The sequence below is a fragment of the Pantherophis guttatus genome, chromosome 4 (genome assembly GCF_059756535.1).
Source record: "Pantherophis guttatus breed Tessera chromosome 4, ASM5975653v1, whole genome shotgun sequence".
Taxonomy (NCBI): domain Eukaryota; kingdom Metazoa; phylum Chordata; class Lepidosauria; order Squamata; family Colubridae; genus Pantherophis; species Pantherophis guttatus.
This window is the reverse complement of record NC_142066.1, coordinates 22,793,844-22,938,022: the sequence shown is the minus strand read 5'-3', so window position 1 is coordinate 22,938,022 and position 144,179 is coordinate 22,793,844. Positions and strand designations below refer to the sequence as shown.

Below are 144,179 nucleotides of genomic sequence, written 5' to 3'. Positions count from 1 at the left end.
TTCCACCTGGAGACTGCTTCTGAATTTTGTGCTTGAGATGGAAAAGAATGAAACTTTGATTTTGGGTTTTACCCATTAGATTGATAGCTCCTTATAGAAATGGCTAGCTTATATTACTATGAAAAAACAAAAAGTTGTGGTTTGATGTTAATGCTTTATTCTACTGTAAGAGAGAGAGTCGAAAATCAATGTTTCTTCTTTTCTTTCCCCTAACCCTTCCTCACTTTTCTTCCTCCTCTTTCTCCTCACTGCTTTCCTATTTACTGTTGTATTTTGTGTCTTATCTTATAACTTCACCAAATGTTAAAACAGTTTAAAAAATAGACAGTACAAATATCTGGAATAATACTCATTAGAATATAGATAAGATTATAAATTACAATCCATTGTATGCACACTGCTAATGTGTCTTCTGATTTAAAGCATTATACAATGTGGAAATAATAAAGATTTACGCAAAGATAAACCTATATTTTGCATAAGATAGAAATCTACATAAGGAACTGTATTTGAGAAATGATTTCCAAATCGAGTGATAGTAGAATTGTTTTAAGTAAGAAAGCAAGATTCTCACAAGTTAGACATTTATCTACATAATGAGATCAATTTTCCAGCGTAAAGCATTGCCTATCGTCACAGCAGTTAAGATATCCAAAGGAGATTCAGTATAGCTTATGTGGATACGTGTGTCAGATGTAAATGCCTTATTCTCTAATGTGTAAATAGTATATGAACGGGGTATCAGGGGTTAACTTATTCTTCACTTCTTAATGTATTCATAATTCACCACTCCCACTTATAGCTCCACCCATTGTATATATAAGGAGCCACCTACACCCTTTTCCTCGCTTCTATCTGTGAATATTCAGTGAATATAGAATGCCTATTGTAAATAAAAGGAAATATATTTAAACCTTTAACTCTTACTAATATTATTGAGTCTGATCCTGAAAATATTGCAACAAGCTGGTAGCAGAGGATGGTTAATTGACTCAATAAAAAACTTAAAAATGTCTAAGAAAGATAGGCCCAACACCAGGGCCTACAGCAAAGAAATGGAAACAGAACAAGAAATAATCAACGAATCCACAAACGCAATTTCGAGAGAATCCGAAGAATACACCACTGAAGACGAAGAAATAATAGATGAAATTGATGACCAGAAGGAAATCGAAATAGAGAATAACGAACTCAGGTCAGAGATATTAAAACTATTAAAGAGCCAGAAGAATGATGAAAGCCTCATCACGAAACTCCAAGATATGCTGAAGAACAGCGGAGCAGCGAGAGAGAAAAACATCACTAATGAAAAGTCTAAAGACCCAAAAATAGTGAGTGATATGACTGCAGAGAAAGTCATTACGAAGAAGAAAAACGGTGATCCCGCGTGAAATTTTGAATGGCAGCCATCTTGGTTTCAACAGGCCTCCAGGGTGAGCGAAGCAGAGCCAATCAAAATGCTCAATTCAAAATTCCTGGCGCGAAAAACGTTATCAAACAACGAAAATGAAAAAGAAGATTCAAACTCCTCAGAAGAATCAGAATCAGAAAGTGAAGATGATTCAACAAACTCCCAAATAAAATCAGCAATGAAAACGCTTTTTGCTGCATTTGGGCCAAAACTAAAAATTAACAAACAGCTACCGAAGAAGCGAGCGAGCAAGCCGATGCTTCAAGACCTGCCCGCTCCCATCCTGACTACGAGAACGCCGACGCCCGAACCCAGAGAGCCCTGCCGGTACCGCCCTACGCCACAGACCGAAGCAAGCACCAAAGCCCTCAGGGGAAGAGGAAGAGCAGCCGCCGTCGTCAAGACTCCCAAAATCGAACCAGAGACCGATTCATCTGAAGAGGAGCAGAACGAGCGAGCCACAATGGAGAGAACCTTCCATGACGACTCCAAAGAAGAAATGGACAACGCGCATGCGCAAAACTACGCAGACGGTCCGGGAAGACATGAACTGGCGAGGAGACCATGCAGACTCGTTGTGAGCATCCCCATGCCGTTTTGCAATTTTCTACACTTGCGAGACCACGGACTACCTCAGGTTGTAAGTAATGGACACAATAATGTCGGAAATTTACCCAGTGACTTCCCAAAGCTAAGGGTTGATGGCGTTAATTTGCAAGAATGGTATCAACAGCTCCAGGTTGTCTTTATGAAGGAAAACTTATTATTTTTTATCACTAGTCCCCCAAAAAGACCTTGGACTCTAAAAATAGATTGTTTACACCATAGAGCATTTTTCTTAATAATATCTAGTGTGTCTCCTGCAATGTATCATAGCATTAAGCCAAATCTGACTGTTTCAGAAATCATTCAATGCATGTTTAATTTGTTTCACAGTGACAGTGTAGCTACCACCACAAGGATGTCTAAAGATTTCTTTTCATCTAGGGTAAAACCAGGGGTTTCCATAAGTGAGCATTTAATATATTTAAACAAAATAAGAGCTGAGCTGCATTTGAGGGGGGAGGTGATTTCAGATCAAACAATGAAAAGTGTTATTATCAACTCACTTGATTCATCATGGGACAATTTTATGTCACATTTAGACACTATCAATCTAGGATATTTATCCATAGAAAGTCTATCCAATAAATTGATAGCAGAAGACAATTCAAGAAGGAATCGTTCTAGCAATCACACAGAACACAAACCATATAGGAAAGTAGCTTTCCAAGAAAAATATAATGAAACATTTAAATGCCACAATTGTGGATCCAGGGAACACAATAGAAGAGACTGTCCCAAAATTTCAAGAGAAAGGCATAGGTCAGAATATAGAAACAAATACAATTATAGACAGTCTTCCATAGATAGACATAGATATAGGAGCCCACCAAATTACAAAGAAAATAGAGGGGGCAGAGATAATTCAAAGGATAGAAAATCTGGCTCACTGAATGGGCTAAATAAACAAGACAACACTAACATACAGCAAAATGAGAACAATAATTGGCTTATTGATTCTGGAGCAACTAATCACACCACTAATAACAAAAATATATTGTCTTCATTTGCAGAAGATAAATTTGTAATAAAGGTAGCTAACCAAGAAAAGGTGCAAGTATTAGGTAGAGGGAATGTAACCTTGCCTGGTCTAGGAAAAATAGAGGGGGTATTGCTAATACCTGAGATACCTCATAACATACTAAGTGCTATAAAACTAAGTAGAGATTCTGACATTAACATTGTTTTTTCAAAAGGAAAAGCGATTTTGGAGAAGAATAAAATAAATATAGGCACAGTGATGATTAAAGGAGGCCTACCTTATCTGATAACTAAGGAAAAATGGTTGCATAACATTGACTCAAATATGGAAGATTGTATTGAAGTAGATGATGAAAATATTAGCAATAGTGACAATGATGAGTGTAAAACATCTCATGATCACAAAGATGCACACAATGAAAAAAAACCAAAAATAGGTAAGCCAATTCATGATGAGTGTGCTCACATCTTACATAGGAAGTTAGGACATGCCAGTTTTCCTGTAGTACAAAAAATGACTGAACACGCAGAAGGTGTTAAAATAAAAAAATTGTGAAAACTATTTGGAATGCTCAGTATGTAAATCTACAAAACTAAAAACTAGCCCCAGGCCAAGAAAATCTACTAGATCAACTAACAAAATTTTTGATTTAGTACACATGGACTTGGTCCATTAACTCCATCAATCACTTATAGAAAACGTTACTTCCTGACAATAGTGGACGATTATAGCCGCTATGGGTTTGTTTATACATTAAAACACAAAGATGAAACATTTCAAAAATTTAAAGAATTTTACAAACGCATAGAAACACAACACAACATCAAAATAAAACAAATTATGACAGATAGGGGATGCGAATTCATGTCTAAAGAATTCTCCCAATGGTTAAAAGACAAAGGAATGTTACATTACACATCTAGTCCATTTTCCGCGTTCCAGAACGGGATTGCAGAGAGGAAAAATTCCACATTACAAACCATGATTAGATGCACATTGGAAGATGCTGGCTTAAGCAAACAATTCTGGTCAGAAGCCTTACATTATTCAAATTACACACAAAATAGAACATGGTCCAGCATTGTAAATAAGACACCATATGAAGTAATGTATAATAGAAAACCAAAATTAGCACACATGCATATATTTGGAGTCACTGCAGACGTACACATACCTAAACAATTAAGAAGGAAGGGAGAAAACGTATCCAGAAGACTCAAATTTATGGGATATGAAACCGGTACTAAAGGGTACAGATTCATTGATAACAATAACAAATTTATAGTCTCCAGAACAGCTGTGTTCCATGAACAGGCTAACTGGTCTAAATTACATCTTAATGAAATATTTCCAAATAAATATAAAGGTACAAAATCTCATGAAGAAGGGATCATAGAAAAGCAAAATATCAACAAAAATAAGAACAAAACCAAAATTTGGACAAATAGCCAACACAAAATTAAGACAGACACATTAACAAAAAAGGAAGCAAGATATTTGCATGATAACGATAGTAAACCTGAAAAAACCATTAGAAACACCAGAAATCAAATGCCAAATAAATACAAGGATTACATAATGCATATGGATGGTGAGCCAACAACACCCAATACATATGAGGAAGTGTTAAAACTCCCTCGTGAAGAAAAGGAAAAATGGGAATTAGCGATGAAAAAAGAGATGGAAAGTTTACAAGGATTAAATGTATTTACACCTGCAATTGCACCTAAGGATAAAACAATTATTGGTACCAGGTGGATATATAAAATTAAGAACTTAGAGGGAGGCAATACTCTATACAAAGCTAGACTAGTTGCACAAGGTTATGCACAGAAATATCCGGAGGACTATACTGACACGTATTCCCCCACAGTAAGAACAGAGAGTGTCAAAACAGCTCTAGTGGTAGCATCAGCACTCAACCTTGATGTATTTCAATACGACATACAGACTGCGTATCTACATGCTAAACTAGATAAGGAAATATACGTAAGAGCACCTCACAGTCAATACACAAACAAAAATGAAATTTGGTTGTTAAACAAGAGTTTATACGGGTTAAAACAATCTGGTAAACGATGGTATGATTGTTTAGTGAAAGTACTTAGAACCATGGACTTCAACGCTACTACTGCTGATAACTGCTTTTTTGTCAAAAAGGATGATGATTACATTGAATTTGTATTGATTTATGTGGATGACATTTTATACATAGGAAAACATAAAGAGAGAAGAGAAACCTTTGTAACCAAACTAAATGAACATTTCTCGTTAAAATCTCTAGGTAAAGTAAACAAATATCTTGGTGTCCAAATTAATAAGACTAGAAGGGGATTCAAACTTACTCAGAGAGATAAGATTGTAGAACTTTTAAATAAATGCAATTTAAACAATGCCAAACCTTGTGATACTCCTATGCAAACTGATTTTCTAAGAAATACTGATGAATCTTCCCCCGAATTCAAGGATAACACATTTTATAGATCAATCATAGGTTCACTTCTTTATATATCTAATTGGACTAGACCAGATATCGCCTTACCACTCAATCTATTATCCAGACATGTCAGCAAACCAACAATGTATCACTGGGAAGCTGTTAAAAGAATTTTAAGATATCTGAAAAGTACACTAGACTTTTGCTTAATATTAGAACCTAAAGACAATAAAGAACCAAAGCTTACATGTTATGCAGATGCAGACTGGGCTGGAGACACCTCATGTAGAAAAAGTACATCTGGTTATATATTTCTCTTAAATGACTGTCCAGTTTACTGGTACACTGGTAAACAAGAACTAGTGGCCACTTCAACGACAGAAGCGGAATATGTTTGTTTATCCAAAGCTGCAAATAACCTTGTATGGTTTAATGATTTAATTTCAGATGTTTGGAAAAAACCTGTTTTGCCTTTTGTTATGCATGAAGATAATAAAGCAGCCATTGAAATATCTAGATCTGATGCCATTGGACAAAGGTCCAGACATATAGATATAAAATTTAAACATGTGAGACAATTATCTCAGGATGGATTTATTAAAGCAGTGCATTGTGATACCTCAGAACAATTAGCTGACATATTGACAAAGCCTTTACCTTCTAAGCAACACAAATATTTAACTTCTAAGTTATATGTATTGTATTGTCCTGAATCTGAATGTAATTGGTGTTGTATAACGAATCGGCATTTAGAGGGGGATTTGTCAGATGTAAATGCCTTATTCTCTAATGTGTAAATAGTATATGAACGGGGTATCAGGGGTTAACTTATTCTTCACTTCTTAATGTATTCATAATTCACCACTCCCACTTATAGCTCCACCCATTGTATATATAAGGAGCCACCTACACCCTTTTCCTCGCTTCTATCTGTGAATATTCAGTGAATATAGAATGCCTATTGTAAATAAAAGGAAATATATTTAAACCTTTAACTCTTACTAATATTATTGAGTCTGATCCTGAAAATATTGCAACAACGTGGTTTAGTAAAAATTAAGAATATTGCAGAAAAATGTTCCTTGGAAAAGGAATTCAACTTTTAGAATTTATCCCATTCTCCTGAAAAATATTTTCTGGAATTATTGGGCCTTACCACATTCTCACCAAATACAAAAACAATTTCTGATCAGATCATTATATTTACCATCATTTTTTGAAAATTATCTACCCATTTGAGTAAGCAGAACTGGAGTAAAATATATTAGGGATACAGAAAGCTTTATTTCTTATGCATTAAAAAAACCCACAACACTGGTTATATACTTAGTCCTCATCTTACAACTGGTTGTTTAGCTACCATTCAAGGTTATGACAGATCTCCCCAAAAGTACAAGTAGTCCTCGACTTATAGCAGTTCGTTTAGTGACCATTCAATGTTATAATGGCGCTGAAAAAAGTGACTTATGATGATTTTTCATAGTTACGACCTTTGCAACATCCCCGGGATCACGTGATCAAAATTCCCTTTCTGTACTGAAATCTCCTTTTTCCCCCCATTTCAGCACTGATTCTGATAGCATTCACTAAACAAACTTGGGATAAGAAAGAAAAGCACATTTCTCATCTTCTGAATTTCCGAATCTCTTTGTTTGACGCTGATTCAAACAATATGGTGGAGTTCTCACCTCACAATCAGGAGGCTGTGAGTTCGATCCTAAGTAGTGACAGGTACTGTATTTCTTTCTCTGGGCGCAAAGAGGAAATATCTGCTATGAACTCCGTGTAGGCATCAGGAAGGTCATCTGGCCAGTAAACGCTCAGCTCATTCAGTTGCTTCGACTCAACCCTACTAAAGAGCAGGCTACTTCTGCTGACTGCTGGCTGCCTGCAATTTGGCAGTTCGAATCTCACCAGGCTCAAGGTTAACACAGCCTTCCATTCTTCCAAGGTTGGTAAAATGAGGACCCCGATTGTTGGGGGCAATATGCTGACTCTGTAAACCAATTAGAGAGGGCTGTAAAGCACTGTAAAGCAGTATATAAGTCTAAATGCTACTGTTATTGCTACTATCACAGGGTCATTAAAAGAAAACAGAAGCAATATAGCTTGGGATACTATTCCTGAATCACCTTTGGATATCTTAACTGCTGTGAAGATATCCAATGCTTTACATTGGAAAATTGACTTCATTCTGTAGATAAATGACTAACTTGTGAGAATCTGCTTTGTTACTGAAAACAACCTTCTGTCTAAAAGTAAATCTGATGCAGAATATCATTCAGTTTGGAAGTCATTCCTAGAATATAGTTCCTTATGTAGATTTCTATCATATACAAAATATGGGGTTCTCTTTGCATATCGTCTTATTATTTCCATATTGTATAATGCTTTAAATCAGAAGACACTTCAGCAGTGTGCATACAATGGATTGTAATTTATAATCTTTTTCTTATCTATATTCTAATGAGTATTATTCCAGATATTTGTGCTCTCTTTAATTTTACATCATTTCTACAAGCAATATAATTCACTCAACCATTTATAAACAAACATTTATAAACAAATGAAATGCCAAAAACAAAAAAATGTACATGTCTTCTATACTTCACCTTCCAATTTTTAATATATTTAATCCACCCCCCCGGCTCTGCTTTTCCATTCATAACTCCAACTCCAAGTGCCATCACTTGAATATCATTAAGTAGGAAATACCTCAAGAGAGAAGTTTCAATGTCTAATACAACTGAATAGTCAGCATGGAGTATCTACCACTTCAGAGTCCTCACTGAGATTTTGTTCAAGTGTTAACTTTATTAAATGGCTATATATGAAGACTAAAGTGCACTACTGAAGAGAAGAAAATATGCCCAAATCATTCAGATGGAATACCCAAATCATTCAGATAGAATACATATGGAATACTACATCCAGTTTTGGTCACCATAATACAAAAAAGATGTTGAGATCCTACAAAGAGTGCAGAGAAGAGCAACAAAGATGATTAGGGGACTGGGGGATAAAACCTATGAAGAACAGTTACAAGAATGCGGTATGTCTAGTCTAAAGAGAAGGACTAAGGCTGACATAATAGCAGACTTCCAATATTTGAGGGGATGTTCACAGAGATAAGGGGGTTGATCTTTTCTCCAAAACACTGAGGGCAGGATGAGAAGTAATGGATGGAAGGTCATCAAAGAGAGATCCAAGCTCGATCCAACCATTGTTGGGAGAAATTTCCTGACAGTGAGAAGAATTAATCAATGGAATAGCTTTCTTCCAGAAGAGGTGCATTTTCCATCACCAGAGGTTTTATGAAGATATTGGTCCAGCGGTGAGTTTCAGTTACCTTCCCTACCAGTTTGCAAATGTGAGCGTACATGCATGCTAGCTCCACTCACTCACACCTCGTCTTCGCATGCACATGGCTTTCTGGGTCCTTCTGCGTCAGGTCAGGTGGGCGAAGCCTTCTGCCATCGCCGTTACCAGTTCACGTGATTGGGAGAGAACTGGCTGAATCCCATCACTGGATTAGACAGCCATTTGTCTGGAATGGCATAGGGTCTCCTACTTGAGCAGGGAGTTAGTCTACCATGTTTCCCCAAAAATAAGACCCTGTCTTATATTTCTTTGAACCCCAAAATAAGCACTTGGCTTTATTTTTGGGGAGGTCTTATTATTTTGAGGCATATGGAGCAAGGCAGGACTCCTCTTGCCATCTTATCTGATTTCCACCTCTGTCTCCCTAATCCTAACCAGAGGAAATGGCGGGGACCAGCTGCGCATGCATTTAAATATTTTTGGGGAGAGCTTATTTTTGGGGAGAGCTTATTTTCGGGGGGGTGGTTATTTTAGCATGTGCGCTCAAAAGTCTGATTGGGCTTATTATCCAGGGAGGTCTTATTTTTGGGGAAACAGGGTAGAAGACCTCCAAGATCCCTTCCAGCACTGTTAACTAAAACATTTATAAAGTAATCCTTGATGTATAATCACAAATGAGCCCAAAATTTCTGTTGCTAAGCAAGGCAATTGTTAAGTGAATCATGCCCCATTTTATGACCTTTTTCGCCATGATTGTTAAGCAAATAATTTAACAGTTGTTAAGTGAATCATGCGATCGTTAAATGAATCTGGTTTTCCCCATTGACTTTGCTTCCTAGAACCTTCCTAAGAAGATTGCAAATCACCATTGCTAAACCTGGGACACTACAAGCATCGTAAATACCATCCCAATTGTCAAACATCTGAAGTCTGATCATCTGGCTGTGGGGATGCTGCATCGGTCATAAGTGTGAGAACTGGACATAAGACACTTTTTCCAGTGCCGCTGTAACTTTGAACACTATGAAATGACTGGTTGTAAATCAAGGACTATCTGGTTGTAAGTCAAGGACTACCCATCTTATAACTAACTCTGGGCTGTTCCCACTCAAAAGTTAAAGCAGAATAAAAACCGTATTAAAACTATAAAACCAAACACATTAGAAACATCAGAAAAGAACAAAAACCTGGCGCCAAGTCAAACCACTGACGTGCAGTCACCTATAGTATTTTTCTCTGTGATTTGAGGGTGATGTTCCATTGAAATTTCACTGCCTCGAGCCCAAAAGTATATCATTCAAGATCTTCAGTTGTGTTCACATGTAGTTCATCCATCAGTGGGTCCTTTCATCCAAATAGATTTCATTCCCAGTTTAAGATGCACCCTAATTAGTCCCAGACTGTTTTGATTAGTTTCAGATCTGTTTGGATATAAGGACACTGGGCAGCTTTATATTTTTGAGAGACCATAGATATTGCAGAGAACCATTGGCCAATCCACATTTGTTTTCTCTGGTCAATAGCTGACTAAGGATGAGCGCTAGCCAGCAGTTACCACCCTGTTGGGTCCATGCCTAAACACACATCCCTTCCTCCCATTAGTACCATTTCTTTATGTTCTGTACTTGCCAGGATGACCCAAATCCTTTGCCTTCCAAGCTCCAATTCTGCCAGGTCTTCATATGGGCCTTTGTAGGACACGAGCCAGAGCAAGTACAGAACATCCCTTTAAGATCCAGAAGCAATTTATTGATATTCCAAAAGCGGCATTGCCTGCTTTGAAACAGAATTTTCTCCATCCACATGTAACATGGGGAAAGAGGGAGAAGGGAATAAAAGGAGGAATTTTTGGTGGGAAACAGAGGAGAGCAAGGGAGAGAGAGAAGGCAATAGAGAGAGGGGACTTTTCTTGAAGGCAAGCCTGAGGGAGAAGGGGGAGAAGGGAAGAAGGGTCCACTGAGTGAGGGAAGGTAGAGAAAAAGAGTGTGAGGGAACATACATAGAGAAAAGGAGTGTGAGGGAACATAAAGAAAGGAGTGTGAGGGAAAGTAGAGAAAGGAGTGTGAGGGAAGGTAGAGAAAGGAGTGTGAGGTAAAGTAGAGAAAGGAGTGTGAGGGAAAGTAGAGAAAGGAGTGTGAGGGAAGGTAGAGAAAAGAAGTGTGAGGGAAAGTAGGGAAAACTGTGTGAAGAAAGGTTGAGAAAAGAGAAGGAGGAAGGGAAAAGAGAGAGATTGAGAGAAAGAGAAGCAGGCAAAGGAATTGAAGGAGTAGAGACAATGGAAGGAGAGACCAGCAAGCAGCAGAAGAGAATGGAAAGAGAGGAGAGACTGAAAGAAGGGCCATCTGACCACCCCACCACAGCATGCTGAGAGGAGACTACACAAGGGACCGGTTGGAATTACAAGACAGGAGAGTCCAGCTAATCCAGGCACATGGAGGTGCCTGAGTGAGGACCAGAGTGGACTGGCAACTCTAACAACAGACTGTGGCAGGGGAAGGCACCTGGATGGTTGGAAAAGAGGAACAGGGTAACCCGGACTCCAGCAAACCTTTCAGGGGAAGCGCTACACACAGGTCTGCCTCTCCACGATTGTATGCACTCAGCTCACCGGGATGGGAAGGCAGGGTATGTTGCTGAACCCTTCAAAAAAGGGCCTTCTCAGTAGTGGCCCCTTCCCTGAAGTACAATTGGCTCCTACCTGTTGATTTTCTGAAAGACAAGACCTTGAAAGACATCAAGACATCAAGGTCAGCAATCCATGACTCTTCATTGCTGAAGACCAAGCAGATCAAGTGGTTGATTTAATTATGTGGCTGCTGTTATCGGGCGGGGATTATGGGTTTATATGTTGTGGACTTTTTAATGTTGTAAGCCATCCGGAATCACCTATGTGTGAATTGAGCAGCCATATAATTTTGTTAAATAAGTAAGAAATAAGTAAGTATGTAAGTAATAAGTAAGTAAGTAAGTAAGTAAGTAAGTAAGTAAGTAAGTAAGTAAGTAAATAAATAAATAAATATCCTAGGCATAGAGATATCACCTAAGTGTGAACTGGGCAGCCATATTAAATGAATGAATGAATGAATAAATAAATAAATATTCTAGGCATAGAGATATCATCTATGTGTAAATTGGGCAGCCATATTAAATGAATGAATGAATGAGTGAATGAGTGAATGAATGAATGAATGAATGAATGAATGAATGAATATCCTAGGCATAGAGATATCACCTGTGTGTAAATTGGGCAGCCATATAAAATTAATTAAATAATTAAATAATTAAATAAATATCCTAGGCATAGAGATACGCCAACATTGTTTGCCATTGCAAATCCCACATGATCAATAGAAAAACTTATCTCTCCTTATAAACACTGATTCTCTGCCCGGATTTGGAAGACCTTTGATCCTCCTGTTTTCACTAAAAGCTTGTTTTCTTTTAGTTTTTAGCTGAGTATTTATGTCCTGTTCAAGCTGGCACAGTATCAAAAGCAGGACCTCACTTCACTGAAACACAGGCATGCAACACTCCGTATTCAAAGAATTCAAACAGAAAGGCAAGAAATCTAACTCTGATCGGTGGCTGCAAGTTTTAGAAGAAGGAAAACCAATTTTGTCCATCTTTTGTAATCATTAACATTTATCTTTATTCAAATACAATCTTTAGAATAAGATACGGGTTTGTTTTGGACATTTGGCTAAGTAGAAAAAAACCTGAGAGCATGCAGTGGCATAAATCCCTTCTTAAAGATAACTAACTTTTTATTTTATTCTGTTTTTTTCCTTCAATATACTCTTGATATAGTATATACTGCATGAATGAAAAAGAACCCAGCTACACAGTTAGTCCTCAACTTACAACCACAATTGAACCCAAAACTATGCAAGGCAGTTGTTAAGTGAGTTTTGCCCCATGTTACAATCTTTCTCGCCATAATTGTTAAGTGAATCCCTGCAGCTGTTTAGTTAGTAACACGATTGTTAAGCGAATCTGGCTTCCCCATTGACTTTGCTTGTCAGGAGGTCACAAAAACTGATCACATGACCCCAGGACACTGCAGCCATCATAAATACGTGTGTGTCACCAAGCGGCCAAATTTTGATCACACGATCATGGAGATATTGCAACAGTAGTACTGAACCATAACGTAACACTACCTAACAGTAGTGTGAGAACGGTCATAAGTCATTTTTTCGGTGCTGTTGTAACTTTAATCATTAAAGGAACTGTTGTAAGGTGAGGATTACCTGTAATCCATGAGTATATCCACAGTTGGGTTGATAGATTTAGATATAAAGATGTCCACAATCGGGTTGCTCGATACAGATATAGATGATATAGATAAAGATAGAGATTTATAGAGGTATAAAGATAAATGGTATAGAGATAGAGATAGAGATAGAGATAGGCACACATATTCCCAGCAAACCACAGCATGCATATAATGTATGGAAATTAGAGAGAGAGAGAGAGAGAGAGAGACAGAGAGAGAGACAGAGAGACAGACGTAGACATAGAGAAAAACATAGACATAGACATGGATATGGACATGATAGATATAGACACATACATTCTCAGCAAAATCCAGCATGCATATACAGTATGGAAATTAGATAGATAGATAGATAGATAGATAGATAGATAGATAGATAGATAGATAGACAGACAGACAGACGTAGATGAAGATGTAGACATAGACATAGACATAGACATAGACCAGGGGTGAAATCCAGCAGGTTCTGACAGGTTCTAGAGAACTGGTAGCAGAAATTTTGAGTAGTTTGGAGAACAGGCAAACACTACCTCTGGCTGGCCCAAGGGAGGGGTGGGAATGGAGATTTTGCAGTATCCTTCCCCTGCCTCGCCCACCAAGCCACACCACACCACGCCCACCAAGCCACACCCACAGAACCGGTAGTAAAAAAAAATTGGATTTCACCACTGATATAGACGTAGACATAGACATAGACATAGACATAGACATGATAGAGATAGACACATTCTCAGCAAACCCCAGGATGCATATACTGTATGGAAATTAGATAGATAGATAGATAGATAGATAGATAGATAGATAGATAGATAGATAGATAGATAGACAGACAGACAGACAGACAGACAGATAAACAGGGAGAGATAGAGATAGAGGTAGAGGTAGAGGTAGAGGTAGAGGCAGTGGTGGGATTCAGCCAGTTTGCACCACTTTGGGAGAACCGGTTGTTAACTTTCTGAGCAGTTTGGCAAACTGGTTGTTGGAAGAAACAATTAGGGCAGAGAACCGGTTGTTAAATTACTTGACTCCCACCACTGGATATAGATCTGTGTATGTGTGTGTGTGTTTCCTTTTACAATATAAGGAAAACATGCTTTAAAGAGCAGACAGGCTGAGTCATTCTCGTGTGATTCTGAGTCATCAAAAAAATCTCAGCATCAAAGAGGAGGTATCTGTATTTACAAACAATGTAGAATGGAAAAATAATGTTGTAGGACATTACATTTAAGGATGATTTGCCTCAGCCCCTGGAATATGACTAAAGAAATTCTAGCTTTTGTTATGTATCCCATCTTCCAAGTCACACACCTCCTTGCTTTATTTTGTCTATTTATTGTGGGAAGCAAAAAACTTTTAAAAAGATGGGAACACATGACTCATATGGTACATTGTGGTTCATATCCTTGGCCTAATCAGGAAATTTTGGTATTGCCAAACCGACAGTGTTTTCCTTTCTCTCATTTGTAATAATCTTTTGGGAGGGGAGAGGGAAATGGAAACCAAAAGCAATTTGGGAATAGAAGGGTGATGCATTGTGATGTTACCACTTGTGTCATCATTTTTGAAATCATCTCAGTTAACTCCAGATTTTCTGGGCTTTCATTACATATTATATGAGTATCATATTATATGGGTATCTATTCTAGCTGCAAGGTTCTGATTGACCAATATACAGGTAGCCCTTAACTTACAACCCCAGTTGAACCCAACATTTCTCTTGCTAAGTGAGTCAAATGTTAAGTGAATTTTGCCCCGTTTTACGACCTTTCTTGCCACAGTTGTTAAGTGAGTCACTGCCATTGTTAAGTTAGTAACATGTTTGTTAAGTAAATCTGGCTTCCACGTTGACTTTGTTTGACAGAAAATTGCAAAATGCTAATGGTTCAGGCCGGTTAACCTGAACCGGTAGAAAAAAGTGCTACTGGTTTGCCAAAGCGATAGTAAAAAAAAAGTAAAAATAAAAGTTCCAAAGATCAGCTGAGTGATGTACGATCGTCAGACCTTTTTTTTTTTTTTTTTTTTTTTTTACTTTTTAAAGCATTTTTAACTAATGGTTCCGGAGAACCAGTAGTAAAAAAATGCTTAAAAAGTTAAAAAAAAAAAAGTTCCAACAATTGCGCATCACTCAGCTGATCTTTGGAACTTTTCTTTTTTTATATATTTTAAGCATTTTTACTACTGGTTCTCTGGAACAGGTAGTAAAAAATGCTTTAAAAGGTTAAAAAAAGTTTCCGACGATCACAGCTATGGCACGCGATTGTTGGAACCTTTTAAAAAACTTTTTTAAAGCATTTTTTTTATTACCGGTTCTCCGGAACCGGTAGTTAAAATGCTTTTTAAAAGTTTTTTAAAAAATGGTTCCAACCATCGCACGCCACAGCTGTGATTGTCGGAACCTTTTTTTACCTTTTTAAAGCATTTTTTACTACCTGTTCCAGAGAACCGATAGTAAAAAATGCTTTAAAAAAGTTTTTAAAAGATTCCCAAGCTTGCGCGCCACAGCTGATTCCCCCCCTAGCTGTTCTACTTACCTTTCAAAGCCTCTTTTTGGTGTGTACTGTGCATGTGCTCGCATAGTGCGCGCTTCACGCAGTGTGCATGCGCAGCCAGCGAACCGGTGTAAACTGGTTCAGATTTCACCACTGGGTAGAAATTGGCAAAGCCCAGGCAGCTTTTCAATTGCCTCCTGGTGCAGGGAGGGGCCCAATCTAATACTGCCGTTACTTGCCTAATGTCAGGGCTGCTTCTATCCATTTCCTAGGAAAGGAAAATCCTTGGCTCCATAGATTTAGAGAAAAGTACTTTTACTAGGAATGAACTGAAAGCAAGAAATTCCAGGCAAGTTCCGAGGCAAAGTGCATGAAAACAGCAATGTGAAACAACCTGTACAGCCCAACTCCCTTATAGCTAGCCAGATATAGGCTACTGTATACCAAAGCTAACAGAAATGCCTTGGAGAGATAAGCGAAATCCAGGCCATAGTTGCAAAGCTGGAATGAAACGTTCTCCACTGATCCCTCCCACCTTTTCTATGGCAGCAAGCAGTGACAGGAAGAGTGATCCAACTGGAATGGGCCAGTGGTGAAATCCAATTTTTTTTACTACCAGTTCTGTGGGCATGGCTTGGTGGGCATGGCAGGGGAAGGATATTGCAAAATCTCCATCCCCACCCCACTCTGGGGCCAGCCAGAGGTGGTATTTGCCGGTTCTCTGAACTACTCAAAATTTCCACTACCGGTTCTCCAGAACCTGTCAAAACCTGCTGGATTTCACCCCTGGAATGGACCCATTCCAATGACTTAGGCTTCTGTGAATACAGGGAGTTCTCGACTTACAATCATTCATTTAATGATGGTTCAAAGTTATGACAACCTCAGAAAAAGTTATTGATGACCTGACCTCAAAGTTAGGACCAGGATGGATTTGATTTAAATCAAGTCAATTTAAATCATGATTTAAATCACTAGTAAAAAGGCTTGATTTAAATCAACTCAATTTAAATCATAATTTTTAAAGAACAACTATCATCCCGCAGCGGCTCCTCCTCTGACCCACTGTTGACTTACAGACTCATTCACTTTAATGAGACGGTTTGTGATACTGCAGTGACACCATAAGGTGAAGGATGTGGCTGGCAGCAGGAGAGTGGATGCCGGCTAACATGTGCTGCCATGGTATGGATCTGAAATGACAGGTGCTCCTTAAATGTAACCACTATTCTTGCTGGTGGTTAGAATCTTTAATATTATTATTTGCAAACAAAATGAAGGTTTCCTATTTAGCTTGCAGAGCTTGGATTCATTGAATGAGTTTACCAAAAATGTAAATATTGCAGAATATACAGCTTCGTGCTACATAACTAAGCTCCATTTCATGCTGAATAAACTAAATTATTAATGTAACTTAAGTAGAAAACTATCTTTAGATAGTGTTTTACTCCAAAAGCATTTTATTAAAATAAATTTGATAAAAATAAAAAAAAATCCAATTTAAATTTTAAAAAAATTCAATTTAAATTTTAAAAAAATCCATTTTCTTTATTATTATTATTATTTTAAAAAAAGCATTGATTTTTATCCACCCTGGTTGCACCCATTGCACTGCCCTTGAAGTCACATGATTGCAATTTGGACATTTGGCAACCAGCTCACTTTTATGACCGGTGACAGAATCTTGTAGTCATTGATTAAGATTCACGGATCTTTCCATCCGGTTTTTGACATCAATTGGGAAAGCTGGAGTCATTTAACAACTGCAGTATAAATGGTTGTAAAACATAATCTGGTCATTTGATGAGTCACTTAATGACCGCCTTGCTTAGTGACCAAAATTCTGATCCCAATTGTGGTCATAAATCGAGGACTATCTATAATGATAATAAGTTTGCTCATAGACTCATTTTCTTGACATTTTTTTTTTTTGAGGGGTGGGAGGAAATAATTATTTTTACCCCCCTAGCCACAACATCCTGTCATGCATACATATTCCCTTCGCCAGGAAATGCTAAAAAATAAAAAATAAAAAAACAATTAAATCTGGCTACTTGTTTTGTGAATGTTGCCCTTATCCCATTTGCTTATCACTTTGCAAAACACATTTCAGCTTCAGATTTTTGAAAGTGTACAAGGTTAAGCGGTTTTGAGCAAGGACATATTTTCCCCTTTATTTATTCATTTTTGGCATCTTTGCTTTTCCAGATAAAAAGAAGGCACCTCTTTAAACCAAAGGAGAAATTTCACACCCATCATGAAACCTAAGCCCTTGTAGGAGGAAAAGAAAGTGAAAGAACTTCACAGCTGAAACAAATTTTGAGAAAAGGAGTTGCTTGATTGTTATCAATCAACACTCACTCTCAAGGGAGCGTGTCTTAGACTAAACGCTCTCTCACTCCGGAGCAGACATAGAAACTGGATGGAAACGTGAGTTGAATTCTTTACTTTAAAAAAATGAAAAGAAAAAGAAATTATTACTTAGCAGAAGTAGTTCTGTTTATTCCCGATGTCAGGTGTTTCTGCTTTGAATGTTTGAAAGTCGGACTTTATTGGGAAAACGTTCTACCACCATATAATATCTCGGTCTTAGGAAGTTTAATTTGCCGACTGTGTGAATGTAACAGGAAGTTGTGGTTTGGCTGGTAAAAATAATATTTCTGTTTTGCCCCCCCTTCTTCCCCAAAAAGAATAAAACAGCCCTAACCATAAATTAGTCAAACCTGTTGTTGTGCAAACTCAAAAGTTGGGGGAAATTATGGTTTCAGTCAGCCATGAGACCTGTCTATCAAGTGAGCATTGTTTGAATGAGAAATCCAGAAGGGGATGATATTTTATAATATTAGAGAATGGCCATTGCCACATGAGGCTACTGATACCCCTAATGAGATTTCAAAAAGCTTCATGGTCTTGTAATAGCCACATAAAGACCACGGTTCAACGCAGGTAATAACACCCAGGATAAATCTTCCATGTTCGTGTGACATGCTTAACCATAAATTAACTAGATTAAGTTTGTACAAACGCTGGCTAAAAATGCAGTTGGCTGATTTGTGTATTAGGTTAAGGTTTAAGGTGAAATTGTGGGTCAGGTTAAAGTTTGAAGCGAACCCCTTTTGTTGTCTGATGTTTTTGGAAATGTAACTGCAGAGATCAGATTTTATCCAGCTGTGGGTTACTTCAAAGAGACTTCAAAACGGTTGGGAAATTTAAATCTGAAGGTAAGGAGAATGGAAGGTATACCACATGCTTTTATTAATCTATCGTATCTTTCCATTCTTGGGTTTGAAACACCCCAGATATGGAATAATTAATGCCAGAAAAGGTAAATCTGAGGTCCTTTAGTTACTTACTGAGCAATGGCTGCGTAATGTTGATTACAATGGGAGTTTTAAATCACCACCAGGAGGATCTAGGAAGTAGTAGGTTCCACAGTCTGATGTAATGCTTCTGGTGTACCTACCTACCTACCCACCTACCTACTTACTCACCTACTTACCATGGTGGCGCAGTAGTTAGAATGCAATACTGCAAGCTACTTCTGCTGACTGCCAGCTGTTTGATTCTCATCGGCTCAAGGTTGACTCAGGTTTCCATGCACCCTGTTAGATAAAACAAGGACCCAGATTGTTGGGGGGAATATGCTGACACCGTAAACCACTTAGAGAGTGCTGTAAAGCAGTGTGAAGCAGTATGTACAGTAGTGGTCAAAATTATGGAAACTTTTTGAGAAAAGTGTATTTTCTAAAACTAGCTAACAACACCACTTTTTTTTGAAGTAATACCATAAAATTATATATCAATGGAAAGATAATTTAATCAAGAATGTAATGCAATAACTTTTATGAAGGATTTGCTATTAGAATAGCAGTTAACAGTATAAAGAAAAAAAGTAAAACACGTAGAAAAAATGAGATATACAAAAATTATCGCCATAGAAAATGATCATGTCAGTTAATACTTAGTTGGGTAACATTTAGCATGAATTACGGCCTTACAATGTCTTCCCATGGAGTGAATCAAGTCTTTTTTTTAAAAAAATTTTTTTATTGTACATTTATTTTGCATCACACTTGCAACTTTGCAACAGCGATATACTGGTTGTATCACCAATTTTTTATACTATACATACTATTATACCTCCTAGTTGCAACCATTTAAGTCTTGTTCATACAATATCATGTTTATATCTATTGTTTCCATATTTCTAATATAAATCTCTATATATTTATCATTCTAAATATTTTACTTTACACTTTTGAACTATTTTGCCATAATATTGCTTATAGTAAATATTCTTCTATCTATCTTTATACTTTTACTTATTTCTGGGTCATTAATCGTCTTTCATCATTAATTTTCTAAAGTTTGCATCTATTATCTAATCAATTGTACCATATATCCTAAATTAAATAATATTCTGTTTCTCCTTTGTCTTTAATTTTCATTGTCAACCTATTCATCTCAGTGCAATCTAATATTTTCTTTATTACCATTTCCTCTGTGGGTATATTTCCATTTTTGCAATTTTGTGCATACATAATTCTAGCCACTGTTATTACATGTAGCATTAAATATTGAGTTCTTTTATTATATTTCCCTGTTAATATGCCTAATAAAAATAGCTCTTGCTTTAAGTCTCTTTGTTGTTTTACCATTTCCTCTAGCCACTTTTTTATCTTTGCCCAATACCTTTTCACCGATGGACAGTTTCACCACATATGGTAGTATGTTCCCTATGTTTGTTTACATTTCCAACATTTCCAACCAAGTCTTTTAGTTCTGCAGCTGTTACAATGTGAAACCTATTGAATGATTGCTTCTATTAAATGGGTTTTATTGCTGGGTCATTTCTGACTAACAAGTTCCTTTAGTCAGCTCCATAGATTTTCAATTGGGTTAAGGTCTGGGCTATTTCCAGGCCATTCCAGCAGTGGAATATAATTATTTGACACTCCCAAAAAAAAAAAAAGAACAAAAAAAGGGGGGGGGTATTATTAGCCATCAAATCTCAAAAATACACTTTTCCTAAAAGGTTTCCACAATTTTGGCCACTACTGTAAGTCTAAGTGCTATTACTACTGCTATTGCTATTGCTATTCCTACCTTCCTTTCTTCCTCCCACTCCCTGCTTCCCTTTCTCCTTCCTTCCTTCCTTCCTTCCTTCCTTCCTTCCTTCCTTCCTTCCTTCTTTCCTTCCTTCCTTCCTTCCTTCCTTCCTTCCTTCCTATCTTTTCCTTCCTATCCACATCCCTATTTCCTTCCTTCCTTCCTCTCCCTTTCATTCAGGAATTGAATATGGTATATAGGGTACTTCTTCCTCTGATTTTTCTCTGTATGGTACTGATGACTTCATGGATTGAAGTGGCTTGAACCTTTTGCCATTTATGGGTTAGCTGTCAGTCCAGATGTGGGTTGACTACCATGTTTCCCCAAAAATAAGACCGGGTCTTATATTAATGTTTGCTCCAACACATTAGCGCTTATATTCCGGTTAGTTCTTATTTTGGAGGAAATACGGTACTAAATGCATCCGTCTGACTAACAATCTTAACTGGGGCTTATTTTTGGGGTAGGGCTTATATTACAAGCATCTTGAAGAATCATGCTAGGGTTTATTTTCCAGTTGGGTCTTATTTTTGGGGAAACACAGTATATGGATAGTCCTCATTTAGTTGTAAGTTTGAAGTCACAACAGCACTGAAAAAAAGTAGTCCTCACCCTTATGACTGTCACAATATCCGCAACCTTCCCAGATGACTTCCAACAAACAAAGTCAATGGAAGAAGCTTAGATTTTACTTAGCAACCACATGGTTCACTCAACAACCATGGCGCAAAAAAAAAAAAAAAAGATCATGGCATGACTCATGCTTAAACTACAGCCTGACTTAGTGGTGGAAATTTTGATCCCAATTATGTTTGTAAGTCAAGGACTACCTGTACGATTTTCACAAAGCACGCCTTGAGATGATAGATGAACTGAATTCATAGGATGCCTTGGGTAAGATCTGAGTCTGGAATTGAGATTTCTGATATGTGAATTTCTGTACAACTATAAGATTATCTTGGCTGCTCTGATGCTCTTTTTCCTAACATACTTCACAGGTTTATTTTGAAGATAAAATTGGACAAGATAATAAAATCAAAGTTGAGATAGGACCAGGCAAGTGAACAATAAAACAGATCTATGCAATCTAAAAAGGGATCGGGAAAGATAACAAATTGGAATTTATCTAGGAAAACTTTCTGTCAGATGCTGCTCCAGTTCTTTAAAGCCAAATTATACAACAGGCTATCACTTAGGAACAAGAACAACTGTAGTCCTATATATTTGGTAGCTATCCAGCTGGGAAAACCTGATGAATGGACCAGAGTTGTTTGAATCGGATGAAATCTACAAGTCCAGTTTTATCTAGTTTTCTTGTAGCTCCTAAAATTGGAAACAAAGAAGAAGCTATTAGAAAACAGTAAATGGGCCTCTTTTGTGCATCCGTTGTCCAGAAATGAATACCATCATTTATTTTATTTAAACATGGCCTTCAGATCCGGTAGAACTTGGGGAGGGGGCAGTGGTAGGATTCAAATAATTTAACAACAGGTTCTGTGGGTGTGGCTAGGTGGTCATGTGACTGGGTGGGCGTGGCCAATTTAGCAGTCCATTTTGCCAATTTAGCAATCCATTAAATAAACACATACAAATTAAAATTTAATTTGTTTTGCTCCTGGGGGTGTTTTATTTGCTTTTGTTTGCATGTTGCTCTTTTGGTTGACTTTTCTTTTTACTAGATTGTTTTTTTTTTAAAGTTGTTTAGGAGTCTAGTGGTCCACTTCAGAAAACTCAGATTTGCAGCAATTCTTCTCAGCCCCAAGAAGCTTACAATCAACATCTCTCTCTCTCTCTCTCTCCCTCTCTCTGGAAAGAAAAGTGTGCCTCAAGAGCAAATGAGAATGGGGAAGAGAAACCATACTGAATTCCATTCTCTCTCCCTCTCTCTCATCTCTCTCTCAGGAAAGAAAAGTATACTAGAAGAGCAGATTGGGATGAGGAAGAGAAACCTTGCTGAATCCCATTCCATCCTATTCCCATTCCCATTCCCATTGTCACAGGGGTTTGGACTAGATGACGTACAAGATCCCTTCCAACTATTATTCTGTTATTCTTTTATTTCTAGTGCATTGGGGGATTTTAAGCAGAGGTGGAATTCACTTACCTTCCCTACCAGTTCACAAATGGGAGTGCATGCACCACCTCTGCCCATGCGCACGTGCCACCTCTGTGCATGTGCATGCGCCACCCCTGCTCCTGCACACGGCCTTCTATGCACGCGTAGTAGTTGTGCATTATGTCCGGGCGGGTGGGTGGAGCCTCCCGCAGTCACGGAAACCAGTTCGTGTGATTCCGGACAGAACCGGCTGAATCCCACCACTGATTTTAAGGGACAAAAATGATGCTTTATAGTCAGCTGATGCATAAAGGATGCTTTTTTTTCAAGAGGCAACTGGACTTTCTGGTTTTTTTCTTTGGAAAAAAGCACCTTTGGGACAACCATGACCTGGATGACTGAGAATCTCCAGAGAGATCCATTTTGTCCTTCAAATTCTTTACACCTCCAAAAGATCTTTCTTTGGACCCCACCCTTGTTTAAAGAATTGACATTAATGTTCCTCACAAAACCTGGGGCTACCTTTGAGCTGAAGGACATTTTGCACCCTTCAAATGCTTTACGTCCCAAAGAGATAGTTCTTTGGCCCCACAACCTTGCTTAAAGGGCTGCCATTAATGTTCCTCACAAGATCTGGGGCTGTTCTTGAGACGATAGAAGTTTTGAATCCTTGCTTTAAGCAGCACACACTCTTCCTTCTCTCTACTTGTGAGACCAAAATCAGTAACTCCATTCTGCCACTCAAGGGAAGACCTGTCTGACTTGGCTTACCTATTTTATTTCTCCCCCTAACCCACAGGTGTCAAACGTCACACGATGTATCGTGATGTTTTTTGCCTTTGCGGAGCTGAGGTGGTGTGGCCTGCATGTGACGCATTTGGCCTGTGGGCCCACCAGTTTGACAGGCCTGTGGCCTAATCTCTTTATCCTAACAGATCAAAATCTGGCAACATCTGACTTCCTGCGACTGGAAAATAGGCAGGATTATCCATTATCAAACTATCTGTGTACAGATAGGCCTCAATTTACAATAATTCACTTGAATTTATAACACCACTAAAAAAAAGTGACTCATGACCATTTTTCACACTTACGACCACTGCACCATTCCCATGGTCACACGACCAAAATTCAGATACTTAGCAACTGATTCATTTTTATGACGGTTGCAATGCCAGGGGTTGAAAAATGCATTGTAAGCCACCCTGAGTCTCCGGAGAAGGGTGGCATATAAAAATAAATAAATAAATAATAAATAAATAAAAATGTAATCACCTTTTCAAACTTTTGACAAGCGGTCGATGGGGAAGCCAGATTCACTTAACAACCGTGTTACTATCAGAACTGCAGCGATTCACTTAACAACTGTGGCAAGAAAGGTTGCAAACTTACTTGACAACTGTTCCACTTAGCAACAGATGTTTTGGGCTCAATTGTGGTGGTGAGTCGTGGACTGCCTGTATGTCACAGGCCAGGTAGAAGTTTTGATGTGGATTTTGCTAAATCCTTGTGTCTTTCCCTTAAAGACTATTTCTAACCTGTTATTCTCTTTCAGGAAATCAACTGGACAGATGTGAAATGAATTGAGTCCTGCTTTCTCAGACCAAGTAAACTGTGAATGGTTATTTAAGTAATTTGAGCAAGAGGACCATCTAAACGAAAAGCTGCTCTAGCAGCTGCTAAGGTGCTGTTAGAAGGCCAGGATGAATGAAGAATTCAAGATGGGACCATCAAGTCCGGTTCAAAGAGGTGAACATCAGGAGGTCTGTAATGAAAAAGAATCAAGCAGGCCTAGATACAAAAATCCAACCAGGAAAACATCTGAAACCACAACGCTTCTGTACATCAGTTCTGCAGAGCAAAAGTTGTGGAATCAGCTTCTGGGGCTCCTCTTTCCATCCCTTTGGGAAGTTAAGGTTTCAGGAGCCGCCCAAAGCGATTCGCCAGCCATCTCTTTCACAGGCCCCTCAGAGGTGGTTTTGAGAGCCAAACAAACCATCAGCAAATTGCTCATTTTCGTAGGCTCTCAGATCCAAATCAATCGGTTGGATGTTCCACACCTGAAAACGGTTGGGTTCTTCCAACTCCAGGAGGGATTCCATCTTTTCCTTTGGGAAGGAGAAGCTTCTCACATCAGGGCGGATGCCATGGTGAGGATCGGCACCAGCGGTGGTCTGGACTGTGGAAGTGCCGTGCATGCTCAGAGAATATGGAGCCCAGAAGGGTCACTTTATACGAATTTGGATATTCATTTTTCATGTCCACCAACAGTTGAAATAGCCACTGGGATGATAAAACTGGCTTTGGAGGCCGCCTGGCGAAAAGGCTTCCAGTCTGTAATTGTAACCTACTCAGGCTCTACTATCTCTAAAAGTGAAGCTGAGGTAATAGTTGCAGCAATGGAAGCTTTTAGGAAAAATCACCCTGTAGGTTCCTTGAAAAGCCTTCACATAGTCTTCGGAGACGAACTTGCCACGAAGCTATTCTACACGGAATGTCAGAAGCACTGGTTGTCTGGAAAAGATGACTCAGAGAAGTTAAGAAGCATGCTATTGTCTTTAAACTCCACCAAGATTGAGGTAGTGACCAGTCCTGATATAAAGGAAAAAGTAAGTATCTGTTACTTTAAAAAAAAAAAAAATCAGTTACAGGCAGTCCTCGACTTACATACTTTTGTGCCCTTTTGAAGTGACAACAACACTGAGAAAAGTGACTTAAAGAATTCTATTCTGTTCTGATCTATTCTACTTTTAGATTCATAAACTAAAATAGAGGTATAAATATATATATGGGTATAGGTATTAATATAGATCTATCCTATCCTATCCTATCCTATCCTATCCTATCCTATCCTATCCTATCCTATCCTATCCTATCCTAATTCTTTTCTACTCTACTCTACTCTACTCTACTCTACTCTACTCTACTCTACTCTACTCTACTCTACTCTACTCTACTCTACTCTACTCCACTCCACTCCACTCCACTCCACCCCATTCCACTCCATTCCATATTTTCTATTCTATTCTATTCTATTCTATTCTATTCTATTCTATTCTATTCTATTCTATTCTATTCTATTCTATTCTATTCTATTCCATTCCATTCCATTCCATTCCATTCCATTCCATTCCATATTTCATTCCATATTTCATTCCATTCTATTCTATTGGAAAAACTTGGCTAAGGATTTTGAATGCTTGGCAGCTGGCATGTATTCATCATAGTTACAGTGTCCCAAGGTCCTACTGGCAAGCAAAGTCAATGAGGAAGCCAGATTCACTTAACAACCATGCTACTAATTTAACAGCTACAGTGATTCACTTAACAACTGTGGCAAAAAAGGTCGTAAAATGGGGCAAAACGGTTGCTCAACGGTTTTGCTTAGGAACAGAAATTTTGGTCTCGATTGTGGTCATAAGTTGACCACAAACCACTGCCTGTATTTATTGCGCAGGAACAGGAAGGAAAATGGAAAAAAAAAAATAACATGGACCTGTGAAACAGGCGTGTTTGCTGCAACTGTTAAAAAAAAAAAAAAGTAAAGTTTCGCTAGGTTTTACTTGAACAATCTTGCATTGTTTTTGACAGGTTTTCTGGGCGTTCCTGATGCTAGTTTTGATTGTGACAGCCCAGAAATATGTGTAATAAATGAATAAATACCATATTTTTTGGAGTATAAGACACATCTCCCACCTAAAAGGGGGTGAAAAATTAGGTGCATCTTGTAAACCGAGTATAGCCCCGCCCACCCACTGGCCCCCACCCTTTGGCCTCTGCCTCGCAGCAGTGACTTCCTTGCAAGCAAACAGCAAGAAGAAACAGCTCCTTTCATCTTCAGCATAGCCTAATTAGCAGAAGTTGATTGGATCGGCCTCCCGACTCTCAGCTGATTTGCTCTCAGCTGTTTTGCACAGGGTTCTGCTGCTTGCTGCAAAGAGGTAAATTGCTGGAGCAGATTTTTTTTTCCTTGTGCTAATCAAGCTATGCTGAAAACGAAAATGAAAGTAAAGCAGGCTGTTGGCTGTTTGCTGCAATGAGGCAAAATTGCTCAGAGGCAGATTTCTTTTTCTTCTTTTCATCACCAAAAAAATTAAGTGCGTCTTATACTCCGGTGTGTCTTATACTCCGAAAAATATGGTAAATAGGTAGATGCAGGATTAGACAAGGAGGAGACCAGGATTTTCCTCAGATGATTTGAAATTGATGAGCAATGGTTTACAGACGTATCCTCATTAGAGATATATAGCTTCTTAATAGTCATCCCACAATCATTGTGGCAGGATAAAAGTGAGGTAAATAGCTTTTGTGTTGCCACGGTGGTGATTGGGTAATGGGAGAAACCACTCACAGAAAAAAATGGCTCATGATTCTCATATGTTGTGCAACAACAGTTACTCAAATCGCAACCCAAGGATATGATATGATATGTTTTAACAGTTGAATTGCAGTGCATTCTTCACTTGGCTACTAAATGATCATTTATTTTTCCCCCGATTCAAAAATAAAAACTTGGGGGCCCAATTTGGTACAGCACTGGGGAAGATTAAAATCCATACTCTTGACCAACCTAACACTCGTGTTTATGAAGCAGTTAGTAACTCTCAGGTAGTTACTAACTGCCTCATGAATGAGAGCATTAGGCAGTAGTGGGTTTTAACTTCATTCACTACTGGTTGACTCGCAGAGACATCCAGGCAGGTGAGCCTGGACGTCCCGCCGCCGCTATCCATTCGCCCAATCTGGAGCGAACCGGTAGCAACCCATCACTGGCGTTAGGTTGGTCAAGATTAAGGAACTTAATCTTCCTGGGATGCCCCAAGCTTTTCTTTTTTGAATCGGGAAAAGAAACAGCTGTGGTTCCATGTTACTTTTCAAACTTATGGAACTTCAGTTTCCATAATCCTGTGCACCTACTATATTAACATGATGGAGGAGAACGTGCTTTGGAGGAGGAGTTGCAATGGGCAAGAAAAGACCAAACTTTCCTTTGCATTGGAGTCCTGAACAGAGAAGCAGATGTTGTTATGATTAAATTAACATGTCACCTCATGATTCTGGGGCCTTACACCAAGCGAAAGCATAAAATCGTGATGGTGAACCTATGGCACGAGTGCCGGAAATGGCACGTAGAGTCATCTCTCCAGACACATGAGCCATCACCCATTGTTCTTCTGGATTCTGGCACGCCAGCCAGCTGGTCTTCACACTCGCGGGAGCACCAAAAACCAGAAGAGCAACTGCTCGGTGTGCAGGCACATACCGGGCAGCTGCTCTTCCAGTTTCCGGTACGTGCATGGGCACCAGTTTCTGGCACACATGCACATGTGAGGAGCAGCTGGCCGGTGCTCATGTGCTTGCCGGAAACCGGAAGATCATCTTCCCAGCATGCGCATGCACACTGAGCGGCTGCTCTTCTGGTTTCCAGCATATGCATAAGCGCCAACCAATTGGTCTTTGCTTGCACATGTGCGCCAGAAATCGGAAGACCAGGTGGCTGGTGCACATGCAGCCGGCCTGCACGTGCATGAAAAATGCCACACGGCTGTTTTTCCAATTTCCAGTGCATGTTACGGCACTCAGTGCCGAAAAGATTTGCCAACACTGGCGTAAAACATCCACGATAAGTCAGAAATTGGGTTCCTAGTCATTTGCTTTTAAAGAACGGGATATTCTTGGAGATAAGGTACATCTTTTTCTCTTTGTGCACCTTTTTACCTTGAATATCTGATTGAGTTTACCCCCTTTTTTTCTTTGTGGACAGGTGGATGTGATGGTTCTGCCCCTGGCTGTGGATCCTAATGGGTTGGACTGGGGCTCAGGAATCCGTGCTTTCAGCCGGAAGGCTCTGGAGGCTGTCCCCGAATGCTGTGAGCTGAGTCCAGGGGATATGCTTTTGGTGTCAGGTTCAATCTTTCCAGAGCTTGGCTGCAGGATGATATACCTAACAAGACTTGATGATGATTTGCAGTGGAAGCCTAAACAAGCCCATAAGGTAAACAGGACAGAAGCTATTATGTTGATGCCCAATATCTGTCTTTTTATGTTTTCTTTCTTTTCTTTCTTTCTTTTATTAGATTTATATACAGCCCTACTCCCGAAGGACTCAGGGAGGTGAACAGGCACAAAATAAAATACATAGATACAAAAGTTAAAAGATATAATTAAAACCAGATTAAATAATTTAGCCCAAGAGAATTAAAAAAATCCCAATAATTTAAAACAAATTAAAATTTCGATTTAAAAGAATTTTAAAACAGGGGAGAAAATTAGGCCAGGCCGGCTTGCTGGAATAGAAGAATCTTAAGAGCATGGCGGAAAGTGCGTAGATCTGGGATCCTCCGTATCTCTGGGGGGAGCTCGTTCCAGATAGTGTTTTCCTTCCTTCCTTCCTTCCTTCCTTCCTTCCTTCCTTCCTTCCTTCCTCCCTCCTATCTTTTCCTTCTTATCCTCCTTCCTTCCTTCTTCCTATCTTTTCCTTCCTATCCACATTCCTATTTCCTTTGTTCTTTCCTTCCTCCTATCTTTTCCTTCCTATCCACATGCCTATTTTCCTTCCTTCCTTCCTTCCTATCCACATTCCTTTTTTTTAAAAAAAATAATTTTCATTAAATAGTTTGTCTTTAAAAACAACACAAAAAACAATCACACATATATAAAAACAAAACATGTCAAAACTTAATGTATTGAACATTACATAACATTAATGGTAATTTTACAGCATTTCGTATCAACTTACGTACTTTGCTTTTGTAGTTCTCTATTCTATCATTTCTATTTACTACTCAATAGTAGAATAATCGCATTACTCCAACACATATATATACATATATTATAATATTCATTTGTTCTTATCTACACATTTATATTCATTTATATTTACCTCTCTTTATTTAATGTTGTTCAGTTACTTTAAGTTTCATCAATACTAAGTTAAACATTTTTGTTCTGATTTCTATTTTCAAGCCAACTGTACACCGTATTTCATAATAGTCTGAATGCTCTCTCTCTTTCAACTTCATAGTCATTTTATCTATCTCTGCACATTCTAGAATTTTCCTAATTACAGTTTTGTCTGACAGTATATTTTTCTGTTTCCAATTTTTTGCTAATGTGATTCTTGCTGCAGTAAGTATGTGCAATATAATGTATTGAAGGTTTTTATTCATTTTCAGGTCCAGTATTCCTAATAAAAATAATTCAGGTTTCAAATCTATTTCTTGCTTTATAATTTCTTCCAACCATTTTTGAATTTGACACCAATACTTCCTTGTGATGGGGCACGTCCACTACATATGGTAGAAGGTTCCGGATTTATAGTTACATCTCCAACAATTAGGTGATAAATTGGGATACATCTTGGCCAATCTCGCTGGTGGCAAATGCCACCTATAAAACATTTTATAGAAGTTTTCTTTGTAGGTAATTGCTGTTGTCAGTTTGTAGTTCCTTTTCCATAGTTTGTCTCACTGTTCTAATTCTATGCTGTGGCCAAAATTCCTTCCCCAACTAATCATCGTTTCTTTTACAACTTCCTCATTTTACTGAGGTCTATTGTGTTTGGGTGCGTCATTGCCTCCATTGTCGATAGCCAATTTGGGATTTTCATATAGTGGTGTTTTTTAATCTTTACCCAGACATTATATAGAGAATTCCTTATTATATACCTCTGAAAATATGAATGTGTTTTATTTTTACCTTCCCATAGAAACCCGTACCAACTAGTTGGAGATCGTGCCCTTCTAATGCTAATATTCTTTTGTTTTTAAGTTGAATCCAATCTCTTAACCATGTCAGCACTGCTGCCTGGTAGTAGAGCTCCCAGTCTGGGAGACCGAGAATTTTTTTTGAACAAATAAACAAAATAATATCTAAATTTATATGGGCAGATAAAAAACCTCGCATTAAATTTAAGCTGTTACAAGATAGTAGGAAGCACGGGGGTTTCGGTCTCCCTATCCACATTCCTATTTCCTTCCTTCCTTCCTTCCTTCCTTCCTTCCTCCCTCCCTCCCTCCCTCCCTCCCTCCCTCCTATTTTTTCCTTCCTAACCTCCTTCCTTCCTCTTATCTTTTCCTTCCTGTCCACATTCCTATTTCCTTCCTTCTTTCCTCCTACCTTTTCCTTCCTATCCACATTCTTTCTTCCTTCCTTCCTTCCTTCCTCCCTCCCTCCCTCCCTCCCTCCCTCCTATTTTTTCCTTCCTATCCTCCTTCCTTCCTCCTACCTTTTCCTTCCTATCCACATTCCTATCTTCCTTCCTTCCTTCCTCCCTCCTATCTTTTCCTTCCTTCCTTCCTTCCTTCCTTCCTTCCTTCCTTCCTTCCTTCCTTCCTTCCTTCCTTCCTTCCTTCCTTTCTCAGATATTGTAAACACATTTCTGTTTTCTTTCTGATCTCTGATAGTGAGCTTTCTATTTTTCTTTTTTTTTCTGATATTCTTCTTGAAAATGCCTATTCAAGCTTTCAGATTTGGGCAAATCTTCTATGCCTGTCCTCTACTTTTCATTCTACTGATAGAATATTTGTAGCTCAGGGCTGAACTGTGGGGTCTTTAGGTACCCTCTGAGCTTGGTGGTTTTCTTGCAGACATTTCATTACCCAACTAGGTAATATAGTCAGTGCTAGGTCTGATGGTGTTTGGTGCTAACAATGATGATGTTACCTAGTTGGGTAATGAAATGTTTGCAAGAAGACCACCAAGCTCAGAGAGCACCTAAGGACCTCACTTTTCATTCTTTATTAATTCTTTTAAGAAATTTTCCTCCTATGTTGTCATATGTAGCCATTTTCCTTTACTGTCCTTTACTGTAACTCTACTAGTTAGGTTGAAAGGAAGGAACTAATCCAGTTGAAATCATCTTTTGAGCATCCTAATTTCGGTCTGGGATTAACTGCTTGTTATAGAAATGGCTAAGGTAAAGATAAAGGTTCCCTTCGCACATATGTGCTAGTCGTTCCCAACTCTAGAGGGCGGTGCTCATCTCTGTTTCAAAGCCAAAGAGCCAAAGAGCTTGTCCGAAGACATCTCCGTGGTCATGTGGCCAGCATGACTGAATGCCAGAGGCACACGGAACGCTGTTATCTTCCCACCAAAGGTGGTTCCTATTATTCTACTTGCATTTTTTATGTGCTTTCGAACTGTTAGGTTGGCAGAAGCTGGGACAAGTAACGGGAGCTCACCTCGTTACAGGACACTAGGGATTCGAACTGCTGAACTGCGGACCTTTCGATCGACAAGCTCAGCGTCTTAGCCACTGTGTCACTGTGTCCCATGAAATGGCTATTATACACATCAAGCACAAAGTTTAGAAATGGTTTCCATTATGTTCTTTTCTTTGATTAAGGTAGTTGAGGTTGCAATGTTGTTGTACTGTGCTAAAAAGAGTCGGAATCAGTGCCTTTTTCTTTTTCCCCTCGTACATCATGTTTTCTCCCCCCCCCTTTTTTTCTTCTCTTAATTTTCTATTTTTCTTTCTATTTTATACATTGATAAACAATACAAGTTATAAACATGGCAAAATCATCCTTTGGACATGCTAATTTCTATCTGGGACTAACTGCATGCAGATGTGTGCATTGTGTACTTGGATTTTGAAGTCACGTTTCGGTAGATTAAACTAACAATCTATTGACCCATTAAGTCATATGGATGTCATTAACTATCAGATGAATCAACAAAAACTTCTGTGTGTTGTATGGGTTAGAAAAACATGGGGCTGCCAGCACATTATTTTTTTGCATGTTTAATATTATTTGAAATACAATACAAACACAGGTCCTTCACTTACAACTATTTCTTTAGTGGCCAAAGTTATAACAGCACTGAAAAAAGTGACTTACAAATGGTCCCTACACTTACCAACATCAAATCATCCCCATGATTATTTGATCAAAATTTGAGCACTTGGCAACTGGCGTGTATTTACAAGGGTTGCTTAACATCATTCCCGGGATCATCTGATCGCCATTTGCAACCTTCCCAGCTGCCTTCTGAACGAGCAAAGTCAATGGAGGAAGCTGGATTTGCTTAATGATGGCATTGATTCATTTAGCAACTGTGGGCAAAATCCTTGGCCAAGTTTTTCCAATAGAATAGAATGGAATATGGAATATGGAATATGGAATATGGAATGGAATATGGAATATGGAATGGAATATGGAATATGGAATGGAATGGAATATGGAATGTGGAATGTGGAATGTAGAATATGGAATGGAATATGAAATATGGAATGGAATGGAATATGGAATGGAATATAGAATAGAATAGAATAGAATAGAATAGAATAGAATAGAATAGAATAGAATAGAATAGAATAACAGAGTTGGAAGGGACCTTGGAGGTCTTCTAATCCAACCCCCTGCTTAGGCAGGAAACCCTATACCATTTCAGACAAATGGTTATCCAACATCTTCTTAAAAATTTCCAGTGTTGGAGCATTCACAACTTCTGGAGGCAAGTCATTCCACTGATTAATTGTTCTAACTGTCAGGAAATTTCTGCTTAGTTCTAAGTTGCTTCTCTCCTTGATTAGTTTCCACCCATTGCTTCTTGTCCTGCCCTCAAGTGCTTTGGAGAATAGCTTGACTCCCTCTTCTTTGGGGCAGCCCCTTAGATATTGGAACACTGCTATCATGTCTCCCCTAGTCCTTCTTTTCATTAAACTAAACATATCCAATTCCAGCAATCGTTCTTTATTATGGTTTAGCCTTCAGTCCCCTAATCATCTTTGCTGCTCATCCTAATCATTTTATGTATGTTGCTTCCACAGAAGGCTATTCGGAATATGATCCACAGCTGTCTCTGCACCTGCTATGGGTCCTTCCTGGAATCCATTGTGTTTCCCACCCTCCATCCAGTAGATGCAAGTCAAGCTGTGATGCAGGAATGGCTGATTATCTTGCTGGAAGAAACTAATCGGTTCTTGAAAAAGTTTCCCAATACTTGGATGAAGCTAGTGCAAATCAGGCCCCTTCCAGGAATGATTCTGCCATGTCCGGTAATAACCACCATGGGCATCAAATGGTTCTGGAGTATGTGTGTGTCTATACAGGTACTCCCTTAGCCTATTTAAGGAGGAACGCTGACTGAAGCAATTTGCAGGGAACAAATCCGTTCACATACCTTCATGTCTTGTCTTGCTTATCTTATCAGCTTCCTGCAAATTGCTTCTGGGCATTCTGCCAACCAGAGTAAGCTTTCAGTATTCTTTGAATTCTTGGCGGCTGTTAATGCAGTTAATTAACAGCCATTGTTGTAAAAAACTGGTTTATTTAGTAAACTAAGGTTTGAATGGACTTTGTGTGTTCTTTGGGATCCGTAGCTGGGCCAGAACAGTAGTCCTCTACTTTCAACAGTTCATTTAATGACTGTTCAAAGTTACAATGGCATTGAAAAATCACTTTTTTCAATGCTGTTGTAACTTTGATCAGTCACTAAATAAACTGTTAAGTGTGAAAAACCTATGACCAACTTGTCACCATTGAAACATCACCATGGTCACGCGATCAAAATTCAGATGCTTGACAACTGACTCATATTTATGATGGTTGCAGTGTCCCGGGGTCATGTGTTATCACCTTTTGTAACTTTCCTGGGGTCATGTGTTATCACCTTTTGCAAAGTCAATTGTTAAGATTTACTTAACAAGAGAGTTACTAACTGAACAATTGCAGTGATTCACTTAATAACTGTGGCAAGAAAGGATGTAAAATGGGGCGAAATTCACTTAACAGGAGTCTTGCTTAGCAACAGCAATTTTGGGCTCATTTGTAGTCGTAAGTTGAGGACTACTTTGTATCCATGTGGATTGTCAGATGAAGAAGGAAATGCTATCCAGATCAGATATTCCAAACCTTTGCACACTATATGCATGGACTTCTCATCAAGTCCATAGATCTGGGATTGGGAAGGATTGGAAAGACTGATCTGTGTAAGAATACCATATTGATTTCCTGCACATTTATTGTGCATGTTACTGTGTTTTTCTGGGTATACCACAATAAGCTAATTCTGTAATAGATGCATTTCTTTTGAGCTTTGTGACTGAGCACCAGGGGTGGGCTCTAATTTTTTTTATTACCAGTTCTGTGGGCATGGTTATTTTGTGGGCATGGCTTGTGGGGGTTTTTTATTGTGACTGGGTGGGTGTGGCCAACTTTTTTTTTTTTTTACTTTTAAAAGCATTTTTTCTACAACCTTAAGAGGGTGCAGAAAAAAATGCTTTTAGAAGCTTCTGAAGATCAGGCAAGTCAGCTGGGATCACCAGAGGCTCTTAAAGGCATTTTTTTTTCCTACAACCTCTTCAGCCGAAATTAAAAATGCTTTTAAAAGCCTCTGAAATCCTAGCTGAGCCGCACGATCATCAGAGGCTTTTTTTTTAACTTTTAAAAGCATTTTTTCAGCCGAATAGGTTGTAGAAAAAATGATTTTAAAAGTTAAAAAAAAAAAGCCTCTGATGAGGTGGGCGGGCTAAGCGAGCAGTGACCGGGCCGGGGACTGGTTCGGGGGCATGGCCATCCAATGTTATTACCGGTTCTCCGAATTACAAAATTTTTTTAGTACCGGTTCTTACGAACCGGTATGAGCCAGGAGCAACCCACCACTGCTGAGCACTACAACCTGATCAACACATGTGGGAATTAAAACAGGCAATAGAATGCTTAATTTCTGGATATCAGTCACTCTGAATTGCGGGAAGGGTAGCATATACGTTTTATAAATAATTCCATTTTTAAATAGATAAGAAATGTGCCAGCTCTAGAATATCTTTATTTTTCATTTAATGTGTCCAATTGAAATGTCTTTTTGTCTTAACAGGTAGAAGATTCTCTTTCTTTTGCTGCAGGTAAGACCCTCCAATCCTCACTGCTGTAACAATGAGACACAACACAGATGTCTGGAAATGTGGTTGTTCTTACTCCATACATGTATTAATTTGACTTAAGTGGCTTGTCCAGCTGTCCTGTGCAAGCCTAGTTTCAATTATGCTACATGATAGCTATCATTATATGCTAAGGAAATGACAAGCAATGGACAAAGCTATTCTTTTAGTTCTCCAACTATAAAAAAAAATGTGGGAGTGATTTAAATAGTATGTACAATATGATTAACCTGATTATTATCTCAACTCATTTTCTGGATTTATAATATATACTGAATCATGAATAAACTGAACAGGCTGGGTTGCACAGCATGCTAACCGCCTAAAACAGCCAAGATTAAAATTAATCCAATTAGTACGGTGCCATATTGAGGTATTTATTCTTGTTGTGTTCCTTTGTTTATTTTATTGTTCTATTATGTTACCTCTATTCTGTTTACACTCCTTTTATTTTTATCATAATTTTTATCTTTTCACCTACAATAGTCCCACGGGGAGATAGGTGGCAAATTGATAAATAAATAAAAGATCTAACTATACAGTATTTATGGAGATTCTCAGTCAACCAGGTTGTCCTGAAGGTGATTTTTCAAGAGGCAACTGGGCTTTCTGGTTTTTCTTTGAGCTTCTTGGATGAGAAGCGAAACATCTTCAAAGAAAAACCACTTTTTGGTTTTTTTCCCCCAGTTGCCTCTTGAAAAACCATCTTTGAAACTACCTACAGTAAATTATAAATTATTAGCAAAGATATCCACTAGATGGAAGCATAGGCACACTTGCTTTTAGCTCGGTTGCCTTGATAGGGGGGAAAAAAGTTCTTTTGCAAATTTGGTTTATTTGCCTCGTTTTTGAAGGTTTCAGAATAACAGAATTGGAAGGGACCTTTCTTTATTTCTAATAAGATCAGTGGTGGGATTCAATTTTTTTAACAACCGGTTCTGTGGGCGTGGCTTAGTTGGGGCTGTGGCTTGGTTGTCATGTGACCGGGTGGGCGTGGCCCTACTCAGAGGGCTGAAAAACATCATTTCTGACTGGTCCTCGCACTTTTGATCGGTCCTCGCACTTAAGACCATCCTCACATTTATGCCCATTGCGGCATTCTTAAGAACCGTGTCACTCATTTCACAACTGTTTCTCTTCATCATGGTGACAAGATAGGGCAAAAACGTAAAATGTGAGGACAGTCGTAAGTTCGAGGACTGGTCAAAAGTGCGAGGACCAGTCAAAAATAACTTTTTCAGCCCTCTGAGGAGTCCATATGCACAAAAGGACTACCCAGAGGGCTGAAAAAAGTGATTTCTGACAGGTCCTCGCACTTTTGACCGGTCTTTGCACTTATGACTGGTCATCATTTATGCCCATTGTAGCATTCTTAACAACAGTGTCACTCATTTCACAACCTCTTCTCTTCACCATGGTGACAAGATAGGGCAAAAACTTAAAATGTGAGGACAGTCGTTAAGTTTGAGGACTGGTCAAAAGTGCGAGGACCAGTCAAAAAATAATTTTTTCAGCCCTCTGAGTAGTCCATATGCACAAAAGGACTACCCAGAGGGCTGAAAAAAGTGATTTCTGACAAGTCCTCGCACTTTGGACCGGTCTTCGCACTTATGACTGGTCATCATTTATGCCCATTGTAGCATTTTTAACAACCGTGTCACTCATTTCACAACTGCTTCTCTTCACCATGGTGATAAGATAGGGCAAAAATGTAAAATGTGAGGACAGTTATAAGTTCGAGGACTGGTTAAAAGTGCGAGGACCAGTCAAAAATAACTTTTTCAGCCCTCTGAGTAGTCCATATGCATAAAAGGATACAGCAATAGAGAGGGATGAAGGAAGGGAAGGGAAATTAGAGTAGGAGTGAGGGTAAGAGAGGGAGGAAGAGAGGAGGAGAAAGAGAAAGGAAGAGGAAGTAGAGAGGAGAAGAAGGGGGGGAAGAGAAAGTAAGAAGGAAAGAAAAGAGAAAGGTGGTAGGTTTGAGGAGAAAGATTGCTGTCCCATGAAAAAGATGAAAGGGAAGAAAGCCAACCCCAAACAAATATAAAGATATTAAGATAAAGAATGAATTGTTAAACTGTAAAGAATAAAAGAGAACAAATATGAATAAATAGCAATAATTAGAAACACACATACAAACATACAATGTATTTTCTTTGAACAGAGTATTTGGCCGGTTCACAAATTTAAACAGTGTTTAGTCATTTCAATTAAATTTACAATTTCTATATTTCCTTTTTGCCATATTTATTCCTCATCTATTTTTTTAAAAAAACCAATATTACCCTTCATCCTCATCTCTAATCTTAATCAAATTCATTTTTTCCCTTCTATTCTATATTATACCCCTTCCCATTGTCATCTATTTTTATATCCAGCCTCACATTGGTTAATTATGTAATATTACAGTTGTTTAATACAAATTCAACATTTTAATATAAATCAATTAGTTATATAACTATCTTTTTTGTATATTAATCAATATGAACATGAATATTCCAATTATTTCCATGCAATCCAATTTCTTACAAATCAATTAATTATATTTACCAATAATAATAAACCAAATAATTTCCCCTATATATTTCTCCAAACCACAACTTAACCATTTCTGCTTTCAACACAATATACAATTAATATATAATTAATTGTCCTTACGGAAGGACTTCCGTACCTTCCGTAAGGCCCTGAAGAGTTATTTATTCCAGCAAGCCGGCCTAGCCTAAATGGTTTTTAATGGGATTTTAAATTTTATAGACTTGGGGTTTTAAATTGGGTGGCCGATTGATTTAATCTCTTTTAATTATCTTAACTTTTGTATTGTATGTATTTTAATTTTGGCTGTTCACTGCCCTGAGTCCCTTTGGGAGAAGGGCGGTATACAAATTAAATTAATAAAATAAATAAATAAATAGTATCTCAATTATTACAATTCCCTAGTTAAATAGAACTTTTTTTCTTTTGTGTTTTAAAATCTTGAACTCTCCTCTTTTGCCCTAAATTTCCTATTGTTTGCAGTTTTGCACCTATCTTTTTTGGTGAGGAAAAAGAAAAAGAAATCTCTCTCTGCCTCATTTTGTCACGTTGCAGCAAAGACCCTGCTTTGCTTTCAGTTTCGCTTTTTCAGCATACCTAGGGAAAAAAAATCTGCTCCAGCACTCTTTGCAGATAGCAACAGAGCCCGGGCAAAACAGCTGAGAGCAAATCAGCTGAGAGTCGGGAGGCCGATCTAATCAATTTGTGCTAATTAACGGATGCTGAAGCTGAAGGGGCTGTTTTTTCTTGCTGTTTGCTTGCAAGGCGGTAAGTGCTGCGAGGCACAGGCCAAAGGGTGGGGGCCACCCTCCTTGCCACTTAGCCCCCCCTGCCATCCCCCTTGCCTCTTACCACTCCCTAAGGCATTCCACTGTCCTCCAGGGGGCAGTACCGCCCACTTTGGCAACCACTGGCTTAACTACTTAACTACTTGACAACCGGTTCCACGGAAGTAGAATCCCACCACTGGGTCTACCCATTTATTTTTGCAGGCGTAAATCTAGTCATTTGTTTTCTTTTAACACTGATCAGCTGTAGGGCGGCCCTTTGAAGCCCCGTGGCAGTTGCGTGGCCAATAAAATTATAAAAAAACACCGAACCATTGTTAAATTGCTGGCTCGCCCACCCCTCGCCCAGTGGTGCGGAGGGGCGGGGCAAGGGGCGGGGCGAGCCAGCAATTTAACAAACGGTTCGGCCGAACTGCCTAGAACCGGCAGAATCCCACCACTAAATAAGATACAGTGTAAAACTCTGCTGCATGTCTATTGCTGCAATGGATTCCTGTCCTCAGTTCTCGTTTTTGCCAAGTTTATGCATTTTTCTATTATTTTTTCCCCCTTGTGGGGCTTTTGGTGGGGAGGGGAAGGAGGTGGTTTTAAATCATCCATCCATCCATCCATCCATTCATTTCGATTACATGAACTGTGAACTATATGGATTCATTTATAACAGTCACATTAAATGTGAAATATGTTGTTTGGTACATCAATCAAGCAAAAATAATCCATTTAAATAATTAAACAATTTAGCACTGATGATGTTACCTAGTTTAGGTAATAAAATATCTGCAAGAAAACAACCAAGCTTAGAAAGCACTCCTCATAATTTATTTCCCCTATTATGAGGACCTAGATTGTTGGAGGCAATATGCTGGCTCTGTACACTGCTTAGAGAGAGGGCTGTAAAAGCACTGTGAAGCGGTATATAAATCTAAGTGCTATTGCTATGAGCCATGGTGGCGCAATGGTTAGAGAGCAGTACTGCAGGCTACTTCTGCTGACTGCCAGCTGACTGCAATTTGGCAGTTCAAATCTCTCCAGGCTCAAGGTTGACTCAGCCTTCCATCCTTCTGAGGTGAGTCAAATGAGAACCCAGATTGTTGGGGGCAATATGCTGACTCTGTAAACCGCTTAGAGAGGGCTGTAAAAGCACTGTGAAGCAGTAAGTGCTATTGCTATTATGAAGGATTGAGACAAATGTCGGCTAATCAATGACTTGCTCTTTCTTATGCTAACTTCTCCCCAACTGAGATGGCTAAGAAAGAAACATGCATTGTTTATTTCAAGTTTGCCTACATCATCCATAGAGTATTTTCGGATCCCCCTAGTTAGTGCCACAATAAACAAATCTGAAACAAACCTTAGGAATGCTGCCTGGCACCTAGAAGAATTCTGCAGATGACACAATAGGGTTCCAACCAAACACGGTCCATGGACTAGAAGACATCCAAGGTCCCCTCCAACTCTGTTATTCTGTTCTGTTCTGTTCTGTTCTGTTCTGTTCTGTTCTGTTCTGTTCTGTTCTATTCTATTCTATTCTATTCTATTCTATTCTATTCTATTCTATTTGTTTCTGTCCTGTCCTGTCCTGTCCTATCGTGTCCTGTCCTGTCCTACCCTGTGCTATTCTATTCTGTTCTGTTCTGTTCTGTCCCATTCCATTCCGTTCCATTCTGTCCTCTTCTATTCTGTCCTGTCCTATCCTGTCTTGTCCTTTCCTGTCTTGCCTCTCCTCTCCTTTCCTCTCCTCTCCTCTCCTCCCCTCCCCTCCCCTCCCCTCCCCTCCTATTCCGTTTCCTATATTCTATTCTATTCTATTCTATTCTATTCTATTCTATTCTATTCTATTCTATTCTATTCTATTCTATTCTATTCTATTCGACAATTGCAGTATCCTGGGGCCACCTGATTGTCATTTGTGACCTTCACTGTTGCAATATTTTCAGGATCAGACTCAATAAGATTAGTAAGAGTTAAAGGTTTAAATATATTTCCTTTTATTTACAATAGGCATTCTATATTCACTGAATATTCACAGATAGAAGCAAGGAAAAGGATGCATGTAGCTCCTTATATATACAATGGGTGGAGCTATATGTGGGAGTGGTGAATTATGAATACATTAAGAAGTGAAGAATAAGTTAACCCCTGATACCCCGTTCATATACTATTTACACATTAGAGAATAAGGCATTTACATCTGACAAATCCCCCTCTAAATGCCGATTTGTTATGCAACACCAATTACATTCAGATTCAGGACAATACAAAACATACAACTTAGAAGTTAAATATTTATGTTGCTTAGAAGGTAAAGGCTTTGTCAATATGTCAGCTAATTGTTCTGAAGTATCACAATGCACTGCTTTAATAAATCCATCCTGAGATAATTGTCTCACATGTTTAAATTTTATATCTATGTGCCTGGACCTTTGTCCAATAGCATCAGATCTAGATATTTCAATGGCTGCTTTATTGTCTTCATGCATAACAAAAGGCAAAGCAGGTTTTTTCCAAACATCTGAAATTAAATCATTAAACCATACAAGGTTATTTGCAGCTTTGGATAAACAAACATATTCCGCTTCTGTCGTTGAAGTGGCCACTAGTTCCTGTTTACCAGTGTACCAGTAAACTGGACAGTCATTTAAGAGGAATATATAACCAGATGTACTTTTTCTACATGAGGTGTCTCCAGCCCAGTCCGCATCTGCGTAACATGTAAGCTTTGGTTCTTTATTGTCATTAGGTTCTAACATTAAACAAAAGTCTAGTGTACTTTTCAGATATCTTAAAATTCTTTTAACAGCTTCCCAGTGATACATTGTTGGTTTGCTGACATGTCTGGATAATAAATTGAGTGGTAAGGCGATATCTGGTCTTGTCCAATTAGATATATAAAGAAGTGAACCTATGATTGATCTATAAAATGTGTTATCCTTGAATTCGGGGGAAGATTCATCAGTATTTCTTAGAAAATCAGTTTGCATAGGAGTATCACAAGGTTTGGCATTGTTTAAATTGCATTTATTTAAAAGTTCTATGATCTTATCTCTCTGAGTAAGTTTGAATCCCCTTCTAGTCTTATTAATTTGAACACCAAGATATTTGTTTACTTTGCCTAGGGATTTTAACGAGAAATGTTCATTTAGCTTAGTTACAAAAGTTTCTCTTCTCTCTTTATGTTTTCCTATGTATAAAATGTCATCCACATAAATCAATACAAATTCAATGTAATCATCACCCTTTTTGACAAAGAAACAGTTATCAGCAGTGGTAGCGTTGAAGTCCATGGTTTTAAGTACTTTTACTAAACAATCATACCATCGTTTACCAGATTGTTTTAACCCGTATAAACTCTTGTTTAACAACCAAATCTCATTTTTGTTTGTGTATTGACTGTGAGGTGCTCTTACGTATATTTCCTTATCTAGTTTTGCGTGTAGATACGCAGTCTGTATGTCATATTGAAATACATCAAGATTGAGTGCTGATGCTACCACTAGAGCTGTTTTGACACTCTCTGTTCTTACTGTGGGGGAATACGTGTCAGTATAGTCCTCCGGATATTTCTGTGCATAACCTTGTGCAACTAGTCTGGCTTTGTATAGAGTATTGCCTCCCTCTAAGTTCTTAATTTTATATATCCACCTGGTACCAATAATTGTTTTATCTTTAGGTGCAATTGCAGGTGTAAATACATTTAATCCTTGTAAACTTTCCATCTCCTTTTTCATCGCTAATTCCCATTTTTCTTTTTCTTCACGAGGGAGTTTTAACACTTCCTCATATGTATTAGGTGTTGTTGGCTCACCATCCATGTGCATTATGTAATCCTTGTATTTATTTGGCATTTGATTTCTGGTGTTTCTAATAGTTTTTTCAGGTTTACTATCGTTATCATGCAAATATCTTGCTTCCTTTTTTGTTAGTGTGTCTGTCTTTATTTTGTGTTGGCTATTTGTCCAAGTTTTGTTTTTGTTTTTATATTTGTTGATATTTTGCTTTTCTATGGTCCCTTTCTCATGGGATTTTGTATCTTTGTATTTATTTGGAAATATTTCATTAAGATGTAATTTAGACCAGTTGGCCTGTTCATGGAACACAGCTGTTCTGGAGACTATAAATTTGTTATTATTATCAATGAATCTGTACCCTTTAGTGCCAGTCTCATATCCCATAAATCTGAGTCTTCTGGATACGTTTTCTCCCTTTCTTCTTAATTGCTTAGGTATGTGTACGTCTGCAGTGACTCCGAATATGTGCATGTGTGCTAATTTTGGTTTCCTATTATACATCACTTCATATGGTGTCTTATTTACAATGCTGGACCAGGTTCTATTTTGTGTGTAATTTGAATAATGTAAGGCTTCTGACCAGAATTGTTTGCTTAAGCCAGCATCTTCCAATGTGCATCTAATCATGGTTTGTAATGTTGAATTCTTCCTCTCTACAATCCCGTTCTGGAACGCAGAAAATGGACTAGATGTGTAATGTAACATTCCTTTGTCTTTTAACCATTGGGAGAATTCTTTAGACATGAATTCACATCCCCTATCTGTCATGATTTGTTTTATTTTGATATTGTGTTGTGTTTCTATGCGTTTGTAAAATTCTTTAAATTTTTGAAAGGTTTCATCTTTGTGTTTTAATGTATAAACAAATCCATAGCGGCTATAATCGTCTACTATTGTCAAGAAGTAACGTTTTCTATAAGTGATTGATGGAGTTAATGGACCAACTAAGTCCATGTGTACTAAATCAAAAATTTTGTTAGTTGATCTAGTAGATTTTCTTGGCCTGGGACTAGTTTTTAGTTTTGTAGATTTGCATACTGAGCATTCCAAATAGTTTTCACAATTTTTTATTTTAACACCTTCTGCGTGTTCAGTCATTTTTTGTACTACAGGAAAACTGGCATGTCCTAACTTCCTATGTAAGATGTGAGCACACTCATCATGAATTGGCTTACCTATTTTTGGTTTTTTTTCATTGTGTGCATCTATGTGATCATGAGATATTTTACATTCATCATTATCACTGTTGCTAATATTTTCATCATCTACTTCAATACAATCTCCCATATTTGAATCAATGTTATGCAGCCATTTTTCCTTTGTTATCAGATAAGGTAGGCCTCCTTTAATCATCACAGTGCCTATATTTATTTTATTCTTCTCTAAAGTCGCTTTTCCTTTTGAAAAAACAATGTTAATGTCAGAATCTCTACTTAGTTTTATGGCACTTAGTATGTTATGAGGTATTTCAGGTATTAGCAATACCCCCTCTATTTTTCCTAGACCAGGCAGGGTTACATTCCCTCTACCTAATACTTGAACCTTTTCTTGGTTAGCTACCTTTATTACAAATTTATCTTCTGTAAATGAAGACAATATATTTTTGTTATTAGTGGTGTGATTAGTTGCTCCAGAATCAATAAGCCAATTATTGTTCTCATTTTGCTGTATGTTAGTGTTGTCTTGTTTATTTAACCCATTCAGTGAGCCAGGTTTTCTATCCTTTGAATTATCTCTGCCCCCTCTATTCTCTTTGTAATTTGGTGGGCTTCTATATCTATGTCTATCTATGGAAGACTGTCTATAATTGTATTTGTTCCTATATTCTGACCTATGTCTTTCCTTTGAAATCTTGTGGCAATCTCTTCTATTGTGTTCCCTGGATCCACAATTGTGACATTTAAATGTTTCATTATATTTTTCTTGGAAAGCTACTTTCCTATATGGTTTGTGTTCTGTGTGATTGTTAGAACGATTTCTTCTTGAATTGTCTTCTGCTATCAATTTATTGGATAGACTTTCTATGGATAAGTATCCTAGATTGATTGTGTCTAAATGTGACATAAAATTGTCCCATGATGGATCAAGTGAGTTGATAATAACACTTTTCATTGTTTGGTCTGAAATCACCTCCCCCCTCAAATGCAGCTCAGCTCTTATTTTGTTTAAAGATATTAAATGCTCACTTATGGAAACCCCTGGTTTTATCCTAGATGAAAAGAAATCTTTAGACATCCTTGTGGTGGTAGCTACACTATCACTGTGAAACAAATTAAACATGCATTGAATAATTTCTGAAACAGTCAGATTTGGCTTAATGCTGTGATACATTGCAGGAGACACACTAGATATTATTAAGAAAAATGCTCTATGGTGTAAACAATCTATTTTTATAGTCCAAGGTCTTCTTGGGGGACTAGTGATAAAAAATAGTAAGCTTTCCTTCATAAAGACAACCTGGAGCTGTTGATACCATTCTTGCAAGTTAATGCCATCAACCCTTAGCTTCGGGAAGTCACTGGGTAAATTTCCGACATTATTGGGTCCATTACTTACAACCTGAGGTAGTCCGTGGTCTCGTAAATGCAGAAAATTGCAAAACGGCGTGGGGATGCTCGCAACGAGTCTGCGCAGTCTTCTCGTCGGTTCATGTCTTCCCGGGCCGTCTGCGTAGTCTTGCGCATGCGCGTTGTCCATTTCTTCTTTGGAGTCGTCGTGGAAGGTTCTCCCCATTGCGGCTCGCTCGTTCTGCTCCTCCTCGGACGAATCGGTCTCTGGTTCGATTTTGGGAGTCCTGACGACGGCGGCTGTTCTTCCTCTTCTTTTGAGGGCGTTGGTGCTTGCTTCGGTCTGTGGCGTAGGGCGGTATCGGCAGGGCTCTCTGGGTTCGGGCGTCAGCGCTCTCGTAGTCAGGATGGGAGCGGGCAGGTCTTGAGGCATTGGTTTGCTCGCTTGCTTCTTCATTAGCTTTTTAGTAATTTTTAGTTTTGGCCCAAATGCGGCAAAAAGCGTTTTCATTGCTGATTTTATTTGGTAGTTTGTTGAATCACCTTCACTTTCTGATTCTGATTCTTCTGAGGTGTTTGAATCTTCTTTTTCATTTTCGTTGTCTGGTAATGTTTTTCGCGCCAGAAATTTTGAATTGAGCTTTTTGATTGGCTCTGCTTCGTTCATCTTGGAGGCCTGTTGAAACCAAGATGGCTGCCATTCAAAATTTCGCGCGGGATCACCGTTTTTCTTCTTCGTAGTGATTTTCTCTGCAGTCATATCACTCACTATTTTTGGGTCTTTAGACTTTTCATTAGTGATGTTTTTCTCTCTCGCTGCTCTGCTGTTCTTCAGCATATCTTGGAGGTTCGCGATGAGGCTTTCATCATTCTTCTGTCTCTTTAATAATTTTAATATCTCTGACCTGAGTTCGTTATTCTCTATCTCGATTTCCTCCTGGTCATCATTTTCATCTGTTATTTCTTCATCTTCAGTGGTGTATTCTTCGGATTCTCTCGAAATTGCGTTTGTGGATTCGTTGATTATTTCTTGTTCTGTTTCCATTTCTTTGCTGTAGGCTCTGGTGTTGGGCCTATCTTTCTTAGACATTTTTAAGTTTTTATTGAGTCAATTAACCATCCTCTGCTACCAGCTTGTTGCAATATTTTCAGGATCAGACTCAATAAGATTAGTAAGAGTTAAAGGTTTAAATATATTTCCTTTTATTTACAATAGGCATTCTATATTCACTGAATATTCACAGATAGAAGCAAGGAAAAGGATGCATGTAGCTCCTTATATATACAATGGGTGGAGCTATATGTGGGAGTGGTGAATTATGAATACATTAAGAAGTGAAGAATAAGTTAACCCCTGATACCCCGTTCATATACTATTTACACATTAGAGAATAAGGCATTTACATCTGACATTCACACCCAGTTTCAGACAAAATCAATGGGGAAAGTCAGATTTACTTAATGACTGTGTAATTCGCTTAACTTCACTGATACACTTAACCCAGGCATAAAGAAAAAAAAAAATCAAAAAATTGTGCAAGATTCACTTTTAACAACTACTTTGCTTAACCACAGAAATTCTGGTCCCAGTTGTAGTGTTAAGTTGTGGACTACCTGAATCTAGCCATACTGAAGTGAACTTGATGGCATGATTAAACAGTCACAATATAGGTTTAGATTTGAGGACGGGATGGAGAAAGCACACTTTTAGCTTATAGTTGGATAACAAGACTTTGATCTTGGCCACAGATAGTGGAATTAATTCAGACTGACTTTATTCTTTACAACTAAACTTCAGTTTTTCTTCCTTCCCCAATTCTCGTAAAAAGTATTTTCCCTTTTAAGTATTTCAATATGGGAGCAGGGAAATTGAGAAGAAAATCAGATCATGGCAGCAACCTGGCCTAATGCTCATGACCTCCATCTTTCTTTCAGAGCTGGTGGGATTATGTCGTATGGAAGAACCACTTTTCCTCCAGTACCTTGAGGAAACTTCAAGTGCCTTCAATGAATTTCAAGTGCAACTGAAAAAGGCTGGTTATGACATCCAGGTGGACATGGATCAGAAACTGTTGACATTCCAGGCCATTGATCAGTCTGTGCAGCTGCTTGACTTAGAAAAAGCCTTTGAGTTTGTGCGAAAGAAATACGTGCTGCATTGTGAGACACGAGAAGAGATTCTAAAAGTCTTGATTGACCACCAAAGTCTTATGGATAGATTTGAATCCCTCAGGATCTATATCCTTGACCAAATGTGGCTTGTAGGCCTGTTGGATGAGATCAAGTGCTTCTTACAATGGCTCACCCACGAGGCATCTCAAAGGGAACCTGTGATCTGGGAGTACACAGCTGAGCCACTGCCCCGGTATACTATTGCCAAAGATGTTGTACTTCAGGAGTTGCTCCCAATCAGTCCTATGATAAACCTTGAAATTACTGCTAAGACTCCAGCAACTATCAAATTCTGGGGACCCTGTCAGAGAGTCAAGGAAGCAAAGGAGTGTTTCGAGGAGGTCTTGAACAGCTTCCAGATTCTACCAGTTCCTTTGTCCAATTTCCAGTTACAGTTTGTCATGGCACATTGGGACAAAGCGTTCTGCAACAGTTTCTTCCTAGACAGGAGTATCCCAGTTGTTTTGGAGCTCTCTGAGGTTGTCCAGATTGTTGGCCTAGACTTGGGCAAAATGAAAGAAGCCAAAGAGATCCTCATGGAGCTAGTGTGTGAAAGAGCTATGGAGATTGCAGAGGATGTGAAATGGGCTACGGAGTCTTCAGAATGGAAGCTGCTGCTGCAGCAGAGTCTGGAAACTCATAAGGGAGTAGCCATTCATCACGTGGCACCTGATTGGGTGATCCTTGTAGGCTTCTGTCCTATGGTCACTGAAGTAGAAAAATCTATTAAGGCATATTTGAGTGAGAATTCCCAAGTGGAAGAAAAAGTGAGTCTTACTAGACTAGAATTAGTTTTAGCTGGGAAGGATCTGCTTCATATAATAGGCTGGGAACATCTCAGCATGAACGTTGCAGTCCAGGTGAACAGTGAGTCTTCAGTGCTGCAGGTGAGAGGTCTTCAAAAATATGTGAAGAAAGCCATTCCAGTCATCAAGAAGAACTTGGATTCTTTGGTGCTTGATGTAATACCTGTAAGGAAGAGAATTGTTAGAGAATACGTCTTTGGAATTGGAGCACATCTACTCAAGAGCATGGCTTGGCATTTGCATTGCATTGCTAGGATGCAGACTGAAGAGTCCGAGGATTGGAAGAAGATCATAGACAAGGACTTCATAAAAAAAGTAAGTATAATCTATTTTTATAGCTTCTATTTGCTTTTTTTAAAAAAAGTTCCATCCATGCTTGTAAATAAGAATGAATGCAAATTACTGTATTTTTTGGAGTATAAGACACACTCCCCTGCCCAAAAGTGGGTGGAAATGTCTGTGCATCTTATACAGCAAATGTTGCTGAAGCCCCACCCACTCACCCACCGCCCCCCATCCTTCAGATCTATCAATCTAATCTGTAAAACCTAAAATCAGAGTTTCATTCTTTTCCACATCAAGCACGAAGTTTAGAAATGGTTTCCATTATGTTCTTTTCTTTGATTAAGGTACTCAGTTTTGCCATTTCAGTCCACTCCATCAAGTTTATTAGAAAGTGATATAGGCCAAGATGGAAAATTATCGGTGACACTGACAGGAAGAATTTGTTTGTCAGTTATAAATTTAGAATGCAGATTTCACAATGATTTTATGACTTACATTATCGATCGTATCAAGAACTATTGTGTCCCTAACATCCAATTTTCTTTCTTTCTTTCTTTCTTTCTTTCTTTTTTAGAGATTTGATACAGGCATTTCAGAGGCAATATATATAATGGGCAAATGGAAGCCCATAATCTCGTTGAAGCAAATTGTGGCCAGTCTCCTTGCACAGTTCTGTACGGAATCCATCTGTCATGAAGCAATTGCCACTTTCAAAAATATGAACATCAATGAGTTCCTTAGTAATGTATCCCACAGGCTTCCTGTAGATATCAGTTGGTTGCAGGATAATGAAATCCAGATTAGTGGTTTCCCAAAAGATGTGGAGCAAGTTCTGGAAGCTGTTCATAGAAAGATTGAGAAATATCACTCTGAAATAATTGAAGTCAAAGCTCAATATGAGTCAATCCCTTATACTATTATAAAAGAAAGCTTGTTCCAGAACAGATTTCCAACAAGCCCTTTTGTAAGCACAGAAGTCTTGGGCAATGATCCAGCAACCATCATATTTAGAGGTCCCCGTCAGAAGTTGGTAGAACTGAGGAGGCAGTTTGAGGAATTCCTTAGTGGTTTTCAATTTTTACCAGTCTCTCTCTCCGAAATCCAGTTTCAGTTTGTCAAGGCACAATGGGGCAAGCTTTTTCACAATGGCTTTTTCTGGGAAAGGAACATCCAAGCCATTTTGGAGATCTCTGAAATTGTTCAAGTTGGTGGCTTAAACTTGAGTGAAATCAAAGAAGCTGAAAAGACCCTAATGGAACAGATGTGTGAGAAGACTGTAGAGATTGCAGATCAGTTGCAATGGGTCACTGAGGAGCCAGAGTGGGAAGACTTGCTAAACAGATTAAAGTCTCTTAAGGAAGTTGCCGTTCATTACACTCCATCCAATCAGGTGACCGTGATTGGCCCTCCTCTTCAGACTGCTATGGCAGAAGAATATATTAAGGACTACCTAAGAGACAATTCCCCATTGAAAGAAAGTATGTTGCTTATTAAACCAGAATTAATGTTAACTGGGGAGAGTGTCCTTCATATTATGAATTGGGAACACCTCAAGGTGAACATCAAATTCAAGCAAAGTCATTATAAATTGTCACTGCAAGTGAAAGGACTCCGGAAATTTGTGAAGGAAGCTATGCCTGTGATCAAGAAAGATTTGGACTCTCTGGTGCTTGGTATGATACCTCTGGAGAAGAAAGAATTATGCATCTACTTCTCTGAAGATGGATCAGATCTTCTGAAGAACATGGCAGAAACTCAGAATTGTATTGTAAGGATGCAAACTCAGGAGAGCCACTGCTCTAGCAATGGTGGAGTCTTGCAAGTAAGTAATAGTGTTTTTAAGGCAACAGCTAGTTGTTCTTCTGTGTCCTTCTATCAAATATATATATAGGTAGTCCTCAACTTACAAATGCAACTGAGCCCAAAATTTGTTTAGCAAGATAGTTGTTAAGTGAGTTTTGCCCCATGCTATGACCTTTTTACCCACCATTGTTAAGTAAATCCCTGCAGTTATTTACTTAGTAACATGGTTGTTCAGCAACCATCATATATATAATGGTTCAGCAACCGTTATAAATACAGGCCAGTCACTAAGCAATGAATTTTCACCACATGGCCATTGTTCCCATGTTGCAGCGATTGTAAGTGTGAAAAAAAGGTCCCAAGTAACATTTTTGTTTAGTGACATTGTAACTTTGGTCACTAAAGAAATGGTTGTAAGTCAAGGACTACCTGCATTCATTCCCCTCTTTTGTATATGTGCCTTCAAGTCAATGCTGACATCTGTACTAGCTCCTGCAGTTTTCTTGGCAAGATATCAGGAGAGGTTTGCCATTGCCTGCTTCCTAGGGCTAAGAGAGAGTGACTGGCTTAAAGTCACCCGGTGTTCTGACCTAGGCTTCCTGAGACAGTAAAAAGAACACAATTAGTCCCAAAAACCCTCTTTTTATTTCAACGGCTGTGAATTATGTCCATTCACAGCCCGTGATGAATCACAAATAGTTTGTAAAGAGTCTGACAGTCCTTTGGGATAAGGCTGATAAGCACCTACCTTTATCTCCCTTGACCTGCTGCCAAAGACCTAATTGGCTATTAGCTTTGCAAAGCCACACGGAGCACAGAGTCAAAACGGAACTTCTGAATTTAAACCAACCAGCACGAACAAAGTTGCTTCCTGCAAAGGCTCACGTGCCTTTTCTCCTCCTTTATGTCTTATGGGAGGGGCCAATCATCTCCAAGCCCTACCCCTGAATTGTCCCTTCTGTCTTAACTGTTCTTGCCTTCTGGCAGCTCTGTGCATGCGCGCACTGGGAACAGGCTCCCCCCGTTCCTCTGCCTTGCTAACGTCAGACTCCAGAGGCTCCAGAGTCAGCACATAACTCCCAGATCTTTGCCTCTGATGCAGAGCCTTCGTCCGAGCCTTCCCCGGACTCCAGGACTGGCCCATGTTCCTCCCCAGCCTCCTCATTGTCCGACTCTGCTGCCAGCTCTACAGGCTACCGGTGGACCACAACACCCGGCAGGTTTTGTACCTAAGACAGGATTAGAACTCACAGTCTTCCAGTTCCTAACCTAGTGCCTTAACACTTTTATTTCACCAAGCTGGCCTCGCCTAAATCTTCTCCCTTTTAAGTGTAAATTTTAAATTTTTTAATGTATTTTAAAATTTGGGTATCTTAAAATGGGTATTAATTCAGCCAAATTTATTTAATTCATTTTATTCGATTTTAAATTTTGTATATCTATGTGTTTTATTTCATGGCTGTGCACCGCCCTGAGTCCTTCGGGAGTAGGGCGGTATAGAAATTCAATAAATAAATAAAATAAACATCTATACCAAACTGGCCCTAGGCTTGTGTCAAATCCCTGAATTGAGGCATGTACCCCAATATAAGTTTCCTGATTAACGATTGATTGGATGTTTCCTCAGTACTAGAACTGTTTTTCTTTAGATTGGTTTTGTAGTCATTGCCTAAATTGAATTGGGAATAATTCTGGTATGTTGAGTTCTAGAAACATACATTAAAACTTGAGGAACATGGCAGCTCATTGATTAGAACACCGGGTTGGAGGTTAGCAAAATCAAGTTTGAGACCTGAGTGCTGCTGTGGGGTCAGCCCCCATCCTTTGTTCCAGCTCTTGCAAAGTATATGAAAGGAGCCCCCTACTAGGTGTTGCCCAGGCAACAGTGATGTCATTGGCTAATCCTGTTAACCGAGAAGTGCCTTGGTGCTTCTGACACCAGTGCAATGCAAATCAAAACTGACACCCACATTTCTTAGACCTAGAGTCGATCTCCAAACTAGAGGATTAGACATAGGCTGGTGGTTTTATGTGAAAATTCAAACTAGATTCGCTAGGAATAAACAGGAACATGGTATTTCCCTTCATTTACAAACTTTTGACAAGCTTCTCCTAGGTGGCCAAAGGAAATTTATTTGCAACGTTTACAATCTTCTTCTGTCCAATTTTATGGCGGAGGAGATTGTAAAGGACACGATGATTGCCTGGGGGAGAAATATTGGAACAACAATTCAGCTTGATGCATGGCAAAATGTATGGAACAAAATTATGAAACTGACCCTTTCTTCCCCGTTCAAAGAAAACTTTTATAAAATGATCTACTGTTAGTATCTCCCCCCCCGCCAGAATCGTTAAGATGTTCCCAGGATCTTCTGGTAGATGTTGGAAATGTGGGTCGGCCAAGGGTACTTTCTTCCATCAGTGGTGGATTTGTCCGTCAACTAGATGCTATTGGGGGAAAATACAGCAGTGGCTGCTGGAAATAACAGGTGTGAGCTTTCCCCTTCACCCAGACCTCTACTTACTCGGAATAAGACTGGACTACATTGACAAGAAGGATTGGTATATATTTGTCCATGTCTCAACAGCGGCAAGAATGGCATTTGCTCAACTGTGGAAAGATGCAGATACGCCCCCTGACCATCTGATAATAAACAAGATTCTCCGATGTGCTGAGATGGACAGGCTAACGTATATCTTAAAAGACAAGAAAGATTCAGTATATAATAGAAGTTGGGACAGATGCTTTGTCTGGCTCAAAAGAAGGTTAAACCTAGGAGAAGGGTGATAAGATCGTCTAATTAGATTAACTAGATATTTACTAGGCTTTATAACTCTTTATAATTTTGATAAAAACAGGCCAATTGTTTTGTAGATAGTTAAAAGAACTTGATTGCATTGAAATGTTTGGTTAGGATTGTCACTGCGTTTTTTTTATTTACCAGCTGAGCTCATTAGTTCTGGACTATCAGACTTTCCGTAGCTTGCCAAGAATCCTTATCAGTAAGCAGTAAGCTAAACTGCGCATGTCCACCCACATTCCTTCACACTCTTTTCTTTGTTCTCTTGCCAGAAAGGTCCAGCTGAGAAATTGCCGGCACAAACTTTTGCAAAAATGTAACAATTAATTTTCTTAGTCAGTTAGGTGTTTTATTTTCTTTATAACAAATAAATGAGTTTTCTTAGAAAATATCTTCGGGTTTTGTTTTCTTAAAGTATACTCGCAAGGAAAGGTCTCGATCCACCCCTCGTAATCAGGTGCGATTATCCCAAAAGAGAATGGGATTAATCAACGCCCTGACAAGGATGATATTAGTTAATATTAATTGGAAAGTGAGCTTAACTCTCGGTTAGTCATGTTTGTTGTTTCGTTTTAGTCTTGTGTTTATGTGTTTCTATATTTCACTTCTTATATTGCTTTCCAATCATTATTGTGTGTTAATTTTACTGTAAATATTTAATAAAGATTGGACACACACACACAAAAAAAACCTGACACCCACATTTCTAAACCATTTGATTTTGTTCTTATAAAAACTGTTCTTTCCTCCCCTCCCTTCCAGGGTTTAGCTGAGGACCACAAGGCTGTGATCCATGTAGTAGGAATAGAATGCAAAGTTACTTTTCTCAAGCAGCATTTGTCAAATTTTATTGCCAAATTCCACAAAGAAACCATCTGTAGTGCCGAGATGTCAACCTTCACTGATGACAGCCTTAAAGCCCTTTGCAAAACTAACATGCCTCAGTATCCAGTTGGCTTCCATCGCCTAAGAGAAAAGGTGGTTTGGATTTATGGTTCTCAAAAAGATGTTGAAAATATTTCTGGGAAGATTTACAGCAAGTTAGAGAAATTTCTCTTTGCAAAGATCCAAAAAGCTCAAGCGGAAGAGGCAGTTTCCAAGCTTCTGTATGAGACTGTCCGTTGGCATCATAGATCTGATGCCGGATGGTCTAGCTTTGACATACTAACCAATCACTATCTGGAGCAGGAATATGGTAAGAAGAAAATGGCAACACTACTGTCATGGAATGGCGAAAAACTGATGATTAATTTTCTGACGAGTGAAGCCTTCATCTTGGGCAAGAGAAAATTCAAGATAAGGAGAGATATCTGCTTATGGGGTGAGAAGATGTATCTTACTTTATTAGAAACTCTCTTTTTAGGATGGGATGGAATGGGATAATAGAATTTATTTATTTCTGTTTCCCCCAAAAATAAGACCTATCCAAAAAATAAGCCCTAGCATGTTTTTTTTAACGCATGCGCTTAATATAAACCCTACTCCCAAATAAGCCCTACTTAAGCACCTGCCCAGCTGCCTGGCCGCCCGTTTCATCTGGTTGTTTGCAGTGCCACAGCGGCAAGGCAGGGTATGGTGGAGCTGCCCCATGTGCCCCATGCTGGCTTACCTCAGGGCCCCCATAGCCAGGCCATCCATACCCTGACACCTGCCTCACGGCTCGTGGCTTCAAAGGAGCAGGAGGTTGAGCGGCATCTTGGTGCTGCAGCTGAGGGCGTGAGGCAGCGATCGGGGTATTGGATGGCCTGGCTGCAGGGCCCTGAGGTAAACTGGTACAGGGTGTTTGGGGCAGCTCCATCAATCCCACACCTTGTAGCGGCAGCACTGGTACATCACACAGCCTCCTGCCCCACGGTGAGCAAGCAGAAGAACTGGGCCTTCTGAATATAGGGAAAAAATAAGACCCCCCCCTGAAAATAAGCCCTATTTCTTATTTTAGGCCCCAAAAGAAAATAAGACCCGGTCTTATTTTCAGGGAAACACAGGTGGAATAGAGAAAATAAAATAGAATGGAATGGAAGAATAGAATAGAATAGAATAGAATAGAATAGAATGGAATGGAATGGAATGGAATGGAATGGAATGGAATGGAATGGAGTGGAGTGGAGTGGAGTGGAGTGGAGTGGAGTGGAGTGGAGTGGAGTGGAGTGGAGTGAAGTAGAATCAAATTGAACAGAACAGAACAGAACAGAACAATTGAATTCTTTATTGGCCAAGTATGATTGGATACACAAGGAATTTCTTTCCGGTACACAAGCTCTCAGTGTACATACAAACAACAAAGTGATAAGTCATAGATCATGAATCATAAAATACGACCATAAATCATAAGATACAAAGTGATAAATCATAAGATACCAACAGGAGAAGTTAATACGAAAGATGAGAAGGAAAATGGCAATACAGCCCTACTAAATGGGTTAATATTGTTAGGCAAAAGGCAGAGCTTTGGGAATTAGGTGTTTAGCAGAGTGATGGCATGGGGTGTGTGGGGTGTGGAATTGTCTTGGTGTTTATTTGTTTTGGCATGCAATGCCCTATAATGGTGTCCTGAGGGATGGAGTTGAAACATTTGTTTCTAGGATGTGAGGGGCCTGTAGATATTTTCTATTCACCCTGTCTATATCACCCTTTTTATTGCATTTTCTATGGAAACAAATCTACTTATTTCTTATATCAACTCCATTTTCTCATCTTTTTCTTACTCCATTCTTTAGTGGGTTGCTTTCTTTTATATACCAAGAATCTATTTTAGTTGTGTTTTAACTTAGAGAATATCGACAGATATTTTTTTACCACAACATTGCTAATAAATAAGCGGTGCTGTCAATTAATTCTGACTCGCCATATTCCACCCAATTGTTTATCCAATCTAAATTTTCTTCTGTGAGGGAAAACATGTGTAAGTTTATATGTGTAACCCTAACCCTAACCCTAACCTAGAATTACTTCCTAACAACTAATTTCTGACGGTGTACAATAATATAAGCAGAAGCCAATAACAAAGCTTAATTCCTAATAAATGATTTCTAGCAATATATCACATCAAAGCAAACAGCAAATATTGGTTTAATCAGCAACAATTATATAGCAACATAAGCAATTCATAAAAGCAAATAGCTAATATTAGTTTGATTCATATACTCCTTCAATTATATATCAAGAGTTTCAGTTATAGTCTGTAAAAACTGCCCAGACAGGTACTCCAAAGAACAACTGTCGTGTCTACTTTCTATCAGTGCACAGAATTGGCCAAAAGCCTTTTAAAAAATTTTTACACACACACACACACACACACACACACACACACACACACACACACACACGTAGTCCTCGACTTACAACGACAATCAAGCCCAAAATGCACATATTTTGGAAGTTCCCTGAGGATGGGCTCCAGCACAGGATTGAAAGCCCTTTGGTCCCGGAGACCGACTCAAATTGGATCCTGGGCCCCAAACTTCCATTCCTAAGCGAGGCAGTTGTTAACTGAGTTTTGCCTCATTTTATGACTTTTTGCCACAGTTGTTAAGTGAATCATTGTGGTTGTTAAGAGAACCATGCAGTCATTAAGCAAATCTGACTTCCCCCATTGACTTTGCCTGTCAGAAGCCGGCTGGGAAGGTTACAAATGGTGATGGCACGACCCCCTCATATAGACGGGTAGTCCCCAACTTACGACCTCTAATTGAGTCCAAAATTTCTGATGCTAAGTGAAACATTTGTTAAAGTGAGTTTTGCCCCATTTTACGACCTTATTTGCCACAGTTGTTAAGTGAATCACTGCAATTGATAGTAACCCAGTTGTTAAGCGAATCTGGCTTCCCTCATTGTCAGAAGGTCGCAAAAAGGAGACATTTACGACACTGCGACTGTCATAAATATGAACCAGTTGCCAAGCATCTGAATTTTGATCACGTGGCCACGGGGATGCTGCAAAGGTTGTAACTGTCAAAATTGGTTGCAAGTCACTTTTTTCAGTGCCGTTGTAACTTTGAACAGTCATTAAATGAACAGTTGTAAGCCGAGGACTTCCTGTACATGCCAGTTGTCAAGTATCCAAATTTTGATCACGTGACCCTGGAGATGCTGTAGCAGTCATAAGTGCGAGGACAGGTCATAAGTCACTTTTTGCAGTGCTGTTGGAACTTCGGATGGTCACCAAATGAATAGTAAGTCAAGGACTACCTGTACAACTGCTTTCTAGCGAAGCTAAATCACGCGGCACAGCTGATTCCCCCTTTCACTGTTTTACTTACCTTCCCAAGCCTCCTTCTGGCACGTCCTGCCCATGCGCAGACACGTGCACAGCACGTATTTGGTGCGCACTGCACATGCGCACATAGCATGCGTTTGGGATGCAGCAAGTTTGAAGCGCAGCGCGCATGTGCGGCCTGCAAACCGGTAGCAAACCAGTTCGGATTTCACCACTGTCAAAAGTGTTCTGCTCACCTATACAGGGGATCATAAGGGGACCTTAGTTCTATTCATTTATTCATTTGTTCAATCCATTTACTTGTTGCAGACAAAAATATTGCTCCCTTCTGGGAAGCCATGGATGAATGTTTAGTTAAGAAAGTGGAACTGCAGTCATATTCAAAGGAATATCAGGATGTGATGAGGAATTTCAACAAGACAGCTGGGAACTACAAAGTTGTCAGAGTAAGTTGTGATTGATTGGAGACTTTGCTATTAAGATTAATAAATATAGTTAAGTCTTTTCCAACCTTAGCAACTTTATGATGTCTGGACTTCAACTCCCAGAATTCCCTAGCTAGTATGTATTTTTTTAAGGCATCCCATTCTCTAAATCAGATTATAAACTTCAGACTATAATAGATAAGAAGCACAGAATAAGCACAAATCAGGGAAAAAGACAGAGAAAAATAACTACAGTAATTTTAGATTATTTAAGCAAGAGAGACCAGTCATATATTACAGTAGCACTAAACTTTCTTTTAAAGTTGAGATTTGATATAGCTTATTTTGTGATAAAGTGGAAGATATTTTATGATAGCAAAAAGTCACAAAATTACAGGTGAGTTCTCTTATATTTTTTTCAGTCTACAATTTTAATATCTTTAAAAAACTAATATATATTCCTTCCTTCCTTCCTTCCATCTTTTCCTTCCTATCCTCCTCTTTCCTTCCTTCTTTCTTTCTTCCCTCTTTCCTTCCTTCTTTCCTGCCTGCCTGCCTTACTCTTAGTTTCTGCCTTTCTGTCTTTCCTTCCTTCCTTCTTTCTTTTTCTTTCCTTCTTTCTTTCCTTCCTTCCTTCGTTCCATCCTTCCTGTCTTTCTTTCCTTCCTTCCTTCTTTCTTTCTTTCTTTCTTTCTTTCTTTCCTTCCTTCCTTCCTTCCTTCCTTCCTTCTTTCTTTCTTTCTTTCTTTCTTTCTTTCTTTCTTTCTTTCTTTCTTTCTTTCTTTCTTTCTTCTTCCTCCCTCCCTCAGACAAACAAGGCTCAATAAAATAAAATGACTTGCCATGATCTTGGCTTTTTCCTTATAGGTAGAGAGGATCCAAAACCGATATTTGTGGGTTTCCTATTGCTGGAAAAAAAGCTGGATGGAGAAGAGAAATCCAGAAGGGACACAGAATGAACTCATTCTCTATCATGGAACAGTGCCAGAGAACTGTTCCTCTGTCTGTGAAATTGGCTTCAAAAATGCTTTTCGAAAACGTAAGAAACTGAAAAGGGGTTCTTATTGCTCTTTCCCAAAAGCTGTCTAGTTCACCACTCTTGAACAAATAAATCGATCAGTAAAGAATCCAAGCTGGCCCAAATATGGTAATTTTGCTGCTGGTTTTTGTTATCCTCACTTCAAGGGTTGCTAGAAAAAAGACAATAAAAGATTGGGGAACCAGAAGAAGGAACATTATCTGCATAGTTTAAGGAAATATAGATAATATAAGAAACCATAATTCATGGGAGAAGAAATTTAAGATTGGGTTGGATTACTGTGGATATAGCCTTCAAATTCTGAATATTCAGCAAATACAAATTGGTTGTTTTTAGTGTCTTCCAGGGGAAAAGTTTTGTTTCAAGTATAAAAAACGAACTATTTCTTGAATAGCATAAACCTTAAATCTATTTACATTTGTAGCACTGTAACTTACATTGGTTTTAGAACAAAAAAATACCAAAAGGATACCCTCCAGCTGATGGAGAAAGCTTGTTTCCTTCCATCAATTTTGGTTTGCTTTTTATTTGCAGCTCAGAGGTTGAGCTGTACTATCATCAATCAATCAATCAATCAATCAATCAACCAATCAATCAATCACTCAAAATAAAGCTGGAAGGGACCTTGGAGCAGAGGTGAAATTCAGCAGGTTCTGACAGGTTCTGGAGAACCAGTAGCGGAAATTTTGAGTAGTTTGGAGAACCGGCAAATACCACCTCTGGCTGGCCCCAGAGTGGGATAGAAATGGAGATTTTGCAATATCCTTCCCCCAGGAGTAGGGAAGGAATGGGGATTTTGCAGTACCCTTCCCCCAGGAGTGGAGTGGGAATGGGGATTTTGCTGGTAGAACTGGTAGTAAAAAAAATTGAATTCCACCACTGCCTTGGAGGTCTTCTAGTCCAGCCCCCTGCTCAAACAGGAGACTCTATACCATTTCAGACAAGTGGCTGTCCAGTCTCTTCTTACAAACCTCCAGTGATGAAGCACCCACAACTTCTCAAGGCAAGCTGTTCCACTGGTTAATAGACCTCACTGTTAGGAAGTTTCTCCTTAATTCCAGATTGTTTAAGAAACACCTTGGAAAGATGAATTCCATAGACAAATATTCATCTTTTACATGTTACTAATTCTAAATGTGCATATCATCTGGGTTTATGAGGACTAAAAATATTTTCTTGACCTCATTAAAACTTACCACATTTCCAAGATCTAATGCAAGATCAAAGGTTCATGAATAATGGAAAATCCACACTGGTCACATATGTATAAATTCATGGTAGTCTGACCATATTTCTTATAAGTACAAATAGAGGTAGTCCTTGACTTAGAACAGTTCACTTAGTGACCATTCAAAGTTACAACAGCCCTGAAAAAAGTGACTTATGACCATTTTTCACACTTATGACCATGGTCACGTGATCAAAACTCATATACTTGGCAACTGACTCATATTTATGACAGTTGCAGTGTCCCAGGGCCACTTGATTCCCCTTTTGAGAAGCAAAGTCAATGGGGAAGCCAGATTCATTTAACAGCTGTGTTACTAATTTAACAACTGCAGTGATTCACTAACAACCATGACAAGAAAGGTTGCAAAATGGGAAAAAAACTCACTTAACAATGTCTTGTTTAGCACCTGTACAAAAAAATAAATAAATAAGTGAAATGACAAAGGTGAGTCTTCTAAATTCTAAGCTGATACGGAAGAAAAGTGTGCAGAACAGCGAGAAATAATGGAGTAACTATATCAGGAATGGGCAAATGTGGCCCTTTTACAACCTGTGGACTTCAACTCCCAGAATTCCTGAGACAGCCAAGCCAAGCTGTCTCAGGAATTCTGGGAGTTGAAGTCCACAGATTGTAAAAGGGCCACATTTGCCCACCCCTGAACTATACAATAAACATGATGCTCTCTTTTGTTTTTTTCTAGAATGTATCTACGGACAAGGCATTTATTTTTCCGCCGTTGCTGGCCGTTCTGTGTTCTACGCCAAACCAGATCACCAGGGGCTCCGATACATTTTTCAAGCTCGAGTTCTCACCGGGGAATATGATTGTGGAAGCGTAAATATGGTATTGCCTCCAATGAAAGAAGAGGGAAACGGCCGCTACGATAGTTTGGTGGACGTTCTTCATAACCCGAATATTTTTGTGATCTTTTTTGATGATCACGCTTACCCTGAATATTTGATCACCTTCCGTGACTAGGCATCTTCATAGCCATTCTGAGAGTTGGGAAACTACCTTACTGGAATACAACTGGAAACATGCAGATCCTCTGACGTGAAGAACGAAGATAACAATTTCAGGGGGTATATAGTGTATTGTTTGAGGGGAGATCGGTGGAGAATAATGAAACATGCAATTCAATTTCAAGTGGAGATCTTATCCTCCGGAAATGGTTTGTGAAACATCCTCATGTCAGGAATGAATTGTACCATCCCTAACTCATCCTCCCAATCCCACTTATTCTTATGTGTGACACAGCTCTACCTACTTTGCAATTCTCTGCCTCCCTGAGATTAAATATTGAATGAAGTAAGTATTAAGGATAATTCTAGCCATCGAAAGGTTACCTGTTCTTGTTTTGTTTTGTTTATCTTTTCAGAATCACCCTCATAATAGAAAGAAATGGAGGGTACATCATTATGGAATGACGGTTTAGTTTCTTTAGTTTCTTTCTTTTGACCGCGTGAAACTAAAAATTTTCTTTTAGTTTCACGTGGTCAAATATCCAATTCTTCTGGCTATTGTTCATTTCTCATTTCAGTATATCATTTCAGTTTTTCATTTCAGTATATCATTTCAGTTTTTCTAAAATCCATGTGTAAACAATAAACACTGTGCAGTATAACTATTGTGTTGTTGTTTTTTGTCCACAACACTAACATAATGATGTAGAGGGTTTTGAAAATCGGGGGTCTACTGTGTTTGCAAAAAGAAACATAGTTTTGGGGCAGTTCTGCTTTAATCTTTCGCATATTTTCTGTCAGAAAATATGCAAATCAAATCCAGAAGCACACATAGATAACTGATTCAGCTGGATTCATTAACTTCTTTACATAATACATAATAACATGAAATATTTACAATACCAATAGTAGATTCTTTTTTAATGTAGTAGCAGTTACAACACAAGGTAGGCGAGAACAGTTAGTTTCATTTCAGCAGAGCAGACAAGCACATACACACTAGTTTCAGTTTCGTTTCTTTGCACAGACTCAGATGCTGCAGACTAAGACATACCCTGGCTCCAGTCTCTCTCAGCTCCCAATTGGCTGACTTAGTTGCTATGCCTATTCATTGCCTAATCTTGTTACCATGTCTCTGACAGTTCATGAATAATCTGACATTTTCAGTCAATTAGGCCAACAGTATAATGTGTGACCAAACATTGCCTTCTGTGAATCTTCAGGACTGCAGAATCCTAGTATATAGTTCTATAGATGGATGGATAGATGCCAGATCCATAAAGGTAAAGGTAAACATTTCCCCTGTCCAGCTATGTCCAACTTTAGGGGTTGGTCCTCAACTCTATTTCTTGACTGAGAGAGCCAGTGTTGTTTGAAAATATTTCTGTGATTATGTGGCATGACTATACACTGAGGCACACAGAACATTGTTACCTTCCCACTAAAGTGGTACCTATTTATCTACTCGCACTTGCATGCTTTTGAACTGCCAGGAGGGCAGTGACAAGGTCCTATGATAGACTAAAATATATTTTGAATGTGCCATTGGATTAGTAAATGGTCACTGGCAATATAATTTGCTCTGTCCAAAGGTCAGAATTGGTAAGTCAATCCACCACTGTACAGCCAGCATAAAGTTAATTTATTCTCTTTCATATTTTATCGCTTCTTCCCCATCTTTTTTTAAATGTTACATTTTCCACCCATAGAAATATATGAATATTAATTTAATTTTTATCTTTTTCCTCTAACACTCTTAGCGTTAAGGAGCAAAAGTCATGAAGCATACCTTAGCATTAGACAAGGATGATACAGGTAGTCTTTAACGTATAACTGAGCTCAAAGGGTTAAGATTTTTTTTCTATACCAGTAGAAACAATCCATTTAGCAGCAATTCTGCAGGAAACCATGTGCTGTTTCTCGGAGAATAAAAATAAAATTCTCTTTTGGCATTACTTCAAAGTATCTCAACTATACAATTAGTGAGTAGAGAATGTAAAATAGTCTGATTTTTTTTTTCTTAGCATTTTAAGTTGACTCTCAGGACTGGATCCAGAATGAACTAAGGTATAAAAACAAGGGCCTCTGCTCATCCTCACATTGAAATATCCACTCCATGTCTTAATTGCTCTCTAAAATTATTCTAGAAAGAGAATATTTGTGGCTTGGCTATTAAAAGGAAATTCAATAATTCAAAAAAATTGCTAAAAATTACCTACATAATGTAAGCAAGCATAATTTTTATAAGGTTTCTTCATTTAATGACACTCGTGTAATATAATTGTACAATAATTCAAGAGTTCAGAACACCAAGATTTTGCAAAGCAAATTAAAAGAATTAGAATAGCCATATTATGCGCAACACTGTAACATAAGCATAGATATAATTTAGGTACCGTTTATTATTTATTCAGTTTTTGGATCCATGGATAAAGAGAATAAAGTGTAGTATGAATTATTTTTTCCCCTTGGATTTAATTTAAACTTCCTACAAAACCCTCAATTTAATCCCTACTCATAATTATTCTCCGATTTAACATTATAGTGGCACTAGCAACAGCAATAGCACTTGGAATTATATACTGCTTCATGGTGCTTTGGTAATTATGATAATTAATTAATAATTAACGATACTGTGAAATCCCACAAAACAAAAACTAGCTTATATGCCAAGTCTTTCTAGTTTTCCTTTGTATTAAAAGGGTTGCAAAAGAATATCTGAAGAAGTAGAATTATTTGAAAGTAATTATTGGTAATTCTTCCCCAACAAATAAGACCTGTTATCTGGACATACATGCAGATACATGCATTCACTCCAGTCGCTAAGATATCTGTCAAAATTGTCCCCTCAATTCATTATCTGAACCATTAAAAAAATCCCAATCACTTTGGTTATTAATTTTTTGTTTGCCTTCTGTACCATTTCTTTAATCTATTTTAGCAGAGGATTATACTTCTGATTCTGAAATCTTCTACAAGCAGCATCTGCTGTCTCTGTACTGGAATGCTCTATTTTGAAATCTGCCCAAATTCCAGAGTGATGAAGTAAAAATTGGGGCATCTTGATATAATGTGGAACCTTTGCATCTAAGCCGTCACATACGTGCACTCTAAGTGCCACTTTGGACACTGGCTCTCATTGGGCCAAAGCATATTTGGTAACAGTAACAGGAAGGGACCTTGGAGGTTATCTAGTCCAACCCCCTGCTCATGCAGGAGACCTATACTAGGGATTCGAACCGCCGAACTGCCGACCTTTCTGATCGACAAGCTCAATGTCTTAGCCATGGAGTCACCTAGCCAGGCTGATAATGCTTTGCACATTTACAGACCTATTGCCTAATATTGTATCAGTAACTTAAATACAAACAGTTATTGGATGTGATATAGCAAAAGCAATATACGAAATTAATTGAAAAGCCTGCAAAGAGTCATACTCAGGGGTGAAATCTAAATTTTTTTGCTACCAGTTCTGTCGGCGTGGCTTAATTAGTGGGCGAGGCATGGTGGTAAGGTGACTGGGTGGGTGTGGCCAAGTCAATGTCACTTCTTTGCCCTTTTTTAACCTACAAAATACAACACAACACAACTGGCTCACCCACAATGTAAAAGCAGCTGTGCTAGACCCAAAATGGCCCCTGCAACAAGCAGGAACCTCACACAGCCACAAAAAGCCCCAAAAAACAACTTTCACACTTTACACACACAAAATTCCACATACAGCTTTGTGAGATTTGTGTGTTTGTGTAGTTAGAGTGAAACACTACAGAAACACACTAAATCTCAGAAAGCTGCATAAATATTATTTTATTTTATTTTATTTTTATTTTTATATAAAAGCAGCTAAATTTAAAATTTCCTAAACTTTAAATGGCTAGGTCTAAAAAAGGAAACAACTAAAAAAAACCCCAATTATTATTTTTAAAGCTCCCAAAGGGGAAAAAAACTTACCCAATAGAACAGGGGTCTCCAACCTTGGCAACTTTAAGACTTGTGGACTTCAACTCCCAGAATTCCTCAGCCAGCTTTGCTGGGAGTTGAAGTCCACAAGTCTTAAAGTTGCCAAGGTTGGAGACCCCTACAATAGAAGGTACAAGGCAGGCAGGAAGGCAGGCAGGCAGATAGAGCTGCTCACCGATGAACTTGATTGCAGGCAGGGAGATTCAGTTGCTTGCTGATGCAATGGATTGCAGGTATTACAGCAAGCAAAGCAAGGTAGGCGTTGCGACCAGCAGCTAAGGTAAGCAAGCTGGAGGCTGGGTGGGGGTGGGGAGGGATTTTTGCTACTGGTTAGCAGGCAATTCATCTTGGATCGTCAGAGCTTGGATCGTCAGAGCCATTTAAAAGAAAAAACTTTTTTTTCTTTTAAATGGGTCTGACGATCCAAGCTGAGTTGCCTGATTAGCGGGCAACTCAGCTGGGATCATCAGAGCTTGGCTCGTCAGAGCCATTTAAAAGAAAAAAAAGGCTCTGATGATCGCGCGGCTCAGCTGGGCATGGGGGCGGGGGCAGGGATTTTTGCTACCGGTTCTTCAAACTGCCCGCCACCATTGCTACCTACTCGCCTGAGCCGGTCCGAACTGGGAGCATTTCACCCCTGGTCATACTCATTATGAAATACTATGTACAAAAGATTTTAATGATATTTAGCAGTTTAGACAGTATTAAAGGTTGCATTTAATCTCATAAAAATTTGTTATTTATTTCTACCCTGGTTTTTCTCCAAGAGGTAACAATACAATACCATTGTTTAAATATTTTTTCTGCATAATAATCCTTTAAGACAGGTTGAGCCAAGAGATAGCTCAAATTAAATAGTTTCCTTTCCTTGCAGTCCCTTCACCAATAACCTGATTATTTCTCTAACAATCAGGTAGTCTTCAATTGACAACCATTCATTTAGTAACTGTTTAAAGTTACGACAGCCCTGAAAAAAATGACTTGTGATCAGTCCTCTCGCTTATGACCATTGCAGCTTCCCTACTGGACATGATCAAAATTCAGGCTCTCAGCAACTAGCATATATTTACATCAGCTGCAGAGTCCTGGGGTCAAATGATCACCATGTGTGACCTTCGCAGCCTGCTTCTAGCAAGCAAAGTCAATGAGGGAATCTGGATTCACTAATAACTGTATGACTCACTTAACAACCATGCCAAAAATGTCATAAAGTTGTGACTCGCAACTGCTTTGCTTCCACTTACAATCATAATTAAGCCCAAAATTTCTGTTTCTAAGCAAGGACAGCTGTTAAGTGAGTTTTGCTCCATTTTACAACCTTTCTTGTTACGGTTGTTAAGTGAATCACTGCAGTTGTAGTGTAGTTAGTAACACGGTTCTAAAGTGAATCTGGCTTCCCCATTATCTTTGCTTGTCAGAAGGTTGCAAAAAGTGATTACATGGCACCGGGGCACTAAAACAGTCAAAATGAGTCAGTTGCCAAGCAGCCAAATTTTGATCACATGACCACTGGCTGCTGCAATGGTTGTAGGTGTGAAAAATGGTCATAAATCACTTTTTTCAGTCCCATTGTACCCTGTTTCCCCAAAAATAAGACCTTCCCGGATAATAAGCCCAATCGGGCTTTTGAGGGCATGCGCTAAAATAAGCCTCCCCCTGAAAATATTCAAATGCATGTGTAGCAGGGGTGGGTTCTAAATTTTTTTACTACCGGTTCTGTGGGCATGGCTTATTTTGTGGGTGTGGCTTGGAGGTCATGTGACTAGGTGGGCGTGGCTAGCTGGTCAGAGTCATTTCTGGAAGGTCTTCGCACTTACGACCAGTCCTTGCACTTACGACCCGACTCATTTGTTTGCTTTTAAAACTGATCAGCTGTAGGACGGCCCTTTGAAGCCCCGTGGCAAGAGTTTAAACAGTTTTTTTTCCCTCTAGTCATCAGCTGGGACTCAGGAGGCAGCAATAGATTGGGGGTGGGACCAAATAAAAGGTAAGAATAACGTGGGTGGGAGGGCGGGGGGGGGGAGAACCGGTTTGGTGATGTCATATCGTCACCACTACCGGCTCGGCCGAACCGGACCGAACCGGGAGGAACCCACCACTGATGTGCAGCATCCCCGCCATTTCCTCTGGTTAGGATTAGGGAGACAGAGCTGGAAGTCAGGTAAGATAGCAAGAGGAGCCCTGTCTTGCTCCACATGCCCCAAAATAATAAGACCTCCTCGAAAATAAGGTGAAGCGTTTATTTCGGGGTTCAAAAAAATATAAGACAGGATCTTATTTTCAGGGAAACATGGTAACTTTGAACAGTCACTAAACCGAAGATTGTAAGTCAAGGACTCCCTGCATCTGTATTGTATCTATTATTTGCACATTTGTATGGACCACAGGGTCCTCTGATGAGTAACCCAGCTAATAAACTATAATTTTGTTAACCTCTCTCTATTTTTTTGTTTTTAATTGTGTTGGGTCAAGCATTATCTGATGTCAGCCAAGAAGAGGAAATAAACAAATAACATCTATGCTTCTTCCTCTGGGCTGTTCATTTCCAATCTATTTACCATAGAGAGAGAGGTAGTTGCATCATTATGCTTTTTCACGATTAATAATCTATAAACCGTGACCATAATCTGTAATATTTATAATTGCAGACCAAATTTCCCTATTCTTTATCGCCCATTAAGCAAAATGCAGGCAGGACCAATGAATGGCTCCCAGAGAGGAGGAAGAGGCGGGACTTGAGCACCTGCCACTTCCTGTTCCCCTTTTCCCACCTTTTCCACCCGCTTCCCTACTTTTTATAGCCCATTAAGCAAAATGCAGGCAGGGCCAATGAATGGCTCTCAGGGAGGAGGAAGAGGCGGGACTTGAGCACCTGCCACTTCCTGCTCTTCTTTTCCCGCCTTTTCCACCCACTTCCCACATATTGCTGCTCTTTTCTTGAGGGAGAGAAAGACTGCCCCTTTAAGACTCCAGTCTCCATGGCAACCTAATCTGGCCTGCAAAAACACATACGCAAACGCCTGCATGGCCTTGAAGGGTTCCACTCCGGCCTACAAAACCAGGCCCCTTTTACAAGATGGCTGAGGGTTAAAAAAACCCTTCCAGTCTGGGCCCTGCTCTGTCTTAAGCACCGCTGGGCCAGGCTGGAGGATCTCAAGGGGTCCTCTTATCTATTTCTGGCAGAGCTGCGTCTCTTTGGTTTCTCTTGCATAAATTCACCATCCTTCTTGCCCTGTCAGGAGGCCTGTGTAGCCCTCGCTTCCTTTCCCCACTTCAGGACCAGTATATAAAAATTACAAGGAGATGGCCTAAATCCCACACTTTCCAGGCATTTTAAGCTGGTAAAATAAAAATAAATGAAACATTTTTTTAAAAAAAACACAGCTCTTGAAAATGAGGGTTGATATGGCGAAAAATAAGAACAGGGTTTTATATATATAGTTTCTGTTGGGTATAAATCTATAAAAATAGCATATGCCTCAAATTGGCACATGAGAATGGTGCACTTTGTAGAGGGAATCCTGGCTTGTTAGTCTTTGGGTTGTTACAGACCTGGATAAAATTGGCAAGCATTTTCAGGTGTTTTTAAAGCTGAATGTATTTTTCCCACTTATTAATGAAAAAGAAGAAATGACTATTAATATTAATAATGTCCATTGACATTAATAGCAGTCATTTCTTCTTTTCATTAATATAAAGTGCACCATTCTCAATCATCCAGGTTATGGTTGTTCCAAATCATCCAGGTTATGGTTGCTTTTTCCCCAAAAGGCAAATGGACTTACTTGGTTCTTTTTTTCCTCTTTGAAAACATTTTGCTTCTCCTCCCCAAAACCAATTCAGTTCTTAGAAACACTCTCAAAAAATCAAGAAAGTCCAGCTGCCTTTTGGAAAAAAGCACCTTTGGGATGACTGTTAATAATATATTTTGACTTTTCTACGCTGACCTAGTTTTCATTCCCATAAATAAGTCATAATTTTCTAGAGTCACTCAGATCTCTCTGTTCTAAGCCTGAGGATTTAGAGAAAATGCTTCATAAAGCTATGGTTTATTATATTGATTACTGCAAGGCTTTATTTATTTATAGTAAGAACCACTGTTTTTGAGGGCTTTTAGGAAGGGTAGGGCAAAATAAAACCAAGAGGCTCAAGTTTTCTAAAGTGGTAAACTATGCCAATCAAATGGATCTTCCATGTTCAGAAGCAGTATGCTGCTAGTGCCTGAAAACAATTGTAGTAAGGGTACTGCTTCTGTATTGCTGCTTGTGCACTTGTTTGAAGGAATTATCCAGGGTGACGAAGTTTAGCCCTTTAATCAATAATGGGTTGGAGATGCTGGAGGGTTATGGAATTAAAGAGATGAAATTGGTGCCTTAAAACTCTACAAAGTTTAAGACATTGTCCTTCATTCTTAAAATCCCATAACAAAGGAGTGGAGATGGAGGGGGGGGGGAGGGGGCACAAGGTTCATATGAGCCGTGGTAGCACAGTGGTTAAAATGCAGTATTGCAGGCTAATTCTGCTGGTTGCCAGCAATTCAATTCTCAATGGCTCAAGGTTGACTCAGCCTTCCAGCCTTTCAAGATTGGTAAAACGAGGACCCAGATTGTTGGGGGAAATAGGCTGACTCTGTAAACTGCTTAGAGAGGGCTATAAAGTACTGTACATTTTATAAGTCTAAGTGCTATTGAACAGGAGGTTGGACTAGATGACCTCCAAGGTCCCTTCCAACTTACAAAGTGCTATTGCTATCTTAGTCATACTTTTGGAGCCTTGCTTTGAAACAATATTCTGGAGTCTAAAGTAGCTCTTTGTTATTTCTGTTTTCACCAAATTCATTCTTTCAGATATATTGGATCAGCTCTTACGGCCAAACTGCTTGGGAATGACAAAAACAGTACTTCAATAGAATTTGAAAGGCAACTGGGTTTGTTTGAGGCAGGTTGTTTTGCTTCATTTATTTTCTTTGATCCACCATATCAATTTATATTTTTTTGATTGTTTAGATGTTGCAAATTTACTAGCTTTATTATGCTGCCATAAAGGATTATGGAAAATGTAGTTCAGAAGGATTACGTGCTCTCCGCTCTTGTACTGTGATAACAAATGTGTTTGCGGGAAAATGGTTTTAAGCCCTTCTGAATGCCAGCTCTAAGTCTGATCAACTCACCATGTTTTTTTTCTAAATTCAGGACTGTGCTGAGGCTACACCATATAAGAAATCCAGGGGTGGGCTTCACTTACCTTTGCTACTGGTTCGCCTGCATGCCACATCTGCGCATGCACAGAGCGTATTTGATGACGTCCAGGCGGAGGGTGGAGCCTCCTGCTGCTACAGGTTCACCCAAACCGGGGTGAACTGGTAGCAACCCACCACTGAAGAAATCTAAAAACATTTACAGTAATATATTTTTCCCTATCAATCGGTGGGTTTCAATTTTTTTTACTACCGATTCTGTGGCTTGGTGGGTGTGGCATGGCTTGGTGGGCATGGCAGGGGAAGGATATTGTAAAATCTCCATTCCCACCCCACTTCAGGGGAAGGATACTGTAAAATCTCCATTTCCTCCCCACTCCAGGGTAAGATTATTGCAAAATCCTCATTTCCTCCCGATCAGCTGGGACTCGGGAAGTAGAGAATAGATGGGGACAGGGCCAGTCAGAAGTGGTATTTACCAGTTCTCCGAACAACTCAAAATTTCCACTACCGGTTCTGCAGAACTGATTGCTATCAATGCGATACTGTATAATGAATGCTATGTAACTGTTCCACAGGAATCCTTTGTGATACATTTGCCTTGGCTGCAGCAATATGTCTATCTGTGAAGATATGCTTCTTTGCAATTATCGCAAGTGTCGAGTCACACTTTCAGGCTATGCGTGGGTCACGGCCTGCTCACATATCTTCTGTGACCAACATGGCAGTGGAGAGTTCAGTCGATCTCCAGCAGTCTGTCCAGCTTGTACCAGTGCCCTGTCTGGCAAATTGGATATTGTTCGGACAGAGCTCAGTCCTTCAGAGGAATATAAAGCCATGGTATTAGCTGGGTTGCGCCCAGAAATTATTCTGGATATCAGTTCCAGGGCTTTGGCTTTCTGGATATATCAGGTAAATTGTATCCAGTAATAGCAGTTTGAGTTAGAAAGAATTCTTTACTTAAAAACTAGCTGGGTATCTTTCTTCTAGGTACATTTAGTCTGAATGCTTTTATCATTTTTATTTTTTAAAAAGGTTTTCAGTATTTTTAATTGTAATACACAATCACAGACAAACACTTTTGTTTTTAATTGTAAACCAAATACTGTGTTTCTCTGAAAATAAGACCCTGTCTTATATATTTTTTTTTGAACTCTGAAATAAGCGCTTGGCCTTACTGCCATGCACTCAAAAGCCCGATTGGGCTTATTATCAGGGGATGTCTTATTTTGGGGGAAACAGGGTAGAGTCATTGATTGAGATAGGTGGCTATAGAAGTACTAGTACTTCTACTTTACTAGTACTAGTACTTACTAGTACCTATCTCTTCCCACTTATGGCTATATCCATGTTGCTTGTATCTGTACAACTTATATTGTTTTTATTGTTTTCTAGTATGATTTGATTGCTTATTAGTATCCTATGACTATCACTAAGTGCTGTATCTCATGATTCTTGACGAATCTATTTTATTTTTTCTTTATGTACACTGAGAGCATACACACCAAAGACAAATTCCTTGTGTGTCCAATCACATTTGGCCAATAAAGAATTCTATTCTATTCTAGAAATGGAATAGATAGATAGATAGTTAGATAGATAGATAGACAGACAGACAGACAGACAGACAGACAGACAGACAGACAGACAGATGATAGATAGATAGATCAATTTAGGATTGAGAATCTCCATAGACACATAGAATGCTGTATTGAGCGACAAAAGTAATTTCATCCAAATCTGCTCAAGACCTACTCCTTTCTGCAGGTAGTCCTCGACTTACAACAGTTTGCTTAGTGACTGTTCAAAGTTACAACTGCACAGAAAACGTGACTTAAGTCCATTTTTCAGTTACCTTTGCAGCATCCCCTTAATCATGTGATCAAAATCCAGATGCTTGGCAACTGGTTCATATTTATGATCATTGCCATGTCCCAAGACCATGTGATTCCCTTTTGCGAACTTCTGACAAGCAAAATCAATGGGGAAGCCAAATTCACCTAAATACCATGTTACTCATTTAACAACTTCAGTGATTCACTTAGCAAGAAAGGTCATAAAATGGGGCAAAACTCACTTAACCAATGTCTCTCTTAGCAGCATAAATTTTGGGCTCAATTGTGGCCAGGTCTACCTGTATGTATTCTTTATATTCATGTAGGTCCATCAAGAGCGTTTGTATCAAGAATATACCTACAGCAAAGCAGAGGGCCATCTGAAGCAGATGGAGAAAGTCTACACCCAGCAACTCCAGAGCAAAGATATGGAGCTGACATCTATTAAGAGTGAGGTCTCTTCCTTAAAGAAAGTATTGGAGGAATACAAAAAGAAATTCACCGAGCTATCAGAGAAACTAATGGAGCGTAATCGTCAGTATCAAAAACTGCAGGGCTTGTATGACAGCCTGAGATTACGGAATATTGCTCTGGCCAATCAGGAGGCAGGCCATGAGCCTCCCATGATGCCTCAGCCTGCTGTCTTTGGTTTCCCTCTGGGTAAGAATAGCGACTTTTAGTATGATCCTTCACAAGCATTTCCTGAGCTGCGGTGGCACAGTGGTTAAAGTGCAGTACTGCAGGCTACTTCTGCTGACTGCTGGTTAGGTAATAGGAAGGATGAGAATAATAATAGTAATACAGTCTTAGTAAACAGTTTGGCAGTATTGTGGGAATTATTTGTTTAGCAGAATGATGGTGTTCGGGAAAAAACTGTCCTTGTGTCTAGTTGTTCTGGTGCGCAGTGCTCTATATCGTCGTTTTGAGGGTAGAACTTGAAACAATTTATGTCTAGGATGTGAGGGGTCTGTAGATATTTTCACAACCCTCTTTTTGACTCGTGCAGTATACAAGTCCTCAATGGAAGGCAGGTTGGTAGCAATTGTTTTGGTTTACTTTAAAAATATTAAGCCATTTTTAATATGGTTTACTTTAAAAATAAAGAGAGATTCTGATTAAGGATCTCCGACCTAAGTGTAATCTGGCCCTTATTATGGGCATGTATGTAGCTAACATTGCCATTTTTTTTTACAGGGGAGGAAATTTAAGCCCTTTTCTAATACCATGTCTTTCACTCACATGTTCTAGGTAATGCTGTCGGGCTCAGTAGGAACACTACACCTATGCAGGGCCAGCGTGGTGAAGGGGACTTCCATTTCAAATCCTTCTTTGCCTCCCCTCCACGCATGGGCGAATCTGCCAACGGCTTCTTTTCCTTTACCTCCCCTGACAATGAACACCACACAGGAAGCAACAGAGCTTATAAAATTAAGAGAATGTAAATGCTAATGTGCAATTCAATTTAATGGCAGAACCTTCTGAAAACCCAATTCTGAGGTTTCAAACTAAACAAAATCTCAACGCTCGAAACCAGATTTTTCATTACATCAGTGAATGTTAAATATTTTCCAAGCCATGTCATATGTTAAAGCAAGAGAGGGACAGCTTGCAAAGTCAATATTTTTTGAACAGTTAGATAGTATATTGGGTTACTGTAGTTTACAGGTGTATGAGTTTGTTACATTCTTGTTATTGTTGTGTCACATAGCAACCTCCTTGTAAACACAATAGTTCAGACACATTCTCAGTGATTTAATTATTGTGCATTATGATTCAGTTTAATTAGTGCTCAAATTGCTTATTCTAACAAATCTGTTATAATATTTTAATCCATTGATGACTGTTTTCAATTCTCACATCTTAAAGTAGCATGTTTTCTTCGATGAGTGTCTAATTATATTTGCAAGGTTTCTTCTACATGTTTCTTTTGTTCATTGCTACTTGTAAATAAAAATATATGGAGGGAAAAATATTACCTGCATGTATACATTTCCTTTTTTTTAACTTTTAATTTCCATTTTTCCCATTTACATAACAATAAGCATTTTTTAACAGTATTGTGTCATGTGTCTCTTACAGTTATGTACATTTATTTCTATACATTTTTGTTTCTCTATTCTAACCACTTATACCACTTATCCCAAATCTTGTAAAAGGCAAGGACATTTTCATTGGTATAAACATCTGTGGATATCCTTTTTGTGTTTCGTGATTAAGCATTAACTGCTTTTCTGGTCATCAAAAAATATTCCTCCTCCTCCTCTTTTACCCCTTGGATGTTAAGGGAGAATCCTTTTATTAACTTCTTTATATTGTTGTTTCAAGCACTTTATCTGTTTGATAAATTAGATCATTGGATTACAATGGTCCATATGATTTCCTCTATGTTGAATTGTAATATGTAGAATATCCTAAATGGGCCTTAAATTAGTAAGGATTATTAAATCCATTTATTTTAATGGGTTTATGGTAAATGCAAATCTTGATCTCACTGTATTTCATTACATCACTTTGTATTTACATTTCTAGAATCGCCCTGATCAAAGGAAAGTTAAGATGGTCAAAATGTACATAAAAAGCATTTACTGCTTAAAATGAAATCTCACAAGAGTGGGCTGTGCATATGGATATGGAGACATGGATTTATATATTTGTATCCTACCTCTATTATTTTACAAACAACTCCAAGTGATGAACATATTTATTTGTATTCCAATTTTATTAATGTATTTATTTACATTCCAACTTTATTAATTCCAACTTTATTAATTGAAGGGATTATTAAATAACTCCCTTGTTCAAGCAGGAGCCCCTATACCATTTCACACAAATGGCTGTCCAATCTCATTTTAAAAACATCCAGGGATGGATTTTTTTTAAAAAAGAGTTTTTGGAGTTGAAGTCCACTCAAACTGCCAAGGTTGAGAAACACTGGTCTAAGCAGAATCCTTGGTTAGAAATACACTTGAGAAGTTTGTGAGTGCTCCAACATTGGAGGTTTTTAAGAAGAGATTGGACAACCATTTGTCAGAAATGATGTTGGGTCTCCTGCCCGAGCAGGGGGTTGGACTAGAAGACCTCCAAGGCCCCTTCCAACTCTGCATTCTATTCTAATTCCAATTCCTATTCCTATTCCCATTCCATTCTTTTCCTTATTCTTATTCTATTTGAAAAAGTAGGCCATGGATTTTGCCATGGTTGCTAATTTAATCAATGCCATCATGAAGCAAATCCAGATTCCTCCATTGACTTTGCTGGTTCAGAAGCCAGCAAATGGCGATCAGATGATCCCGGGATGTTACAACCCTTGTAAATACACACGGTTGCCAACCGCTCAAATTTTGATCAAATAATGGTTTATTTTATTTTATTTATTTGTTCGTTTGTTTGTTTGTCAAACATGTACAAGATAGCAGATATGAATATGAACATGGACATGAACAAGGACCATTTATAAGTCACTTTTTTCCAGGGCTGTTATAACTAGCCTGAGAGGGGTGAGGGGGTCGGACTAGACCACCTCCAAGGTCCCTTCCAACTCTGTTATTCTTCTTATGAAAAAAAAAAAGAAAGAAAGAAACCAAAAGCGAGGGCGAAAGGCTCTTCCCTCCTCTCCGCTCCGATTGGTCTGCTCCGAGTCCTCCGAGCCTTTAGAGGCCTCTACCTTCCTCCGTGCTTGCAAGGCTGAGCAAGCGGGGGGAGCAAAGCAGGAAAAGGGAGGGCGGAGGCTGCAGCGATCATGGCCGAGGACGAAGAAGAAAACTCGCCAGCCCGGCAACGTCTGCAGGTATAACGACGGCTAAAAAGAGACTATTCTGCCCTCTGCGTTTTAAAACCGCGCTTGAAATAATAATAATAAGAATAAAAATGCCCCCGCCTCTGTTCTGGGGAAGGGATGGAGCAAAGCTTCCCCAAATTTACGCAGGCAGGTAAAAGTAACCAAAGGGTCGCTGGGCGCGCAAAGCTAAACTGCGTTTTAAAAAGCCGCGGACGAGCAAAAAAAAGCACCTGGCAAGAGTTTCTGCTTTTGACGGGCGATTGACGCCATTTATCCCTTTATCTGGATTAGTAAATTTAGGCAGTGTGGATGAAGTAGCCAGAGCTGGATGGGTGGGAGTGATTAGAAGTTGATATAGGCGTAGAAAGGGATTGGCAAAGTGTGTGTATCCCCCTCCTGCTTTACTTGCAAGGTAAGGGTGTGATCTTACTAGGTTTTTCTTTGATTCCCAAGATGATAGAATTATCCGAGAAATCTACTCTTAATTGCTGCGTTCAGAGTGAGCCATCGTTTCAAACCTGGCTATCTTTGGGATCAAAAGATTTCTGGTTTATAATTTGTGGATGTCTCATGAAGAGGTTAAATGCTGGTTGGTTTTGTTACCTAAAAATAGTGGTTCTGTGCTGCAGAGTATAGTTTAAATTAACTTTTTTCCTTTCTCATAAAGATTTATGCTTGACTGAGTAAGGAACATTAAATTTAGATTTACCGGATTGTATTTTGAATTTTCATACCGTATGTATTTATTTTATCTGTTACTAAGTCAGCATAGTGATAGGCATGTTATCGGTGGTGCTGCCAGGTTTGTACGGAATGGACGCAATAAATTTCGAATTGGGCAATTACATTTTAGCTTAGATATTGGTAAATGTTTAGTTTAGTTTGTATGCAACCTGGGTTTGCCAGTTTGGTAATTGCATCGCAAATGTCAGTGTACTTTGTATCTGTAAGAGTTCCTTATTGGGAGATCTGATAGTATTTATCCATTTATGAATAGGAATTGGTTGACCACTTGTATCATTTCCGAGATCATTATTTTGAGAATCACAGTGTGGAAGATGCTGGAAAAAAACAACAGGATGTTCAGGAAGAGATGAAGAAGACTCTTCAAAAAATGGAAGCCATAGATGGTAAGTCACAGATGACTTTCCATATCTCCATTTTAAGGCATCTGTTTTGTTTCATTACTAGATCCCCCCCAAATATACTGATGTATCCCAGTTATCCACTTACCATGGATGCATTCATAGAATTGAAAATGTACAGGGGTGTCAAACTCGCATCGTCATGTCATCACATGACATATCACGACTTTTTCCCTGTCTCTAAAATGGGTGGGCGTGGCCAGGGCTTGACGCATCTGGCTCGCGGGCCACGAGTTTGACACCTCTGGTTTAGTACCTTGAGAAAAGGGGAAGTTGTAGGAACAGAGCAGGCAGAGTTGGGGGCGGAGTTAAACGCATCATCAGTTTAGAATCTTTGCGTTGTCTCAAAAGATCCAAATCCAGCTCTCCTTGAATTCCATTGACCCTTATCTAGTGCCAATTTAGTGTTGACTGGTTAGTTGACCAGATTCTGATGTATAGGCTTTGTTAGGAAATTGTTATTACCCAACTGGTTGGTCAGGAAATATATAAACCAACATTGTGTGTTTGTAGCTAAAAGTAGTATGTAGCTTTAAAAACTGTATTGCATCATCCTGCATCCTGATTGGCTGAGCTCTGTAGCCAATGTACTTAAGGTAAGTCAGGATCATGGCTTGTATGGATACTACACCATTTTGCCTGCTTATTTGCTGTAACTCTCTACCTGATCTTTCTGCATGATCACTGTTTGATCATAGCTACATGTTGTTTTCTAATATTTATTGACTGTTTTTATATTGAACTGTGTTCCTGAATGAAACTAAAGAAGATCTGTTTTATTGTATTTTTCTACAACTAGTACGAAGACTTTATATTGGAAAATATCCCTGAACTGATCTTTATCTCATTTTATGTGTATGACTTGGAATGTTTTTGGAATATGATTTTGCTTTTTCCCTAAAAGTAAAATATTACCCTAACCGAGTTTGTTTGTATGTGAACTGTTATTATCCACAATTATTCTCAGTTGCTTTTGATGCGTTTACTCAAAGGGTATTCTTTCAATAACCCACAACATCGGTTATGAGCCAAGAATATCCTTAACATTGGTTATGGGCCCAGAACACTGAGAGTGGGCGTGAATATACAGTACTATATTCAGACAGCTGTGTTTGTTATTTATTATCCAAGTCAAGATGGCACAAGAACAGTCACCAAGCATATCCTTGATCCGGTTGGATGAAACAAATTATGTTTCCTAATGTGGCTAATACTAACTTGGTTTATGATAATAAGAAGCCACTTGATGAATGTATACATTTACTTCATCGACGTTTAGGACATGAATTTTAAGGTATTGAAAAGGACAGTAGAATTATCTGAAGGCTTCAATAAATAAATAAATAAATCATTTATGCAGCAGTCTACACGAATGGTCCTGGTTTTTTACACTTGACACAAGTAGATCTGACAAATAATTGTAGTATAATCCTTCCCCCCAAAACATCCAATCCCAGATACCAAAATTGTACTCATTTCAGCATTTTGATATTGCGATTCTTCATTATTTGGCTACCAGAAGTCTTCTTTGTTGTTTATTTTACTTATTTATTTTAAAAAATGTGTCTTGAAAGAACTCCGGCCACTCACAACAACAGTAAAATGACAAAAAGCATAAAAACCATAGGACAAAAAATTTAAATAAGACTCGTGGTGGCGCAGTGGTTAGATTGCAGGACTAACTCACTACACGCTCCAGGAGTTCGATTCTGAGCGGCTGAAGTTTGACTCAGCCTTCCATCCTTCCGAGGTGGGTAAAATGAGGACCCAGATTGTTGGGGGCAATAGGCTGACTCTGTAAAAGGGCTGTAAAGCACTGTGAAGTGGTATGTAAGTCTAAGTGCTATTGCTATTGCTGTTACTATTGCTAAAACCTGGTGCTTCAATCAATCTTCCAGGGTGCCCCAACAATCCACCCCTCTACCCTAGTCCCTGGGTAAAAAACCAAATTTTAATGGCCTTCTGGAAGGTTAAGAAGGTGGGGTGGGGGGGCTGTCTGATTGTGGGAGGGAGGATATTCCATAGAGACAGCCATAAAAATGGCATGCTTCCCATTTAACGGGAAAAAAAGGCCTGGAATTTGCTTCCCATATCCAGTCTAGTGATAGAAGTAGATACCCTCAGGGAAAGTCAGTTGCACAAACAGCCTGGTCCCATGTCATGTAGCTCTTTAAAAGCAATGCCCAGCACTTGAATTGCACCTGGAAGACACTTGGAAGCCAGTGCAGCTCACACAACAGGGTTGTAATGTGTAACGTTGTGTGCCATTGTGTTCTGGACCAGTTGTAACTTCTGAGTGGTCTTCAAGTAGATTGTCTGTAGCTAGTCTATATCCAATTTCCTATAATGAGCCATCAGATGCTTCTGGGAAACCCTCAACATCCATACATACCATATTTTCCCGAAAATAAGACCTATTCTGAAAACAAACTCTAGCTTGATTTTTACATGCGCGCCCAATAAAAGCCTTACCCTCAAAATAAGCCCTAGTTAAGACCCCACTCAATCTATTGCACCTGGTTGCATGAGGTGAGGCAAGGCGAGGTGCATGGGTAAAAAGCAAGCTAGGGTGGGATGAGGTGTGTGGAGCTGCCCTACGTGCCCCGCACGCGCTTACTTTATGACAGTTGCAGCCAGGCCTCCCACACCCCGACACCTGCCTTGTCTTGCTGGCCCACTTCTTCTGCAGCCGCTTGCCATTGCTTCAGGAAAGGCCTCTGGCAGTGAATGGAGGCCAGGGGTGCTATGCGCATCAATCGGAAGCTCTTTTCTCGGCTGCAGAGGCCTTCCTGAAGGCCTCTGACGGCGAAATGGAGGCTGCGGGGCACCTCACACGAGCGGTGGCAAGTGGCCGCAGAAGAAGGCTGGCAGCACCACACGGGCTCCTGCTGGGCGTGACTGTTGGTGTCGCCGCCGCGAGGTGAGACAGTGGAAGACATCCCCTGAAAATTAGATCTAATGCCTTTTTTGGAGGCAAAAATAAAAATAAAAAAATAAGATGGTGTCTTATTTTCAGGGAAACACAGTACATACATACATACATACATACATACATACATACATACATACATACATACATTGCATTCAGAAAGTATTCAGTATCTCCTCACTTTCATTAAGCTGCAGCCTGATTCTACAGTTGTTGAAATTCATTTTTTTTCTCATTAATCTACACTTGGTACCAGGGTGGATAAAAATCAATGATTTTTTTTAAAAAAAATCAAAAAATCAGATTTTTTTGATTTAAATCAGATTTTTTTGATTTAAATCGGATTTTTTTTATTTAAATCGAATTTATTTTAATAAAAAACTTTTGGGGTAAAAATCTATTGTAAGATAGTTTTCTATTTAAGATACATAAATAATTTAGTTTATTCAGCATGAAATGGAGCTTAGTTATGTAGCGTGAGGCTGTATATTCTGCAACACTGGGACTATCGGTGAGTCAACAGTGGGTCAAAGGAGTAGCAGAGATGACATTTGCTCTTTAAAAATTATGATTTAAATCGAGTTGATTTAAATCAAGCCTTTTTACTAGTGATTTAAATCATGATTTAAATTGTGATTTAAATCAACTCGATTTAAATCAAATCCACCCTGCTTGGTACCTTGAGAGAAAAAGTGAAAGCAGAATTTTAGAAATGTCTGTAAATTTATTTTTTTAAAAAAACCTGAAATATCACATTGGCAGAAGTATTCAGACCTTCACAGACAGCTTCCAACAAGCAACGTCAATGGGGAAGCCGTTAGGAAGTTGCAATTTGTGGTCATGTGATGTCACGTAATGTGATTCATATGATGTAATGATCACAGTGGAACGGATGTAACTCCGGTGCAGTTGAACTTCGCTCAGATGTATCACTCAGATGTATCACTTAATGACGGAGTTGCGGGTCCCAATTGTGCTTGTTATGTGAGGATTCTTTGTGTCAGCCTATTGGTTGATAAAAACCATGAGGGTTTATATCTGGAATTTAAATCAAGATGGTGATCTGAAGATAGTGTATATCAATTGCTAGTTGTATGGTTTTTATATCGAATTATATCAGTGAGATAATATTTATAATAATGGATGATCAAGGCGAGATTCAACCTAGAAATAAGGATAAGTTTTCTGACAGTGAGAACAATCAACCAATGGAACAGAAGTTGCCTTCGGAAGTTGTGGGAACTTCATTGCTGAAAGCTTTCAAGAAGAGACTGGACTGCCCTCTGTCAGAAATGGTGTAGGGTCTCCTGCTTGGGTGGGGGGGTTGTACAAGATGACCTACAAGGTCCCTTCCAACCCTGTTCATTTGTTAATCTGTAGTTGAACAGTAAATGGAAGAGAAAAAAAGAACTAGCAAAAAGAAATGTATGGTTACTTACAGCTCAATATTAGATGGACTTTTTATGTTTTTGTTTCTTTTTTGGACAATAACATATGGATGGAATTTATCTCTTTCTCCTCCACTTCTACTAGGTTTATCAGAAAGGAGAGCTTACATTTTTATGCTTAAAGGGAAAGCTTTGAATGTATCAGCAGACTATAATGCCCAGGCAGAAGAATTGCTTTCCAAAGCAGTCAAGCTGGATCCGGAATTGGTGGAGGCGTGGAATCAATTAGGCGAGGTTTACTGGAAAAAGGGTGATGTTTCTGCAGCCCATACTTGCTTCTCCGGAGCGCTCAGCCATGTAAGGTTCCCCCTAAATTCTCTGCTATCAAATTGTTCTTTTATGTGAAGGATTGTTTGTAAACCTCTGGCTGTTCTAATGGTATAAGAGCTGCTGTCAAGTCCCATATGTTTCTACAGGGATGCTGGCATTTTGGTGAGAGGAGGTGTGGGGGGGGGGGAGGAATGGAGTGGTCTGTATATGAAGTTTCTGTTTCCTGCATTACTGTGCTAACCTCTATATGAAATCTCTGTTTCTGTTTCCCTGCAATGATGTAGTGTGGGAGGGGTTTGGTTAGCATTGCTTTAAATAGCTGGTTTTAAATGAGAAGCTTCAGTTCTTGCCTAGATCTCTTCCGATAAAAGCTCCTTTTGGAACCATTGCAGTTTCAAGAGTCCTGCTTTCTTGGGAAGATTGGACAGGCAAGACCTTACAGCCATGATGGCGCAGTGGTTAAAATGCAGTACTGCAGGCTACTTCTGCTGCTGGCCGGCTGCCTGCAATTTACAGTTCAAATCTCACCAGGCTCAAGGTTGACTCAGCCTTCCATCCTTCCGAGGTGGGTAAAATGAGGACCCAGATTGTTGGGGGCAATAGGCTGACTTTGTAAACCACTTAGAGAGGGCTAGAAAGCACTGTGAAGCGGTGTATAAGTCTAAGTGCTATTGCTATTCTGTAGATCAAATAAAATACCTTTCAGAGAAAAAAATACAGGAAGTCCTCGGCTTATGACTGTGATGAGCCCCAAACCTCTGTTGCTAAGCAAGACAACGATTAAGTGAGTTTTACCCCATTTTAACACCTTGCTTTTCACAGTTGCTAAGTGAATCACTGCAGTTGTTCAGTTAATAACATGGTTGTTGAGTGAATCCGACTTTCCTATTGACTTTGCTTGGTAGAAGGTTGCAAAAGGGAATCATGTAACCCCGGTACATTTTAACCATCATAAATAGGAACCAGTTGCCAAGCATCCGAGTTTTGATCATGTGACGGGGATGTTACGATGGTCATAAGTATAGGTCATTTTTTCCATTGCTGTTGTAACTTCGGAGAGTTGGTTGCAAATCTAGGACTATTTTTGTTGCAAACAATAATTTGGGTAAACATGGATAGTAGTCCCCAATTTAGGACCAGAATCGAGACCAGAATTTCCATTGCTAACCATGGTGATCGTTAAATGAGTCACACCAAATTTTGTAACCTTTCTTGCCATCGTTCCTAAGCAAATCACGGTAGTGTTAAGTAAACCATGTTAAGTGAATCATGTGACAATCCAACTTCCCCACTGACTTGCTTGTTGGAAGCTGGTTGGGAATGTCGCAAATGGCAATCACATGACCCCAGGACACTACAACTACAGGTAGTCCTCGGCTTATAACAGTTCATTTAGTCCTTTAATGACCCCATAATCCCTTGCGGGGTGGAGTTGGGGCAACTGGATGGAGCTGAGTGTTTACTGGCCAGATGCCGTTTCTGTCACCAATGCGGAGTTTGCAGTAGTCTCATTGTGCGCAGAGAGAAAAATCTACCTAGGATCGAACTCACCGCCTCCTGATTGTGAGGCAAGAACTCTGCCTCTAGGCCACCGCACTACTCACAACAGTTCATTTAGTGACCATTCAAAGTTACAAGGCCATTGAAAAAAGTGACTTATGACCATTTTTCCACTTATGACCGTTGTACCCTCCCCTTGGTCACATGATCAAAATTCAAATGCTTGGCGACTAGTTCATATTTATGACAGTTGCAGTGTCCTGGAGGTTGCAAGGTTCTGACAAGCAAAATCAATGGGGAAGTCAGATTCATTTAACAACCGTGTAACTAACTTAACAACTGCAGTGAATTACTTAACCACTGTGGTAAGAAACTGTCGCGAAATGGGACAAAACTCACTTTGCCAATGTTTCCCTTTGCAACAGAGATTTGGGGCTCAATTGCGGTCCTAAAATGAGGGATTACCTGCATTGTAATTACATGCCAGTTGCCAAGTGCTTGAATTTTGATCACGTGACAATGCGGATGTAGCGGTTGTAAATGCGAGGATGGGGTCATAAGCCATTTTTCCCCCAATGCTCTGTAATTTCAAACAATTGCTAAATGAATGGTAAATAGAGCACTGCTTGTATTTGGAGTAGTTATTAAAAGTTCTCGTTTTATACAGAAATCTCATCCTGCAGCCAAACTTATTTTCCCTTTCTACCCTCTCAGCGTAAGAACAAAGTTTCCTTGCAGAACCTCTCCATGGTGTTACGGCAGCTGCGCACCACTTCTCCCGATGAACATGCACAAAACGTGATGGACAGCGTGCGGCAAGCCAAGCTGGCTGTGCAGATGGATGTGCGCGATGGACGCTCTTGGTGTGAGTTTTACTATACAATCTATTAGCCTGTTCTGACCCAGCCTTCACAAGCACCACTCAAATGGTGCTACTCGTGAGGAGAAATCCTTTTTATTTAGAAAGGCAGGAATACACGGCATTCACTGACAAAGCTCCAGGTCACACATCTTTAGCAGTCTCTTGAGTTCCCTGCAGGGAGCCTCAATTAGCATTTCAATCCCCGCAACCTGGGTAGTAGCAAGAAATCCTGGCAAAGGAATCCGCCAGAGGGAACTCTCCTGGAGCATGAACAATTGTTTCCAACAACCGCGCCTCCCACACCCCTCTTCCTTATCCCAGCCAGGGAGGGGCTTGTCAATGTCAATTTCCCGGATAGTTACATTGCTTTCCTGTCCGCACTACTCTGCGCATATGCACATTTGGGATAGGCCCCAGCTGTTCCTCCCCGTCGCTCAGCTCAGGCCTCAAAAGCAGCTGTCTCTTAGCCTGAGTGTGAGTAGAGGGGCCCTGCCTGCCTCTGGCTCTGAGTCGTCCTGCTCCTCAAAACCTTCCGGAGGCCCCGGTGGCAACCCAGGCACTCCCTCCATCTCTTCAGACTTCTCTGACTCTGGTAACCCAGGCACTCCCTCCATCTCCTCAGACTCATCTGACTCTGGTAATCCAGGCACTCCCTCCATCTCCTCAGACTCATCTGACTCTGGTAATGCAGATACTCCCTCCATCTCTTCAGACTTCTCTGACTCTGGTAACCCAGGCACTCCTTCCATCTCCTCAGACTCTTCTGACTCTGGTAATCCAGATACTCCCTCCATCTCCTCAAACTCATCTGATTCTTTGGAGCTGTCAGTCGACAAACTACAACATAGCCTAAGCAGGGGATAGAGGCAGAAAAGGGAATGGGATATGCAACTGGCTAATTTTGTTTTCTGCATTCCACAGATGTGCTGGGCAATGCCTACATCTCCTTGTTCTTCAATACAGGGCAGAACCCCAAGATCTCCCAGCAAGCACTGAATGCCTATGCACAAGCAGTAAGTGCTGGAGGGGAACCTGAGACAAAACTGTGGTATGGGGAGGAAGGGATGGTGATTCAAGTTAAGCCTCTCTAGTATAATTCTAGAGCAGCGATTCCCCAACTTTTCTGGCTTTGCGGACTAGCAGGGAGTGAGGGAGGGGGATTGGCTATGCGCGAGTGGTGGGTGAGCACACATGGGTATGTAACTCCATTTATGTGATCACAAATAAAGTGTGTGCATGTACACTTGCTCATTGCTCACGCAAGTGGAGTTTCACGTGTGCACTTGTTCATCCGCCACTCCTGCAGCCCGGTTCCGAATGGGTCATGGCCCAGGAGTGGGCCACTATGGGGGGGTTGGGGACCCCCTGCTCTAGATGGCCAGGTGAGAAGAGTAAATTCTGTGTGGCAGTTAGTATGGATATTGGAAGATTCGAATTCAAATTCTGACTTTTCTACCAGAATATACATTACAGGTAGTCCTTGACTTACGACCATAATTCAGCCCGGAATTACGGTTGTAAATTCATATCAGTTGTTAAGCAGGGCGCCATGTGACCAAACCTAATTTTGCAAGTTTTTTGTGGTGGTAATTAAATGAATGCAGTGATCTTTAAATGAGAGTCATAATGGTACAGTGGTTAGAATGCAGCAATATTGCAGGTTAACTCTGCCCATAGCCAGAAGTTCGATCCTGACCCGGCTCAAGGTTGATTCAGCTTTCCATCCTTCCAAGATTCTTAATTTGAGGACCCGGACTGTTGTGTGGAGGGGCAGTATGCTGACTCTGTAATCAGAGGGCTGATTACACTGTGTGCAGCAGTATATAAGTCTAAGTGTTGTTATTATTGCTATTGTTAAGCGAAACCATTGTCCGCAATGGGTGTTTCTGTGGAAAACTGGAAGCATCGTAAATCATGGTCACATGATTAGAGGATGCTGCAAACAGCTGTAAATCTGGCTTGTTGCCGAGCCCTGAAAATACAATCGCGTGACCGCAGGGGATTGCTGTTGAAACTTCAGATTCAGACTGTAAGTAGGTTTGGAGAGGTCCATCCTCATTTTGAAGTTGCTAAGTGGCTGGTTATAAGCCAAGACCTACCTTTTCTTCTCCTAATTGTATATTCTTACATCTTGTCTACCAATATATATATGTATGAATGAATGACAGTGTCTAGAAATAATAAAATGCACCATGGAACTGTAGGCTGTGGTTAGGGAGAAAATTATTTATGAACACAGCTTTCTTTGCAAGTAAAGAATTTACATTCTGGATTTATCTGGCTAGAACTTTTATTTAATGGCACCAGTTTTGCACTTGTGAGGAGGATGGAATTGGAACAATATTTTAAAATGCATAAGATTCTGTTAACTCATTGTGTTGTATAGTATGCATTATCTTCTAGTTGTCCAGACTTCCTTTTTGCTGTAAGAGGCCTAAAGAGTTATTGATAAAATAAGATTTGCAATACTGTGTTATTCATATTCCATTAATTCAGTAGCAGTAAAATAGATTTTTCACAAGCATTGCAGAAATATTCGTGATTGTCAAGTCCTTAATCCCTAATAAACCATTTTATTTTGAGATGGGAAGTGATGATATTCTGGAGTTTAGAATAGACTACAGTTCCCTTAGGAATGTATTTCTAATGTGATTCTCGCTTGATAATGACATTCTTATGAATTCATATAATACGAGAGATTTTATAAAATGTCCATTTACTTGATAGGGGAGGGAATAACACAGGATTATAATGCATGGGAAAGGGGTCTGTTGTGCCTTCAAATGGTCACTAAGTAACCAGTCATACATCAAGGACTACCTGTAATTTGGTTTGGGGAAAAAAACCCCATTCTTTTGACTTCATTGGAAAACTTCAAGTTTAATTGTTGCAAAGATGAATCCAATTGATCACATTTTAAATTAAGAATTCATGGGTTCTTTCTTGCTATATTCTTGCACCTCAGGGTGCTGTCGGCCAAATTATGTTGGCTGGCGACACCCAGGGGGAGAGCCTTCTCTGTGGGAGCCCCTGCCCTTTGGAACGAACTGCCCCCGGAAATACGCACATACTCTGACCTCCGAGTTTTTCGCTGTGCCCTCAAGACCCTGCTCTTCCGACAGGCAGGGCTATCTTTGTAAGGGAGTTTTAAATTTGGAGTTTTTAAATTTTTGGGTTTTTAATGAATTTCGGCCGCAAATAATAAGAATTTTAATAATTTTTAAATTTAATTATGATGTTTGTATTGTGTTTTTACTTGGCTGTGCACCGCCCCAAGTCCTTCGGGAGAGGGGCGGTATAGAAATAAAATTATCTTATCTTATCTAATTATCTTATATACAGTAGTGGCCAAAATTGTGGAAACCTTTTGGGAAAAGTGTATTTTTGAGATTTGATGGCTAATAACATCATCATCTTTTTTTTGAGTAGTACCGTAAAATTATATATCCATGGAAAGATAATTTAATCAAGAATGTCAGGCTTTCCAACCTTTGTTTGAGAGATAAAAGTGGTTTTTTTGTGGAATTCTAGATTTTAGACCAAATTCCTGCAGTCTTCGCCAAACAGTCTTTGCACTCAACTTCACACTGTGTTGCACCATTTCATCTAGTATACACCCAGATGATTTTCTTCTGTCACGTAGGCACAGTCTCTTAATTCTTCTATCATCACTTGCTGCTGTGCACCTTTTCCTACATTTACCAGTGTGGTTTTGTAGTGACTAAGTCTCCTTATACCTCTTCAAAGAAATGCCACCTTTGGTTAAGTTTCCACCAACTTTTCTTCTAATTCCTTTATAACTGTAGCCTTGTTCACTTAATACTATTTTACATAGCTTTCTTGGCAACCAGTCAACTCTTTGCACCATTATTTTAATTTTATTACGTTTTACAAGCTCATTAAATGAAAGAACACACAAAAAAAAAACCCAACCAACTTTATAGCGATCACATAACACACTGACAAATGTCCTCCTCTCAGCTTCAATACGTGACATCAATAACTGACGCCTACTGTGATCTGATTGGCTCATTGTCAAAACAAGATGACACCTGATTGGCTCTCTAAACACTCATGCTCATTGGCTACAATCAGATGAAGGAAAGCTACCTGGATATCAACCTAAGCAAGTTGTGCTTCCTTTTTCTGGTTATTTGGCTATAACTTTTCATAGAATACAGATAATTGGACAAGCTTTGTTGCATTACATTCTTGATTAAATTATCTTTCCATTGATATATAATTTTATGGGACTACTAAAAAAAAAAAGTGGTGTTATTAGACATCAAACCTCAAAAATACAATTTCCCCAAACGGTTTCCACAATTTTGGCCACTAATATAAAATGGCTGTTGATACCTACTCATAGTTTTTGGTTGAGGTAGGTGTAAATAAGAATGAATGAATGTTTTGGGATAACAGAATAATAGAGCTGAAAAGGACCTTGAAGGCCTTCTAGTCTAACCGCTTGCTCAAGCAGGAGACCATTTCAGACAAAAGGCTGTCCAATCTCTTCTTAAAAACTTCCAGTAATGGAACACCACAACTTCTGAAGGCAAAGCTGTTTCGTTGGTTAATTGTTCTGACTGTCAGGAAATTCCTCCTTAGTTCTAGGTTGCTTCTCTCCTTGATTAGTCTCCATCCATTGCTTTTTGTTCTGCCTTCAGATACTTTGGAGAATAGGCTGACACAAAAGAAGAGAATAGGTTCGAATGAATTTGTTCTTTAACTACCTGGCAGTGCTGATTGTGCATATTTTATATTTATTTATTTATTTATTTGTAATAGGAAAAGGTGGACTCCACTGCTTCTTGTAATCCAGATTTGCATCTCAATCGAGCCACGGTAAGGAAATGGAATAGAGAAGGCAACATAAAGTTGGCTAATGTATAAGTGATCCATCAAGAAAAGCTTTAGGATCATAGTTGGTGACTCCTAAATGTAATGTAATCCAAGGCTATTGGCTAAACTGTTGATTGTAAAATCTTTATTTATTTATTTATTTATTTTGGAGGGGTGGATCTTTGTTCTAATAGCTCAGTATTTGGACATGACATCACCTGCTGATTTGATTTGGACTTGGAAGCTATTAGGATGCTATTAGGACGAGGATGCTGAGTTTTTGGATCCTAGAGACAGGCATCACTTTGACCCCAAATTGTAATCCATTGTTTTTAACATGATTTTTGCTCAGCTTTCTAAGTATGAAGAAAACTACATGGAAGCCCTGGAGGGTTTCGCACGGGCCGTAGCCCTTGACCCAGCTTGGCTAGAACCTCGACACCGGGAGCAGCAACTCATGGATTTCCTTGAGAGACTAACTGGACTCCTTGAAAACAAGGTATTGTGGTGGCAAGGCTTGGGATTTTTTTTTTTTTTTTTTGTCCTCTGTCCATATTAGGTAATGGCGCATCTGCCAACAAATCTTATTTCTTCTTCTTTCCTTTCCTAGGGCAAAGTGAAAGGCAAGAAGCTGCAAAGCATGTTGGGAAGCCTGCGACCCTCCCACCTGGGCCCTTGTGGTGATGGACATTATCAAGGGCCTTCAGGTCAGAAGGTAGAGCTACAGAGACGATCCCTCAGTGCCTTGCAACCTGGTGTTAACACGGGTGCTGTGATCTTGGGGAAGGTGTTGTTCAGCCTGACTACTGAGGAAAAAGTGCCTTTGTGAGTATTGAATTTTGTTCTGAACATTGTTTGCCTTAATATCACCAACGTCTGGTGTTGGCTTTCACAGCCTATGTCTATTAGGCAGCATTGAATTTGAGGATTTAGTGACCTTGGTCTAGAGCAGTGTTGGTGAATCTTTTTCAGCCAGTGGTGGGTTTCAAATTTTTTACATCCGGTTCTGTGGGGGTAGCTTGGTGGACGTGGCATTGCTTGGTGGACGTGGCTTGGTGGGCGTGGTAGGGGAAGGTTACTGCAACATCTCCATTTCCTCCAGATCAACTGGGACTTGGGAGGCAGAGAATAGATGGGGGTAGGGCCAGTCAGAATTTTTTACTACCGGTTCTCCGAACTACTCAAAATTTCCGCTGCCGGTTCTCCAGAACTGGTCAGAACCTGCTGAAACCTACCTCTGTTTTCAGCACTGAGTGCCGAAACGGGAGCATGCACGCATGTGCTGGGGAGCGCTGGAAACAGGAAGAGCAGTTCCCCGGCGCACATGCCGGTCACCTGGTCTTTTGGTTTCCGGCAATCCCGCATGTGCAAAGGCCAACTGGCCAGTGCGCGTGTACGCCCCGGAACCCGGAAGAGCAACAGGCAACGGCTGGCGTGCCTGGAGAGATGGCTCTGTGTGCCACTTCCAGCACACATGCCATAGGTTCACCGTCACTGGTCTAGAAGAAGGGAGGGCAACTATGGCCACCTTATGACATTTGGACTTCAACCCCCAGAATTCCTAAGCCAGCATTGACCTGTGGACTTCAACTCCCAGAATTCTGGCTGGCATGGCTGGCTCAGGAATTCTGAGTGTTGAGAGGTACATAAGTCATAAAGGTGCCATAGTTGCCCATCCCTGAGCTGGAGAACTGTGACTGGCGTCTAAGGAGCAAAGTAGACCAGAGGCAGCATCATTTTCCTTCTGAAGATGGCAGCCACAGCTTCTAGTGATTCAGAGTATTTTAAAGATTAATATGCAAGTTGAGACCAGAGTTGTTTTTCTTTTCTCTTGTGGGATTGATGGACAAACAGTTGCAAAAAAAAATTGTGGAATTTTGTTTTTCTGTATGACAACTATAGCAAAATTATTGCATAATATATTTTTATATATTGTACAAAGATGGAAAGATTTGGACTACCCTAAATGGAAGAGTGGTTGGTGAAGATGACAGAACTTGCTGAGATGGCTAAATTGACTTCTTTGAAGGGGTCCTTGGTATTCTCTGAACTTGGTTGTTTTCTTGCAGATGTTTCATTACCAAACTAGGTAACCTCATCAGTGCTAGTAAAAATGGGATTTGCTCTCAGTTTATATTCTAGCATCATGCTTTGTCAGTGTTGGTGGGGATGGTCTTAGAGGTTCTTTGGTTGGGCTGTTTACTGTTGGCTTGTTTGGCAGTTCCTTGATTTGGATATTGTTTACTTGATTGTTGGTTTTGCGTTAATATTCGAGTTAATTTAATGCTCCTTCCTGCTGGCAGGAAGGTGCTTTGGTCTTTTTGTTCCTTTTTTGGTTTGTTGATTGTCTCTTGTCTCTTCTGCATAGTATATAGATACTGTTTATGTCTACGTGTCTATTGATAGCTAATTTGTCAGAGTACTAGAAATTCCCAAGCATTTTTGGACTTGGCTTGATCATAATTTCTGACTTCTTTGATCAGTATCTATGTTTATTGCTCACTGGAAACCCCTTATGGACTTTAGGCATAAAATGGATAATACCCATATTTTTTGGAGTATAAGACACTCCGGAGTATAAGATGCACCTTAGTTTTTGGGGAGGAAAATAAAAAAAACAAAATTCTGCCTCTGCCTACCAGCATCCATCGATATTCATCTGGCTAGCATCCTGTCAGTGTGTGAGAGAGTTGAGGGCTGTTTGGAAACTGAAACAGTATTTGCTGTGTGACAACAAGGAAGGAGACAGCAAGGAGCCTGGGCGTGCCTTAGCTCTGCAGCTCTGAGTCTGTGCTGAACTAGTCTAAACTAGTCTGCTGCTCAAAACTGAAACTGAAACTCCTCTCCTCTGCTTGTGTTTTGCTTATATTTACTATCACATTGGAAAACCTGCTTTTGGTATTGTATATTTACTTCATGTGTTATATTATATATAAAGAGAAGTCATTGAATCCTGCAGAATCAGTTACTTGTGTGTGCTTTCTGGATGTGATTGCTGCAGCAAACTCTGAGTCCTTGCAGCAAATAGCAAACAGCAAGGTCAGTTTCAGCACGTTATTGCATCCTGATTCAGCACGAGCAGCTGATTGGTGGGGGGATCGGCATCCCAGAATACCCCCAATCAGCTGTTCCAGGCTGCAGGGATTGCCACAGACCATCGCTGCCTCTGTGCCTCACGTTTGTGGCTACATTTGGTATATAAGACACGCCCAAATTTTCACCCTCTTTTGGGGGAGGGTGCATTTTATACTCTGAAAAATATGGTACATCCTAAGTTTATTTTATGTTTTATGCATAAGGGGTTTCCAGTAAGCAATAAACATAGATATTGCCTTTTTTTTAATTAAAGAAGTCAGAAAATATGACCAGAAACTATGACTTAGTAACCTCTGAAATGCATAGTGTATATTCCATGCTACATCTGTATTGAATACATCTGGCTTAAATTCTGCAACTGGGCAATCATTAATTGATTTCAATTTTTCTGTTCTCCAATAGCACCTTTGGATTGATGGACTCTCTCGAAGGCCCTTGTTTTGCCGTCACTGTTTACAACATGGCCGAAAGCTGGGGGGTCCTAATTGGGGACTCGGTGGCCATCCCTGAACCTCACCTTCGGCACCATCACATCCAACACCAGAACAAAGTGAGTCGATTCCCAATTCTCCCTTTTTTTCTGTCCAATGTCATGCCGGGAATAATGTTCAAACTTTTTTTTTTTTTTTTAAATTTGATTTATATGCCGCCCTTCTCCGAAGACTCAGGGCGGCTTACAATGTGCTCAGCAATAGCCTTCATCCTTTTGTATATTTATACAAAGTCAGCTTATTGCCCCCACAACTGGGTCCTCATTTCACCTACCTTAGAAAGGATGGAAGGCTGAGTCAACCTTGAGCCTTGGCGAGATTCGAACCCTGCAGTAATTGCAGGCAGCTGGTCTTAATAAGCTTAATAACAGGGTGCCTTAAACCCCTGTACTACCAAGGTTCAAAGGCTCAAACTTAATCAGAGCCTTCCACAAATAATCTAAAACTTGTAATGGGCAACGTGGAATTACCAGTCTTCAATTTATGGCCACAATTAGGGCCAGAATTTCCGATGATAAACAAGGCAATTTTTAAATGAGCCATGCCTATTTTACAACTTTCTTTTTTTTTTTACCATAGTCATTAAATGAATCAATGAATCATGCAGCTGCTTAGTGAATCCAGCTTCCTGCATGGACTTTGCTTGTTGGAAGCTGGCTGCGGAGATTACAAATGGTGATCACGTGATCCCAGGATCCTGCAACTGTCCTAAAAATGCACACTGGTTGCCAAAGCACCTGAATTTTGATGACGTGACCATGGGGGAATGTTGCAACAATTTTAAATGCAAGGACTGGTCACTAGTCATTTTTCTTTTCAGTGCCCTTGTAACTTTGAATAGTCACTAAATGAAGGGTTGTAAGTTTGAGGACTACTTGTATTTAAATGGAAGAGTATTGGAAATATTCACTTGAAAACAAGAGACAGAAAGACAAGGATAGGTGAGTTTTCATTTTCTTCATCACTTTGTATCAGTAGGTTTTGTGATGATTCTCCTGCTTGTTATTGGGAGAAAAATGTTCCAAGGGAAAGTATCTTTGTAAGCCAGCTATGATTGTTCCTTTGTCATTATTTATCTTATAGTTCTATTGTTTTACAACTTTTTTGTTGTTGTTAGTTGCGAAGTCGTGTCTGACCCATCGCAACCCCATGGACAATGTTCCTCCAGACCTTCCTGTCCTCTGGAGTCCATTTTAGCTCACACCTACTGCTTCAGTGACTCCATCCAGCCACCTCATTCTCTGCCGTCCCTTTCTTCTTTTGCCCTCAATCGTTCCCAGCATTAGGCTGGGAGTCCTTCCTTCTCATTAGGTGGCTAAATTATTTGAGTTTCATCTTCAGGATCTGGCCTTCTAAAGAGCAGTCAGGGTTGATCTCCTCTAGGACTGACCGGTTTGATCGCCTTGCAGTCCAAGGGACTCACAGGAGTCTTTTCCAGCACCAGAGTTCAAAGGCCTCAATTCTTTGGCGCTCAGCCTTCCTTATGGTCCAACTTTCACAGCCATGCATTGCAACTGGGAAAACCATCGCCTTGACTCTACGCACCTTTGTTGGCAGGGTGATGTCTCTGCATTTTAGTATGCTGTCTACCTTTGCTGTAGCTTTCCTTCCCAGGAGCAAGCGTCTTTTAATTTCTTGGCTGCAGTCCCCATCTGTGGTTTTACAGTTAGTAAAATCGATTTACAACAGTTCATTTAATGACTATTCAAAGTTAGAACGGCACTGAAAAAAAGTGACTTACGACCATTTTTCAAACTTAACAACCATTGCAGGATCCCCGTGATCGATGAGATCAAAATTCAGAGGCTTGGCAATTGATTCATATTTATGAAGGCTGCAATGTCCTCGGGGGGTGTCATGTGATCACCTTCTGCGATCGTCTTACAGAATAACATAACAGAATAACAGAGGGGTCCTTGGTGCTCTCTGAGCTTGCTTGTTTTCTTGCAGATGTTTCATTAACTTAACTAGGTAACATCATCAGTGTTATTGAGCACTGATGATGTCACCCAGTTTGCGTAATGAAACATCTGCAAGGAAACAAGCAAGCTCAGAGAGCACCAAGGACCCTTCATTTCAGTCCTGAGCTACAAATATTCTCCTTTATTGGTACAGAATAACAGAGTTGGAAGGGACCTTGGAAGTCTTCTGGTCCAACTCTCTGCTTGTTGTGGCCCGTCAGCGGCCTATGTGGATTGTAGCTGATTCCGACAGCGAGGAGGCTGGTGTGGTGCTGCGCCAGCAGCCTGTGCAGCTGGCGCTCGAGCGGGACAGTGAGGAGGCTGGAGAAGATGTGGTGCCAAAGGCGGGGATTCAGCCAGGGCCTTCAGAACCTCCAGAAGCTCCCTTAAGTGAAGAGGAGGAAGAGGAGGAGCCTCTTCTCAATGCACGGGTGTGCAGAGCTGCCAAAAGGCAGGAGTGGCTCCTCAGGATGAGGTCTCCTCAAGGGTAAGGCTTGGGGCTAATTGGCCACTCCCTTAGCCTATTTAAGGAAGAACGCTGACTGAAGCAATTTGTCAGGAACAACTTTAGTTCATTCTCCTTCGCGTCTGAATTTTCTGCAAATTGCTTCTGGGCTTTCTGCCAACTTTAGTAAGATTGTGATTATCTTTGGTTTCTTGTAGGCTGTTAAGAAAGTTTCTTAACAGTCTTTGTTTGGAAAAGACTGAGTTATTTTAGTAAATTTAAGTTTGGTACAGACTTTGTGTGTGCTGTGTTCTTTGGGGTCCGTAGCTGGGATAGAACACTGCTCAGGCAAGAAGCCCTTTACTATTTTAGACATATGGTTGCCCAATCTCTTCTTAAAAACTTCCATCGTCGGAGCATTCACAACTTCTGGAGGGAAGTTCTTCTAATGATTAATTGTTCTAACTGTCAGGATATTTCTCCTTAGATTGCTTCTCTCCCCTATTACCGTAGTTTCCATCCCTTGCTTCTTGTCCTACCTTCAGGTGCTTTGAAGATTAGGTTGCCCTTTTCTTTGTAGTAGCCCCTTAGATATTGGAACAGTGCTATATCTAAGCCAGCAAAGTCAATGGGAAAGGCAGAGTCACTTAACAACTGGATTACTAATTTAACAACTGCAATGATTCATTGTGCAAGAAAAGTTGTAAAATGCGAGTAGGCTGGCTCAACAGAGAGACACTGTATGTATGTATATATGTATGTATATAGCATATTTATATGTGTGTGTATGTGTAAACATTTGAGAGCAAGCAGCAGAATTTCATTTGTTAATATGTGCTGATGTGCCCACAGTAAAAAATGACAATAAAGGTTATCTTATCTTTAACTGAGAATGGTGCAGTAGCCTAGTGGTAGAGCTCTCGCCTCACAATCAGGAGGCTGTGAGTTCGATCCTAGGTAGAGGCAGATATTTCTCTGGGAACAATGAGAATTTATATGCTGAATAAAATTCCGGATTGGCAAGGGCATCTGGCCAGTAAACACTCTGCTCTATTCAGTTGCCCAGACTCCACCCACAAGGGATTATGGGGTCATTAAAAAGAGCTGATGATGATCTTTAACCGCTGTCTCGCTTAGCAATGGAAATGTTGGCTTGAATTTTGGTTTGTTAGTTAAGGAGTAGTTCTGTTTACAAACTTTCTCATTTTTCTTCCTTTTATTATTTAAGCTGCCTAGAGTAGACTTGTAGTTAGATAGGCAGCAAATGCATGTAACTCAGGAGCCTGAGTGGCATAGGAGGCTAATGCCTCCTACTAAGGCAGCATTTAACATCCAGCTGCCTGCAATTACTGCGAGTTCAATTCTCACCAGGCTCAAGGTTGACTCAGCCTTCCATCCTTTCTAAGGTGGGTAAAATGAGGACCCGGTTTGTGGGCGCAATAAGCTGACTTTGTATAAAATATACAAAAGTATGAAGGCTATTGCTTAACACATTGTAAGCCGCCCTGAGTCTCTGGAGAAGGGTGGCATATAAAAATAAATAAATTTAAAAAACAACAAATAAATAATGATAATTACACTGATATTTTTTAAAAACATCTCACATTACCTAAAATTCTTTGCTCTCATTCTTTCTTTCTTTTTTTCTCCTGCTTTTCAGAGTTTTACTTTTTCTGGCCTCCGCGTAGAGACTCCCCTGCTTCTCGTGGTGAACGGCAAAGTTCAAGGATCCCAAAATCAGGCCGCTGCAACCATTGCCTACCAGGCACAAAGTGAATGAAAAGAGACAAAGGACAAAATTATCCAGGGATGCTCAGATTTTTAGGCTACATCAGCTCCGTCTCCTCATACCTTTTTCAGTAGTTTAGAGAGATTGGACTGATTCGTAGAAGTACAATCCAGCCGTTAAGTGAAGGAGCGAGAGAAAAAAGAGAATCGTAGAACGTTTGCTCAAACTGGTGCTTAATTCTCATCTCTCTTGGTTTCCCCCCCCCCCCAAAAATTTGTTTTCCAAAGACACCAGTCTCTGTCTTACTTTCAGTTGTACTAAAATGAGTGTCTACAGAAAATCTGGGGGTGCTCATTTTTATTCCCCATCTCTTTAATTTTCTTCCCCCTTTTCCGACCTCTTCTTTCACCTTCGCTCTTGCTTTGCCTTGATCGCATTTAAGGTTGGGCAGTCGGTCAGTTTAAATCCTGTCCTTTGTAGATTCCATTCATCTGAATCAGATTCGGTTCTTTTTTGCAGTGTATTAATGAAGTCAGTGGGACTTAGGTTAGCATGACTGTCCTAAATCCCACCGTCTTATGAAGTCAGTATGACCCCCTCTACATCCAACTTGTTATTTCTGTGTAAATAGAAGAGATGCTTTCTGTATTTATTTGATATTATTTTGAGATGGGGTTTTTTTTTGTATACTTTTTCTTGCCAGACTCCTGATCTTTTCCCCTTCCAATCCAATAAAATGAGTTCTTTGCCATAATATCATGAAAATTTCTCTTTATGGAGAATGGTAAAACAAATGTTTTACTTAGCATTAAGTAGAACTACTGTGTTGATCTCATATGGCTGAGACTAGAGTAGAAGGGAACGGAACGGGACAGGAATAGAATCAGAATTAGAACTGAATTGAATTAAAGTTAGAATTAAAATAGAATTAGAATGGAGTAGAGAAAGTGGAATAGAATAGAAAAGAACAACAGAATAGAACAGAGTCGAATAGGGAGGGGAAAGGAGAGAAGAGAAAAAAAGAGTAGGGTAGAAAATTATTGGCAAATGTGGTTGGACATGCAAGGTATTTGTCTCCGGTGCATAAGCTCACAGTGTACATATAAACAACAAGTAATAGGTCATAAATCATAAAACAACAATAGATACATTATAAGAAACCAATAGGAGAAGATAGTAGGAAAGATGAGAAATGAGACAGTCCAGTGGGAATTACTGTACTTTTTGGAGTATAAGATGCACTTCCCCCCTAAAAGAGGGTGGAAATGTTGATGCGTCTTATACACCGAATACAGCCATCTTTGGCCTCCCGAAATCCCACCCCGCACGTCCCGTTTTTGCCAAAATCAGGTCCATTTTTTACAAAAATGGGATGCATAGAGGGTTTGGGAGGCCTGCAGAGTGCTCCTGGGTGCTGGGGAGGGCAAAAACTAATTTTTTTTCTTGTTTTCCTCTTCGAAATCTTGGTGCGTCTTATATTCCGGTGCGTCTTAAAGTCCGAAAAATACGGTAGGTATTCAGCCGAGAGATGGCACTGGGGAAAAAAACAATCTGCATCTAATAGTGTTGGCATACAATGCACTATAGCAGCCTAATGATTGTAGTTAAAGAAGGCTGCTTGTAAGAAGGTCATTCAGGGAATATGACAGAAGTGTTCATCAACTTCTGGGTTCATTGTGAAAGCAGGACCAATTAATTGCCAAAGAATGGGTAAAAAATATAATCATGGGGAGCGAATCTCTTCTTATGGCAAGTAATTTTATTCAGCATCTGCTGGCCCTATCAAGCTGGCATCAAGAAATGGTTAAACATCGGCCCATGGTTATCCTTATTAATAAAAAATTAAATTGTAAAACATAGGAAACTTGTACGCTTTGAAATTTAAATTTGATTTCTTTAATGGTCTCTCCTGAATCCATCAGTTTTATATGTATAATAAGCATAAGTAAAGAAGAGTTAATGGTGGTGCTATCTTCAAATGGAGATAACTCATGCTGATGTAAATGCAGTTTCCTTGGCAATGATGTGCAAATAATTATCTTGGGTTTTTATTTTTTTTATTTTTTTCTCAGTCTAAAACGGTGTTCCTTAAAATTGGCAATTTAAAGATGTGTGGATGTCTACTACCGCAGGAACTGATGAAGAATTAGATTCATTAGATCCTGTTAATAAAACCCCACTGACTTCATCTGTCTTTTATAAAAGGGAATTGCAATAGCTTATGCACCCAGGAGAATTTCAAATATAGGTAGTCCTCGATTTACAAACCATTCGTTTAGTGATCGTTCAAAGTTACAACGGCACTGAAAAAAAAAAGTGATTTATGAACATTTTTCACACTTGGACTGTTGCAGGATCCTCATGGCCAGGTGATCAAAATTTAGATACTTGGCAGCTGACTCATATTTATGAAGGTTGCACTGTCCTAAAGTCCTATGATCATTTGTAATCTGCCCAGGCAGCTTCCCACAAGCAAAGTCAGTGGGGATTTGTTTAACAATTGAACAATTCACTTAACAACTTCAGTGATTCGCTTAACAACTGTGGCAAGAAACACTGTAAAATGGATGAAACTCACTTAACAACTGTCCTGCTTAGCAATGTAAATTAGGGCTCCATTGTGGTTGTACCTGTAGTGTGTCAAGATTAACTTTGTCTATTTTAATATTAAAAGAAACGGACTACCATACTAACCCATATACATACATATATATAGTAGTGGCCAAAATTGTGGAAACCTTTTGGGAAAAGTGTATTTTTGAGGCTTGATGGCTAATAACACCACTCTTTTGGGGGAGTTTCAAGATAATCGTATTCCACTGCTGGAATGGCCTGGGAATAGCCCAGACCAGTGATGGCTAACTTTTTTGCCGTCGCGTGTCAAAAGAGGGGAGGGTGCAAGGGGGGGGTGGCGGGCACATGGCCACACCCGTAATTTAAGGTGGCCCATCCCCCGCGCATGTGCACGTGACTCCCCCACGCATGCACGCATGACCCCCCCCAAGCTCCCCCCACTTTTGCCACGCAATGGCATGGTGGGCCCAGTAGGCCCATTTTTTGCCCTCCCCAGGCTCCAGAGGCTTTCTTGGAGCATGGGGAGGGCGAAAATGGCCTTCCCCACCCGCTTGGAGGCCCTCCAGAAGCTGGAAATGGCCCGTTTCCCGATTTCTGGTGGGCCTGGAAGGCCCAAAAATCAGCTGGCCGGTGCATGCATGCACACTGGAACTGAGCTAGGGCAATGCTCGTGTACCCACAGATATGCCGAAACATGTTAGTCAGAAGCGACCCAGCAATAAAACCCAGTTAATAGAAGCATTCATTCAATCTTGGTTTCACATTATAAACAGCTGCAGAACTCAAAGACTTGGTTCACTCCTTGGGAAGACGTCGTAAGGCCATAATTCATGCTAAAGGTTACCCAGCTAAGTATTAACTGACATGGTGATAATTTTTGTATATCTTATTTTTTCTATGTGTTTCACTTTTCTTCTTTATACTGTAACTGCTATTCTAATAGCAAATTCTAATAGCAAAGCCTTCATAAAAGTTATTGCATTACATTCTTTATTAAATTATCTTTCCATTGATATATAATTTTATGATACTATTAAAAAAAAAGTATTATTAGCTAGTTTCGTAAAATACACTTTTCCCAAAAGATTTCCACAATTTTGGCCACTACTGTACATACATCTGTATACATACAGTTTACTGTGTGAATTCATGGGTGGCATATACGTTTAATAAATAAATTACAATTAACCAAACCATGGTTTAGCGTAACATCTAAATTCGGAGTCTCCGCTGCTTAATTTGAAGTAAAATCCAGCCTAGTACCAGTTTCTTAACTAGCATGTATGTGAATAGATTCCTCAACCGTGTTTTCTAGTTGAGAAGGGTAACATTTCTACAACGTTTCTTCAACTCCTTAATTGCAAACAGTGTTTGCTGTTTAATTGCTTGGCTTGTTTCTGTAGGAAAAGATAAATTGCTGTACAAAGTTAGCAGTTTTAATTGGCTCCCAAAAGAGAACTCAAAGGCACATGTTCAAATGTACTTCTGCTTAATGATGCCAAAATGTTTTTCTCTTTAATTAATTTAATTCTTGTTTCTCTTTCTATTCCCTTGAGAAAGTGGCAGCGTTTGGACTAATGTAACAAGTAAATGCTTATGCAAATACCAGGGGAAAATAATGGAGACTTTAGAATCTCTTATCTACTTTTTTATCTTAGGAAGAAGACTTGCTGTTTCCTGCCATTAAAAATAGCTAACAATTTGTTTATGAAAACTACATTTGTGGTGTTTTGCTAAGGACAAACTCAGTTCTTGTACTTGGGAAGGAGACAAAGCCTTAGTGCAGTGGTGAAATCCAATTATTTTTTACTAACTGATTCAGTGGGCGTGGCTTGGTGGGCATGGCAGGGGAAGGATACTGCAAAATCCCCATTCCCACCCCACTCATGGGGGAAGGATATTGCAAAATCTCTATTCTCACCCCACTCTGGGGCCAGCCAGAGGTGATATTTGTCGGTTCTACTCAAAATTTCTATTACCGGTTCTTCAGAACCTGCTGAATAGCACCCCTGCCTTAGTGACTTTACATGATCAGACAGGTAGTCCTCGATCTACAACAATTCACTTAGTGACCATTCAAAGTTACAACGGTACTGAAAAAAGTGAGTTATGACCATTTTTTCACACTTATGACTGTTTCAGCATCTCTGATCATCTGATTTATATTCAGATGCTCGGCAACTGGCTCACATTTATGACGGTTGCAGTGTCCCTGGATCACATGATCCTCTTTTGCGACCTTCTGACAAGCAAAGTCGATGGGGAAACCAGATTCATTTAACGACCGTGTTACTATTTAACAACTGCAGTGATTCACTTAACAAATTTGGCAATAAAAGTCGTAAAAATAGGGCAAAACTCGCTTGACAAATTTCTCACTTAGCAACATAAATTTTGGGCTCAATTGTGGTTGTAAATTGAGGACTTAACCTGTATAGCATCTGCTAAAGCAAGACTGCTACTTTTTCTGGCCCGAGCCTAAAACATATATGAATGAAGGCAAATATACGTGTCCCAGGATAATGTTGCAGGATCCAATCTGGGTAGATCACTCAAAAGATTTTATCTGGCTTCTTTCCAGAAGATTCCTTCAGGGGTGAAATGCTCCCGGTTTGGACCGTATTGCTCGATCTGGTAGCGATGGGTGGTTCGGAGAACCGGTAGCAAAAATCCCTGTCCCCCCCCATGCCCAGCAGAGCCGCACAATCATCAGAGGCTTTTTTTTACTTTTAAAAGCATTTTTTCTACAATCTCTTCAGCCGAAAAAATGCTTTTAAAAGTAAAAAAAAAAAAAAGCCTCTGATGATCGCGCGGCTCAGCTGGGATCGTCAAAGGGATCGTCATCTGATGATCCCAGTTGAGTTGCCTTATCGGCAGAGGCTTTTTTTCTTTTAAAAGGTTCTGACGATCTAAGTTGCCTGATCGGCAGAGGCTTTTAAAAGAAAAAAAGCCTCTGCCGATCAGGCAACTCAGCTGGGATCATCAGAGCCTTTTGAAAGCATTTTTTTACAACCTCTTTGTCGAAGAGGTAGAAAAAATGGTTTTAAAAGAAAAAAAATTGGCCACGCCAATTTTACCCACCACCACCAAACCCACCACCACCAAACCACGCTCACATTACCCCCCCACCAAGCCACGCCCACAGAACCAGTAGTAACAAATTTTAGATTTCACCACTGGGTTCCTTGAATATGGGCTCCAATGTGAGTCCGAAAGCTTGTCCCAGAGACCAACCCAGATTGGATCTTGCAAAACACATATGAGCCAAAGAAGAGGGTGTCAATCTATTCTCCAAAGCATCTGAAGGCAGTACAAGAAATAATGGACGGAAACGAATCGAGGAGAGAAGCAACCTAGAATTAAGAAGAAATTTACTGACAGAACAATTAATCAGTGGAACGACTTGCCTCCAGAAACTGTGGGTGCTTCAATCCTGGAGGGTTTTAAGAAGAGATTGGACAACCATTTGTCTGAAATGGTTTAGGGTTTCCTGCCTGAGCAGGGGGTTGGACTAGAAGACCTTGAGGGTCCCTCCAACTTTATTATTGTGTGATTCTGTAAAAGACAATTTACATTTGATCAATTCTGTATTTATAATTTTCTCATTTAGCCACTTAAAAATTACAGTTCGGAAGCAATTCTTCAAGTTGTTTTTGGAATTTTACACAAAATTTTACACAATTTTACACTCCATTGAAAGTCATTGTTTATAACTATGGTTTATTGAAAAACATATTTAGTTCTTTTTACATGTTTACCCAAAAACCATGGTCTACAGATCCCAACACAATATACCAATGCAAAGAAAAACACATGGTTTAACACCATATATATAGAGACAGATGAGAGAGAGAGGGAGGGGGGGAGGGAGGGAGAGAGAGAGAGAGATGATACACAGAGAGACAGGTGGATGGATGGATGGATGATAGGTGTGTGTGTGTAAGAGGGAGGGAGGGAGATATGAAAACTTGTTCAACTCCTTGCACAAGCAGGAGACTTTACTATTTCAGACAAATGGATGTCTAATCTGTTCTTAAAAGCCTCCAGTATTGGAGCATCCACAACTTCTGGAGTCAAGTTGTTCCACTGATTAATTATTCTCGCTGGCAAGAAATTCCTCCTTCGTTCTAGATTGTTTCTCTCCTTGATTAGTTTCCATTCATTGCTAACTGCTTCTGAGCCCCATATATTTATCCAGAGTACAAAAAAATGCAAGGATAAATTGAAGCAGTAGCATATTGTGAAGTGCTGGATTTGGAAACAAGTTTGCCCTCTGTTTAAATAATTTTGGGGATTATCCATGACCATCATGGAAACTATTCTGTGACACTGGACCTGCCACAAAATTCCAATGTGTCCACATTAACAGGATGATTGATGACTTCTGATTTAAACATTTGAGTCTCCTCAACTGAGGATGTGCTCATCCTCAACTCCTTTTTTTTTTTTTTTTTAATTTGATTTATATGCCGCCCTTCTCCGGAGACTCAGGGCGGCTTACAATGCGTTTTCAGCTTTTCCAGCTGCTTCAAAGTATTTTCTTGTTTTACATAAATCTCATTTCCCCACCCCACCCCCCAGGAACCTGCCCAAAGCTTCTTTTACCTGGTCATTCTTCAGGCAGTAAATCAAGGGATTTAGAAGTGGGGTAATGGTGGTGTAGAAGATGGTTGCTAATTTATCTGATTGACTTTCTCCTCCAGGAAGAAAGCACAAAGATGAAGTTGTTGTGGTCTGCCAGCAGCCTGCAGATCTGGCAGCGGAGTCAGACAATGAGGAGGCTGGGGAGGAACATGGGCCAGTCCTGGAGTCTGGGGAAGGCTCAGATGAAGGCTCATCTGAGCCTTCATCTGAGTCGGAGGCAGAGATGGGGCCAGGGCCATCTGGGAGTGATGCGCAGACTCCGGAGCCTCCAGAGAGGTAGAGGAACAGGAGGAGCCTGTTCCTAATGCACGCATGCGCAGAGCTGCCAGAAGGCAAGAACAGTTAAAACTAAAGGGATGACTCAGGAGTAAGACCTGGAGATGATTGGCCCCTCCCATAAGGCTTAAAATAGGAGCAAAGGCACGTGGGCCCTTTGCAGGAAAGCAACATTGTTAATTCTGTTCCCAGTTGGCATCTCTGTTTGATTCTGGACTCCCTGCAGCTTTGCCAAGTAGATCTTTGGCAGAGTGTCAAGGGAGATAAAGGTTGGTGATTATCCCGAAGGACTTATCCTGAAGGACTTTTTGCAACTAATTGGGACTCAGGTGTGAATGAACGTAATAAAAGGTTTTTGGGAGGTTCATGTGTTTTAATGACTCAGGAAGCCTAGGTCACAACAGAAGTTGACTGCAAACATGGTATTCATAAACACTTAACAAATAAAAGGAACCTTTCCTAAGGGTGGACATGCCAAGGATAGAATTGATCCAGGGTCACATAATAAGTGGTCGATGATGTTTGAATCACAGAAGGACAACTTAGACATTAATGTCACAGAAAGCCAAGGATCCAACAGGTAGCCACCAGGGCAGAGCAGATAATTTTGGCCATCAGTTGGAGGTAACGCAACGGATGGCAGATGGCTAAGTAGCGATCCAAAGCCATAGTTGAGAGGAATAAGCATTCTGTGCTGCTGAGGGAGAAGAAGATGTAGAACTGGAGGAAATAGGCATTGAAAGAGATGTTCCCCTTTGAAGTTTCCAGGTCATGAAACATACGACGCCAGTGGTCGGATTCCAAATCTTTTCCCACCGGTTCAATGCAAGAGCGCAGCACTCAAAGACCGCCCTCGGAGTCAGCACTGATGAGCTGAGCTGTTGTTTAGCTCAGCTGAGATGCAGCAATCCGCTCTGCCGCACAAATCAGCTGGGCTAAAAAAACCAAGGGAATATAGGACGGAATGGCAGGGGCAGGAGGGCGGATCCAGCCAGAGGTGGTATTTGCTGGTTCTCTGAACTACTCAAAATTTCAGCTACTGGTTTGTTGAAACTGGTCCGAACCAGCTAAATACCTCCTCTGTATGAGGCATGGTTGTGCTCACATAACACATCTCCAGCCAGGAGAAGTTACTCAGAAAGACATATATGGGAAGCTGAGCCAAGTGTGAATCTAGGAACACCAGCATGACAATGACGATATTCTCTGTCAAAGTCAGAATGTAAAGAACAACAAAAATAATGATGAGCAGGTGACGTATCTGGTGCTGACCTCCAAAGCCCACCAAAACAAACACTTGAACTTTGCTCTTATTGACCAACTCCATTTGGAAGGCAATAAAAAGATCCTCATTACATACCAGAAAAAAGTTCCATCTTCCCGTCTTCCTGTTTCCACTGAAAGGAGAAGCTTGCGCAACCATGCCATGTGACATCTGAATGGGGAGTCCCCTGAACTGTCTTGGAGAACTCCAGTGGTGGGATTCAAATAATTTAACAACCGGTTCGGCAGAACCAATACCTAATTTTTTGTTGAGTTTGGCGAACCGGCTCCGAAATGGCCAGACTAGTGTGCATTCCCTTGCCTCCAATCCCTTGCTTGCTGTAATCTGGTTTTGCAGCAAGCAAGGGAGTTGGAGGCATGTGAACGCACGCTAGTCTGGCATCTCAACAAATCAAGGTGTCAGCACTGCAACCTGCATTTACTCTAGTGCTGACATAAGAAGGAGAAGAGGGGGCAGATGGCAAGAGGACGCTTGACCTCTCACCTACTTGTTTTCCCTGAAGATAATATCCCCTAGGAGATGAGATGGGAGAGGGGACATTCCTGGGAGTTGAAGTAGTAGATATGAGGAGAGTGATTTGGGAAGAGGGCCAATGAGACGCAGAGAATTGGGGAACGGAAAGGGAAGGTTTGGGGTCAGGAAGTCAGTGTTGGCTACGCCACAATCGGGGACAGGTTGTCGTGCTTAATAAAATGAAAGATTTCTTCAAAGACTATTTATTTGGAAATGCAATTTATTTTATTTGAGATGACATCGAAACCTGACACAAGGTTTTTTTCTCCCGCTCCTGGATTAGTGTATACTATTTTGAGTCTAAATGACATTTTTAAAAAATGTATGAATGACAGTTTCTGGTACTTACACTTACTTAGACATGGCAGTTAGGGGTTTGGAATGAAGTTTGAAGACATTAAGCCAAAAAAAGTGTTGCATGCAAAATGTGTGAACTAAACTCTCAATACACCCTGCATCAATACTGCAACTTAGAGGAAGAGGTATCCCTTCTTAGTGAAAGGGATGGGTGCGTAGGAATCAGTAAGAAAGAAAAGAAAACCCCAAGCTTGAAAAATCAAACTTGGAAAAAAAGCTTGCTTTGCCTGATTAAAAAATGCCAGGTTTTAAACATGCAATTCAGTGACGTGACCAAAAAAAAAAAAAAAAAGTTCTAAAGTGGGCTGTACCACTTCCAAATGGAGAGAAATTGTAACATCGTTTACTTCTTCTCCGCGATATTAAAAACTCCATTTGGGAATGTAGGAAGTTAGCACCGACCCCTCTCCCCCAAGAAAATGAGATCTTTTAGGAAATATTAAAAGGGCAGAATATTTCCTCTAAAAGAGAGGCAGAAACCCCCCCCCCGCACCTTTTTCAATGGGCCATTAAGGCCTGGGCCAGTCCATTCTACATAACAATGATCTACCTCCTTCAGGCAGAGCCATAATAGGAATTGCCCAAAGCCCTTTCATTACATCATCACCCAGCAAGAGTCAACCAAGCTTGGGTCTCAAACGACAACCTACAAAGTTACCCCTGCATGGGCCCATGGGAGTCTGACAACCAATCAAAATACAAGCTCAAATTCAAAAGCCCAACAGAGGGCATAAAACCCAGGCATTCTCAGCATCTCTTCCAGAGGTGGGTTTCATCAGCTTCTGACCAGTTCTGGAGAACCGGTAGCAGAAATTTTGAGTAGTTTGGAGAATTGGTAGTAAAAATTCTGGCTGGACCCACCCCCATCTATTCTCTGCCTCCTGACTGGGAGGAAACGGGGATTTTGCAGTAACCTTCCCATGCATTGGGTAGGGAATGGAGATTTTACGGTATCTGTTCCTTGCCACACCCACCAAGCCATGCCCACGCCCACCAATACCATGCCACACCCACCAAGCAACACCCAAAGAACAGGAAGTAAAAAAATTTGGAACCCACCACTGATCTCTTCCCTTTTTTTGCCCAGGATCTCAAGCCAGGTGATCCTGTCCACCATTAAACCATCTTTCCAAGGAATTTCCATGCTTCCAGTGTCTTTCTTCCCACTTGGAACTGAACCCAGATAGATATTTCTTCCAACAGGAAATCAGCACAAAAAGAAGCAAAGGGCTTAGATTCAAACTCTTTTGTCTCCAGCTCCCCCACCTGACTCTGCTCTTTTTCCTTATTTTTAGATTTTAAAAAAGGTTATTTAGAGAAGCAATTTAGAAAGCGGATCCTTATTTACCTTCTGAAATGGAACAGTCCATTTTGCTACCGGAGATCTTCTGATCTATCCTGTGTGCATAAACTTGGTAAACAAGCAGGAGCAGGAGCTGGTAAATGCGACCGCATCTGTATAAAATGCATGTCTCAGTTGCAGTTATAAAAAACAGATTAAAGACCTGAGTTATTTCAGTTTGAATTAAAGAACAGGGTTTTTGAGAAGCCAGACTAGCATGCATTCATGTGCCTCCAACTCCCTTGCTTGCTGCAAAGCCAGATTGCAGAAAATGTTGTGGAAAAATTGAGACTGAACAACATTCCTTGGTCAGCCAGAGTCAGTTTATTTGCGCAAGGTTCAGAGGCAGATTGGTTCTTGCTATCTGAACAAAGGAAAGAGATCTAATACCCCTGTTTTATACTTTTCCAAGACAAAGGATTTTGCTAGCACAGCAGTTTTCCATATATGGTTAACATACATCTGTTACATGATAATTGACATTTCCTAATTACTAAATTCCTGCCCTAATTTATAGTACATGAGATAATTTTAGCTAAACATCCTCCTTAGTTCTGTATCCGCTGATGCGTAGATTTATGGCTTCCTTTGATAATAAGTAACTTCTTGTTCCATATGGATGTCCTTACATTCTTGACAACTAGGTTCTTCAGAAGATATATATATATATATATTACCCAGGATATAATTTAGCTGACTTAGTGTAATCTTCCAAACAAGTATTGTTCTTCTCAACCAGCACATTTCTTTCTTACAATAATATGAATAAGGAGGGCCCTTCAGTGTTCATATAGCTGATCCTGCATCATTCACATTACAAGCAAGCACGTGAATTAGTTTGGCCATTTTGGAGCCGGTTTGCCGAACTAAACAAAAAATTAGGTATCAGTTCTGCCAAACCAGTTGTTAAATTATTTGAATCCCACCACTGGAGAACTCTAAGTCAAGGTAGCCAGGAACCCTATGCATGAATACCTAGGGGACAAATTATTTTGTCCCCTGGAGATTTTCCAAACTATGTTTATAATGGAAAATAGTTTTATGACTATTCTGATGAAAGAGAAGGACATATGGTAAGTACTTTTGTTTCCACATGGGAACCACTTCTGAACTTCGTGCTTGATTTGGAAAAGAATGAAACACTGACTTTGGGTTTTATAGGTTAGATTGATAGGTCTTTATAGAAATGACTTCTTCATATTATTATGGAAAAACAAAAAGCTGGGATTTTATGCTAATGGTTATTCTACTGCTACAGAGAGAGTCGGAAGTCAATGTTTCTTTTTATTTTATTTTCCCTACATTTCCTCACACGTACGCTCACATTCTTGGTGAACGTTGTTAATTCATGTGCTGCCCACCTCTGATCCTATATCATTTCAGACAAGTGACTGCCCAGTCTCTTCTTAAAAACCTCCAGTGATGAAGCATCCTCAACATCTGAAGGCAAGCTGTTCCACTGGTTAATTTCCAGGGAGGAGGTAGCATATTCCAGAGACGGATCCAAGACAACAGACTGCTCAGTCCCATATTGGATGAGGGATGAAGGAAGGAGTAGCCACAATTCTAGAATCTCCCAGGGTTTATCTATTATGTTAAAAAGTTATAGCTTTAGTCTGCCAAGGTTCTGTCTATTACAGGGGTGGGCAACTGTGGCTAATGTTGCCAGGTGTCCACTATTTGAGCGGACAGTCCGCTTTTTTCACATTATGTTCACTATTTTTTTTCACAAAATAGTGGACACTTTTTTTATTCAAAAGCTTTATGATGAAATTAAAATGTAATTTAATATTTTACATATTATTATAATATATTTGATGTTTTGAATTTTAAGTAAAGTTTTGAAGTGATTATTTTAATACGTGTTAAAAAGTTTGTAAGAAAATATATAATTTAATTGTAAATTTTTTTTTATATTTTTACTACTTAACCTCCCCTCCCCCCCCGCTTGTCCGCTATTTTTTGGAAGCAGACCTGGCAACCCTAACTGTGGCCCTTTTACAACCTGCGGACTTCAACTCCCAGAATTCCTGAGACAGCCAAGCTGGCTCAGGAATTCTGGGAGTTGAAGTCCACAGATCATAAAGGGGCCATATTTGCCCACCGCTGGTCTATTAGATAGAAGCAGTGGTGAAATCCAATTTTTTTTTTGCTAACAGTTCTTTGGCCATGGCTTGGTGGGTGTGGTGTGGCTTGGTGGCCATGGCTTGGTGGGCATGACAGGGGAAGGATACTGCAAAATCTCCATTCCCACCCCACTCCTGGAGGAAGGATATTGCAAAATCTTTATTCCCACCCCACTCTGGGGCCAGCCAGAGGTGGTATTTGCTGGTTCTCCAAACTACTCAAAATTTCTGCTACCGGTTCCCTAGAACCTGTCAGAACCTGCTGGATCTCACCCCTGGATAGAAGCAAATAAAAACAGATGCAATTGGATTTCATTGTGCAATTTTGCCCTTATGTCTGATGCTTCCCACTCCCACTGAACGTGAACCAATCTCACAAGAGATAGAAAGAAAAAACTTTATTTAAAAGAAGGACTTAAAATGTGAAAAAATATTTAACTTTAAATGTTGGGATGTAGGCAACCAAGCTTGGAAAAGCTAACTTGGAGTGCTGTTTTGATTAAGACATCCAGCAAATGCAAATGAATGGAGCAAGAGCAAGAATTCAACAGAATACATAAAAGTAAAAAAAGAAGTTTTTTTTAAATTTTTTAAAGTTTTATTTTTATTAAAAGTAAAAAAAAAAGGGTTTGGAAAATTCTGATGTTGCTAATCTGAAACCAATGAAAGAAAGCTGTTTTTGAAAAAGACCAGGAGCACAAATTTCTTGACAGTTTGCTTTAAACTGACTGAAAATACAACATTTTAAAAATTATGCAGTGAAAGTTAATAGCCAGAGAGGGATGACCGAGGGAGAATTAGTCTTTTCCTATGGGCTAAATTGACAAACCTCACTTAAAGAAAAACAAATCGGGATGGGAAATACTGAGTTAGAAGAAAAGGCTATCTCTCACTCCTTTTTCCCTTCCATCTTTTCTCCACAGAAATGCCAAATAAACAAGAGAAAAAAAGGAGACGTCTCAAGTTCACTTTATCACTCTCGGTGGACAGGACCCTCCTGAGACATTGAATAATGAAAATACAGTGCCAGATTGCTTTTATTGGTGAGCTCTTCATTATGGAGAAGTTGGCTGGATTTGCAGATGAATTCTTCCAAATCTGGTAAGGTTTGCTGTGTTAGTGGGTTTTTTCATCACTATAGCAATAGCACTTAGACTTATATACCACTTCACAGTGCTTTACAGCCCTCTCTAAGCGGTTTACAGAGTCAGCATATTGACTCCCAACAACACTATCTAATCTTCTTATCTTCTAATTCAATAGTCCTTTCATCCTTGCATCATGAAAAAAAAAATGAATGTGGATGTACTTCCAAATAAATCCAGCCCTATAACCTATTAATTCTTATTTTGAGCTGAAGAAGGAATCCTCAATTCACTCTTAAGGAGATTTTCACTTTTCCTTAAGTTTAGGAGGAAGAAAAGAGAGGAAAGGTAAATGTCATTATTTTTAAAACAAGATCAATGTTTTACGCTACAGGTTTGATTCTTCTGGAGAAGGTCTAGTTACCCGGGCACTAGAAGTCAACTCTGACTTGATAGTAGGTAATCAATCAGTATGTCTAAATCAAAATCATTTGAACATAGGAACTAAAACCTATATATGATGTTACACAAGAGGTTCTCTATATAAAAAGCAAAATGTCTAGATTCAGTCACAGTTTTGTCAGTTTTTTTGTGTGTGTATGTGTGTGTGTATGTATATATATGCACACATACACGTACATACATATATGTATATGTATGTATGTATGTATTTATGTATGTATGATGTAGGTATATATTTATGTATGTATACAGCATGTGTGTATGTGTATTATGTATGTATGTATTTGGGTAGATATACAATTTCTCTTGAGAGCAGGCAACAGAATTTCATTTTTAATGTGGGTCGGTGTGCTTGAAGTAAAATAATGATAATTCTCTTCTCTTCTCTTCTCTTCTCTTCTCTTCTCTTCTCTTCTCTTCTCTTCTCTTCTCTTCTCTTCTCTTCTCTTCTCTTCTCTTCTCTTCTCCCCTCCTCTCCCCTCCCCTCCCCTCCCATCCCATCCCATCCCATCCCATCCCTGGACATATGAAATTAGCATGACAAATGCCATCCTGGGATGTCTCTGAACCTGGGGTAAGAAATTCTGATTTACAAATTTTAAGGACTAATTCAGGAATAATCAATCCAATTTCTTCAAATAGAGATGTTGGATTATAGCTCCTGGTAGTAAACTGGTGGGATGTGTTGCAAGCTGTAGTCTGATATACAGATAGTAATGGGTTTGGGGAAGGTAGCTTGGGAAGGTAGAATGTATAATATTTCAGTGGCAGTTAGGAGTTGCATTTAGAAGCTGCCTTAGAAAACTTGGATAATGGGACAAATATATAATATAAGGTCCACCTTTAAATTCCTTATCACTCTGAAATCTCTCTTTGCTTTCTGGAGATATATTCTCAAATCTTTGCTAAACTCTCAAACTTTTATTTTTTTACAAGTACCGGTATTCCTGCCCTGTGAGCAGCTGACTGGCATAGAGGCACTAAGGTTCATACCATCAATAGGTCTGTTGGGTGTAATGGTTAGATGAACCATTCTGGTAGGCATGTCAAAAGGAATTGCCTATCTGGATTTAGTAGCGGAGAACAACAACAGAGAGTTTTCAGGCCAGTGAGTGTAAATTCCAGCCAGGATTAGTCCATATGGACATGGACTTCAGTTCCCAGAATTAGGCAGATGCTATGGCAATTACTGAAAAATCTGAAAGTTAAAGACTACATACCTGGAGGCCATACAAAGTGGGGAATAGCATGGCTTATTTGAGATAATTTTCCCATGCTTAGTGGATAATGGGAAAATAAAAAATGGACTCTGTTGCATTTAATGGAGGAATGGATGGTGAAGATGATGCAGTTGCTGAGATGACCCTTTAGATAGCTTTACTGAGAGAAAGGAAAGTATCTAAGTTTAATGCGGATTGGAAACTCTTTATTCCAGTTTGGAAAAAAAAGGAAATTACGAAATTTGTCAAATTTGATGATTTGACAAAAAAAAAACTATAGAAGAAATGTAAGCAATGTTATAACAATAGTAATAGGTTAAAGTACATCTATATCAGTGGTGGGATTCAAATTTTTTTACTACGGGTTCTGTGGGTGTGGCTTGGTGGGCGTAGCCTGGCTTGGTGGGCGTGGCTTGGTGGGTGTTACAGGAGAAGGATACTGAAAAATCCCCATTTCCTCCCGATCAGCTGGGACTCGGGAGGCAGAGGATAGATGGGGGCGGGGCCAGTCAGAGGGGATATTTACCGGTTCTCCAAACTACTCAAAATTTCTGCTACCAGTTCTCCAGAACTAGTCATAACCTACTGAAACCCACCCCTACTTATAAACTAAAAAATAAATAAATAACAGAAATAATTTCTTTGTACTTTTTCTTTTCTTTTCTCCACATTGGTTTCCCTCACTTCCTTCCTCTTTCCTTTTCTTCTAAACAGTGGTTAGTTTCTATCTTTCATCATAATAATTTAAATAAAGTTGGGGAAGGCAGACATAACATAGTTTCATTCAGAAGCTGACTGTTTTCCCAATTTGTGATTCTCATATCAACAGAGGCACAACCCTTTGGATCTAATCAACCGTACCAGGGTGACGACGGGTTTCATCCTGCTGGGATTCTCATCCCTTTCGCCCTCATTCCAGCTGCTCCTGTGCTCCCTCCTTTCCATTTGTTATGCCTTCACCTTGGTGGGGAACCTCTGCATCGTGGGGGCTGTTCTCTTAGACTCTCGACTCAGCCGCCTGCCCATGTATATCCTCCTGGGAAACTTTTCTGGCCTAGAGATGTGCTACATAACCACCACAGTACCCAGGATGCTCTTCGATCTGACCTCTCCTCTACCAGATGCCATTTCTTTCCATGGCTGTTTCCTCCAGTTCTATTTTTTCTTTTCTATGGGAACCACCGAAAGCTTCCTTCTTGCTGCAATGGCCTTAGACCGATACTTGGCCATCTGCCACCCATTGAGATACCCAGTGCTCATGTCTCAAAGGTTCTGCTGCATCCTGGCTGCTTCCTGCTGGGCCTCTGGCTTTCTCTGGTTTCTGGCACCCATCATTTTGATTTCCCAGCTCCATTTCTGTGGCTCCAACATCCTCGACCACTTTATCTGCGATCCAGGACCACTCTTGGCTTCTTCATGCACTCCAGCCCCAGGCACAGAACTGGCCTTCTACAGCCTCAGCTCCACTGCTATTTTTGGCCCCTTCCTCTTCATTGTTTGCTCCTACGTTACTCTCCTCCAAACAGTAATGAGGTTGCCTTCAAGCACTGGGAGACGGAAGGCATTTTCCACTTGTACCTCACATATGCTGGTGGTAAGCCTCTTCTATGGCTCCATCATGGTCACTTATGTAGCCCCTGAAGCTTCAGGAGGAAGCAACAAAGTGGTAACACTTTTTTATTCGGTGCTGACCCCTTTGCTCAACCCACTCATCTACAGCTTGAGGAACAAGGAGATGAAAGATGCTATAAAAAGGACACTATTCCAGGGAAATTAGGGACTGTCAGTAGTAGGTTGCAAATCTTGTCACTACAGGGTCACTTGTGGGCGTGTGCTCACATACACCACTTCTGCACATGTGCAGAAGCTTCTACACATGTGCAGAATTATCTGGGTGTGTGGGCGGAGCCTCCTGCCACTGCTGCTACCAGTTCGCCCGACCTGGGGTGAACAGGTAACAACCCATCACTGGGGACTGTGATTCATGGATGGGTGGCCTGGACCTTGGTCAAGAATTCATGGCCTTTCCCTTTCTTCGATCTTTTAAATTTAAAACTACATCAGTGTTATTTATTTTCATGTATAAAAATAAGCAAACAATTAGGGACTAAAGCGTGCTCTTAGTTTAATTACTATTATGGGATATATAAATATATGGTGGTTGAAGAGCAGAAATGTCAATTTTATTTGAGATACTAGCTGATAACCCGGTGTTGCCTGGGTATTTATGCATCCCAATTCTGTATTAGACAAGAAAAGCAACTTCACCCTGAGCCCTGATTTCAGCAAGAATTAAATTAGTTAAAATGTTTTCCCTGTGCCCCCAGAAGTGTCAGGTAACATGATACCATCTTGTTGTTTTGGTAGCTGATCCATGATCATTTGGTATGGTTTTTTCTGATCTTGATTTAGGAGTTGCTTCTTATCTACAATATATGCACTAAGCTGTTTGACGTTGTAGTTCTTTACTCAAATGTAAGCTGCATGAAGTACGTCATGTCGGTCTCATTGTGGTGCAGGCAGGCTGAGTTGCAGTAATGTTTTATTGATCATGGCCATATATTTGTCCTCAAGAATAATCAAAGTCTTGTTGAAAATGTCCAGACCAAACAATAATTTCTAATATTGGATTTTCCCCCTTACCAGAGGGAGCCCACTTGTGGAGTACTGTGAAGCCATTACCATGGCAACTCCACTGTGCTGTAAAGTAGAATCCATTTTAAGACAGTACAGTAGAATCCATTTTAAGGCACAACAGGCTACATCTTAACAGAACACACACCCCGAGAGGTGTTAGGGATGTCTTACCGCCACAATATTTTTTTTCCAGAGAGTAAATCATCTGTGTACCAAGTTTGGTTGAAATTACTCGAGGCGTTCCAGAGTTATGCTGGAACACACACACACACACACACACACACACACACACACACATTTATATTGTTTGGAACAGGACTGTATCTTGTCCACGGTTTCTTTTATTCCTCATAATTTTCACATTCTCCATCTCTATCTGTTTGCTATCTGGTAGAAAGAAGATTTTACAATGTCCATCAATAATATTGCTATTAATCAATTAGATTGAAGCCAAGCAACCATTGGATGGTTATTTCAGATTGAGGGATTCTCGAATGACTCAGATAAAATCAGCAATTATCTCTTGGAATCATGCTGTGACCAAATTCCTACTCGGTGCTAAACTATTGTGTGTTTTTCTCTGCTTTGGTGTATTGTATTGTGTGTATGTTACCCCTGTGATTCGTGGGCCATGGATTATGGGCTAGCATGTTATAGACAAAGAAACCATTTTACAATAAACCATGGTTATAAACAATGGCTCCCAATCGAGATGCTCAGTGTAAAATAAAGTATATGAACTGTAATAATAGCTGGCTAATGGGGAAATTATAAAATATACAGTTAATCAAATGTAAATATAAATTATCCAGTTCAATTTATGTTTTGCCTTATGTATATCCATGTATATGTGCCTTTTTCATTAGTTGTACCTAAAATGTCTGAACATTTGCTGCAAGTTTATTTATTTATATCCCTCTTTTATTATTTGTACAAAGAACTCAAAGTGGTGATCATATTCAGAACACTTTCCTCCTCCTATTTTCCCTCACAACAATCCTGTGAGGTGAATTTAGGCTGAGAGAGAGGGAATGGCCAAAAGTCATACAGCTGGTTTTCATGGCTAAGGTGGGATTAGAACTCATGATCCCTAGCCCAGTGCCTTAACCACTAGTTTAATCAGAATAGATCTGGAAGGGGCCTTGGAAATTTTCTAGTCCAGCTCCCAACTCAAGCAGGAGACTCTATACCATTTCAGACAAGTGGCAGTCCAGTCTCTTCTTAAAAACCTCCAGTGATGAAGCACCCACAATGTCTGAAGGCCAGCTGATCCACTGGTTAATTGTCCTCACTATTAGGGAGTTTCTCCTTAATTCCAGATTGCTTCTCTCCTTGATTAGTTTCCATCCATTGTTTCTTGTCCTGCCTCAGGTGTTTTGATAAATACATTTACCCCCTCCTGTTTGTGGCAACCTGTAAAATACTGGAATACTGCTACATGTCCCCTCTAGTCCTTCTTTTCTCTAGACTAGTCAAACCCAAATCCTGTAACCATTTTTCATAAGTTTTAGTCTCCAGGCCTAGACCAAACTTGGCTTTGGTAGTTCTGGGCAATCTCTTTACTGGCCTTATGCCAGAAGTGGGTTTCAGCAGGTTTGACCAGTTCTGGAGAAGCAGTAGCGGAATTTTGAATAGTTCGGAGAACCGGTAGCAAAAATTCTGACTGGCCCTGCACCCATCTATTCTCTATCTCCCAAGTCCCAGTTGATCAGGAGGAAATGGGGATTTTGCAGTAACTTTCCCCTGGATTGGGATGGGAATGGACATTTTACAGTATCCTTCCCCTGCCACGCCCACCAAGCCATACCCACCAAGCTATGCCTGCCATGCCACGCCCGCTAAGCCACGCCCACAGAACCAGTAGTAAAAATTTTTGAAACCCACCACTGCCTTATGCCTGAGGTATTTTATATATTTATAATGTATATATATTATATATTTATATATTATTTATTTATTTATTTATTTATTTGTTTAAATTTCTATACCGCCCTTCTCCAATGTAGGACTCAGGGCGGTGAACAGCCAAAGTAAAAACAAGACATACATACAAAACATACAAAATCTAAAATCTGTTTAAAATAATTAAATAATTTTGGCCGTAATTAAAACATTCCAATTTAAAATCCGTTTAAAATTTGACTCAAGCCAGCCCAGCTAGTTGAAATAAATGGGTTTTTAGGGCCCGACGAAAAATCCGGAGGTCTGTTATTGTACGTAGCTCTGGGGGGAGGTTGTTCCAGAGGGCGGGCGCCGCCACAGAGAAGGCTCTCCCCCTGGGGGTCGCCAGCCGACATTGTCTGGCGGACGGCACCCTGAGGAGGCCCACTCTGTGGGAGTGTACTGGCCGGTGGGAGGCTATTGGTGGCAGAAGGCGGTCTTGTAAGTACCCCGGCCCTAAGCCATGGAGCGCTTTAAAGGTGGTCACCAACACCTTGAAGCGCACCCGGAAGACCACCGGGAGCCAGTGCAGCTCGCGCAGGAGAGGTGTCACGTGGGAGCGCCTCGTCGCCCCCAAAATCCCCCGCGCGGCCGCGTTCTGGACCAGCTGGAGCCTCCGGGTGCACCCCAGGGGGAGCCCCATGTAGAGAGCGTTGCAGTAGTCCAGGCGGGAAGTGACGAGTGCCTGAGTGACTGTGCGTAGGGAGTCCCGATCTAGAAAGGGGCGCAACTGGCGTATCAGGTGGACCTGATAAAAAGCCCCCCTGGCCACGGCCGCCAAATGATCTTCTAACGACAGCCGTGCGTCCAGGAGGACGCCCAAGTTACGAGCCCTCTCCGTGGGGGCGAGTGATTCGCCCCCAATAGCCAGCGATGGCGTCAGCTGGCTATATCGGGACGCCAGAAGCCACAGCCACTCGGTCTTGGAGGGGTTGAGTTGGAGCCTGTTTCTCCCCATCCAGGCCCGCACGGCCTCCAGGCACTGGGACATCACTTTAAGGGCATCATTGGGGTGGCCTGGGGTGGAGATGTACAGCTGGGTGTCATCAGCGTACTGATGGAACTCCACCCCGAAGCCACGGATGATCTCACCCAGCGGCTTTACATAAATGTTGAACAGAAGGGGCGAGAGGACCGACCCTTGTGGCACCCCACAAGCAAGGTGCCTCGGGGTCGACCGCTGCCCCCCTGTCAACACAGATTGCGACCGGTCGGAGAGGTAGGAGGAGAACCACCGCAAAACGGTGCCTCCCACCCCCAACCCCGCCAACCGGTGCAACATGATACCATGGTCGATGGTATCAAAAGCCGCTGAGAGGTCTAACAGGACCAGGATAGAGGAGCAACCCCTATCCCGGGCCCTCCAGAGATCATCCACCAATGCGACCAATGCCGTTTCCGTGCTGTGCCCAGGCCGGAAGCCAGACTGGAGCGGGTCTAGATAGACAGCTTCATCCAGGTACCGGGGAAGCTGTTGCGCCACCACACTCTCAACAACCTTCGCAATGAAGCGAAGGTTGGAGACTGGACGATAGTTAGCCAAAACAGCCGGATCCAGAGAAGGCTTCTTGAGGAGGGGCCTCACCACCGCTTCTTTCAAAGCGGCCGGCAGGACCCCCTCACTCAAAGAAGCGTTAACAATCTTCTGGAGCCAGCCTCGTGTCACCTCCCGGTGATTATATTAATATATAATATAATAATATTATATATTATAATATATTATAATATATAATATATTAATATAATATATTAATGATATTTTATATCATTAAAATAACCTCTTCAAAAAAATTATAAGGAATGATCTTAGTATTAGACCTTCGTATCAGAAGAGCTGTGGTGGTGTAGTAGTTAGAATGCAGTACTGCAAGCTACTTCTGCTGACTACTGGCTGCCTACAATTTGGCAGTTCAAATCTCACCAGGCTCAAGGTTGACTCAGGCTTCCATTCTTCCGAAGTCAGTAAAATGGGGACCCAGATTTTTTGGGGGGCAATATACTGACTCTGTAAACCACCTAGAGAGGGTTGTAAAGCACTGTGAAGTGGTATATAAATCCGAGTGCTATTGCTATTGCTATCATCTTCTGTTTGCAATCTTCCCAATTTCTCAGCTCCTCTTTTGATGAAGACAAAATAGTTCCACAATATGAATAGAAAGAAAAGTTCAATTCAGAAACCTAAGATACCAGCCATATCTCCCTCCGCTCCCAAAACACCATTTTTAAAATAATCCTCAATATCTAATATTCAAAAGTAATAATATTATGGGATGTAAGATGATGGGGTATAAAAAAAATGTGAAATCAAACTATATGCTTGGTCATGGAAGGTACAGAAGATAATAGAAGAGAATATTTGTAGTTCAGGGTTGAACTATGGAGTCTGGTTCTTTCTGAGCTTGATTATTTTCTTGAAGACGTTTCATTACCCAACTAAGTAACATCATCAATGCATTGTTAATGCAGTGACCTAACTTTTAAAGCCCATCATTGCATGGATCTGTCATTGAAAGCATTAAAGACAGCAGACAGAAAATTCCAAGCTAAAAAAAAAAATGGCACAAAAGGAAAATGTGAAAAAGGAATATTATTGTCACCATCAATAACAAGTTTATTTATTCCACAGCAAGATAATCAAGCTATATATAAATTCATTGGAAAAAAATGAGGCAAGCATTTTGAAACACCAACATAGAATTGAGAAGTCCATAGCTGAATATTACACATTTAACTAAAAGTATTTTTATACTTACATTAAGTATGTTTTGCTTTTGACTTAATACACCTATTTTCAGAACTACACAACAATTTAATTAAAATGCACGTATACAATCTTCAGGTTTTTGCATTCCTTGCAGAAAGAGAAAGTGACAGTTGAATGATTGAGAGAAGAGGCATGTATAATAGATTATTGATCAGCAGTTCTCCCTCTTTCAGACATAACACAACAAGGTAAAGCCAAAAATAATAATAATAATAATAATAATCAGGTTTGTTTTTTTTTAAAGCATTAATGAATCTTGACTATCCGACTTTCTATTGTTTGGCTATAGACCAACATGAAATAGAAATCAGTTCTGAAAAAAGGAAGATTGCCTAAAAACCTAAAGAAATACACCTTTAATCTCCCAGTAAAATTTTGCATTGCATTAGACCATGCAAAATACTTCACAAGAATATTTATTTATTTCATTTATTTATTAAATTGTTATGCCACAATCTCTCCTACAAGGTGACCCTGGATGGCTTACAAGTAATACATCATTAGAATGTTAAAACATTAAAACTACACATTATAAAGGTAAATATAAAGGTTTCCCCTTTGCAGTCATGTCTGGATTCTAGCAGGGGAGTGCCCATCATTGTTTCTTAGCTGAGGGAGCCAGCATTGTCTGAAGGCATTTCTGTGATCATGTGGTCATCACAATTATGCACTAAGGTGCAAGGAACACTTTATCTTCCCACCAAAGTGGTACCTATTTATCTACTTGCATTTGCATGCTTTCAAATTGCTGGGGGCGGGGGGAGGTAGGAGTTGGGGGCAAGAACGGGAGCTCACCCTGTAGTGCAGCATTTGGGTCTCAAACCCAGGCTGTCAATCATCTTTAACTGCTGATCCACTGCTCCTCTCAAAAATTATTAAAAATTATACTAAACTAAGAGAGCAAAGAGATGAATGAGATGGGGATGAGGTCTTCGTGAGAAAATGATATTCCTGTTTTCCGTATTGCGACCACATTTGTTTATCTCACTGATTGGATGATTAGTTATATTTGTTCTATTTTTTTTAATAGTTTCCTAGCATTTATTTGCGTTCAATCTCAGTACAGTTACCTTACTTCTTTGCACTCTGCGCAGGGCCTCCTTCATCTGATCATTCCTCAGACAGTAGATCATGGGGTTGAGAAAAGGTGTAATGGCAGTGTAGAAGACAGTGACAATTTTTGTGATATCTGACTGGTTTTCCACACTTGGGGCTACGTACATCCCTGCTACGGAACCGTAGAAAAGGGTGACCACCGTGAGATGGAAGGATATGGTGGAGAAGGCCTTCTTACTACCACTTTGATGAGTGGCTTTCACCAAGGTGAGAACCACAGCACTGTAGGATAACACAACAAAGAACAGGTTGAGTAAGATGACCAGAGAGCTCATTGCAAATTGATAGCGAAGGAGCATATTTCCAAGTGGAGAGCAAGCCAAGGAAAGGATGGGTCCAGGATCACATATCAAATGGTCAATGACATTGGGACCACAGAAGTCCAACTTGGAGATCATAACCACTGGGATTAGATTCCACAGAAAGCCAAGAATCCAACAGACAGCCACCAGGCCATAGCAGGAATGGGGAGACATGTTGTAGGGGTAGCGTAGTGGATGGCAGATAGCCAAATAGCGATCCAAGGCCATGATTGAGAGGAAAAAGCACTCGGTGGCACCAAGACTAAAGAAGATGTAGAACTGAAGGAAGCAGGCATGGAAGGAGATGGTCCCATTTGGTGAGGTCAGGTCCAAGATCATACGAGGCACCGTCGTGCTCACATAACACATTTCTAGCCAAGAGAAGTTGCTCAGGAGGATGTACATGGGAAGCCGGGCCAAGATGGTGTCCAAGACCACCACGGTGATAATGACGATGTTCTCAGCCAATGTAAGGATGTAGAGAGTAGTGAAAAAAACGAGGAGCAGTAAGCGTTTTTTCTGCCCATCTCCAAAGCCCACCAAAACGAATTCCTGGATTTTGGTGCTATTTGCTGTCACCATCTTTTAACATACAGTACATATAACAGAATTTACACCTGAGTACCCAAGGTCTATAACAGGGGTCTGCAACCTTAAACACTCAAAGAGCCATTTGGACCCGTTTCCCACAGAAAAGAAAACACCGGGAGACACAAAACCCTTCCCATGCCTGACTATTCCTTGAGCAACCACAAAACTAGCATATGTAGTTGAATTAAACATTCTGTTTTCTTCTGAAACTTTGCTTTTCTTGGATTTATCCATGGTTGGCCTACCGGGGGTTGAAAAGCTCAATAAATCACGTGCTAGTGGATGTCACACATTGGCGATTGTGACACATATTTTGAGTGACAGGGAGCTGCAGCAGAGGAGTGAAAGAGCCACATGCAGCTCCAGAGCCGCAGGTTGCTGACCCCTGGTCTATAATGTTTGGCATATAATAACTCTGTATTCTAGATAAGAGGGTTTTTTTTGCTGAGAAATGTCACACGGACTAAAGTTTGTGGGGTCCTTGGTGCTCTCTGAGCTTCGTGGTTTTTCTGGCAGACATTAGGTAACAAGCTAGGTAACATCTGCCAGGAGCACGGATGATGTTATCTAGTTTGGGTAATGAAATGTTTGCTAGAAAATCACCAGGTGCAGAGAGCACCAAGGACCCCACAGTTCTACAGATATTCTTTCCTATCCGGATTAAAGTTTGCTGATCTGCTAGTTCGTAGCTGATTGGAATTGGAATTGGAATTATACCCACAAAGTACTCATTTTAGCTTTAAAGGTTTAGCAGAATTTTAAAATGAAAAGTGGTAGATCTTTAAGAACTCATCAATCTTGTCCTCATTTTGACCTTTGCATGGATGCTACTGAATCTGTAACATTCAATGATCCATTTTTTTCCCCTCTGGATATTTTTCCTTCTGGAAACCTTCAGAAAGATATTCCAAATTCTTCTAGGGTAGAATTAACTCAGTTAGCAACCACGATTCAACGTGTGGAAGCCTTATTTTCCTTTCCTCTAGCTTCAACTGATTAAAACATGAGCCACCCATTGTTTCTGGAGAATGAGAATGCATGCTATCACACTCAATACACATCAAACCATCATCTAATGCCAGCACCACTTGTGTTTCAGAAGTGATTTTCTGTCTTGCACCCACCCAACTGATGCTATCTGGCTTGCATAATATGCTTTAGTCCCTTGTCAGCAACTGGAAAACAGTTACTGTATGTTAGTGGGAATGTCCTAGGACTTAGTCCTTCTGATCCCTGGTTCTTGTCCTCCACTGTAATTTTTTTCCCAAGAAGTTCATTTTTACACTGGCCATTGGAGCACTGAATGAACAGGTTTTTTTAAAAAAATCCCCTGTGAAGCTGACAAGAATTCTCCCCCTTTCTAGCCCCAAATATGGGGGAAATAGTAAAATAGTGACCTTTTCTTTTTTCACTTTTTTTAATTGATCCAGGAGAGATAGAAAAACAGGGAATCTGTCACTCAAGATCTGTGAGAAATGTTGTAACGGATAGAACATCAAGCCATCTCTCTGGTCAAATTCAACAAAAGATTTAGAAAAGGATTTCCCAAACCAGCTTTATTTCCAGAAAGTTAGCACTATGGAAAAGTTCAAGGAACACTCACTGTAATTATAAATTGGTGGATAACTAAAAAAAATCCCATATCTACTGTAGATATACTTGTGATTTATTTCCCTTCCAGCCTTTTATAAATTGCACCACAAGTAGTTTCTGTCCAGACCTGAACAGATTAAGTACTCCTGAAGTACTTAATCTGTTTCGTGAGTAACCATATTTGTGTGTGCAAAACATTTGAAGATTGTTTAAATTTAGATTGTGATGGAGTTTCTCCACTGTTGTGTTGCATGCTGCCCAGAGCCACATGTTTGTGACATGGACCTCTATGTAAATATGCTAAAATAAATAAATATTGTTTGGTGTTATTTAGTTTCCTGATCCTCCTTATTAGGAAAAAAGAAAAAGGGAATAGACATCACATCTAACATTTTTTTTGTATCTGTGGCAAGCAGAAGGCTACACAATTGTCCACTATGTTCACCTTTCAACTTTTAAGCCAAGGAAGAATTTAAATAATACCTATTTGGTCAAGTTCTTCTCTTTAGCTAATTGCTTGTTAATTCTCACCCTCGTCTTCTGTTGACACTTCCTGTATTTCATTGGCTGCAGTGCACCCTTCCATGCACACAAAGGCAGACGGGGTAGGGTGTATTCAGTGGGCAGAAGAAAGGGCAAGAGTCTAGATCATAGCATGAGGATCTCTCTTATACATCTGGTTTCTCTTGGGAAGGTGTCCCAAAGGATCTGCCTCATTAGTCTTCAAAATATCTTTTCTTCAGAGACAGGCTGCTCCGCCATCAAGGATGAAACATAAGCCAATTTCTAGAAATGGTTGTTTCTTGAAGTGTATGAGGTTCTGAGACCCCCAAGGCACTTCATTTAAAATTTCATTCAGTTTTGGTCACCACGATGCAAAAAGATGTTGAGACTCTAGAAAGAGTGCAGAGAAGAGCAACAGAGATGATTAGAGGACTGGAGGCTAAAATATATGAAGGAACTGGGTATGTCTAGTTTAAGGAAAGGAAGGACTAGGGCTGACATAATAGCAGTGTTCCAATATCTCAGAGGCTGCCACAAAGAAGATGGAGTCAAGCTATTCTCCAAAGCATCTGAGGGCAGGACAAGAAGCAATGGGTGGAAACTAATCAAGGAGTGAAGCAACTTAGAACTAAGGAGAAATTTCCTGACAGTTAGAACAATGAATCAGTGGAACAACTTGCCTCCAGAAGTTGTAAAAACTCCAACACTGGAAGTTTTTAAGAAAATGTTGGATAACCATTTGTCTGAAGTGGTGTAGGGTTTCCTGCCTAAGCAGGGGGTTGGACTAGAAAACCTCCAAGGTCCTTTTCAACTCTGTTATTCTATTTCTATTTCTAAAAGAAACAACATATCCATCTGGTTCGCAATCTGTCTACAGAGATTCTCAGTCATCCAGGTCCAAGTCATCCAAGAAGCTTCTTCAGCTCTGACTTGGATGGTGGGGAATAGAAGGAACATTTTCAAAGAAAAAGAAAGTCCAGTCACCTCTTGAAAAAAAAAAGCACCTTTGGATCTTCCCAGCCTTCTTTCATGTTGTCTGCATAGAAACTCAGAAAAGGGAGCTGCCAACAGCTTAGCTAGATCAGAACAAGATCTACACGCTTGATACGGAATTCTGAAAGCAGATCCTTCAAAGAAAGTATAACTAGATGAACAGGATGCAGTTAGAAGAGTATATAGAAGCTTTGGTTGATGGGCAAGCAGGAATCTAGGTGGCGTATGTCATGCTAAAAACAGCTGAACAGCACGACATGTATATACACGCTATTCTAAGCTAAACAGCATGACTTATATAACATGTGCTATTCACATTGAACAGCATTACTTATACAGCACATGTCCTATGATAATAAGAAACTTGTAACCAATCCTTGTATTACTGGTAATCAGAATGACCTGTAACCTGAGTTATAAAAATAGAATGCCAGTCTTGCTCAGTGCTTTTCTTTAGCTCTTCAGTTTTGCTGTTAAGAAATCCAGCAGAGGAAACCCTCTTTGCTTCTGACCAGTTAATAAATTTCCCTTTTCCTTGATTCTGCATTATTCATTGGCTCTCACGCTGGGTAAATGAATCACAGCGTCATCATGTGTCCATGCAAACTATGGGTGTTCATAGCAATAAAATGTAATGCAGTTTCTGTTTGGTGACCGGGAGCCAAAAATCTTGTTATTTATTTTTATTTATCTACTAGCTGTACCCGGCCACGCGTTGCTGTGGCCCAGTCTTGTGGGTATACAATATTTTTTGACTGAGTGCCAATAATGTCCCTCTGTAGCTCAGGTCACGCCTACTTTGCCTCCGTCCCAGTTTGCCACGGGTGTAAGAGTTGGTTTCCCGGCTTGCCAGTATAACCACTCTCACCTTCGCAGCTCTCCGCACCACAGGTGGCATCGGGGTCCCTGCCCGAGGTACGGCATACTCAGTTAGTCGGGAGGACGCTTGGCGGCGGTTGACATTTCCCGCCATTTTGCTTGTGGGTTTGGCGGCAGCGGCGCTGCGGTGAAAAGACCCGGCTCGCACCTGCCATTGTGGTGCTGTGACGTTAAAGCCCAAAAAGATAGTATAGCATGTATTGCTTTTATGTCTAACAGATGGAGCTGTTTTTCAAAAAAAACATGTTTTTATCTGACACAGGTGTGACATCTATATAATATAGGTATATAAAAACACACGTGTATTCGAATGCAACGTTGTGTCAAAATTTCAAAGCAATTGGTGAAGAGCTTTCAGAGATTTACGATTTTGAACAAATGAACATTTACATTTTTATTTATATAGATTTGATTTTTATTGCACCGTTATTCCTGTTTATAAATAACTCAAGGTGGTGAATGCACCTAATCCTCACTCCTTTTATTTTTTGCACAACCTCAACCCTTAGTCCAGGGATCAGCAACCTGCGGCTCTGGAGCCGCATGTGGCTCTTTCACCCCTCTGCTGCGGCTCCCTGTCACTCAAAATATGCATCACAACCACCAATGTTCGACACCCACCGGCAGACAATTTATTGAGCTTTACAACCCCTGTAAGCCAACCATGGATAAATCCAAGCAAAGAAAAGTTTCAGAAGAAAACAGAACATTTAATTCAACTACAATTACTAAGAGAGAGTAACTAACCCAAAGTCACCGAGCCAGATGGGACTAGAATTCATGGATTCCTGATTTCTAGGCCAACACCTTAACCACTAGACCAGGGGTCTGCAACCTTAAACACTCAAAGAGCCATTTGGACCCGTTTTCCACAGAAAATAAAACACCGGGAACCACAAAACCCTTCCCGTGCCTGACTATTTCTTGAGCAGCCAGAAAACTAGCATATGTAATTGAATTAAACATTCTGTTTTCTTCTGAAACTTTTCTTTTCTTGGATTTATCCATGGTTGGCCTACCGGGGGTTGAAAAGCTTAATGAATCGTGTGCTGGTGGTGTCGCATATTGGTGGTTGTGACACATATTTTGAGCGACAGGGAGCTGCAGCAGAGGGGTGAAAGAGCCACATGCGGCTCCAGAGCCACAGGTTGCTGACCTCTGCACTAGACCAAATACCCTTGTCTAAAGGCATTTGTATACTGCAGCCTTTAGTTGCTTCTTTATTGTGCACAGGTCTTCAGCCAGTCTAAAAATTTCCAGGATAAGCATAAAAATCAGTAAAATAAGGTAAAATATGATGGGAGCAGGAAAAGGGGGCCTCTTTGACTAATGTTTTCAGTAGCTAGGCATGTCTTTGATCAATGCTCCTAGTTCTTTGAAGTAACAAAGCAAGGATGTGGATTCTGATAAGAATTAGTTCGAAGGCAAGAGGCAAGAATGCTCAGAAAGTTGAACTTTAATGCAATAGTCCTTGACTTACAACCACAATTGAGCCCAAAATTTCTATTGCTAAGTGAGTTGTTAAGTGAGTTTTGCCCCATTTTACGATCTTTCTTGCCAGAATGACCCTGGGACACTGCAACCGTCATAAATATGAGTCAGTTGCCAAGCCTCTGAATGTTGTCCATGTGACCATGAAGATGCTGCAAGTTTCACTTAACAAAAGGGATATTAATTTAACAACTGCAGTGATTCACTTAACAACAAGAAAGGTCATGAAATGGGGTAAGAGTCACTTAACAAATGTCTCACTTAGCAACAGAAATTTTGTTACAATTCAGTTGTAGTCATAAGTCAAGGACTACCTTTACATAAGTAAAAATATATTAATCTTTCTATTCGGCTTAGATCCTATTTTGGCCAAAGGGCTAAGAACTTTGTTGTGGTTTTAAGGCTAGCAAATGTTTGAACGGAGCTTGTTGGAAGTAGATATATTGATGCAGAGGTGGGTTTCAGAAGGTTCTGACCAGTTCTGGAGAACCGGTAGCGGAAATTTTGTAGTTCGGAGATCCAGTAAATACCACCTCTAACTGGCCCTGCCCCCATCTATTCTCTTCCTCCCAGTTTATCAGGAGGAAATGGGGATTTTGCAGTAACTTTCCCCTGGAGTGAGGTGGGAATGAAGATTTTATATTTCTCCTGCCACGCCCACCAAGCCACTCCCACTAAGCCACTTCCACCAAGCCATGCCATGCCCACCAAGCCACGCCCACCATGCCATGCCATGCCCACCAAGCCACACCCACAGAACCGGTAGTAAAAATTTTTGAAACCCACCACTGGATTGATGGCCCACTCCTAGATTATGGGAATTATCTTCCTTGCACTAACTAGACACAGAAGAGGTTTTTTTTTTTCTTTTTTCTTGTAGTTGAAGAGTAAAAACATGACTGGGATTCTCCCCCAGGCATAAACATTTCCTGCAAATCCAGAAGGCACTAAAACTCCTTTGGGAACCTTTCTAGGTTTGATTTTCCTAATTAGATTCTTTCCTTCTAAACCCAGGACTGGTGGCCAGGGAGTTCCTCTTGCTATTTATCCAAGTTATCCTTCTTACAAGTGCTCTTGATTGCCTCTTGGAATCTTCTGTATTCTATTTTTTAAAAAAAATTACCAATAACAATTTATAATGCTCTACTGGATAAGGCGTGTTCATCTGGGATTGCCAGCAGATGCTATAAATGATACACAATGATTTTTCCCTCCCTTCCAACCAACTAATCCTGATCATACCAATATTTTGATCCATGTTGCATGACATGGTCTTGCTTGCTGCAAAAGTAACTTACTAATCTTCCAGGATGGCCCAGTCAGGATCTCATAGCATCAAGATATTTCATCATTAGGTTGGTTTGTAATACTGTGTAATACTGTGTCTGATCTCAGTTCGGTTGACTGTTTAATGGAAGGCAGCCTCAGCCTGATTCCTCAGTTGAGAGGAACATCAAGGACTCCACCAGACATCCCTGCCTTTGGGAGAAGATACAGAACTAATGGTAAGTGATTGTTACCTGGACAGAAAGCAGCAATAACATTTGCCACAGACTTTAAATGTTTTAGAGAGATGCCTCTGTATGGTGTTCAGTTTAGATCCAGTCCCCAAAGTTACTTCCCATGATCTGTTCAATTCCTACAGCCTCTTTCAATTACATTACTGGCCAAAATTGTGGAAACCTTTTGGGAAAAGTGTATTTTTGAGGTTTGATGGCTAATAACACCACTTTCTTTCTTTTCTTTTTTTTTGAGTTTCAAGATAATCATATTCCACTGCTGGAATGGCCTGGGAACAGCCCAGACCTTAACCTAATTCAAAATCTATGGAGCCGACTAAAGAAACTTGTTAATCAGAAGCGATGCAGCAATAAAATCCAGGTAATAGAAGCAATCCTTCAATCTTGGTTTCACATTATAATAGCTGCAGAACTAGAAGACTTGGTTCACTCCACGGGAAGACATTGTAAGGCGGTAATTCATGCTAAAGGTTACCCAACTAAATATTAACTGACATAATGATAATTTTTTGTATATCTCGATTTTTCTATGTATTTCACTTTTCTTCTTTACACTGTAACTGCTATTCTAATACCAAATCCTTCATTACATTCTTGATTAAATTATCTTTCTATTGATATATAATTTTATGGTACTACTCCAAAACAAAGTGGTTTTAGAAAATACACTTTTCCCAAAAAGGTTTCCACAATTTTGGCCACTACTGTAGAATGAAGACATGTCCTTGGCTGGTAAATTGCACCAGGAATTGTGCTGTAATGTTTCATTTCCTAGCTTTGGACTAGAATAACAGAATAGCAGAATTGGAAGGGATCTTGGAGGTCTTCTAGTCGAACTCCCTGCTCAAGCAGGAAACGCTATGCCATTTTCAGACAAATGGTTTTCCAATCTCTTCTTAAAAACTCTGGTGTTGGATCATCCCCAATTTCTGAAGGCAAATTCTTTTCCATATCCAGTTCCACAGATAAATTGTTCTGTCAGGAAATTTCTCCTTGGTTTTAGGTTCTCTCCTTGATTAGTTTCCACCTATTGCTTCTTATCCTGCCTTCAGGTACTTTGGAAAATAGGGTGGCTCCCTTTTCTCTGTGGCAACCTCTTAGATATTGGAACACTGATATCAAGTCACCCCTAGTCCTTCTTTTCATTAAAGTAGATTGTTGCATGGAGGAAGATGCTAAAATTCTACATCTAAATTCTAGGGCTGGTTCGTTTCTCCTTTCATGATAGTCTCCACTGGAACTACAGACTGGATGTTTATTAGTTTAACTTTGTTACATCTTAATCCAAGTTATAGATTTTTAATCTCCTGGGAGAAAAAGATTCATTTACCATCAATATATTGAAGAATTTGAACAACAGTGTCATTGTACTACTCTTAAATGTGGCAAGTTTCCTGAATGGTGTCTCCAATTCGGAAGAAACAAATGTTGTGAGCTCCCCATTTAATCTAGCTCTTTCCCTATTCCCTGTTTCCTTGAGCAAAATTACCGTATTTTTTGGAGTATAAGATGCACCTTTTCCCCCTAAAAGGGGTGAAAATTTAGGTGTGTCTTATACACCGAATGTAGCCCCGCCCATCCACTGGCCCCCATCCTTTGGCCTCTGCTTCGCAGCAGTTACCTCCTTTCAAGCAAGAAAAAACAGCTCTTTCAGCTTCAGCACAGCCTAATTAGCACAAGTTGATTGGATTGGCCTCCCGACTCTCAGCTGTTTTGCTCTCAACTGTTTTGCGCAGGGCTCTGCTGCTTGCTGCAAAGAGGTAAATTGATGGAACAGATTTTTTTTTCCTTGTGCTAATCAAGCTATGCTGAAAATGAAAGTAAAGCAGGCTGTTTGCTGTTTGCTGCAATGAGGCAAAATTGCTCAGAGGCAGAGGGAGATTTCTTTTTCTTCTTTTCCTCACCAAAAAAGATAGGTGCGTCTTATACTCCGGTGTATCTTATACTCCAAAAAATACGGTAAGTCCCAATCATCTAGCACTGTGTTCTCTTTCTCCCAGTTCTCTTATAAGAAAATCAAACCATATTTGGAACTAAAGCTTATCAAATAGATCTCTGGAGAAATGTCTGTATAGATTCTCAATTATCCAGGTCATGGTTGTCCCAAATATGTTTTTCCAAAGGACAACTGGATTTTGTTGATTTTTTTTAAAAAAGTTTTGCTTCTCATCCAAGAAGGTTCTTTAAAATGAGGCCACTTCATATTCATCTCTGAGTCCAGCTTCAGTTGTAATCAAAGGAGCTTCCTTTGGAAACATCTCCAACCCACACTGTGTTGTCCTCCAAGTTAGCTTCTGCTACCTGCTGTAATGTTAAGTGGGACAGTTCTAAAGCTGTATCTATTAACATATGTCTCCTCCTATATGTTTCATCTACATTCCGTGCTAAATGGAACAGTTTACTTTGGCTATTGTTGTGATGAAACACCTGAAGTTTGGTACAGAAGTCAAATATTTAGGTCTAGACAGTTGTGTTGATGAAGAACTCATAGCAATTATTTTTGAACTTCTATGATACTTAATAATAAAATTCAAAAGGCTTCGGTGATAGAAGAAACTACAAGGAATTTATATTTTATCTTTCAAGTTGATGAATGATTGCCTTTTGTTTAGAATTACAGATGAGATTCTAAGGTTCCCAGCCTCCTCTCTCTAACCTGATGTTTGTTCTTCAACTTTCTTGAAGATCATTTACTTAAGGAACTCCTTAGATCAGATAAACAATGCCAGAACATTTCCTTCTTGTTGATTTGGTAATTCTATTCCATTTTTAAGTCCTTTGCGGAAATAGATATATTTGTAAATGGTTAAGAATGCTTTATCCTGATTCTTTTTCCTGATTCCAGATGGAGCTGACCAATGGAACTACAGTCCAGGAATTCATCTTGCTAGGCTTGGAGGACGGGAATAAAAAACGGTTCTTCCTCCTTATCTTTTTTACTATTGTCTACATAAGCACTTTGGCTGAGAACGCCACAATTATCATGCTGGTGCGCGTAGATGCGCAATTGGCACAGCTCCCCATGTACAACTTTTTGGCAAACTTCTCCCTGCTGGAGATTTGCTACGTGACCACTACAATGCCTCGTATGCTCTTCGATCTGGCTTCTCCTCAAGGGATCATCTCCTTCCAAGCCTGTTTCATTCAGTTCTACATTTTCTACTCCCTTGGCAGCACTGAGGACTTCTTCCTCTCAGCCATGGCCTTGGATCGTTATCTGGCCATCTGCCACCCACTCTATTACCCAACAATTATGTCTCCGAAGAACTGCTCCAAGCTTGTGGCTAGCTGCTGGATGGCTGGCTTTTTGGTCTATGCTGTCCCCATAACGTTGATCTCTAAGCTGTCTTTCTGTGGTTCCAATGTCTCTGACCACTTTTTGTGTGATCAAGGGATTCTGTCCTTAGCTTGCCTTCCACTTGGAAATGCTCCACTTATCCTCTTTTCCATGAATATTTTCATCATATTAGGCAACTTAATCTTTGTAACTATTTCCTATGGTGTTATCATTGTCACATTGATCAAATCTTCTAACCAACACAGCAGAAAGAAAGCCTTCTCCACCATATCCTTCCATCTCATGGTTGTGACCCTTTTCTATGGTTCTGTGGCAGGAATGTACGTAGCTCCAAGTGGGGAAACTCAGTCACAGGCCGCTAAAATAGTCACTGTCTTCTACACTGCCATTACGCCCCTTCTCAACCCCATGATCTACTGTCTGAGGAACAATCAGATGAAGGAGGCCCTGGTCAGGTTGCTGAGAAGGATGGAGCAATGGCTAAGAAAAAAGATTATATTGTGACCACAGGAGTGGAAGGGAGAAATCTAATCACCAGCTATGTATATCTTTAATTCCAGTGTTGTAAATATTTTTAGCAAAGTCTCATACCCTCAAACTCTATTTTTTTAAGATTTCAAGAATTGGTGCCTATTTATCTACTTGCACTTGCATGCTTTTGAACTGCTAGATTGGCAGCAGTTGCAACAAGAATGGGAGCTCACCCTGTCACTATTGCTTGGGTCTTGAACCCAGGCTACCTTTATATCTTTAAATAAATTTACGACTTTAAATAGGGCAATATTTATGGGTTAAATTCTAACGTTTCCATCATCATACTCTGAGGTGTCCAATACACATCCACACGCAGACAAAAGTTGCACTAATCTTATTTTACAATCACAGAAAAATTATTTTATACTGTTTAAGTTGATCCTTCCTTGATCTGGCAAAACAAGACATTCAAGTGGGTTGCTTCATAGATCTTTCAAATAACTAATATTGGTGTAATCAATTTCCTTCATCTTTCTATATAGACTTTCCATACAGGTAATTACTACAGATAATTCTGCCCCCTTCAAAACCTCCAACTACTATGAAGTTGACTCAGTGGTGGGATTCAATTTTTTTTTACTACTGGTTCTGTGGGCATGGCTTGTTGGGCGTGGCTTGGTGGGTGTGGCAGGGGAAGGATATTATAAAATCTCCATTCCCACCCCACTCCAGCAGAAGGATACTGTAAAATCTCCATTCCCTCCCCACTCCAGAGGAAGGTTACTGCAAGATCCCCATTTCCTCCCAATCAGTTGGGACTCAGGAAGCAGAGAATAGATGGGGGCGGGGCCAGTCAGAGGTTATATCTACCGGTTCTCCGAACTACTCAAACTTTCTGCTACTGGTTCTCCAGAATTGGTCAGAACCTGCTGAAACCCACCTCTGAGTTGACTATACTGCCAAGAAGCCTGATCAGTTCACTGGATCAACTGATCGTTGAATCAGATGCATCTAGAACCAGGATTTTCTTTCACAGATTTGATATTATTAATGTTCTTATATGATATGAGGTGCTTTTCTATTTCAAAATGAGTCCTGGCCCATTCAGTGTGATTATTACGTATTACTTTGGTCACATGACTACTGGATACTAGTTGGGCTTAGACTGCCGTCCATTGTGGATTATTTGCTGACCACTATTTTATATTTACTTATTTACTTATTTGTTTGTTTGTTTGTTATCTATCTACCATCTATCTATCTATCTATCATCCATCCATCCATCCATCCATCCATCCATCCATCCATCCAATCAACCATCTATCTATCTATCTATCTATCTATCTATCTATCTATCTATCTATCTATCTATCTATCATCTTCTGCTAGGCAACAACTTCTTAACATTAGAAAGAGCAAGATTTGCGTAAAGAATTAAGCTTCAGCCAATCATCAGAAACAAATTGTAATTTGTACACAGTTCTCTAGCACTTTTGTATCAGTTTTATGCTATATTGGTTCACGTCATCAACCAATCTGAAACCACTTTCTTAAAAATTTTGAACACCTGAAAATGAGCAAAATCAATCTTTGAGGCCAGCTGGGATTTTTATAGGAGTTCCATTTTTGCTTAGACCTCAAACACTTTTGTTTATGGAATTATTTATTTAGATCTTTTTATAGTGGGAGATAATCTGCCCTTCTGGAACAGAAGAAAGAAATGATGGGCAATGAACTTCTTTGGATGTTTAAAAAAAAAAGCACAAGTAATATGGATATTTTACTCCTCCTGCTCAATACTATATACCATTAGGCCATTTTTTTTTTGCTTGATCTCAGAACATCTAATCTTGTTTTCCCTAAAATTGATTTGCAATGACTGCTCCCAACTACAAAGGGTCAAAGCTTTCATTGTTCTCCTTAGAATGTCCGAGGCTCTTAGACCTCCATCCAATAGTCCTGTTGCCATGGGCTTCCTGTTGAAGATCAGGAAACAGTGGTCTTCTTCGGTTAAATAGCCCTATTGATCATCTTTGTAGACATGCCATTCTATTTGCACTTTATCTTCCAATAGGTGTTATGCTGTAATGCAGATATGAGGGCAAGAAGATGACAGTCCAGCCAGTCAAAAATGAGTGTACAAATCAGTAAAATAAGATAAAGTGTTTGAATAAAACTTGCAATAGGCACTTAATTTAATGAGGCACTTAGTTTAATGAAAAGAAGGACTAGAGGAGACATGATAGCAGTGTTTCAATATCTCAGGTGCTGCCACAAAGAAGAAGGAATCAAGCTATTCTCCAAAGCACAGGACAAGAAGTAATGGGTGGAAACTAATCAAGGAGAAAAGCAACCTAGAACTAAGAAGACATTTTCTGACAGTTAGAAAAATTAATCAGTGGAACAACTTGCCTGCAGAAGTTGTGAATGCTCCAACACTGGAAGTTTTTAAGAAGATGTTAGATAACCATTTGTCTGAAGAGGTATAAGGTTTCCTGCCTGTGCAGTGGGATGGACTAGAAGACCTCCAAGGTCCCTTCCGACTCTGTTATTCTATTCTATTCTATTCTATTCTATTCTATTCTATTCTATTCTATTCTATTCTATTCTATGCTATGCTATGCTATGCTATGCTATGCTATGCTATGGTATGCTATGCTATGCTATCCTATCCTATCCTATCCTATCCTATCCTATCCTATCCTATCCTATCCTATTCTATTCTATTCTATTCTATTCTATTCTATTCTATTCTATTCTATTCTATTCTATTCTATTCCCTCTTATTTATACATTGAAAGTTGGATGCTCAAAAGCTGGTTAAGGGAACGATCTTCCTTTCTGTTCATGGAAATGCTGACAATTAATCTCCATCCTCATTTAGAGTATACCAGCTGATCTTTCAGAGTGAAAAGTGAATTCACGGTTGATTTCCTCAAATAATTGGCAAAATAATTCTCTGCCAATTCAAATGTCACAGATTCTCCTTGTGGGCTTTCTGGATTTGAATAGTCTAATTAGTTTATCTCATAAACCCATGAGTTTAATGCCATTGACATCATTTAACACCAGCCTTGGGAATTCCTTTTCCTGAAAATCTCAAAAATTTATCCAGGCCATTCGCTTTGACAACTGCTCTTGATTTCATCTACCATCTTCTGTATTCTTTATAATGCTTTACTGGATAAGGACTGTTCAACGGATGTTGCTAGTAGATGGTATAAATGAAGACCATGGCTTTATCATTGCACGTTCACGCCAATGTTTTTGGTCCATGTTGGATAACATTCTCTTGCTTAATGTAAAAGGGACTTGTTTTTTTGCCAGTAGAGTCCAATCAGGATCTTCTGGCTGCATAACACTTTTTTTAAAAAAAAATTGGGGTGGCTTCTAAAGATTTTTGACCATACTTCTAGCAATCATCTAGCAATTCAAAATTTCAGTCATAAATTGAGCTCATTTTAATTGACCAGTTTATACAAGCTGATCTCATCCTGATTCCTAATTTGTAGTTGACAGGAAGACAGGAATAACAACGTTTCTACCACACAACCCTGTCCTGTGAGTGAAGGAGTGGAGCTAATGGTAAGTGATCACTATCGGCCTGAAGAAAAAGCACTGTGGAGAAAAAGCAGTGTTAATATTTTCTTGCAAAGTATTGGAGAGATAGCTATTGTATGTATGGTGCTCAGTTTGGATGCCGCAAGAAAAGGAGCTGTTGAATAGAGGATGGTGCTGAAATTCCACATGTAAATTATTGGGCTGGGTTATTTGGTCTCTCTTATCAGTAAACTTTCTCCCTAAGAGATGCTAAGCCACTGGCTACATGGTTTTCAGTTTACCTGTGCTACTTCCAAAACATAGATTTTTAAACTACTAGGTGAGAGAGTGCTGTTTATCAGCAATGTATTTTTTTTTAATTTGATTTATATGCCACCCTTCTTCAGAGACTCAGGGCGGCTTACAATGCGTTAAGCAATAGCCTTCATACTTTTGTATATTTTACAAAGTCAGCTTATTGCCCCCACAAACTGGGTCCTCAATTTACCTACCTTAGAAAGGATGGAAGGCTGAGTCACCCTTGAGCCTGGCAAGATTTGAACTTACTAATTGCAGACAGCTGGAGTTAAATTACAATGCATTAGTCTGCTGAACTATCCAGGCTTTCAGAGTTTGAATTTGACCACCTCTCTTAAAAGTGGCACATTTATTGAATGATGCCTGCAGTTTGGGCAAAATGAATGTTGTGAGCTTCCCACTTCATCTAACACTTTCCCTGTTTCTTGTTTCTTGAGCAAAGTTGAATTATAGCCATCTACTGTACCATTAGGTGCCCATTCCTCCAGATCTCCTATAAGAACATTCAATTGTATCAGAAACTAAATCTGAACAAGTATATCACTGGATATATCCTTATAACCAGAGAAACTCTATGAGAGCCAGGCAAGGAGATGGAGTGGTGGCAAAATGTTGCACTCCCCCCACAAGCTTTCTTGGTTTAATAGCTAAAGAAGGATTCTACTTAGATGCCTTAATGTGGCTAAAGATACTCACTTTAAATCTGACTACTGGCACATTTAATAAGTGACTCAGGGTAGCAGTGGGAAAGATTTTGACTTGGAGCAATTGCTTATCTTTTCTTGACACTCTCTTGTTCTGACCTCAGTTCTCTTTCCAAGGAAGACTCTCAGATCAAGTCTGAGCTGACAGCTTACAAAGCCCAAGCTCTAAAATGCCTCCTACTAATTTCTGTGATTCTGTTAATGATCATAGTGCTTTGAACAAGAAACTGTTGTCTCAGAACCTCTGGAGTTTTCTATGAGGTCTAAATGCAGATGTTCATTCTCTTTCTGTTGTGGCAGCTTCTTCTCAAGGTTTAGTCCTTCTATCTTCCCCCACATTATCTCTGAGTTCAGCTTTAAGTTTGAAATGAAAGGAGCATCCCTGTCAGCAGTTTGAACCCACACCTTGCTATCATCCATGTTTGGCTCTGTTGCTTGCTCTGATGTTAAAGGAAAATTCTATATCTATATGGTAAAAAGACATAACCTGCAGTGACAAAAGGAAGAGCCACCACCAAGACAATGGTGAGATAAAAGAAGTTTGGGGGGTGAGGCAGAAATGTAATTTGAGAAAGTGACTCAAACAGGGCCTTGATGAAGATAAAGGGAGGGAAGAGGAAGATTACTATAACTTTAGAATAAAAGTAGTATTAATATTCATAGTTTTGTTTCCCTTGTCTAGCCCACTTTGAAGAGGTAGCAGTATTTATCATCTCTTGCTTCATCTATATTTTATGTTATATGGAACAATTTACTGTGGCTATTGATGGGGCGAAGATATTACATGTTTTTCAGTGCTAAGATTTATGCAGTGTTGCATAACTCTGAGTTCAAATATTTATGACAAGAAAGTTGTGAGAATGATGCACCCATAGGAGTTGTTGTTCTGTTTCTAGGATACTCTAGTAATAATCTTAAAAGGAATTCAGTTGAAGAAGACACTGCCAATGAGTTTATTTTTTATTTTTATTTTTCACATTGACACATGATATCCCTTTTCCCTTTTCTGTGAAAGGGTCCCATCCTCCTAATCTATTGTCCATACTCCATCCATCCATCCATCCATCCATCCATCCATCCATCCTTCTTTCTTTCTTTCTTTCTTTCTTTCTTTCTTTCTTTCTTTCTTTCTTTCTTTCTTTCTTTCTTTCTTTCTCTTTCTTTCTTTCTTTCTTTCTTTCTTTCTTTCTCTTTCTCTCTTTCTCTCTTTCTCTCTCTCTCTTTCACACACACACACTCTCTCTTTCTTTCTCTCTCTTTCTTTCAGCTTAGAATATAAAGTATGAAAATACAAGAGCCAAAAATAGGGAACAAAGGGGAGGGAAAGGGTATAGAAAAAAGTGTAAAAAAGTATAGAGAAAGAAGGAAAACAAGAAAAAAAAAAGCATTGACTTCTGACTCCCTCTGGTGCAGTAGAATAAGACAGTAATATCAAACCACAACTTTTTACTTTTCCATAATAGTATAAACTATTTGTATAACAACAAATCTATCCAATCAGTAAAACCCAAAATCAAAGGTTCGTTTTTTCCCCCCAGTCCAGAAGTGGTTTCCAAGTACAAACAAAAGTACTTATGTTCTTATCTTTGATCAAAACAGTCAATTTAGTCGTCTCTGCTAACTCCATCAACTTTTGAGCCAATACTCCATCGTTCTTGAAAAGCTTTTATTGAAGGGTAGACTTGGAGAGGAGAGAAGCAGTGTCAGAAAAATTCCCTCTTGCTATAGAAGTTATTCATAGTCAATTGGCACTTAAATTAATTAAATTGTCAATTCTGGCTGTTACTCATTTATTTATTTTTTTTAGATCATGGATAGAAACTTTTAGAAATATTTGTGAATGGTACTTCTTTAACAGTGTGGAACAATCTGCTTTCTTTCTCTATGACTCCAGATGGATCAGGCCAATGAGTCCAGGACCACAGTCCAAGAATTCATTTTATTGGGTTTGGAGAGTGGGCCACAATGGCGATTCTACCTACTTATCCTGTTTAGTTTTATTTACATAATAACTTTGATCGAAAACATCACTATTATCACTCTGGTGCATGTAGATGACCACTTGGCACAGATGCCCATGTATATCCTCTTGGGAAATTTCTCTTGGTTGGAAATCTGCTACGTGAGCACCTCCATACCTCGTATGATTTTTGATCTGGCTTCCCCTCAAGGAATCATCTCCTTCCAAGCTTGTTTCCTTCAGTTCTATGTTTTCTTCTCATTTGGCAGCACTGAATGCTTCTTCCTCTCAGCCATGGCCATGGATCGCTATTTAGCCATTTGCCACCCACTCCGCTACCCGACAATGATGTCTTCAAGAAACTGTTCCAAGCTTGTAGCTGGTTGCTGGATTGCTGGGTTCTTGGGATATGCTGTCCCAGTGACTTTGATCTCCAGACTGTCCTTCTGTGGCTCCAACATCATTGACAATTTTGTGTGTGATCAAGGCCTCCTCTCCCTGGCTTGCCCATCTTTTAAAAATGCTTCCTTTATCAGTCAGATTTTTATGAATATTTTGATTATATTGGGTAACTTCATCTTCGTCACTATCTCCTATGGTGTTATAGTTGCCACACTGATCAAATCCTTTAACCAACACAGTAGAAAGAAAGCCTTCTCCACCATATCCTTCCATCTTGTGGTGGTGGTCCTTTTTTATGGTTCTGTGGCAGGAATGTATGTAGCTCCAAGTGGAGACAGCCAGTCACATGTCACTAAAATAGTCACCGTCTTCTACACCGCCATTACACCCTTTCTCAACCCCATGATCTACTGTCTGAGGAACGATCAGGTGAAGGAGGCTCTGGGCAGGTTGCTGAGAAGGATGGAACAAAGGTGGAGAGATAAAAAATGATGTATGTAAATGGGTTGTGAATGAGAAAATGAATCAGCAAGTTGTGTAATATTTATGATGGTCTTTTTGAATAGCTTAAAAGCTGAATAATTAAATAGATTTTATTCAATTCTGTTGGATTGGAATGGAATGAACTGGATTGGTTTGGAGTGGAGTGGATGAAAAAATATAAATAAATTTTTTCTCTCACATCTTTTACACCTGCAACCACAAGGTCCAAAATAAACATGAATACTTTTATTTATTTTATTTTTTTATTTTTATTTATTTTTATATGCCACCCTTCTCCGGAGACTCAGGGCGGCTTACAATGCGTTAAGCAATAGCCTTCATACTTTTGTATATTTTATATAAAGTCAGCTGATTGCCCCCACAAACCGGGTCCTCATTTTACCCACCTTAGAAAGGATGGAAGGCTGAGTCGACCTTGAGCCTGGTGAGAATTGAACTCTTGTAAAAACTCAGTAATTGCAGGCAGCTGGATGTTAAATGCTGCATTAGTAGGAGGCATTAGCCTCCTACGCCACTCAGGCTCTTTTTGTTACTTTTTTTACTTTTGGCAAATACATAACAGAATAAAGAAAGCCACTTCTGCTATTAAGTATATAATTTAAGAGCCTTGGTAGTACAGGGGTTTAAGGCACCCTGTTATTAAGCTGGTTATTAAGACCAGCTGCCTGCAATTACTGCAGGGTTCGAATCTCGCCAAGGCTCAAGGTTGACTCAGCCTTCCATCCTTTCTAAGGTAGGTAAATTGAGGACCCAGTTGTGGGGGCAATAAGCTGACTTTGTATAAATATACAATAGGATGAAGGCTATTGCTGAGCACATTGTAAGCCGCCCTGAGTCTTCGGAGAAGGGCGGCATATAAATCAAATTAAAAAAAAAAAACAACTTCATTTTTAACTGTTTCAGCATTGTTCTGGCTGGCCTATTCATTTAAATAACCCAATAAAATAAAAATGCAATATCTAACATTGCAAATGAAATGAAAGAGATTGACTGCTGTTTTGATGGTAGGATGAATCATATGGCTGTTCTGGTAGGTAAGAATTGCGCATGTATACATATATGGATATTTGTGTCTAAACCATGTCAGTTTCATATCATGTTGTCTCTGTCACGTGTCTACATCTGTTTACCACTGATTTTTTTTGGGGGGGGAATTTTTTTTTATTTTTAAACAAAACTTAAAACAATTATCATCCATTACAATTACAGAAAGTGTATTGATTGGTTACAAATCTTTTGTGCTTAATCCTCTATCCAACATTTTCTTATTTAACAGTTTATTACATTATTATTCTCATTTACCAATTATTTAACAGTAAATTGTCCTCTATAAAGGGAAAAAAAACCCTTTATATGTTTTATTATCTTATCCATTTCATATTTCATATTTCATTTCCATTCTTTCTTGTCTAACCATTGATAAAATAAATCCCATATCAAATAATATTGTTTATCTTCTTGTTCCCTAATTTCAAATGTCAGTTTACTCATTTCAGCACACTCCAAAATTTTCTTGATAATGTTGTCATCCGTGGGTATCTTCTCACCTTTCCAATTTCTAGCAAATACAATTCTAGCCACCGTTAAAACATTCACAATTAAATATCTCATTTCTCTATTGTATATTTCTGGTAAAATCCCCAATAAAAATATCTCTGGTTTAAAGTCAATATGTTTCTTTGTCATTTTTTCCAACCATTTGTTTACCACTGAATTTTAAAAATCCCATAAAATTATCTTTAACATAACTGATCTGAGTGCTGTGGAATTAAATGAATGAGACTTTGAGTCGGCCTCCTTAATCCCATTATGTTTGGTTGAATCTGGAGAAGAAGAGAAAGGAGACCTCTTGATAATATCTAAATAAGTAGGAGGCCAAAACTGAAAGGAGAATAGAAGTTCTTATGTGATAATGAAAAAGCAGAGGTAGAATAAATACTCAATAAATCCTAAAGGGGGATTTCAATCTTGCAAAGTATCCATAAAAGAAGTCTGAACTGATAAAGAGTTTGCTGCTTAAACTGGAGGCTGGACTAGAAGACTTCCAAGGCCCCTTCCAACACTGTTATTCTGGTATTCATAAAAGAGATCTTGAGATTAAATAATATTGCTATTATTAAAAAAAAAGGATTGGAATGATCAAATACTGAGATTTACGCTTCCCAATATGTAAAAGCAGGTGTTCTATGCTTAAATTTGCTGTTGTCTCCCAAAATACCAACAGTTTCCATGCAATTTGTCTATGATGGCCTATTGCCAGGAAGGTCTATAGCTACTGACCAGTTACTTTGTTTTGTAAGGAGATAATATCACAAGAAGTGAGCTGTTCTTGTGAAGTTGCTGTTGTGCTTGCTGATTAGGAGCACATTCCTGGAAGCTATGAGTGAAGAGCCCTGGGAGGGTCATTCAAAAGTTTATTTGGAGTGAAGGTTCCCTATTGGAAAGTTTCAAACCTTTTCTTGTTCTCCTTAGAACCTCTGGGGTTCACGTCATGTTTTTGTAATATATTTATATTACATAAATAAAATCTTTCATCAATAAAAATGTAATAGATTGTCTGCTCTTAATGTATCCCAAGATGAATCATCATCATCAACAGTATGACTGTTCTGTTTTCTGGGGTAATTTAAACAAGGAGCAAGTTTGGGTTGATTGCACAACTTGTGGATATGCATGTACATGGAAGTAGGAGATCAAAGTAAAAAGAAACATGGAAGGTCCAATAAGATAATGAACTGCCAAGACAGAACAAGCAGAGAAAAATCCTAAATCAAACTGGGGGTGCAAATTATCCATTAAACATATCTCAGATAATTCTGACATACTTTATTGAAATATAGGCTCTATAATAATGACCAGCATGGGCCCAAGAGAAGGATCAAATGTGTCATCAGTCTTGAATTCCTTCATTCCCACAAGAGATCTAAGTCCAGCCCATCTTGAATTCCTTTGACTCTTATCTACCATTAATTATTTTGACCATTAGTAGTTCAGATTCTTGTAGAGAGCATAAGCTTGCAATAAACTTCACACGTTCATTTGAGCTGCCTAGATTTCCTAATTTCCTTGGTGCTTGACAGGATCACTGGAATATGAGCTAGTCAATACATTGATATAAAGTTCTCCCATGCTTACATTTACTATTGCTCCAAGTCCCAAGAGTCTACATCCAATTTTTCTATGATGACCAATTGCCAGGAAAGTCTATAGTTACCAGCCAGTTACTTTGTTGGGTTAAGGAGACAAGACACAAGAGGTTAATTACTTACATGAATGCACTATGACCTGAAAGAAAATAGAATGTCAATATTATAAAATATATGCAGCTCAGGGTTGTATGGTTGAGTTCTTGAGGTTCTCTGAGAGTGCTTGTCTTCCTGAAGATGTTTCATTACCAGGCTAAGTAAGAGAACATAAGGAAACTTAGAAAAATAATTCAACATAATAAAATAATTATTTAATTATGTATTAATTAAATTATTAATATAATATAAATTAATAAGTATTTATTAATTAATATTATTTATTTATTTATTAAATAATAATAATAAAATAATAATTAAAAAGGCATTAAGAGTTGTTAACTTAATCTTGCAAAGCTTCTTCTCCGGTAACATTGTACTGCTAACTAGGGCATACAAAACCTTTGCTGGACCAATTCTTGAATACAGCTCATCTGTCTGGAATCTACACTGTATATCGGATGTTAATACAATTGAGCGAGTCCAGAGGTATTTCACGAGAAGAGTCCTCCACTCCTCCGCTCACAACAGGATACCTTATGCCACCAGGCTTGAAATTTTGGGGTTGGACAATCTAGAACTACACTGCCTATGGTCCGACCTAAGCGTAGTACACAAAATTATCTGCTACAATGTCCTACCTGTAATGACTACTTCAGCTTCAACCACAATAATACACAAGCACACAATAGATACAAACTTATGGTAAACTGCTCCAAACTTGATTGCAGAAAATACGACTTCAGCAACAGAGTGGTCAGTGCCTGGAATGTACTACCTGACTCTGTTGTTACATTCTGTTGTTATGTCCCTGTCCTACTGTCCCCATTTATTCGTATCCATTTCCTGTGTTCATATTCATGTTTATACTTATACCTGTTATCTCATACATGTTTGACAAACTAACAAACAAACAAACAAACATGTTGCAAGAAAAACACAATTATTTTTCTTAAAATAAGGAGGTTTGCCTTTGGAATGTGCCAATTAACATTGCATATTCCTCAATGAAAATATATAACCTCATAATATTCCATACTTTTCAATTATACTGCTTAGCATAAATTCTGATAATGAAATATGGATTGTCCAAGGTAAGGGTTGTC

The 144,179-nt window shown here is 39.6% G+C and overlaps 7 protein-coding genes and 1 pseudogene across 10 annotated transcripts; 6 read left to right on the top strand and 2 right to left on the bottom strand.

The window, feature by feature from the left end:
* The first annotated feature begins 24,314 nt into the window (after positions 1 to 24,314).
* LOC117662262 (uncharacterized) lies at positions 24,315 to 61,585 on the top strand. Its single transcript, XM_034411584.2, has 10 exons — positions 24,315 to 25,293; positions 28,449 to 28,679; positions 33,459 to 33,686; positions 35,507 to 35,534; positions 47,124 to 48,481; positions 49,026 to 50,273; positions 53,818 to 54,376; positions 57,581 to 57,717; positions 58,564 to 58,735; positions 60,667 to 61,585. Exons 1-10 carry the CDS (start codon positions 24,388 to 24,390, stop codon positions 60,942 to 60,944), a joined length of 5,145 nt encoding a protein of 1,714 aa, XP_034267475.2. The 5' UTR covers positions 24,315 to 24,387; the 3' UTR covers positions 60,945 to 61,585.
* A 6,033-nt stretch (positions 61,586 to 67,618) lies between these two features.
* CCNB1IP1 (cyclin B1 interacting protein 1) lies at positions 67,619 to 73,892 on the top strand. 3 transcript variants are annotated; one of them, XM_060690902.2, is made up of 5 exons: positions 67,619 to 68,229; positions 70,081 to 70,314; positions 70,664 to 70,997; positions 72,247 to 72,580; positions 73,169 to 73,892. In XM_060690902.2, exons 3-5 carry the CDS (start codon positions 70,701 to 70,703, stop codon positions 73,360 to 73,362), a joined length of 825 nt encoding a protein of 274 aa, XP_060546885.1. In that variant the 5' UTR covers positions 67,619 to 68,229; positions 70,081 to 70,314; positions 70,664 to 70,700; the 3' UTR covers positions 73,363 to 73,892. The 3 variants fall into 3 exon arrangements, with proteins under 3 accessions (XP_060546885.1, XP_034267382.1, XP_034267384.1); XM_034411491.3 differs by lacking the exon at positions 70,081 to 70,314 and adding an exon at positions 69,736 to 69,826 and having other exon boundaries at positions 67,637 to 68,229; XM_034411493.3 differs by lacking the exon at positions 70,081 to 70,314 and having other exon boundaries at positions 67,811 to 68,229.
* A 1,691-nt stretch (positions 73,893 to 75,583) lies between these two features.
* Positions 75,584 to 97,170, top strand: TTC5 (tetratricopeptide repeat domain 5). Its single transcript, XM_034411490.2, has 10 exons — positions 75,584 to 75,707; positions 76,696 to 76,828; positions 81,306 to 81,517; positions 83,705 to 83,855; positions 84,774 to 84,865; positions 88,641 to 88,697; positions 89,047 to 89,193; positions 89,305 to 89,519; positions 92,193 to 92,340; positions 96,348 to 97,170. Exons 1-10 carry the CDS (start codon positions 75,660 to 75,662, stop codon positions 96,465 to 96,467), a joined length of 1,323 nt encoding a protein of 440 aa, XP_034267381.1. The 5' UTR covers positions 75,584 to 75,659; the 3' UTR covers positions 96,468 to 97,170.
* A 6,377-nt stretch (positions 97,171 to 103,547) lies between these two features.
* Positions 103,548 to 105,237, bottom strand: LOC117662230 (olfactory receptor 11H6-like; annotated as a pseudogene).
* A 4,949-nt stretch (positions 105,238 to 110,186) lies between these two features.
* LOC132711561 (olfactory receptor 11H6-like) lies at positions 110,187 to 115,748 on the top strand. Of its 2 annotated transcripts, XM_087894483.1 has the most exons (4): positions 110,187 to 110,634; positions 111,013 to 111,073; positions 111,617 to 111,654; positions 113,130 to 115,748. In XM_087894483.1, exons 3-4 carry the CDS (start codon positions 111,625 to 111,627, stop codon positions 114,075 to 114,077), a joined length of 978 nt encoding a protein of 325 aa, XP_087750609.1. In that variant the 5' UTR covers positions 110,187 to 110,634; positions 111,013 to 111,073; positions 111,617 to 111,624; the 3' UTR covers positions 114,078 to 115,748. The 2 variants fall into 2 exon arrangements, with proteins under 2 accessions (XP_087750609.1, XP_087750610.1); XM_087894484.1 differs by having other exon boundaries at positions 110,187 to 111,073.
* A 4,928-nt stretch (positions 115,749 to 120,676) lies between these two features.
* Positions 120,677 to 121,642, bottom strand: LOC117662229 (olfactory receptor 11G2-like). Its single transcript, XM_034411545.2, has one exon. The coding sequence runs from the start codon at positions 121,640 to 121,642 to the stop codon at positions 120,677 to 120,679; it is 966 nt and encodes a 321-aa protein (XP_034267436.2).
* A 9,834-nt stretch (positions 121,643 to 131,476) lies between these two features.
* LOC117662228 (olfactory receptor 11H6-like) lies at positions 131,477 to 132,433 on the top strand. The gene has a single exon (XM_034411544.2). It carries the CDS (start codon positions 131,477 to 131,479, stop codon positions 132,431 to 132,433), a length of 957 nt encoding a protein of 318 aa, XP_034267435.2.
* Positions 132,434 to 138,859: 6,426 nt separating this feature from the next.
* Positions 138,860 to 139,819, top strand: LOC117662227 (olfactory receptor 11G2-like). The gene has a single exon (XM_034411543.2). The coding sequence runs from the start codon at positions 138,860 to 138,862 to the stop codon at positions 139,817 to 139,819; it is 960 nt and encodes a 319-aa protein (XP_034267434.2).
* Positions 139,820 to 144,179: the final 4,360 nt, after the last annotated feature.

Bases quoted from the DNA above. Each gene is read 5' to 3' on its own strand.
- CCNB1IP1 (XM_060690902.2), top strand. From the start codon at position 70,701: ATGTCTATCTGTGAAGATATGCTTCTTTGCAATTATCGCAAGTGTCGA. The intron at 70,998-72,246 runs GTAAATTGTATC...ATATTCATGTAG, and splicing joins TGGCTTTCTGGATATATCAG to GTCCATCAAGAGCGTTTGTA. The intron at 72,581-73,168 runs GTAAGAATAGCG...CACATGTTCTAG, and splicing joins TGTCTTTGGTTTCCCTCTGG to GTAATGCTGTCGGGCTCAGT.
- LOC117662228 (XM_034411544.2), top strand. From the start codon at position 131,477: ATGGAGCTGACCAATGGAACTACAGTCCAGGAATTCATCTTGCTAGGC.
- LOC117662227 (XM_034411543.2), top strand. From the start codon at position 138,860: ATGGATCAGGCCAATGAGTCCAGGACCACAGTCCAAGAATTCATTTTA.
- LOC117662229 (XM_034411545.2), bottom strand. From the start codon at position 121,642: ATGGTGACAGCAAATAGCACCAAAATCCAGGAATTCGTTTTGGTGGGC.
- TTC5 (XM_034411490.2), top strand. From the start codon at position 75,660: ATGGCCGAGGACGAAGAAGAAAACTCGCCAGCCCGGCAACGTCTGCAG. The intron at 75,708-76,695 runs GTATAACGACGG...ATTTATGAATAG, and splicing joins CAGCCCGGCAACGTCTGCAG to GAATTGGTTGACCACTTGTA. The intron at 81,518-83,704 runs GTAAGGTTCCCC...CTACCCTCTCAG, and splicing joins TCTCCGGAGCGCTCAGCCAT to CGTAAGAACAAAGTTTCCTT.
- LOC117662262 (XM_034411584.2), top strand. From the start codon at position 24,388: ATGAATGAAGAATTCAAGATGGGACCATCAAGTCCGGTTCAAAGAGGT. The intron at 33,687-35,506 runs GTAATAACCACC...TTGTCTTAACAG, and splicing joins GAATGATTCTGCCATGTCCG to GTAGAAGATTCTCTTTCTTT. The intron at 48,482-49,025 runs GTAAGTATAATC...TTTCTTTTTTAG, and splicing joins ACAAGGACTTCATAAAAAAA to AGATTTGATACAGGCATTTC.
- LOC132711561 (XM_087894483.1), top strand. From the start codon at position 111,625: ATGCCATCCTGGGATGTCTCTGAACCTGGG. The intron at 111,655-113,129 runs GTAAGAAATTCT...TCATATCAACAG, and splicing joins GGGATGTCTCTGAACCTGGG to AGGCACAACCCTTTGGATCT.